General features: G+C 44.2%; 6 protein-coding genes across 7 annotated transcripts; 5 read left to right on the top strand and 1 right to left on the bottom strand.

Moving 5' to 3' along the window:
- The first annotated feature begins 19,614 nt into the window (after positions 1–19,614).
- LOC146189573 (8.6 kDa transglutaminase substrate-like) lies at positions 19,615–23,809 on the top strand. Of its 2 annotated transcripts, none has more exons than XM_084603293.1 (4): positions 19,615–19,750; positions 21,104–21,160; positions 21,774–21,897; positions 23,611–23,809. In XM_084603293.1, the coding sequence occupies exons 2-4, from the start codon at positions 21,111–21,113 to the stop codon at positions 23,758–23,760; spliced, it is 324 nt and encodes a 107-aa protein (XP_084459419.1). In that variant the 5' UTR covers positions 19,615–19,750; positions 21,104–21,110; the 3' UTR covers positions 23,761–23,809. The 2 variants fall into 2 exon arrangements, with proteins under 2 accessions (XP_084459419.1, XP_084459420.1); XM_084603294.1 differs by having other exon boundaries at positions 19,666–19,755.
- A 14,506-nt stretch (positions 23,810–38,315) lies between these two features.
- On the top strand, positions 38,316–41,817 carry LOC146189572 (venom protein 302-like). Its single transcript, XM_084605299.1, has 3 exons — positions 38,316–38,365; positions 41,298–41,421; positions 41,668–41,817. Exons 1-3 carry the CDS (start codon positions 38,316–38,318, stop codon positions 41,815–41,817), a joined length of 324 nt encoding a protein of 107 aa, XP_084461425.1.
- A 2,263-nt stretch (positions 41,818–44,080) lies between these two features.
- Positions 44,081–47,574, top strand: LOC146189571 (8.6 kDa transglutaminase substrate-like). The gene is made up of 4 exons (XM_084604341.1): positions 44,081–44,174; positions 45,720–45,776; positions 46,155–46,278; positions 47,332–47,574. The coding sequence occupies exons 2-4, from the start codon at positions 45,727–45,729 to the stop codon at positions 47,488–47,490; spliced, it is 333 nt and encodes a 110-aa protein (XP_084460467.1). The 5' UTR covers positions 44,081–44,174; positions 45,720–45,726; the 3' UTR covers positions 47,491–47,574.
- A 30,341-nt stretch (positions 47,575–77,915) lies between these two features.
- On the top strand, positions 77,916–78,576 carry LOC146189570 (nucleoside diphosphate kinase-like). The gene has a single exon (XM_084604340.1). It carries the CDS (start codon positions 78,010–78,012, stop codon positions 78,466–78,468), a length of 459 nt encoding a protein of 152 aa, XP_084460466.1. The 5' UTR covers positions 77,916–78,009; the 3' UTR covers positions 78,469–78,576.
- A 1,230-nt stretch (positions 78,577–79,806) lies between these two features.
- Positions 79,807–99,536, bottom strand: LOC146189569 (protein Njmu-R1-like). The gene is made up of 11 exons (XM_084604339.1): positions 99,299–99,536; positions 99,050–99,148; positions 97,953–98,075; positions 96,026–96,160; positions 94,742–94,799; positions 92,585–92,704; positions 89,556–89,620; positions 83,329–83,462; positions 81,838–81,938; positions 81,078–81,148; positions 79,807–80,016 (listed from the first exon to the last, which is right to left on the bottom strand). The coding sequence occupies exons 1-11, from the start codon at positions 99,400–99,402 to the stop codon at positions 79,842–79,844; spliced, it is 1,185 nt and encodes a 394-aa protein (XP_084460465.1). The 5' UTR covers positions 99,403–99,536; the 3' UTR covers positions 79,807–79,841.
- Positions 99,537–99,749: 213 nt separating this feature from the next.
- On the top strand, positions 99,750–115,965 carry LOC146189568 (uncharacterized). Its single transcript, XM_084604338.1, has 3 exons — positions 99,750–99,942; positions 100,042–100,131; positions 114,007–115,965. The coding sequence occupies exons 1-3, from the start codon at positions 99,864–99,866 to the stop codon at positions 114,105–114,107; spliced, it is 270 nt and encodes an 89-aa protein (XP_084460464.1). The 5' UTR covers positions 99,750–99,863; the 3' UTR covers positions 114,108–115,965.
- Positions 115,966–144,179: the final 28,214 nt, after the last annotated feature.

Genomic DNA, 144,179 nt, shown 5'->3' with positions numbered 1-144,179 from the left:
TTCACATACTGTCTCACTGTGGCCGCAAGTCTGGGCCAGTAATACTTCTGCCGTATTCTTGCCATGTGCGACTGAAGTCATGATGTCTAGGCGATGGTTCATCGTGACATGCGCGCAAAACTTTGGCGCAAAGAGCATCAGGAACGACTAATAGACACATGGGCTGAGAGGCTGCAAATGTGCGTTTGTACAAGACGATGTCACATGCCACACGGCCAATGTATTGTGGAACTGGTGTGGCCCCTCGTGGGACGACGAAGAGACGGAAGTGCACTGGTGATCATGTTTCTTAACGGGCTGTTGCTGCTCTTCTATATTCACATATCATATTTGGTGGAGGTGTTGGGTAGAACGTGTGATGAACGATCTCTCATCGTTCCCTTTCAAGTCGGCTTTCCCACGTGGTAGTTACTCTAGCTATCACGAGCTGGCGTCAGCGTCGGTAGTTGACATTTACTATCGAGAAATGGCGCCAGCTTCGCGGCAGCATGAACACAGAAATTTGAGCTAGTTGCTTCATCTTCATCACTTTTTTTATTTCGTGGTAGCGCATGCGCTTCCGATGGTCATATTAGAGTATATTAACCATGAATGTTTCAATAAAGTTTCAGCTGTTAGTAGCGCTTGTCCTGTCGTCTCTACTTGCTCCTTGTCTCCTGTCGCAGCGCTGGTAAAATGATGAAGAAGGCAGCATGAGCACCACCACAGACCTCTTCCCTGCGCACGCGGGAAAAGCCAGAGAGGCATCGGCAACTAGACGCGAGCGGACGCATCCTAGCGGGAATTTTCCCGCCTGCTCGTCCTGTTCGGCCTCGGCGTTTATCCCGTGCCCTTGCGTGGGATAACATTCGCCCGTAACCTTTCTGGTGAGTCGGATGACCTAGATTTATCACCGTGTTTTATTGCTAGCAGGTGTTGCTGTTATTGCAGGAATAAATGCCTGTTGTCAGCACGTGATGTTCTTTTGTTACCAAGAGCACAGCCCGCCGTGGTCGGCGTGCGCTCGCTAGCGCGCACGACCACGGGATGGGGTCGGTGGTTTGGATAGTCAGCAGCGATTAAGCGAGGAAAACGTATTTATCCCCATATAACAACCCCACAATGTATGTCCTTTGCCCGACAGGAAACGACCTGCGTAGTAAAGAGGTCACCACGCCCATCGGCCTTCGGACAAGCCGCCGCATACAAGGCCGTTCATTCGAATCGGTTGCGCAACGGACTCCCCCCCCCCCCCCTCCCCCCCCCGCTGACAGAATACCCGTCACAACCGCCTGTTAGGCTTCCTGCGATCACCAGCGCACTTCGGGCTCTTCGTATTCTCATGAGGGGTCACACCAGTTTCACAATACATGTGGCAATATACACTCCACAAGAGTGTTTATTATCTCTCTGGTGCGTTTTTCGACTCATCTTTGAAATATATGCGCAGTTCGCGCCAGAACGCGGCATTCAGCAATACATATCTGGTCAGAGTTCCACTGCATCTATTATGAATAAAGATTATGGAGACCGAATGAATGAATGAATGAATGAATGAATGAATGAATGAATGAATGAATGAATGAATGAATGAATGAATGAATGAATGAATGAATGAATGAATGGCCTCCGCACTGGAGCCTCCTAAATGTTGTCTCCTGTACGGCTTTCCCTTTCCTTGGACGCTCCACTGGCGTGCAGCGACAGCTTCTCGACGCAACGAAACCAGTATATTTCGCGTAGAACTTTTGCGCAGAGTGCATTTATTACTGAGTGAAGGTATTTCTCCTTAGACCTCAGGAGCGAAGAACAGTCAGCCAGAAGAACCGAAAAGCCAGCCCTTGTTCCAGGCGCCACAGCCAGTCGCTGTCTTTGTTTTCTTCTTCGAGAGGCCGCGGTCTTCGCGCAGTCAGAAAAACGCGCTACAGGGCTCCCCGCCGACCAGCATCGCATACAAGCACTGGGCCACTGAATGGGGTCAGATATCACCCTGGTAAAGAAGATGCCTAGCCCTGACAGGGCCTGCTCGAAGGTATATATGGTGACAAACTGCATCATTTTCGGTCTCAGCAGCACCAGTGAGGCGGGATACTTTCAGTGTAGGTATATTGTAGGTTCAGTGTAGGTATAGTGTAGATTCAGTGTAGGTATAGTGTAGATTCAGTGTAGTAGCCAAATAAAATAATTTTTTTTTTTTTATGACGGTTGTAGAATTTCATGAGTCACTTTGCTGAAATATGTTTTTACTGTCTTCTAAACTAGGCTCGCGTGAAAAAAAAATAACGCTGCCCATGCAGAGCCTAGAACATTTTCGTCTAGCTCTTTTACATCCGCGAACGGTCAAGGACTTCCGACCAACACAGATATTTTATACCTGAAGCGTTATATTGTAATGTCAGGCAATGTTCGTGCGAAAAACATGCCACTAACTTGGAACACAGCGTTTTCAAGCATATCCAGCGTATCAGTTCACGCATGTCATTGCGGTTTTTGTGAAAACTAAGAAAAATCATATTAGCATTCTTTTAGAGCCGCAGTGCGCCGCGTCCATGGGGAGAAAACACCGTAGCGCAATTACCGCTTAGATGATTCAGCGCCGGACACGACCGCCCGAGAGACAAAAACTTCCATACTAAAGAGCAGAATGAGGCCACGGGCGTCAACCAGCCGGGACTAAATTACCTTCTGGAGCTATCACACAGCGCACGCAAGCATTGTTTATTTATTTTATTTATTCATATACCCTCAGGGCCCGAAGGCATTAAAGAGGGGAGTGGGAAAGATACATTGGTACAGGGTACAGTGCAGCATAAAACAACATAGGAGAAACAATAACACGGCGAAAATTGATAAAAGAAAAGAGGATTGGCGGAAAAAAAAAAAGCGGAAAAGCAGTTAAGATAAAAACAAAAACATTTCCGACAGTCAACAATGTCACCGAAAACGAACAAAAACAATTGACTACCATCTATAAATATAGATTACATGCGGCAGTCTTAAAAGAATTTGGATCCGTAATATCAGCAATGTGCCTAGGAAGGTGGTTCCAACTGACAGAAGTGTTTGGAACAAAAGAATAAGAGGCCTGTTTAGTACGACATGACGGAACACCTACTTTGTGAAGATGATCAATGCGACCTGAAACATATGTGGGGGTAGTTAGTAGCCGGCTCTTAAGGACAGGATTGTGGTAATAGATTTTGTGAAATAGGCATAAGCGAGAAATTTTTCTGCGTAGCGAAAGCGGTGGCAAAGGGTGGCTTGGACTGAATGCGTCACGTATTAATTTTGGTACCCCTACTGATCATGATAACGCATACACAGACACAAGAGGCTAAACCCTTGCTTACCCGGAAAGAATAATAACGAAAGATTTCTAAACAGTGAAAAGAAAACAAACAAATAATATGAATCAATAACACGTACCAGTATTATTCACTCTAAAAGACATTTAGAGAAAAGGAAGGAAATGAATGGGCAAACGGCACTTCACAGCGACGAGCACCAGTACATAGAGCTTTTACTCGTCGAATCATCGAAGGGATGCACCAGAGAAAGTATATATATATATATATATATATATATATATATATATATATATATATATATATATATATATATATATATATATATATATATATATATATATATATATATATATATATATATATATATATATATATATATATATATATATTAATGGCAACAGGAGATGTCTGCCTGGTGGCCAGAGAAAGTAGTTCTCCTGACTGCCAGATCCTGGTACCTCGGTGTTCATGACAAAAAAGTCATGCAGCGTTAAGCGAGGTACAGCAGGTGCAACGCGCAGATCGATTTCTTGTCGGTCATCACAATTACGTTCCAAACCCTCGCCTTAAAGAAAGAAACAAGAACGGAAGCACCGAGACACATGCAGAACAAGCATGAACACGGGATCTTATAACATTTAAGGAATATTTTTTGGACGAAAATACTCATGCTGAGTGTTCAGAAATTCAGAAATTCAACAGAAACTTAAAGTGAAACATTTCAAACCGGCCGTTCTTAACGGGCTGTTTTCCGGTTCTGCAGAGTCGCATTGGTGTAGTACGGCCCCGTCAATGATGCATGATGTCACTGTAACAGTGAGGCATGTCTTCGCGACGACCTAACGACAGGTGTTTGCAGATATTTTGCCGCATTGGCGCTTTAAATATTGTATAAATACTTGGAACTAAATTGCGCCTCACTTTTTTATTGACTGAGAAATGGAATACTCTATAAAAGTAGCTTCTTGTGCTCTAATTTATAGTTTTGTCATTTAATTGAAGGTTGTATTACGAAGAAATTCGAAAAAAAAAAAGAATAAATGCTGCGATATTTACCTATCAGAATATCCATTATTCATGTGAGCTAATAAAACTATATTAAAACTTAAAAACGCTAAAATTAATTAGCATCAAAGTCGTTTGAAAATTCAAGTATACTATGATTTTGGGACACCACGAATTTGGCCCTATTTTATGTAAGTAGTTCGATTTCGGCAAAAAGAACAACTTCTACGTCATTATCTTCATTTGATACGCTGTACACAACCTCTGATTCTGGGACCTCCTTCTACATTCAAGTGTTTTGTAGCATGTTATCTGCAACGTGCAATAAACAAAACACCAAACTTCATAGCACTTTGCTCGTAAAGAAAATTGCATCCTTGTAAAGCTTTATAAATTTCAATTCTTGTCTCTTTAAAACCAGTCGGAGCAACCAAACTCTATCTGCCGACGCAGTGCTTTTGCTTCCGACCCCTTACTTGACAGTGTGGGAATTTCTGGCTTTCCTTCCACATCAGATGTTAATTCTGAGCATATACGAACAAAAATGTCTAAGAGTCACTGTTTTTGGCACGGTGTTCATCACTATGTTTGTTGCTTGTTATGAACGATTCATTCCATTTTTCGACACGAATGCCGCCGGGACTAGCAACGCCACGGGTACCATTCTCTGATGAGCATGCATTATAGAAAGTCACCTTCCACACACAATCTTACCCCATGGAAGCCGTTGTGAGCCTTAGACGGGTATAATCAAGGTTTTTGAAAATTTTAGATGCGCGTATGTTTTGTCTTCGACTGGACAGTGTGGTCACTACTGCGTTCAGAACTTGCTATGAAATTGACAAAACCAACTATGTGAAAGAAATGAAAAATCGCCGTGGATAGAGGTTGAGAGGATGGCGTATGATGTCTTGAACACCTCTTCTTCTGTAAAACGATATAGATTGGTGATTGAACTGAGGAATACGCCGTACCTCAAGGGTTTAAACAGCGGCCGTTTCTCGCGCAGCACTACTTATTGTATTTATCTAATAATATACAATTCCCTAAGATGAATGAGCCTGCTGCGGCGTGGCATATCTCTAACAACACGGAAGCGGAAATTCACACAGGGGATGACTTTCAACATACATACTTATCTTCTGAATATGCTGAAATCGCTGAAATATCTGCTGTGGTGACTTCACCGTAAATCAGGCGCAAGAATGGCTTTCATTAACAACCAGAGCGACTGCACAGCATCAGACAAGTAAACAATACGTCCGATGAAACAGATGACAATGCAGGAAATCATCTGGGGCCTAGGTTAGAAAGTTATTAAACAATTTCTTGTTAATTTCAGCGCTCACAAAAAGGCTCAGAAATTAGCGATCACTAATTGTTGTGGTTCGGTTGGTTAGATTATAGGAGTTATTATCGCGAAGTTGCAACTGGTAATACTGGATTGGTGTTATATATTCGAGCACAGTTTTCCTAGAGGAAAACTGTGCTTTTCTCCATGAAGCACTGGAAAGAAGTAACATATGTCATTAACAGTTAGCCATTCTCATGACGGAAGGGACTAGAATGTCTATTTTCTTGTGTCGAAAATGTGCCACTCTGGGCGTCAAGGGTGTGTGTATTAAATTACACATAACAAAAATTATTCCTTCTGATTTGGTTAAGTATGCCGCATCAGCCCAGTCCTGATGTCTTCACACAACGACTCTACCGATTTGAGACTTTCAGATGTATTTGCCTGCAAGAGTTGTTGCGGCTCATGTTTATGTATGTATGTAGGCACATTTTAGATATATTTAAGTGCTCATGCTTAGAAAAAGAAGCCATCCAGAAAAATGCAGCCACAAGCAGATCAGAACTACCGTGAAAAGCAGAAATATTCTCCTAAAATATGTTTTTCCTCCTCATTTTGCATCCCTGCTTTGGAACTGTTAAGCCGTAATTTTTAATATTTAGCACCTTATTACTGAGTTTATGTTTGTGGATATTACGCCTTCTACTCCAGACAGTGTTCTGGTGCAGCCCACAGTTATGCACGGTGTGCCTGAAGAAAATATTATATAGAGAGAAGTTATTGTTGTGAAAACTTGTTTTTGAAATAGGGCAGCTTAGGTGGGCTTTTAGCACGTCTTCTACGTTAAATTCACCAAATGCGCGTCACGTGTGCATTTCTTCACAATCCTCGGGCGCTTCAGAGAGAAAAAAAGAGGGAGAGAGAGACAGTGTGTGTGTGTGTTTCAGAGAGAGAGAAAAAGGAAGAGAGAGAGACAGTGTGTGTGTGTGTTTCAGAGAGAGAGAAAAAGGGAGAGAGAGAGACAGTGTGTGTATGTTTAAGAGAGAGAGAAAAAGGGAGAGAGAGGCAGTGTGTGTGTGCGTGTGTGTGTCTTTGTGTGTGTGTTTGTGTGTCTGTGTGTGCGTGTGTGTGTTTGTGTGTCTGTGTGTGCGTGTGTGTTTGTGTGTCTGTGTCTGTGTCTGTGTGTGCATGTGTTTGTGTGTCTGTGTCTGTGTCTGTGTCTGTGTCTGTGTGTGTGTGTGTCTGCGTGTCTGCGTGTGCGTGTGCGTGTGTGTGTGTGTGTGTGTGTGTGTGTGTGTGTGTGTGTGTGTGTGTGTGTGTGTGTGTGTGTGTGTGTGTGTGTGTGTGTGTGTGTGTGTGTGTGTGTGTGTGTGTGTGTGTGTGTGTGTGTGTGTGTGTGTGTGTGTGTGTGTGTGTGTGTGTGTGTGTGTGTGTGTGTGTGCCAAATTCAAAATGGCATGTTATGCCTGCTCAGAAGAATACAAATAAGACCTGAAAGGTGTTTTGTAGGAGCAATAAAATGCCTTCAGGTTAATCGTTTGGCCTGCTGCAATCCAAATGTTGTGATCTAAGACGCTGATGTAAGACAACTTGCGTCAACCTGTATTGTGGATGTCTATAGACTACCGAAGTACTCACAGGAGAAAGATAAAAACGCGAAACAATTTGCCGTTCTCAGTAATTCTAGATTAGCGTATTATTTAATACAAAGTTGCTTATGAACACAATTATTTTCAATATCTTATGATTACGCCATAAAAATCAATATACCTGCATATCCCCCCTCAGGGCACTTTAGTTTTTTGCAATTTATTTTCAGGAACACACCTGACAGGTGTTATATGGCAGTCCTAAGTACTGGCTGATTGCAGAGGACGCACTTTAAGATAACAATTCAGCCATGCATTGGCAGATTATATATTCCCATCAATATGTCCATATCAGTGTCTTGCAATATTCTACAATTGCCTTCGTATTAATGGCGATGTCCAAAATACCTGGACTTGGATACGTTTATCATATCAGCAGTCCTCATGAAGCAGTAGAAGAACTCAATTAAATTAAATTAAATTAAAGTGCTCAATAGAATTGAAGAATACAAAATATTATTAATAAGGCGAAAGCCTTTACTGTGTCCTGCAAACCAAAGCCTCTCACCGTATATAGTTGCACAAAAAAGTCACGTGACAGGACGTGACGACGTAAGTAAAAAGGGTGGCAATTGCGCACAAAGTGGGTGATGGTATAGTGGGTCGTAACGCGAGCAATAAAGACCGGGCATCCCGTCATGCCCCGCTGCTCGCTCCAAATCCGGCTTGGATTTGTCACGTGACACTAGCAGTTTTTGAGCCAGTGAAGCGGCCAATGATACAGCGTCACGAAAAGCTACAAGAGAAGTTTATTGACGAGACGAACTAAACATTCAGCGAAGCGCATAAACTTTCTGGGTCCGACAGAAGGTTATAAAATTGTACTTCTTCCATGCTATACACAGAAATAGAAGCCACTAAAGGATTTGTCAAATCGCAGTGGCTTAGGAGCCGCAGAGCAGAATCAGTCCAGATGAGCTTGACTGTGGTTCAGTACTTGAACCTGTACGGCACTGCTCAGAAAAAAATTCTAGTCAAAACATCGTACTGGCTGGCGCGTGCCACAGGAGCAAACGGGGGGAAGCGGGCAACGCTGGAGCGATCTTTCACATTTATGCACGCAGGTGGGGCTAAGTATCCTTCCTTTACACTAATTTTACACGTTGAAGAAATTACGAAACAAATAATATTCACATCGTTGATATATTTTGCATTTCAGACTGTCAAACGAACGAATAAACGGTCAAAATTAATGTGCGTATTTTGGTGGTAGAGCATTTCATCAATTAACTGCACCAAATTCGGTCATCCGGGATCTTAGGAAACATTATCATATATTAGAGAAATTTCTGAGCGTATAACAAGCTGCAAGGACGCTGCAACGATGCTTGACGCGGCACGGACTGACACCTCTTGCCATCATCCATATCGCAAGCATCTAGTCAGACATGGCGTTTAGGACAACCGCACGTGTTAACCATGTACTCAACTGTAGCTCGAAAAAAAGTGTTGTGACAAAGTCTGCGCCTGTTCCGCATAATGGAATTCACATTTAGCGAACACAAAAAGGAAATTTCTCGTTAACTGATATCAACCCCCCCCCCTCCCTCCCCTTTCCTCTCAGAAAAGGAAAATATGTAAAGCGCTGTCGCTCTTCTTCCTGTTCGCTCCAGTACACAAGTGCTCTGCATCGCATTTATAAGAGCTTGTGCACAGCACGAACTGTCTATCAGGCTACCATACAAAGCACTTGAAGAAACGGCGGAGCTCTGACGGTGAGGTGGTCTTGTGTTTTATAATAAGTACTCCGTATTTATGCTTGAGAAACTGTGGTCGAGGTTTTATGAACTAAACTTAGAACTTGTCCGCGATAACACATATTACTGAATTTGCAGAATGGCGCACACTTTGGAAAATGTGAACATTTGTAGCCCTTACATAATGATGCTCTTATTAAAGTTATTTCCGTTTTATCTACAATACGTTCGTGGCCAAGGTCGGAAATTACCTTTGAAACTCTGTCACAGTATTCCTTTCGAAGGTTTCCAAAGCTTTAAATTTTGATACGAAGCTTATGACGATGCCATATTCTGACGGATGGGACACAAGTACTCTTAATATGTGTGCACAAAGGATGCAGGCTAACTAAAATCTTTCATCTACGTGAGCGTTCGAATGTGCCTTCTTTTTAAAGTCTGAAATACTGAAAAAGGTTTTCGAAGTAAACAACAGGTACCGCATGAACTGAACTGAAGCCAGTTTTATCTATTCTTCTTTGCATTTGTTCCTTGGAAAAATGCTTCAGTTTTTGTCGTATATTGATCTATGTTATTTCGATAGCAAGTAAACGTCCAGCATTGTAATTTATGCGTCTTTTCTCACATACAACTGTTACGTATACATGTTCATCATTTGCAAATATTTAACCACGTTTTTAAAAAAAGTCGATTGTGATATATAGTAATTGACCTATTAATGTACCATTGTGTCAATATATCTTGTAAAAATTGTTTCCTCTGGTACCTTACAGGTAATCATTTACGTACGCTTGATGTTTACCGCATTTTACTAATAAACCTCCGGCCTATCAATATAAATAACCGACTTTCACTGCCGAATGCTCATTGGCTTGACTTAGTTAATACATACAAATGGTGCTTCCACGACTACCTGTAAGTGTTTATAACCTCCATAAAAATAAATACGCAGCATCATTAATGCCCCAAACCTTATCATTTCATCTCATTGAATGCAATGAAAACATAATGGTGTCACATCCAAATAGAAAACCCCTAAGGGACCATTAAAACCGAATAACAAAGCCGAAAACGCTCCCAATGAGGCTTTCAAGCCGTCAGCGTCGACCGATTCTCGGTACGTAGTAGTTCGTTTCTTTGGTCCCAGAAGCGTGATATCGCTTGAAGCGGCAGATGCACACAAATAAGCAAGACTGAATCGAATTAACTATGGCCTCCTGAAAATGGTCGACTGCGATGATGGTAAGCCTGTTCTTTAGTGGCCTGTGTATAGCTTTGTACTTGAGGTATATCCAACTATGGAACAAATGCATAACTTTAGTGTTTTTGCAAGAATCTGCGTGGGAGCTTCCTCAAGACACACGCTTTCCACTGTTAGGTATAGAAAACGCAGCTTAATGTTCAAGCTGCCATTTATTAACATTAGATTTAGACCTTCGTTAACCAGCCCATGTACTTGACCCAGTCTTATTGCACGTGTACTGAGACGGAGCGCTTGTCTTCGTCGAACAGAAGCATTTATCCTGGTAATGCCGATAAATTTTTGCCTAGATGCGTTTAATATTACTTGTTATTTGTTTATTATCAATTTATGTGATTTATTTATGTCTAAGATAAAAACTATTTAAAAAGTTTGATTGTTATCGTAAAATACCCCCCTTGCTTTCCTTTTTCAATGAATTGTTTACATTTGAATCTTTGCCGTGTGTAGTTTGGAGATTGCAGATTTTTTTTTCACTTCATACATAACAATTCTTCCTCCTCCTCCTCATCATCATCATCATCAGCCTGACTATACCCACTGCAGGGCGAAGGCTTCTCCCATATTTCTCCAATTAACCCGGTTCTGTGCTAGCTGCATCCACTTGACCCCTGCTAACTTCTTAACCTCATCCGCCCGCCTAACTTTCTGCCGCCCCTTGCTACGCTTTCCTTCTCTTAGAATCCAGTGTGTTGCCCTAAGCGACCATCGGTTATCCTTTCTTCTCGCTACATGTCCTGCCCATGCCCATTTCTTCTTCTTGATTTCCAACAGAATGTCAGTGATTTGAATTATTTCTCTGACCCACTCTGCACGTTTCCTGTCTCTTAACGTTATCCTTACCAGTTTTCTTTCCATAGCCTTCTGCGTTGCCCTCAACTTAAGTAAAACCCTCTTGGTTAGCCTCCACGTTTCAGCCCCAAGATGAGTATAGGCAAGATGCAACTGTTGTATACTTTCCTATTGAGCGATATATATTGTCATACCGACGCTCTAAATGCTGATCTGTTGTATGGCCGAAGCGTAATTCTTTTAGTGTGAAGTTCCTTTGCCCGTTTCTTGTTTTTCCGTATTGATTTGAGTTAATTCGGTCTTGCCTATTACTGTAACAGCCCCTAGAAGTGGCTCAGTGTAAATATATAAACAATAACTGTGTATGGAAGCACTCGTCCCACCTTTACAACAAACATTACATCGCTTTTTTTGTTGTGCTGCTGAAGTATCCTAATAAAACAATAGATTGCTTAATTTGCTCGGCGCAATGCCCACCTGCGAATCACCCTACTGTGCTACCCGTAAACTTGAGAAATTCCATTAACCTTCCTTATCTTTTCCAGAGCTTCACAACATTTAAATGGGACAGAGAGGTATATACGCTGAAGAAACTAGCATGTCTCGCGACCAGAGAAATAGCGGATTAGCAGCTAAGCTGCGAAGGTGCGATCTCCAACCCACGTAACCGTTAACCTTAAACAACACGTTAAACTTGTGTGCGATGCCTCTCGAAAAAGGAAAAATGCCTTTTCAGTCTGCACGACAACTCTTGCCAGAGCTCGAACATGCTTCCTTGTACGGCAGCGTACTACTAAGGGATCCCGTGCACACCCTGTGAGAATATAAAGAAGTTTCTAGGGGCACTTAGACTGCTTAGGTGCATCAAATCGAAAAACTTTAGTTTTTTATATTTTTAATATTTACATTCTATTATACTTGTTATTGTTATTATTATCTGTTAGTATGATTATATTTTTATTGCACTTTAGTTTAACCATTGGATTCATCATTTGCTCGTTATGTGGCTACGGGATTGAATTATGAACTTCTGGATTGGCCTACGACCTTTTTCAATTTGCTTACGGCTTTTGGCTATTGATTAGCCAATGCGTAAATACTGTTATGGTGGAGTAAGGTGACGCGACCGGGAGGCGAGCGCCGCGCTTCCATTTCATGCTATGCGTAGGTGGCGCTGCTGTCCGTAGTGCGATGCGGCGAGCGCGCTGCGCGCAGGAAAGGCTGGCTGCGCCGGGTTCGTCGCGCGTACAGAAAGCTGGATTTTTTTTTTCGCGTTCACGCTGGATGTACCCGCGCAGATTGGTCTGAAACTGAGGTGAAGACTTTACAGCCTACAGTGATCATCAGTCTGCGTACGCTTTTAGCTCGTGAAAGCGCTCACTATAGAGAGTAATCTTGCGAGTCTCACACGATCTCGCAACTCTCAATAAAGGAGCGCCACAGAAATAAGCAGTCCTGCGCAAGCAAACCAGCATGTGAATATGACTTTTATTACACACTACGTTCAGGAACTTATCACGGAGGCATACTTCACAAATGGGAAACTATAAAAGTGACTCGATCGTTAAAAAATAGAAAGCTTAGAGGGTAAGGATATCATGTTTCACATAGACTTACTGCACGTAACAGAAAAAAAAAAGTGACTCGTTGAAAAATAGCTTAGACCATTGTCAGGAACATCATGTATCACAGAAACATACTGCACATGTACATTACAACTGAAACTATAAAAGTCGTTAAATAAAACATGGAAAGCTTAGAAGGCACACTTCAGAGCACTCGTCGAAGTTTTAACACCTTCATTTGCTCCCGCGTTTCGTCCCGCTTTGCGTTCTGAGATTTCACGTAGAAATGAAGCCTTGTGAGCACATAAAACTTGATGATTCTGTTTGTGAGTGCTGTTTTGTGTTCTGGGCAGCCTACAAGATTCAACTTTGTAAGCTGGAGAAAAGATGCCAAGTCAATTAGGCTGTCGCTTCTTACTTGCTTCACACTGAAGCAGTGGGTGAATGTGTTTTCTAGTGACGTCACTAGTGCATTCAGCTGGTCAGATGGATATAAAAGTCCTCCTCTGTCAACAGCTGCCGTGAGGGCTGCTTCAGCTGGCGGACTACCACCCTTATTCTGCAGAAGCTTTAAAAACTGCTATCATTCAAATGCGAGAAGCAGGAAGCAGGGGGCACTACCGGCTTGAGTCGAAAAGAAAAAGAAAACACGGAAAGTGCAACATCAATGCGTAAGAAAATATTCTATACACCTCTGGTGCGCAGCCAAATGTTTAGAGGAATATCACTAGGAGGCATTGTTTTGTACTTAAGAAGTGATTACATTGTAGCACAACTCGAGTTCAGCCATTTGGCTATAAAGGGGCGCTATACATCTTAATCCACCGAAACTTAAAAAAAAAAAAAATATTTTTGGCCTGGGGACTGAATTTGGCCGAACCGCATCACTGCACCTACTGAAAAAATTGTATGAGGCAATAACCTCACATTTTCTCACACAGTCTCACTCAATTCACATGAGAAATCACGTACAGGTCGCATATAATTCCATAAGGTCGCATAGTCTCTTGAACGTTATCATAAATTATGTATATTTTATGATAATGATGTGCACCATACGAGAATCTATGCGATTAGATGAGATTTCATGAGGTTATTGCCCCGTAGCCGCCCTACTAACTGAGCTATCCTAGATTGCTAGCATATTCCTGGCAGTTGAGTTGATGAATAACTCGTACTGGGAAATGAGTCAGTGAAATATTTAGGGGAATCCCCAAGGGGCAGTAGATTTGTAACGGGAGAGGTTTTTAATTTTCTAGATATGTAATTACTAACTAGCATCATGCCTGGTGCAGTCATACGGCTGCAAACAAAAGCTGCACAGCCTCCACAGAAACATCTTAGTCCACCTTACTCTGACCTTCTATACCATAAACAACCTTATGAGGTATTTTGGTAGAGCAACTGCCTCATTCTTGCGGTGCAGGGTTTGATCTCCGGACCAGGACGAATGTTAGTTCAAATACATGAATTTTGTGGAATCTGAATGGTTTTGATTTCTATTCACGTATGGCTGCACTTGGCTAGATGCCAAATTGTAATGGATCTCTTAATACATCTCTTGTTTACACACCTCTCTTGCAGTGTCTTGATGAGTACTGCAACCCATGGGCAGGCGCGGATTGCGGCTCCGATTACGACTGCGTGCTGGAAGACTCGCACGCGACCTTCGCAGACTCGATTGGAAAGTGTCAGCCGAAGAGTGCCTAAGTGGCGCTTACCTCTTGAAGGCCATGCGCACAGTGACGTCAGAAAAGGTGCAATCCCTGCTCTGTGCCTGTGCCACACTCAGAAGAATTGGCCCAGCCCATCAAATATCGTTTTCACATCCGACCTGCACACTTTGCCTATTATTTTTTTTTCTTCGATTGCTTAGGTTGTAATATTTTCTGTTCTAAAATGTGGATGAACATGTTTTTTCAGCTTTGTTTCTCTGGCTTTCAAACTTCAGTGCTAGAGAATGTTAGGTGCAAAGAAAATTGACGAATTCTTCATGAGAGCTTTTGAAAGGGATAACAAGCTGACTTGAACCTTGCTTGCAAGATTGCAGCATTATTAATCCGATAGCATCAAAGGTCCCGTTCAAAAGAAAATCGGGCGCGGCGGCGACGGCGCTGTGAGCGACATATAACGACCATGGAGATGGCAGGCGGTATCTGGCAGCTGACATGGCCGATATCTAACTAGACGTAGGGTTCACTGAAATTACTGCCAACTCGGGCCTCTCCTTTCATATATCAGGGTGATATTAGAATCAGCCTGCCAAAACGCTTATATTAACGTTATTCCTATGCCACGCAGGCACATTTATACGTTTGTTTAAAGTGGTACTTTATATGTGGGCTGGTAGCCTACGCTAACGCGTCATACCCTTAAGTGTCCCACTATTTTGTTTTGCTGACAGCACTTGAAAGAAAAAAAACTACTCATGGAACTACACCGCTTTTCATGCCAATGCTTTTGAGGAGAGTTTGTTATTGAGAAAATGTAGACGGAACTGAATATTGTTCTTGGGTGTCTTGCTGTCCCGAGCGACGCAGCAAAATACTTCGATTTTTTAACGCACTAGGAGCACGACCTAACCTTCGACATAAGGCAAATAAATAGATGGAGTTTGATGTGCATGTAAATCGGAGAGATCTGTTCGTTCTTTTCTTTTCTTTGCCCTTTGACGTTATATTTGCTCCTTTTCGTATAATGCTTTGGTAATTTTCATTATGTTTTGCTTGGTTATATTAGGTTACATTTGGTATTTTTGTGCTGTACTTCTAGTGCATCGCCATGTAAGCTCGTATATTTGTGACCACTCCTTCCACTACCAACAACTCTGCACAGCTTTGTTTTCCAATAAAAGGGGTAATTCTTCTTAAGTGAAATGTTTTCTTATATTGAAGCAGCGAGCTCATTTACTAGTCCTCACTGCTCGAATTGACTACAGCGCGTAATACGACTCCTAAGAAGGGCTGCCAGACAAAACTGAACTGAACTTCAGAAAACATAATCTGCATTAACGCCAGCAGTGTCGAATTCAGTGTTGAGTTTTAACTTGGTGCTCATCTCATTTCCTTAGCTTGCATGTGAACAGTTAAATGAAGAAAGATTGATAATTCAAGTAGCACCCCTTTGTCTAGATTGCTATCACTCGTGGACACTTCTTCAACATCTACATGTGTTCACCACCATTACGACAGACAGCTCAGCCTGCCTTTCGTTGATTGTGTTGGAGCAGGAGTCCTAAAAATGGAAATATCAATAAACTCGACCACTCCACAGATTTTAATCACGCAATAATGCATTTTGACTAATGCAGTTTAACGTTTAATGAAAAGCAAATAAACGAAGTTGCCTTTACTGACTCAGACAAAACATTTTGTAGTCTATTCGAAATAAACGCTTTACATTTGGCATCTCTGCTGAACTGCAAAAAGCCTTTGATTGGTGTAATTATAATATTATGTATGAAAAGTAGAACGTTCAGGCCTCCATAGTAGGATCCTAAACTCTTGAAAGTATACTAAAAATGCCACCAGCAGAAAATACTAATTCACCTTTCCTTTCGTCTAATAAAATCCATATATTCAACTGTACCGCACGGAAGCCTCGAACCAATCCTTCAATGTCTACATCGGTGATATCGTTAGGATAGGTAACGGCTCTAAATACACAACTTGTGCAGGTGACGTAACGTTATTGTCCACGGCGCAAACTCTCATGGTGCTAGCCACAATCAGAAATATCAGCAAATTCTTTGCAAGAAGCTAACCGCGTCACTAAATATGAAGACCATGCTGATTAAAAGAGCTTTATTTAAACTAAGCAACAAGCACGCTGAATTTATGTCTACCCTAGTGCTTGGTAGCCATAATACAGGAATGCTTCAATAAAATGTATTTGTGTTGTATTAAATTTAAATAGCGTTTAAATTAAAATCGCTTGCGCACTGGCCTCGCCATGCTTTAGTAGGTTGTAGGTTTCCTCTTGCCTGCGAAGGTTAAGGATGTAACATGTAACTCCCTTTCAGACTTTGTGGTCCTTTTCAGTCATTTTTTTTTTCTTTTCAGAGCGACAGCCTGTGTTTCTCAAGCATGTGGTGTTTTTTAAGTTGTAGAGTCTTCCGTAATGGTGTAATTCTCGTCATGCATTGTACTGCCTACGTGCATACATTAAGGAACTCAGCAAAAAGTATGGGGAATAAACCCTCTTTATTTTTGGTCTCGGACATGTTTCTTCGTGTAAACCCACGCCAGAACTGCAAATCGCACTCCTTCAACACTTACATCAGCGTTGACGAGAAACTCCTCGTGCTGAGTACCCGTTTCGAGCTCCACGGTGAGGGGCACTAAGGGCCATTGAACTCCGCAAGAGTGGCGTTCGCGTTCACTTCTTGTGCTGCGCAGCTTATGATGCAGTTAAAATCCCAGTCTTCGGTGTGACAGGCGTACGTGGTTTTCTAGAAATAGTACCACTATAATAGTTCCAAACAAACAGAGACGCTCTTCCGAGGGCCCAGAGTGCATGCCCTCTGATGCGCTGCTTACATAAGACGCCATGAAGAGGTGTACCTATATGCTACTGCAGCTATAGCAGCAGGTCTTTGATATTTCATGTTTAAACCTCTGAACCAGCCTCTTTTTACTTCAATATTATTCACACCACTATCTTCCTCGCCTCTCCTTAGGTAATTATCAAAACATTTCTTTTCGATTGAAATTGTATAGAATCAAGGGAGTTGCGTAAGGTGATCTGCTTGGTGCGCATTCGATGCCATTGATATCAGGTGTTCAACTTGCTGTCCGGGTAAGGTACGGTATACCCTGCATAGTAGCCCAGACATCACGGACGCCTTTCTCACTTCCGCTAGGTCTCTCTCCTGGTTCGGAGAAATCCGAGCTTCTTCCTCAACGACTTTTCGTATCAGAGCAGCCATAGTTCCCTCCTCTCCCTCCACCTCTCTGGCGCTGTCATTCTCGAGGTCACCAAATGTACAGTTCTTGGTTTCCTGCTTCATGTAGCTAAAAAAGCCTATTTCGGTCCGTTACTATAGTAGGAATAAAAGGAATATTTCAAGCAATTATTGCGAGGGCTAACCAGGTTAATTCTGAAATTGTGTACCTGTCCAGTGTTGTGACCTGAAGAGAAAGATTTTACTCGAATGTTAATCTTGAAATGAGCGTTTACAAGTTGGCACAAAAATTTGAGACGAGGGATGCGATTCTTTTCGGTTGATACCAAACCAGCCCGATGCAACCGATTATAGTCACTCATGTGCGTTCAAAATTATTGTAAACAAAACAAACTGCTTTTCTGTATTTTTTTTTTGCTATTTTATTCCACGTTTGCTTTCGTAAACAGATCCCAAATAGCAACTGCATAATCAAGTATCGGGAATATAATTGATTGGTAGGCTAGAGGAACCTGCAGCTGCGTTCTGGACCGGACCAATCTCTTAGTCCACCAAGCCCTTACACCAGCATTCAATACTTCCACCCTTCGACGCACTCTCTTGAGACAGTCTCGTCATTGTGCACTGCCGTCCAGCCCTTTTCTTTCCTTCCCTCTATCTCGAGGGTCAGACCTCGCAAACCACTCTCCGCAACATGCAGAAGCGCACGCTATCTCTCTCTCCATTAAAACATTCCGCTGTATTTCTTCGTTTCTTTCCTGTGCATTCAGGAATTGACGGCAGTGAGCTAGCCCGCCAGCTCGCCCGCGACACCCTTAACCGGACACCGTTTATTCCTTGCCCTAAGCCCTCAGAGATGGTTGGGAGAGTATTCCTGCGCCGACAAATGAGAAGGTTTACCTCCAGCTTTATCTCAACGAAGCCTCTACTCACCCTCTTATCTATCACGCACCTTGATAGCGGCTCGACATCTCCGGCCCATGTAAATTAATACGCTTGTTACCCACTCCCGCCTCTTCATCTATCGTTATCGATTCGGCCCCTCCTGTCCCAATCATCCCTCCGTCTATGAGGGCCCATCCCATAGCCTCTGCTGCCGGCTACACAGCACTCGTGCTATTATCCCTTCCCTGCCACCAACACCTGGCTCGATCGGTCGAATAGCCGACTGCGTCGAATAGCCGTCCAGGTCGTCGACATGTTCAGCCTGCACTGTTTGGCGCATAGTGGTCTCACACTATTCCTACTGCTACTGGAGACCATAGTTTCCAGGATGCATCATGACGAATGGAAGCCGTGAACTCGATTATTAGCCAATGTCGATAGACCGACCCCGCGTTTTCTTTGTTGACTTGTGGCAGGGGTCACAGCGGGCCGTTATCTAAAGCAGTGGCCAAATGTGGGCATCACATCATGAACCCCAACATGATATCGCGATTACTCCATGGCCTTACACCATGGCTTTTTAGAGCTCGTTGCGTGAAGGAATTCCTGCAAGACGCGAAAATTGCGCATAGTCTTTTCGCAGCGTTCCAACACTCTAAAAACGCATGCGGCTCTAAACGAGGTAACGAGATCCCCTCTAGACTGAGCTCTTGTCGCTGCATGTCCATGAAGTGAGTGCCCATCCGAGAGCAAATAAGTAAAGGACAGCAGCATATAATTTGCAACCTTGCTTGCGAGTCGTTTATCTCTTCTTCTGTAGACGCCTCATAGACGCTCATGTTTAAGGTCAGAGCTAGGCGACACAGTAATGACATCTTCGCACTGCGACGCGTTATCTTTTAAAACGTGACCTTTACAGGAATAATCCTCTACAAGTGAGAAGATTCGGCATTACGCAGTGCGATTGGTCCGAATCCAATGGCATGCTCAATTAGGCTCAGATTCGTTCGATAGTGATGACTATCAACTTACCTTGCTTCTCATTCCTTTTTTGACCTTTGGATTTGATCCAACTGAAGTCGCGTATGTGGAGATTTCTAGGTTTATCACTTCAGCGCAGTTTTGTGAGCTCTTTATCGGCGAGCGATACAGCAGTTTTCGGTTGCACACTGAAGAATGCACCCGAGAGGCCGCAGCAAGTCACCAGCTTCTATTTTTAAAAACCGCAATCTTAATTTTGGTGCTGTTTAAAAGCGTAACCCCATACTGTTATCAGGAGCAACATAAATCCAGGCTCCCTTCTTGCAAACGATCCCTGTAGTGCCTAGTATATAAAGGCAGCTGCGAACTGAGCTTTCACAGGACCTGCAAACAAGAGTGAACTGCTTCAAGTGCGAACGCCTGCAGTAAAGGTGAGGTATGTCCGTAATATGCAACCCATAACGCATATGTTTCCTGCTTTATAATTATGTGTATACCGGGGTTGATTCAGTTGAGGGTTTTCTTTGTCGAAGTCCCAAACAGTCAGCTCATGCATTCTATTAGCCAAATGCAACCAGGCAGCGAGGTTTGCTCCTAAGCCGTGTAGTCGTACCATTCTGACGCCCGTAGACACCGAGATGCATTGCAAATGAGGCCAAGTGCCCTCTTCATTAGACCTAATGGTTGTTACAAGTTTCGCACAACCCGGTTAAGAAACTAACCCCATTGCTCGGTTACTTTTATGTAGAAACTGTACTAGAAAGCACATGCTAGTGGGTTTGCATGGACGACCGATATTTAGTTTGACGTCTTTTCTAATGAGCAGAGGTTTAACGAATCATAGTAATGAAGCAAGTAAATCAGTAGCAAAATATAGTTGACGTACCGACACACTTCGATGCCGGAGTAACACATATCAGGATTTGCTGAATGAAGTACAGTTCGTTCAAGAGGGTGCGGAACTGCTGTAAATACTTGACGGCCATTGAACAAAGAATAGGAGAGAGTTTCCGTAACTAGCTTGTAAAACATTGACAAAACAGTCCACTTTAAGGGCACACACGAACGCACTTGCACAGAATTACCCATACATTTACTTGCATAATAACAAAGAAACAAGCTCTGGGTGATCGACACATCTTCTAACTGTTAGGATGTCGTTTTTATGGGTGACTGCACGCGTTACATTTCGTTTCAACCCGTACAGGGCACTGCAATATGGAAAGGAGGAACCAGATTAAAAAATTATGAGGTATTTGGTTGTTTTTGTATCCAAGTTAGAATATGCTTTCGAATATTCATGCAAAAAATGAAACAATAGAAAAACAGAGATAATGTTCTTCGTGTAAGTAATCACGGCGTTACGATGCACGGTATATGCAGTGTGTCGCCAACTTTTAAATGTGGACCTGGACAATTCGAAAGGTTGAGGCACATATCTGGATAGAGATGAACATATACCACTCTTAATCAGGGCTATTGGTTTAGCGGGAAAGAATCAGTAACAATACAAAACAGTGCTGTAAGCTAAGAATCAAAACTAAACAGAGCTCATTTAGCCTTCATGAAGAATATTCTATGCAGAAAGGTGACAATAATCTGAAAATTGGTGTGTTTAAGATTATTCCTATCATTTCTGAGCACTTCATTCTTCCGCTTGGCCAGGTCACAGACTCCGATCAGTGACTAATTGATCTCACGCACGAAAAGCTTTGCAAACGTAGCGGTTCACGTTCCTCGGGACATTCTCCGCACTGACTCTCCTGCATGTGTCGTTGTTTCAGTGCAAAGATGAAGCTCGCAGTAATTTTCATGGTGGTCCTCTCCGTCGCTGTCGTCGGGTGAGTGATTATTAGAATAGGTGTTAAATAAAATAGGCCAGTGAATGCTAATTTTACAGCTGTGCATAAAGGACCGTGGTCTTCTTGTGATGCAGCGTTTTTGCTTTCAACTACGATAAAAAAAAAATCGTAAATGAAATATCCCTATTCACATCGTCAGATACTCTAAATTTCTATTCAAGCTCAGAGTTATGACTGTCGTAATGTTACATTGTGTTCACTCTCCTTTCTGGCTTGTAAATAATCACAATAGATCCCTAGTGAAAAAACTGTAAGGGGCAATAACCTGACATTTTCTCACACAATCTCACTCAATTCACATAAAAAATCACCTACAAGTCGCATATAATTGCATAAGTTCTCATAGTTTCTTGTACGTTATCATAAATTATGTACGATATTTTATGATAATGATGTGCACCGTATGAGACTGTATGCGAATAAATGAGATTTTATGAGGTTATCGCCCCGTAGAACTTTTTGTTTTTCAGTAGGGATATAATCAAAGTCCTTTCGAAAAAGAACTTCTTTTTTATGTGCATTTTACTATTCATTCCCGAGATTAGATGGACTAATTCTTGTTTTCTCTCCGCATTCGTCTGAATCCTTACAGCGTGTGGGCAACGTCGCAGCCGATCTGTGCCGCAAACGCTTGCGACCAGGCCACGTGCCAGGCAGTGGAGTGCTCCTGCGGTACCCACAAGGATTACTGCGGCTGCTGCGACTTCTGTAACAAGGTACGCAGCACTGCTTTGTATATTGCAGATAATGGCTTAGTTTCTATAACGATGCACACAGTCAGTAACATTTATACTTAAAAAATGTAGAGTTCTGATGCTGTGACACATCATGGTCGATTCACATTTCATAATAGCCTCTACCCCGCCAGGGTGACGCAATGGTTATGGCGCTCGACTACTGTTCCCAAGGACGCGGGATCGAATCCCGGCCTCGGCAACCGCTTTTCGATTGAGGCGAAAAGCAAGGCGTGCTTGTGCTGTGCGATGTCAGTGCACGTTAAAGAAACCCAGGTGGTCGAAATTTCCGGAGTCCTCCACTACGGCGTCTCTAATAGCCTGAGTCGCTTTGGGACGTAAACCCCAAAAACCAAAACAAATAATAGCCTCAGTGCGCAGTCCTGTCGGAGGCCTAATAGAATCTTCTATGTTGTGCACAATATTGTGTAATAGAAGAAACTGTAGAATAGGTGAGCAACGATTTCGCACGCACTGCAAGATTAGCCAAATAAATGGCGGATGAACCCATTTCAGTAGGTAAAGTTGTTAATGTAGTCTGTATGAAAATGAAACTGGTGCAAACAACCGTGATCACGTCTATTTGCAGGTAAAACGGCGATGAGGCTATATATGTGGAATGCTTTTTGCAGCTGGGTAACACCACAGGCGTGCTTCTGCCAAGAACAGCACGACGCTAACTCGCGTGCCACTTACACCGCTGTAAGCAGGGAGAATTCACAGAGGTCGATGAATAAAAAAAAGTCAGCTCATAGAATGGAGGACACCACAAAAATGATGAATACGTCCCGTTGTGCCAGCTTGCTCAAGCATGTAGGCTAGAAGAAAGATATATATTGATGCGTAGTTTGCTCCCTTCTTTGGTCATGAAGTAAGATATGTCTTAGAGAGTGAGATACGTGAGACATTGAAGGGAATACATATACTGGCACCTTTACAAATAGGTCCTGATTTCAAAGAAAAAGAAAGAGTTGCCAGTTTGTACAATTGTTGATTCATAGAAACTTTGAAGGAGCGGTAAACGAAAACGGTCACGAGAGTCAGTGTGCTCATGAGTACATGAAAGCAGTGCTCTTGCGTATCGAAACTTGCCCACTTGGGTGTCCTAGCTGGGCTCCCTCGCAACCTCTAAAAAAGACTGCTGCATGGTACAGTGGAGTTACCTTACGGATTGTTATGAAAATAAGCGGAGGGACGGGTAGAGGCTAGAAGAAAGTTTTAGTACTGCTATGTACTATATTTCATATCTCAGTTCCCTCACTGGCTTCTACGTCCGGTTCCGATCTCAATTTCGCGAATTCGATCCCATGACGACCGTGTATAGGAAGCGGCAAAATACGAAGATTAATGCACGTGCAGAAGCATAAATCAGTACGAATTTATCGGGAACCCTGCACTGCGACGTTTTTTATCGCCCAAGTGACGAATAGTGACCTTAAACCCCGCAATTTCAAATCCGTACCTTGTTCGTCGGGTGCGGCAGAGAAAAAACAGATTAAGTAAACGGCTGATTTTAAGTTGCAATTCTTCGACGGTGAAAATTTAATTCGAATGTAAGAACTGGAAAAATGACAAGATAGACTTCAATGTACAGTCGTTGCCCTCTTTAACTAGACGCTGTTGTTCTTGTGCTTCGCTTCACGAGACGAGTGTATCTCACGCCAGGGTTGATTTTTTTCTGGCTACCATCCGCAGTGCCCTGACGAAGAGTGCACCAGGATCTTCAATGACCCGTGCACGGAAGGACACCACTGCGTGTTGGACAACCCCCAAGAAAGCTTCGCCACTGGCGGCAAGGGCCACTGCAGGCCCGAATCGGCGACCGTCGCTGGAAGCCACAACTAGGATCAGAAGCAGACAATAATCTTTAGCAATAAAATGCTTCTGCAAAAGACGCCGATTCCCGTTGTGTGAATTTATCATAGAGTGACATTAATCCAAGAAAATGTATCTCAAAGTCTCTGCAAGTGAAATTTCTGTTTTTAATGTTTTAATCGTGGCGTTGTTTAAACAATACTAGACTGCGGGCAATCATTAAGAAGCAAAACTTGAAGGATTTTGAAAAAGAGGATTGAGAGGGGAAAAAGAAAAAGGGCGACTGGTCGAGACACTCTCGTCACTAAGGGCATCTACGGAGCACAACAGCGGTATTTTAAATGGTTTCCTTCTCGCCTGCTTTTCCTCGGTGCCTTCTGTCACACTAGTCGCCTACCTTATATGGACAGTTGAGGGGCATAGGTGACAATGGGTGACGCACACTCGTAAGCAGGGGGACGTTCATGTGTAATACCCTTACCTACACCCGGCCCTATATACGAAGCAACAACAAGCTCTCACGGCACTCAGATATATACTTTCAATTTTCATTACCGCATCATAAAGGCTGGTAAGTTTTCTTTCTTTTAACTGAAACACATTCCGCTTTCGAAAGCCAAACTTTTCGGAAAATTTGTCTGGTTGCGAAATACCTACTTCTGCCATATTTTGTTCAAATAAATTTGATTTGTTTCAAGAGTACCTTGGGTTCTTTTTAATTGAAATGTTTCGGCTAAATATGCCTCAAAATGTGTTCGTTAGCTCTACTGCATTAGTTTGCATCTCGTTAATTTTGGACCTAGTACCACGTGCGCATCAAAGATGGCGCTACTTACTCGTGCGCCGCATGTTGTTCCATCATGCAGTGTGCAGCAAATATGTCTATTTGTCATGTCCAGGCTCGAGGCCACTGTGCTACCACCGTCATCAATCACTACTCGTGTAAAATTGGAACACCCTCTCGCGCTGAGGAGTAAACATCGTCATCTTCATGAAATTCTAGCCGAAAAACACTTCGGGTTTTTGCTTTGCGCCGAGGTAGTGTCGCATCCAATCAAAACACTATCGCACTGTGCAAATGACAGTGTCGTCATGTATTCCCATCTGCGCCATTCGTTCATTTATCTAGGCATATATGTCGTACACATACACCTTCTCGCTAAACACAGAGGCCACAGCGGTGGCAGACAGGCTGCTGAAATGCGAAGCCAGACTATCCCTTTGCTGTGAATCTTTCAAACGCCGAAGACAGCAAAGGTCGAAGAATCAGTAGCGACTACGGTTGCGGCCGATGGCTGGCGCTCGTGCACTTTTGTTCCATGACAGTTGAGCATCTACACTTTGCCATTGGTTAGACAGATACGTGCGCTTCATAAGCATTCTTACCAATCAATGCATGTTTGGGGGGAATTATACAGTTAGGAGCGTTTTTAGGCAGTATTGACATGAAATTTTGACTGTACCCCGCCGGGGTGGCGCAGTAGTCACGGCACTCGACTACTGTTCCCAAGTAGTCGGCCTCGAATCCCGGTCTCGGCGGCAGCTTTTCGATGGAGGCGAAAAGCAAGGCGCCCGTGTGCTGTGCGATGTCAGTGCACGTTAAAGAACCCCAGGTGGTCGAAATTTCCGGAGTCCTCCACTATGCTCTCATAGCCTGAGTTGCTTTGGGACGATAAACCCCACAAACCAACCAACCATTTTGAAGCAAAAGTTTCACTACGCTAGGTAGAGCCAGTTTTCGCGTAGCACTAAATTTGACGTTTGCCCGCTGTCCTTCTGTATCCTCGTCCGCGTCCATGCACTTTGCAGCACGATTATCACAAAGTTTATATTTCAGGCTTCATACAAGAAATATGAAGGATGGAGAGCTGTTCCGCTAACATGGACTCTTTTCTGTATATCGTATCAGCTAAAGAGTAGCTATGGTGGAGAAATTCGCAGAGGGAGTTGCGAGCTGAGTCACGCTGTCAGCTTATAGTATCCTATATGCCCAAGCTGTCGTAGACCTTAGACAATACAGCCTCCGAGAGTAACGCCCTCATCAGACCATCATAATCGACGCCCACACCTTCTCCACTCGTATATTTAGAACAGAAAAGTGAGTCACGGTCAAGCTAGTTAAAAAAATAAAAGATAATTAGCGGTAATACTTTTGTCAATGTGGACATCTGGCACAGAAGAAGCCCTGTGTAATCGACGGGGTTCTGGCAAATAAAATCAACCCCAAAGGCTCTTAAGGAGTCTTAAGTACCTAAAGAATTATTTTAATTCACAGAAATCAATCTATCTGACCTGTCAAACTCAAAGGCCTTCAATACGCGAGCGCAAACCTGCTATGCCAACACCTATTTTTATGCCGTCATACACTTCTTCACTCACATATCGACACTGGTGAAGCAATATGCTTTCGTCAGGAACTGGCAACCATCCAGGAGCATAATTCTGCTCAGCATATGCCCTCGCAACTGTATTGGCGCATTATTCTCTGAGCAGAGGCTTGGATGACAAAGATTGTTCTCGGTGGTGATGCACCATGCGGCGCCTCGACAAGATATGAAATTGAATCTGCGACAACAGATGCATGGAGTATCGGAGACTTTCAGTACAGACCGAAATGTTGCAGTGCACGCTGATATGTCAATTACCTTTTCAAATGTCCGGCGAAGTATGTCCCGCAGAAATATCATCACAGCACAGCACAAAGCAATGGTGCAGGGCCGCTGTTTGGTACCATGAGAAGTGGTCGTACGAATGAAGCACGATAACCCCCCAAAACAAACACGTCAAAAAATAAAGTTTAATAAACCCCGAATAAGACTGCCGAGACACTGTTCGAGAGACCTTATAAGCACATTTCTCATCTGCCTTCTTGACAGGCGGACAGAATTAATGTCATGAATAGAACCAAAGAGTGACGAAATCAAAAATATCACCAGCCTCCTCCTGAATATTCTACAAAACTTCAGTTCAGCTATAGCCAGTAGGTGCAAACAGATAAGGCAGGGGACAGATCAGTCTCTTCCCAGTCGAAAAAAACTACAGAACTCTGTCAAAAATACGACAAAATATTCTGTAGTTCTGTCGTAACCATCAGATTTTTCTGTAGTTCTGTAGTACTTTTCTGTAGTTCTGTAGTTTTTCTGTAGTATATTTCTGTTGTCTGTAGTTCTGTAGCACTTCTGTTGTAACTACAGACATTTCTGATGCTACTACAGACTGTTCTGTTGTCACAACAGGTTTCTCGTCAAAAACCGCACATAAATTCTGTCGTAACATCTGAAACTTTTTTCTTTAGTGTTTCCCGACTGAGTTAGGCTGAGCAGAGTGATAGGCTTAAAAATTAATATGTAGAAACCTAAAGTGATCTCCGATAGCCTCGGAAGGGAACAGCAGCTGTGCGCTGGAAATGGGAAAGAAATGCGTCTGGTTACGACAGGTAGTAACAGTGGGTCCGGACCACGAAAGATAAGTAACCTGGAGAAGAAGATTGGGAAGGAACGCAATTAGAAATTACTCAAAGATTATGACTAGCAGCCTACCGGTATCGCTCGAGAGGTAAGTATAAAACAATTGCATCTTAACGGTACTCCCTTATAGGGCTGAAACGTGGAGGCTAACGAAAAAAGTTCTACTTAATCTGAGGACAACGCAAAGAGCTACTGTAATTAAAAGTGATTTAAGCCTGTAGTGTGCATAAAGAAAGAACTCGAGTTATGGCATTCTCGTCTAAATCAAGAAACAAAATGAGCCTGGGCAGGACAAGTAGTGCGAAGAGAGGATAACCGATGGTCGTTAAGGGTAAAAAACTGGATTCCAAAGGAAGGAAAGCGTAGCAAGAAGCGAAAAAATATAGGTGGGCGGATAAGTTTGGGAACCCTGCTGTGATCAAGGGGATGCAGCTGGCATATCACTAGGTTAGTGAGAGGCGTTAGAAAGATCATTTCTGTAGAGTGGGTATAACGAGGCTAATAATGGCGATGATGATCAGAATCATTATAAGAGGGGGTGGGTAACAGTTTTGAGAAAAAAAATTGTGAAACAAGCTGGCGAATACACATGCGAACATGGCCAGCTTCTCCAGACTGCCAAGTCGAAGCAAGTTATCACGATTCATAGGCTTCTATTGAGAGCTCCACACAAGGTGGCGAAAATACTGAGCAGTGCTTGAGCGTTCTTTCACACACAATTCCTCACTCGGAACATATAATTTTTATAACAATGAAGATGTTGATATCTTAATCCGTGAAGAAATCGAGTCAGCCAGTTTAGTCGTTCAGTCGTGTCCGACTCTTCGTGACCCTATGGACCATGTCACGCCACGCTTTCCGGTCTCTCACTATCTTCCTAACATCACATAACTTCATCTGCAGTGCCTCGAGGATGCCATCTAACCATCGCGTTCGCTGCCTACCCCTTCTCCGGCGACCCTCAACCTTTCCCAACATCAAATCTTTCTCCAGCGACTCCTCTCTTCTCATCAGATGACCAAAGTAGCTGAACTTTAACTTTAAAACTTGACCCTCCAATGAGCAGTCAGGGTTTATGGTCGACAATATCGACTGATTTGATCTTCTGGCAGTTCAAGGAACTCTCAAGAGTCTTCGCCAGCACCACAATTCAAACGCGTCAATTCTTCGGCGGTCAGCCTTTTTCACAGTCCAGCTCTCGCATCCATACATCACAACTGGAAAGACCATAGCACGAGTTATACGGATCTTGGTTGGCAGACTAATGTCTCTGCTCTTTACTAGGCGGTCAAGGCTAACCATTGCTCTCTTTCCCAGAAGCAGGCGTCTCCTAATTTCATTGCTGCAGTCTCCTTCCGAGGTAATCTTGGAGCCCAAGAACAGAAAATCTGTCACAGCTTCCACTTCTTGTCCATTGATGCTTCAGGACTTGATAGGGCAAGACGCCATGATCTTTGTCTTTTTAATGTTCAGTTTAAGCCCAAACTTCTCACTCTCTTCTTGTACGTGGATCAGAAGTCTCTTGAGTTCCAATTCACTTTCTGCCATTAAAGTGGTATCATCCGCATATCTAAGGTTGTTGATACGTTTTCCAGCAATCTTCACTCCAGCTGAAGACTCGTCCAGACCGGCCTTCCTCATGATGCACTCTGCATATAGGTTAAATAGGCAGGGCGACAGTATGCAGCCTTGCCTCACTCCTTTCTCGATCGGAAACCAATCAGTAAGACCATGCCCAGTTCTGACTGTGGCCTCTTGCCCTTCATACAGGTTCCTGAGGAGACAGATGAGGTGAATTGGAACTCCCATCTCTTGGAGAGCTTGCCACAATCTGCTGTGATCTACGCAGTCAAACGCTTTCGCATAATCAATAAAGCAGAAGTAGATGGGTTTCTGGAACTCTCTTGCTTTTTCCATGATCCAGCGAAGGTTAGCAATTTGGTCTCTAGTTCCTCTGCCCTTGCGAAACCCAGCTTGCACGTCCGGAAGCTCCCGATCCACATACTGCTGCAGCCTACCTTGGAGGATTTTCAACATCACCTTGCTAGCATGCGAAATAAGCGCGATCGTGCGGTAGTTGGAACAATCTTTGGCACTGCCTTTCTTTGGAATGGGGATGTAAACTGACCTCCTCCAATCCTGTGGCCACTGCAGGGTTGTCCAAATCTTCTGACATAATGTATGCAGAATGTTAACAGCGTCATGGTTGAGGTTTTGAAGCAACTCAGCTGGAATGCCATCAATTCCGCTAGCTTTGTTCTTAGCAAGGCTGGCTAAGGCCCATTCAACTTCACTCTTCAGGATGACCGGCTCGAGATCAGTAATCACAACCGTCTTATGTTGGGTTTGCACATTCGGGTCCTTCTTGTACAGTTCTTCTGTGTATTCCTGCCACCTCTTCTTTATCTCTGAGGCTTCAGTGAGGTCCTTGCCTTGTTTGTCCTTTATCACGCCCAGCTTAGCACAGAAGCTTCCTTTGATATCTTTGATTGTCTTATACAGAGCTCCAGTGTTTCTTAATTGGCTGTTGTCCTCAACTGCTTGGCACTGTATGTTCAGGAAGGCATTCTTATCTCTCCTTGCTATATTCTGAAAATCCGCATTGAGAACCTTGTATCTTTCTCTTTCCCCCATAACTTTTGCCATCCTCCTTTCCTCAGCTATTTGCAAAGCCTCTTCAGATAACCAGTTTGCTTTCTTGCATTTCTTTTGCTTTGGAACTACCTTAGTAGCAACTTCTTGTATTATATCACGAACATCAGTCCACATCTCTCTGTCTCCCAGATCTAATTCTTGAAATCGATTCCTCACTTCCACAGCATATTCTAATGGAATTTGATCCAGATCATACCTGAAAGTCCTTCTAGTTTTCTGCGTTTTCCTTAATCGAAGCTTAATTTTGGCAACAAGAAGCTGATGATCGGTGCCACAATCGGCCCCAGGCCTTGTTTTTACTGCTTGTATAGCGCTTCTCCATCTCTGCTGGCAAAGAATATAATCGATTTGATTCCTGTACAGACCGTCCGGTGAAGTCCATTTGTACAGGCGCCTCTTGGGCTGTTGAAAATGAGTATTCGCTATGATCAGGTTGTCTTCTTGACAAAACTCTACTAGCCTCTGCCCAGCTTCATTTGGCTCGCCAAGACCGAACTTGCCTATAGTTCCGGATATTTCTTCACTCCCGACCTTAGCATTCCAGTCTCCTATGAGAAAAACGACGTCTGATGATGGGGTGCGGTCTAAAAGGCATTGTAGGTCCGCATAAAATCTCTCAACGTCAGCTTCTTCAGCAGCAGTGGTCGGTGCATAGACTTGGATAACTGTTATGTTGAAAGGCTGACCTTGGATCCGAAGTGAAATCATTCGGTCGTTTTTGGGGTTGTACCCTTGCACTGCTTTGCCCATTCTTCTGTTTACTATGAGAGCGACCCCATTCCTTCTCTTGAATTCGTGCCCACAAAAAAGCCTAAGTTTACCAGTCGAGGCTCGTTCAGTTGAATTCGCTAAAATAATGCTCTGTGTGCCTTGCGGCAAGTGCAAATTTAAATACCTGAAGTAGAAAAATGCATTCTGTGTCTATGAAGTCATATGCAGAGGACAGCAGGCCGTTCAAGTTCAGGACTTACCGCTCTATTGGCCTACCATAAAAGCGAAACTTAAGTGTGGACCGAAAGTTTCCTCAACATCCCTTGAAAGGCGTTTGCAACAAACAAACAATGAACTAAAGTTTAAAGTATATGAAGATAGCGTGGACAAAAGGAACGAGAATTTGCTCTCAAATATAAAAAAAAATTACCCCACTTCCGCGATAAAATTTTAGTCGTAATTCTATAAAAAAACACACTCAGATAGTGTTGCTGGAGAGTGAATATTAAAACAAAATGAAGGAAATCATCTTGTCCTGATATAAACATAACCAGGTTGATGCTGATAACGATGACGATGAAATTCTGAAATACAGCATCTGAAATAAGGCAGAACTAACCTCACTACTGGGACAAGCGTTGCACGTAACATGTTGTGACTGTGTAATGAAAGCTTGAACACAACTGGACTTTTGTTTGGTTCTTTAGGTGGCATTCGTCTTTTCATGGCACTAAAATGATGTAAGCAGAGCAGGCCGCTTTGAAGAAAGCACTTCGCAAATACACCCTTGCCTACGTCCTTGTCTGTAGACGTCCTTGAATAAAGCGCACTCAAAGGACACTCCAAGGGCACTCTAAGGGCACTCTCAAGGGAGGATAGCTTGTAATTTGTAACCATGTTTGCTCGCTTTTATCTTCTCGCTTGCAGTTTCACGCGTTATCTGCTTTCAAAATTTGAATATGAGCTGGGCAACACCCAGGCACCGTCTTCTCTGCCACAACGCGTTACCCTTCCTTAGACATATAATCTTCAGATGATATTAGTACAGATGCATATACGGTCGGGAAAGACGAAACGATTGCCTCGAGTTCGATGGGGGGCTTTATTAGGAAATACGCGATCAGTGGTAAGGGTTATGTCTTATCTCCATCCTGTTTCTTTCTTAGGCATTTGTATTTAAGCGAAAATGAAATGTTGCCTATGAACAGCTGAGTTTATAACTTCAGAAAAATTTTGCAGGCGTGTACAAGGCCTTTATTGCAAACAGTGCAGCGTTTAATTCCTCGGTATAAGAAGAGGCAACCGAGAGACCTAGACAAGAAGCAATCATGATTTCTCAATTTTTGTTCCAGTTTTTCTATAGCTATATTTGCTTTGGCTTTTCATATGCGGGTAATCTTATTAAGCTTTCAAAGCGAAGATAGTTGCGGAAATAGAGGTATATAACCAGGCAAATATAGTTTTACGCATCATCATACATCGGTATTTTCTGTAAACGATGCAAATCAAATAGTTGGAGTGTACATAAAAAGTATCCTTTTATATAGTTAAACAGTTCTCTCGAAACGATGTGAAATTGTAACTAGTTCTCATGGACCTTTAAATAGTTTGTAAAGGACAGCTGTAGCTGCAATTGAAATGCCTACAATGCCCCCAAACTTCAACAATATACACTTGCTTAATTTCCCTGTTCAGTTTTGGCGTGCGAACAAAATACAATTTCAGGGGCAAAAAGACAGCTTGAGACAGGCGAGACACTGTTGAAGTCCGGTCAAGTTCGGCGGAATATTGCCTTCAATTGATATGCTCCATTATTCAATAAACCTTTAAATTGTGCTTCAATTAATTTGAATATGCTCATTAGCGTAGAGGTGCAGCCTACTAAATTATTGTAATACCGCCCGGCATAAGTCGAAAGCGTAGTTTTTACCAATCTGTACGAACGTACCCGGGTGGCCTAGAAGTTGTGTATCGCACTCAGAATCCAACGATTCCTGCGGGTTCGATTCAATTCTCAAAGAGGAAGCCCTGGTTGATAGCTAGCGTTTGGAGTGTCACATGACCTCACATAAACCCTTTCATGTCACATGACATGGAAGGGTTCAGTTTAATCTGAGGACAGCGCAGAGAGCTGTGGAGCGGAAAATGGTATGTGTCACGCGAAGAGAGAGGAAGCGTGCAGAGTGTGCCAAGGAACAAACTCTAGTTAATGGCGCTCTAATAGAAATCAAGAAGAAATTGTCATAGGCAAGACATGTAATGCAAACAGATAATAACCGATGGTCGCCAAAAGTAACAAACTGTGTTAAAAAGTCAAGTTAAGCGAAGCCGATGGAGTTAGATAGTGAGCTGGGTGGATGAGGGTAGATAATTTTCAGAGGTTAAATGAATGCAGCTGGTGCAGGAACATATTAATTGATGGGAAATATGGGAGAGGCGTTTTTCTACAGTGGCTATAGCCAGGCTTACAATAATGACGATGATGTTGTTTTTAAGGATGATATAGCATAAAATGGGGTAAATGCACTGAAAAAAAGACCAATAAAACTGCGGGGAAATGACAACATTGCCAAAAAAAACATACATTACGTGGGAAGAAACTAACCAGTCTTATAAATCAGCTGCAGGAACGTATCTTTAAAAATGTTCTCCACTCCATACAGATATAGGCAGAAGGTATTATACAACAAATGTAATTAACTGTTATCTAAGATGTAATAGAGTGGAATCAATGGAACAGCTGTGCAGAATAACAAAGTAAACCAGCAGTCTCTGAAAACATATCTATGTACTACATGCATATGAAAAAATCATTACCATTAAATTATTTTCAGGTGTTTCACAGAAAATTGATATGTCAACATCTTGTGTATGAAGGTAGTTCAGGAGCCGTGGTAATGTGTTTGATATGCATTGTAAACCAAAGTCTGTTCTAGTAGTCGGGATTTTCCAGAGTTCAGGCTTGCGGCTTCGGTAGACTGACACGTTGCGAGTGAATTCAGCAAGCTTACTTAGGTCGATCATCAAGACTGCTTAAAGTTGCCTTTACATAATGGACCTATATTTACTCAAGTCCCCCAAGGTTCAGTTCAGTTCAGTTTTATTCCTTAAAGGCCCCCATTTCAGGGGGTGTTACATAAGGGGTGGGATTACATTTGTAGTGAGGAAAACAAACAGCGATGGTAATTTAACATTGAAGGTGATCTGTTACGCGTTCTTGAAAAGCAGATGTTGAAGCGATGGCGACGATGTCATGGGGTAGGCCGTTCCAGTCCGTGGCTGCTCGAAGAAACAACGAAGCTGAAAACGTAGCAGCAGTGCGTGATAGTGGGCGGGCAACTTGAAGGGGATGACTGGTGCGGTGAGATATGCGTGATGCGGCGGTGATATACGGTGCTTGATTGAGAGGAGAATAAAAGCATTTGTGATAAAGGGTGAGGCTAGCAATGCGACGACGTAAAGAGAGGGGTGGCAGTCCGGATGTAGCTTTCAAGGATGAAACACTGACGTCATATAAGTATGAGGAATGAATGAATCGGGCAGCACGATTCTGCACAGCTTCCAATGCGGTGATTAGATATGCTTGGTGTGGGCTCCAGATGGGGGATGCATATTCTAATTTGGGTCTTATAAGTGATTTATACGCGAGCAAGTTAACATGTGGTGGGGCGAGACGAAGGTGACGTTTTAGAAAACCGAGTGTTTTGTTTGATGCTGAAATGATGTTACCGACATGAACCTGCCATGATAGATTAGAAGAGAGAGTGACTCCTAGATATTTATATGATTGTACTTGCTCAATCTGTGTGTTAGAAATTGAATAATGAAAGAGATATGGATTGTGACGACGAGTGAAGGACATGAGTTTACATTTACTAGGATTGAGGGACATTAGCCAGTTATTACACCAATTTAGTACGTTGTTAAGCTCTGTCTGAAGAGTGTATTGATCGTGACAGTTATTAATGGTGCGGTAAATAACACAATCATCTGCGAAAATTCGAATACTACAGGAAACATGCAGGGGCAAGTCGTTAATATATATTAAGAATAGGAGGGGACCGAGGACAGAACCATGTGGGACGCCTGAAGTAATCGGGAGAGATGTAGACAGATGGCCGTTAAGATAGACTGACTGAGAGCGGTTAGTTAGGAATTCTTCAATCCATTTGAGAATATTAGGGGGTAGGTTCAGCTTTGAGAGTTTTAGTAATAGCCGGCGGTGGGGAACCTTATCAAAAGCTTTGGCGAAATCAAGAAAGATGGTGTCGGTCTGCATATTACGATCTAGATTAGTGTGCAAGTCGTGAAGGAAAAGCGCTAGTTGGGTTTCGCAAGAGAGGCCCTTACGAAACCCGTGTTGTGAAGGGTGAAAAAAATGGTTTCGGTCCAAGAAGTTTACGATTTGTGAGTAGATGACATGTTCCATGATTTTACAAGGCACACTAGTCAATGAAATGGGGCGGTAATTCAAGGGCGAGTCTCTGTTACCTGATTTGTAGACTGGAACGACCTTCCCCGTTTTCCAATCAAGAGGCAAAATTCCTGAGGAGAGTGACTGTGAGAAAATGAGGTGGAGGTGGAGTATAGTTGTAATAAGGAATTAATTACCTATTGACATTCGTCAATATTTAAAAATCTTACAAAACGTTGCAGTTGATAGTTCTTGTAGACACTTCTTTAAGATAGAGGGCTCTAAAATCTGTAAAAATATTGCGAACTCTACATATTCTAGGAAGGCTCCTCCGCTTCGATCATCGAGTAGCGATACAGAGGACATACACTGTTAGAAGAAAAATAAAAGACGTTTTCTGTGCGATGAACTAAAAAGACTTCGAACATAAGGAAAGTAAAAGTCTAATGGAGTAAGAAGAAACGTGCATAATGATTAAAGGCCCACAGGCAGTAAGGTGATACTAAATTTTCGGCAGTAAAATGAGCTGCCGTTCTGTAATATTTTACGAGGGGCATGGCGAGCATAGCGTTGTTTACTTTTTCCAAGACTACTGAACCTACTGTGCCCCTTACAAATCAAACTAACAGGACTCGAAACCATAGCAACACAACCGCAGTAAACGAAACCCGGGTTTTTTGAAAGACTGTGCGACAGAGAGCTTCAAGGTAAGATCAAGTGACTGTTAAAATGAGCTATAAGTGCACAGAAAACACTATAGCTGTATTAGTAATCGTTTTTCGCTCTGGATATGATGCGAAATTATCACACAAAGGGCACACAAGAAGCACAGGTAAGATCACACATGGGTGTGATGGAACCATACAGATATACATCATACGTGAGCGGTCACGGGCATTACCAAAGGAGGAGATGGAGATAATCGGTTAAGATCAGTACTAATTCGTAGTAGAAGCTGAGAGCAGTCCGGAATAAGGCACAGTGGAGGAGAAGCAGCGACATCCCATGAACAAGTGTGAAACCTAAAGGAGAAGCGGAACAAAAAACACAGCCTAGTCAATAACGTGTAGTCACAAGGCGAATTTCTATTTCATTATTTATTATTATTAAGCTAGGTTCCCATGATAATAATGATTGCCATTGGAACAAACCTTAATAATTATTTTCCTATTATTTTCCTTTGTGACGCCTTGTAATCGAAAAGATTATGAATTCTTTTGGGTGGCAGCTATCAATCGGAAATACCCTCAGTTAGTGCTCGTCGCCAAAAATAGCTCCGAAAAAAACTACGCTTCTGTGGAAAACTGGGAAACGATGGTTTCCTCCTTTTCAATGGATTGCTGTGGAAGCTGGTATCACATACATCGCTACTTAAAAGTCCCTTAGGTTCCTATATAATCCATTAGACTCACTGTTTTCTCCGACCACACACTAAAGCCGGGTGCAAACTCATAAAATAACCATTCCCATCACCGAACACAACAGCATCGGTTCGTACAGCCATCATTTCTTTCAATTCCGTGTCGTCTCTGCTGCATCAAGTGTTGAAGGTCGGGCAGGCCATTACGACCGTTTGGATCAACGCCAGAATGGACAAGCTTTTTTCCGCGTTTAGTGTCGTGTTTACTTCAAACAGGCTACGATCTTCCCAATTAAGCCGGAACAAAACGGCGTCCACAAAGCTCGCAGCATCAAACGGAGGGTGCTGTAACAGGCTGTGAGGACATTTGGCCACCAACCCGGAATATATGTCGCTGAAGGACTTTTATCTATAGTGGTAAGAAACATTTTATGTATTTCTCAACGAAAGTTCTTACATTTTTTGCTCTAGTGAAAACGTTTTGGTTCCATGATATGTCTTGCTGAATAGCGTAAAAATAACGAATTCAGCTACGGTCCTACCGTAGCATAAATATATATTGAACTGTAAACAGATCAGTTGTTAGTAAAAAGTTCTCTGGGCCACTAAATTTACCTTCACATGCCTTCAGTTGTACGTGTTCAAGCATCGCATTTTGTTGTTATTGATGTTGTTTTTCTTCAAAAATACTAGATTGCATCTTTCCTTATTGTGTATCGTTAGTCCTCTGATTCTAAACTTTCATGTGGCTCACGATCAAGCGAGGACACCCTAAATCCACTCGCCATCTCTACGTGCACATTTTAAGACCAATGAGGAAAGATTCGGGTGCATATATATATATATATATATATATATATATATATATATATATATATATATATATATATATATATATATATATATATATAGTGTAGTAATGATTTTGAGTTCCCGATGTAAAAAACATGTCGGATCAACCATGAAATTGTTTACTTCTTTCCTTATTTTAGTCAATATTATTGGCCCTTCGGTTCAAATAAGAGGCATTAGTATACGATTTAAACAAAAATAGGTTATCCAAATGTTGTAAAAATTTGAATAGCGTAAAATATCAATAACTTTAAAGACCTATTTGCAGTCTTTCGTGTCGAACATACACGAAGCTGATGAATGAAAGCGGGGCTCTGCTTGGCGCCCTCTTATGAGAGGTGCTAGATAAAAACATAAGCCTCTGTTAGGCCGTTACGATCAAGCGAATTTCAGTTTAAACTCCTTTCGGCATACGTAAATCAAACGTAGGCATGAATTAGGCTTGACACTGTGGATCTGAAAGCAGAATGGAGCCTTATGCACTTTTTGCGTAAAAACCAAGCAGTCGTCTAGATCTGCATGAGACTTATTATTTCACTTATTGCAGGAATGTCATGCTGTACGCGAGTACTCTATGGCATGGGTGCTCTAGTTTCTGCCTTAATAAAAAAAATACAGCTGAGCGATTTCCAAGGAGGAACGTTTCTAGGTCTCAACGTCCCCTCCTTTCCTACCTTTACTACGACGAGGCATAACAGTAGTCGCAAGGCAACACCTGATCGGAACGTTTCTTCGCTTTAATATTTACAAAATGTCAAAAAAGACACGTTAGCAGAGAAGGCAGTTTATTATTACTTATTGAAGCGCTATATACGGTATACGCCCTACGTGGTCTCACGTAGGAACATTTTCTACATAGTCGCGTTTTTTTGAAATGATGCCTTATGGAGAATAAAATAATCTATATAGCAACAAATTTTAACCTGAATACCAACGTTTTGTTGAAAGATTTGGGAGTACGATAACCGTTGCGAAGAAATAAATTCTCGAATGTAGTTTTGCACATTCTCGCAGAGGAATATATTAAATATACACAACTCAAATAGTGCAAATTGTTCCGTCGTACCGATGTCAGTTCCAGGGCGAACCGTGCAAACTAATCAGACTTGTCGCTTTCAGGTACGTTATGAACGTTGCCGTGACATCTCTCTTAATCACTGCAGCGCTCATTTTTAGGTAAGTACGGAAACGAACGGCAATAACAAAGATTGCAATCAAGTCCTCACTCCGATCTCATAACTTAACCCGACGTCAAGGTCTTTTTAGGATTATTGCTCGCGGAACAACAGCAGCGCACAGCTTAGGAGCTGTGAACAGCACAAAAAAAAAAAATCGTAAGCCGTAAAAGAAATGCAAAACTCGACAAGACTTGTTTTCTTTGTTGCTCAGCACAGTTAGCACTGTCGAGCCACCTAGCCCTGCATGCCGTCCTTACTCAAGCAGCTTATTCTTTCTGAAGCCACTTCCCCAGCCTCGCTTTGGTTTATACCATTGTGTGTTACGTTGCGTAATTTGTTCCAGTTCTGATGCCTATTATATCTGATCCCCTACCTGCCATCTTCACTCAATCCTCCCGGCTTCAACAGTAGCACGTTCTCAGATGAATCCTATATACTCCAGCTAGAAAGCATTAAAACTGTCCATGCTATGCAAGTTTTAATTTTTCCTTTTCTTTTTCTTGGCTTCCTTGGCAGCCACACCACACACACGCCAGATCGCATGCAACTAATGTATTTCCACCGCATAACTCCCTTACGATCCAAGAAGCTCACGTGTAAGAAAAAAATAAATTGGAGGAAATTTGACAAGGGAAATCGGCTAAAGAATAATTTTTGTTTTATTGCCAAAGTAATAAATAATGTGGGGAGAAATTCGTTCCATTTAAAACCGGTGTCAAATGATTTCAGTTGACTTTATATTTAAATTGGAGCATGCTAGTATCTGTTTACATGCTGTTGTCCTCAGATTTTTGTTGTATACATATTAACTAAAGAAACCTATCTAGGTAAGTAAGATCTGTTTTGTTCCTCACAAATTTTTCAGTAGAAACTGCAAAATTTTGTTGGTGTTCTTTTTGTAGGCCATTGAAGCCAAATTATTGCTGCTTTGATGTTCAGGTCGTTTTTACAGCGTGTGGTCTACTTTTAAAGGCATTCATCTACGTTATTTTAAGTACATTTGTAAACAACGGTCGCAAAGTAACTGTGGAAGACAAATATCCATGGGAAACAATTCGTGAAGGATGATAGGACCGAGAAGCCAAATCAAGGGCTCTCCTATAAGGAAGCTCCATTGCAGTGTGGGTACAACAGCAACATCAATAAGATACACCCTAAGACACATGACCGGTGTTTTTCCGGCGCTTTGGCTAAGTGTTTCCATAAAAGGTGCATAACACAAATGAGCCAGAGAAGCAAGTAAAGGGTTTCACATTACCATAAAGCATTTGTTAAGGTCGACACCGTAAAATTTGCTACTTATGGTGCGGCGACGTGCTACAATAGTGTGACTGAAGCAGTAAAAGATGTTTTGAAAGCAATTGATATCACACACAGGGAATTTTGCCAAAATTTCTCCCAGCCGCTTCCATAAAGAGTAGGCAGATAAGGCCTACCTCAGCAGCCCTCAGACAGAGAGGTAAGGTGGAAAAGGCAAAGAAACTTTAAGAAACGTTTGAAGAAGATGGCAGAAAGAGAGGAAACGTTTTATGCTCCTAATGTCTATTAAACTATTTCTCTGAATGGGAAAATATAAAAATAATTTTCTCATAATATTTTTTTTTACTCTATATTTAATGCATTCTGCCTTTCCTTATGAACTTTCTAACTTTTTAAACTTCAAAAGCCCGTTGTGCTTCACCGCTGTGCCTCATAAATGTGTCCATCAACGTCACCAACGCTGCGTGAACTTCTCTGCCCTGCGTTTACTGGAGCAGCGAGTAACGAGCAGCGAACACTACAGGCGCAGCCAGAACCGGTGGCGTCGGAGACATTGGATGGCTCTGCGGGCGTACAAAGTGCATGTTTCGAGGGCACGGTTCTCTTGACAAGAGATTTCCAACGCTTGTTAAGCCACAGCGCCGAGGCAAATCGCTTTCTCTAAATTTCAAAACGTGACATAATTATTGCTAACGATTGCCTACAGGATATATGTTTTTATTGATAGCAAAGGCAGAGAGATTGGCCAGAACGATTAAAATATGACTTACTACTCTGCACTAAGGAAGGGGAAGAGGAGAAGAAAGAGGATCATGATGGTTGCCTACAAACCTCTAATCGCAACTAGGTGCCTGATTGCAATAGCAAAAAAAGTTAATCATCAGAAATTAGTTACACAGTTTTTAGTTATTCTCTTTGCCCTCTTAACAACGTCCACCAACGCAGGTATTGCTACTGCGTAGAACCCATCTTCACGTCTCAAAATGACTATTTTAAAAATTACTAGCTGGCTTGCTGAAACACCTGGCGTACTAGGCGTCTAAATTACAAGACCAATGAATGTCAATCTCTTCCCTCCAGGTCACTGACCGTTTCTCGTTCCGCATTGTAGTTGAACATATCAATTAGGTTGTTTAATATAATATTGTTACCGGGAAACGCGGGACCAAAGTGATGTGCTCACTGACAAAGACGACGACCGAGGAACGCGGGCACGACGAAGCGTTGAGAAAGAGGACGACGCTGACAGTGTGGATACTGCACGGCTACTGAAGTCTTAGCGTCGAGTTCAGTCCATCGCAGTGCCGTTACATTAAGTACATCCCCGTAACAATATATATATAATAATATATACAAGAAGAGCTCACAACGACAAGCGTACACCCCTCCCAGCCTTTACCTCTGTGGCTCAGTGGTTAGGCCGCTCAACTTCTGAAATCAAAGACACGGGCTTTAACCTGGCCACCGCGACCGCTTTTCAATGAAAGCAAAATTCAAGGCGCCCTTCTAACGGGCAATGCCAGCGCATGTGAAAAAACCACGCGTGTAGAAATTCCCGAAAAGCTCCGGTACGCCGTCTTCCACAGACTGAGTCGATTTGAGACGTTAAACCTCGTAAACTATCCAAATCGTCAACATTTCATTCATTTGGCCTACGTCTCTTCCAGCAGCTCCACCGCTTCGTCGCCTCCGAACTGTAGCCAGGTGCCTTGCAACCCAGACGTCTGTCGTCCCTTGCAGTGTACCTGCGGAAACCACAAGGACCTGTGCGGCTGCTGCGACATCTGTAACAAGGTGAGATCCGTGTCGACACATACAAAAAGAGCGAAGAAAAACGTAACTGAAGCATCTATTGCTGTGCGTAAAGAGACCAAAGCGACATGAATTATTGGTGTGCGAGAACAAACAAGAGCTACATGAATGATAGTGAAATGTATTATTTTGTAATGCTTGTGCCGATCGTTTCTTACGTAAAGCCTTAATGGCGGTGTAGGGGATAGCAAAATAAATCAATAAAACCAGCTGTGTCTGTTTGCGCAGTGTCCAGACGAGCAGTGCAACTTGTACATCTTCGACCAGTGCGTCAGCGGACACGAGTGCGTGCTGGACAACCCGAACACTCGATTCGAGACTGGTGGACTAGCACATTGCAAGCCGGTAAAGACCGTTAAAAGGGCGCACACTCATTAGAGGTGCGCAGCGTATGGCGTGATAATGTATTGTTGTTTTCAGGGAGCACTTTGGGTGTGCTACAAGTGGTGCTGGCTACTCATTACGAGCAGAGCTCTCGCTTTATGTCCCTTGCGAATGTTCCCATAGCGTCCATACGTTGATATCATGTGGTCTGGTTGGGCTGAAATTGTCAGGTTTCGCTAAATGCCGGTGGTCATTAACATTCATATTGCAAAATCAGCGATTAAAAATAAACGCACTAATGTCTCGTAACAAAACCAGATCAATATATTTAAGCACTGTGCGTGAACGTCATCTTCATCTATGCATGTTCTTCCTCATCGGTCATCTCGTCAGAAAAGACGAAGTGTGTACGAAATGCTGCTAGTCGGTAACTGCTGCTTCGGCAGGTCTGGTAAGAGAGAAGTGAACCTGCCGGTGCTTCTTCTTTTCTTACCATATTATGTAACTTTAATTGAAATAACAGCCAAAGAAATAAGTTAGGAGCTATTGCAAAGAAGTAATTCAAAGGTTCAACTTCTTAGCAGATAAACACGCACAAGCAATGTCGACAAGAGGCGCCAATGAATGTAGGAAAGCTGGCGCCTCTACATCATCATCCTTATAATCTCCGGAAATAAGTCATTGGTATGGCCTACATTGTAAATCGGATTTTTCTTACAGGTACCGTCGAAGGGCTCTGATTAGAACACTTTTCGCCAAGGGATCATAAACATACTTGCTGATGAACTGTTAATTGTTTTCTTTCTTCATCTTTCTCTCTCTCTCTGTTTGTCTGTCTGTCTCTCTGTCTCTCTCTCTGTCCGTCTCTCCGTCTCTCTGTCCGTCTCTCCGTCTCTCCGTCTCTCTGTCCGTCTCTCCGTCTCTCTGTCCGTCTCTCCGTCTCTCTGTCCGTCTCTCTGTCCGTCTCTCCGTCTCTCTGTCCGTCTCTCCGTCTCTCTGTCCGTCTCTCCGTCTATCTGTCCGTCTCTCCGTCTCTCTGTCCGTCTCTCCGTCTATCTGTCCGTCTCTCCGTCTATCTGTCCGTCTATCCGTCTATCTGTCCGTCTCTCCGTCTCTCTGTCCGTCTATCCGTCTCTCTGTCCGTCTCTATGTCTCTCTGTCCGTCACTCTGTCCGTCTGTGTCTCTGTCTGTCTGTGTCTCTGTCCGTCTGTCCGTCTCTCCGCCCGTCTGTCCATCTCTCTGTCTCTCTGTCCGTCCGCCCGTCCGTCCGTCCGTCCGTCTGTCTGTCTGTCTGTCTGTCTGTCTGTCTGTCTGTCTGTCTGTCTGTCTGTCTGTCTGTCTGTCTGTCTGTCTGTCTGTCTGTCTGTCTGTCTGTCTGTCTGTCTGTCTATCTGTCTGTCTGTCTGTCTGTCTGTCTGTTTCTCTTTCTTTCTTTTTGGGTCACTTTAGTGCAAATTGGCTCAGGAGGCAACACCAAGTCCCGGATTAAACCTGACTATGATATGCCACCCTCACAATGTAGGATGCACATATTTATATAAGGTTACACATATGCAGACAAACATATAACACATGAATTCAAATAGAGTGAGAGACACTTTCCTCGCCTTAACTCCAATGTTATTGTGTGAAGACAAACAAAAATAATATTATTTGAGTTATAATAACACAAAAGTAATTTCTTGCATACTGCAATAAATTATTAAACACCAAATTTCCTTACGAAATAAATTCCTACAAAGAAGCATATTTCACAATACGCATGCGTAAGAAAAAGAATCCACATAATACAGAATAGTATAACACCGAGAATCGGCTCACTAGTTAAACGCACGCTTCTCGTGCTCACATAAAAATATTGCTTTAACTTGCTTCTTGAATTGTATTGGAAAGACTATTAAATCTAGTAAGATTGGGTACTTTTGAGGAGTTTACGCGAGGCGCTACATGTACAATATTTGATTAAGCCTCACATCAAGCAGTTATGCACACATCGAACTATATAGGAATGACAATAAATCTGCACGCGTTGTCCGGTGCATCATGTAGAGCTTTCCAACCGCGTGCCGTTGCTTGGCGCCACCGTAGTGCACGCATTACTGGAACCGCAAGAGTGTTTTTCAAGATCCTTTCAGTTGTTTATCGGCGAGCTTATCTTTTGCATGGCATGCACAGTTGGCGAGAAATCATATACCCGTCTAGACAAGAAATGGCCGGTGTTATCTACTAGCTTCTTTTTTAAACAGACTCTCTATAGCGTATGCTCCAGAAAAGCCACCGTCCTTCACTTACTATCGAAAGAAGAGACGACCCAGTTTTTCTTACTCCCCAGCGTTTGCAGACGTTCGTCGTATATAAAGGCAGTTTCATACGGCACAGTTAACGGAATTGCAGCAGGACCATCGAACGAGTGAGTACTGTTTCAACTGGAGAAGCCCAAGAATACCTAGATCTCTAAAGACTTTTAAAAAATTGATTACTTCAACTAGCATTTTTTTTTTTTTACAAATAAGCTTCAAATCAGTGTATTTTCCGGAAAGTATAGTAGGCACAGCATTTCGTCGGTAATTCGCTCACGATGAATATCCAGTAAAATAGCTTTTGTGAACACTAGCTATCAACCAAACGTGCAAAAGTGATCCTTTTCATGATCACTACTTCACTGCCAACTTCTTGAATGGAAAGGTAATTCTCATTGTTCTTCCCTTGTGGGCCACCTCGGTAAGAAATAAGGGACGAAAAATCACAAAAAAATTGAGATTTCCGTTCCCTTCCGTTAGTTTATACGTTCATTCGTTAATTAGCCCCTCTGCCTGTACGTCTGTCAGCCCTTCTCTCTTTTTGACTTTCAATCCTTCAGTATGCCATCAACTATTCCTATTTGCAACTTTGCTACTTTTAATACATCAATATGGCGCAAACGTTTTCGTGTACCAAGTTGTGCCCGTTTCTGGAGATGCGTACACCTCCAATCTCGAGCTTTTCACGACAGCAGAGCGCTCAAACTTGACGTGTCTTTGCAAACTAAGGAGATGCAGCGAATTTATACCGAAGTAATTCTATTGAAGCGATGCTAAGGAGTGTCGCGTACAAGAAGGGACATACTTAACTGATATAATCGAGCACGCACCTATTCAGCTGGCACAGTAACATCTCCAGGTGAATCACATAGATTGTAATATCATTAGCAGGGGTTCTCAAATGGGATTCCGCGAAACCCAAAGGTATCGCTTGCCCGCACCTACCCACCCCCCCCCCCCATCCTCCTCCTCCTCCTCTTTGTTGTTACTTGCGGACTAGTTCCTAGTTCGACTAAACCCATTTCAGAGCTCTAGTCTTTTCTCATTCTAGCCCATCTCAGTTTTGCGCCGTCAGTATAGGCACCGTCTGCAACACACACTTTGGCATCGCACCAAGATGCTTAAACTAAGCTTTTGGGACAGCTGCATCATGCATACTTGCTTTTCATTAAAGGCATGAGCATGAGTGATAGGTGGGCATCTAATGAAAATCTGACACTGACAGCCAGAAGGACTGATACAAATGCTTACAAACAATGAATTGAACTACGTAAGAAACCAGAACGGTCCAATCACAAGCAGCAATCCTGATATTCATAACAAGATCACGGGAGGGGAAGTTCCCTACTACATAATGGTAGCTGTTGAGATTCCTTGAAGCGAAAAAGTTCGAGGACCCCTGCCATACAGTGTCGCCGCCGCTACAGCTGCTCGAGTCCATAACTACGTGGTAATGTGTTTCTTGTAAGTGTCAGCCCCCCTCAATTTCATTTGGGCCAGTGATTTCCTAGCATCGTGCTGTATCTCAGTAGACTATCTAACATCTTCATATTATTGGCGCAGACCAGTCATAAGTTCAACTGACGGTTGACCTCCTTTTCTGAATCTAGCGTTCGATCATCACCTCTCAGCACCACCGTAAATTTGTGTTTTAGGTTCAAGATGAAGGTCGCCGCAGTGTTCCTAGTAGTCCTCGCCGTTGCTGCGGTCAGGTGAGCTACATTCACATCAGTGATTTGTTGGACAAAGCTAGTTAAATTACATTTTTAAACGCCGTCACTTGAAGCTAAATGACATTACAGCCCATGTTATGGCAGCCTTGGATAAATTGATAAAATTGAGTTTTTTGAGTATGTTCACTAAGTTCGAAACGATCCTTGATGCTGCTTGGTCAAGAGCCCTAATGGCAATGTGACACAGTACGAAGTAGGATGTTATAATAACTTAAACTCTTACAGCTAATTATTGTTTCTGAGTTCACAGATTTGAAAGTTGCAGCTAAAATATTCCGCAGCTGAAAACACGCTCCCCTAGCCTCAGTGGGAGGCCCTGATGTTTCCGTTCTCATCCGTCCATCTTTTTTCTTTCAGCGTGTGGGCCACGTCGCCACCAAACTGCGCATCAGTTCAATGCGACCCGTCGACGTGCCAGGCAGTGGAATGCTCTTGTGGAAGCCATAAGGATTACTGTGGCTGCTGCGACTTCTGCGATACGGTAGCTTTCTTTACGTTGACGTTGTTTACGGCCATTTCGCACATGCGCATATGGCGAAGGTAGGGCTCCTGAAACGAAATAGGTTTTAGTTCATACCAACTAAATGGGCTTTCACTATCGTCTTATATGATATGGTACTGTTTTTATGACCATTTCCTGCACATATGGCTTGCCAGACTCACCCTGACATCCCCCCTTTCGGCATACGTCTCGAGAGAGGTCTTAGCCCTTAATAATAGGGAGTAAAACTGCCTCTTAATCAAGTCATGACTGGCGAAGTCTGTCCCGTCATGGCATCAATGGCACCAACACAATCAAGTATCTTCATAGCCTTTTCCAGTTCCCAATGCGACGTTTTATTTTTTCAGCAGCCCTTTCACCCTGATGTTGAAATTCACTGTCGACCCCATCGCCTTCTTGCGGTTCTCTAAAAGCAAACCCTAGCTCCTAGGCAAGGCGGACCGACTAGATTGGCAGGGTAGAAGATCTTCAGAAGCCATAAGTATATGAGCAATCGTCTCCGTTTCCCGTCCGCGTACCGCACACATTACTTCCACGTTCTCCTTGCCGTCAATCCACGCGTACCATTTCTCATTGCACAGCACCCACGCTCGAGGCTCAAAAAGACGCTCCCCCCCCCCCCCTTCCCCTTCCATAACCCCGCCCCTGAAATCCACAGGGAGTACTCGTAGAGCAGCTTCTGAGTAATGTCTTTTTTGTGCCTGGGGTACACACCGAGAGCATGCTTGTATGCAGCGCCAGTTCTCCTCAGCTTCGTCTACATCTCTGCCACAAACTCATACACCATCGCTTTGGTTCAGCAAGTGACTTTATGTTTCTTAATGTTGGCAACGGTATCTCGTACTTGGTACACAGCGCACGCACCCGCCTTTTCCAGCGTGTATACACACCGTAGTAGAGAAGGGAACGTTGCACTCGATGTACCCAGCGTTATCCTCCTAGAGTCCATGAGCGCATATGGTCAGAATGATGATGATTTACAATATGGACGCCACTAACAACCCGCTTTTCATTGTTGCTTGCTCTGAGCAGTGTCCCGGCGAAGAGTGTACAAGGCTCTTCCGTGATCCCTGCTCAGAGGGCCACCACTGCGTCCTGGACAACCCCGGAGAACGCTTCGAGACCGGCGGCAAGGGACACTGCAGGCCGCGTCCCGCAGAAACTGCGGCCGGGCACGAGCACCACAGCTAGGCGTTGTTGCGAAGTGTGTTCCTTATTTGACTCGCAAGGTACAACATTTCTTAGCAATAAATTCCGAGTTGATAAATGCTCCAATTCTTTGTCATCATTATTCAGAATGAAGAATGTTTTTTTACTAGCGCGGTTCCGAGCGAATCGATGCATATGCTTGCCATGTGCACGAAGTGAAGTGTTGTTGCAATATTGGACGGATCCTTTTCCTGTGGGCTCTTCATTTTAGTGGTTGTACCTGAGATTCGACAAAATGCCTCAGCGGCCATTGTTTCCAGCTCCTGAGCCAAGCATCAAGGCATCGAATATTAGCATGTGCAGGTGCGCGCTAAACGCGAGAAACCACGTCGTACTGTGCCATACCATACCCCACCAGGTCGAGAATAGAACAGTAAGGCTTGGCGCAGCACTGATCACGTCATCTCCTCTCGTAGTTAGGGAACAAATGTAGCAATGTTTACTTCACCTGACCTATAAATTAATAAAACATTGTGAGTGTGTGACTGGAGAAGGTATTGAAGGGGCTCTCATAGACCTAGAACTATATCTACTTGCAGCTGCCACCAACTACTTGCATCAAAACTTGTAAAAAACATAGCAAAAGGTCTTAGCTAATGTGGAAGAAACAAATAAGGAAAAAAGAACGAAGTGTCTAAAGGTACGTCCGACGTATCCATTCGATTCTCGTAAAGATACGGCGGACGTCGATATACAGGCTTATGGCTATATGCACGTCGAACGCGGCCACATTCCGCTTGCTACGCGTGAATGAATCTTATCCTCGATGATATCAGCTAGCCGCGACTCTCGATGAGGTGCTACGAAGAGTGCATCCGTTCTAACATAGATCACGGTCTTCACTTAGGGTTGTGTACGGCAAGCATCGCTGTCACGCACATAGCTGCAGGCGATGCTACGTACTGCACCAGCTCCACCAGCTGGCATCGAGATACGCACATTCACGAGCAGCTTTCGCTTCGCACTAAACTATCACCTCGATGTGCCCGTAATGCGAGCGAGCTATTCCTAGCATTTACGCTGTCTTAGGTCCTGCATCGACCTCCGAAGATCTAGCGCCGGCACAACACACACACACCTCGCTGTGCACAACATTCGGCAGTCCAAAGTATGTAATACATGGCATTATGCTCGTTCCTCACATGCAGACCGAGGAAACAGGATGTTTCTAGCTAAATTCTTCGTTTAAATTCTACATCAGAGCCATGGCACAAGACATGCCGAATCTATTAGAGGCCTACGCTGCTACTGCGGCGAGCTGCACATCGACTCGTCGAGGCGAAGACCTACTGCACCGCACCGCAAGAGTGCACAACCGGAAAGCCGGAAGCGCGAATGATCCGAATTCTCTGTGAACAGCAATGTTATTTGGTATTCAGGGGAAGACTAAAGTGCTTAGCCTGCATCTTTTTATTGTCGTTGAATTTTGCGTACATGTAGTTTAAACCCCCGCATGCTCGAGGTTAGCATGACCCGACTGAACAGCCGCGCAGCTTTGAAACGATCGGGATCGATATGCATGCATCGCCGGACTTAGGTACGCGGTAGAAAATGTGCGCTGCACATTTCGTTGCAGAAGCTGAATCTTGGAATTTTGCAGAGTGTGCCATGCAAGTGATCGTTGCTACAACCACGCATCCATGTTCCAACGGCTGGCCTACACCGAGGCGCATAAATGTTCAACCGTGGACGTATCAATGATCGAAGAGAGGACAGATTTTCACAATATTGGGCGCGAAATCGATAGCTACCAGTGCTCAGTGTTAGAGAAATTCTGCCTTGATCATGCGCAATTCAGTGTTTCAAGTGTGGTCAGTAGCTATAAGTTTGAACAGTTCGCCTGTCAAGTCAGCGGCGCCAGCGATGAACCGGCGGAGCGATTTTTCACGCTACACCGCTGTCTTGCTAAAAAGCCTACCTAGGCGGCGTTTGACATTCAACTGCTTTTTGTGGGTCCCGTAATTGAAAGCAACGCCTTCAGAAACGCGTGGAATGTACAAAAATGTATTCTCTTCAACAGTTTCACTCCAGGCTGTCAAAGCAGGCGGACGTTGATAACACATTTGAGCACTCCAGTCTTTAGAAATCTGTAGAATCGCCTTCAGTTTGTAAAATTATTGGAATAGGTCACTTTCCCATCGTTGGGACATAGACCCTCATGACAGCGCTGTCACGTGAATAAGGACCACACCAGACCGAAAGCTTGTCTCATATAACATAGCCAACCAAGGTATACCTTACAGCACTGTGTTGATTTTTATGGTGCATAAGCGACTATTGCTGCCATGCACCAAGAACAAGGTTTAATGTATTTATTTTGTGTGTAATGGCCAAAATGTTCTTTAGGATGTAGCTTGTTTAGGAACATTTTAGGAAACCAAAAATGCAGGAAATTTGCACGTCTCTCCTAGGATCATGCTGGGATGGAAAGGGATCTGTTGCAAAAATTGTACAAAATGTTTCCTCTTATTTTGTCGACTCTGGCGCATGTGTAAGATATGGTTTATTGTTAGTTAATCTCCACACTCCTTGCACATTGGTTTGTCCTCTTTCATAAGTATGAAGCTGTGTGTGAGGTGTGGGTATGTGTTTTGTGAAGATGACCTAAAATGGCCTCCATGTTGTGTTTTTGATTACTGCATGATTTCCATTCCTTAATGACAGGTTTGACAAGTATAGTTTGTAGTTTATTTCAATGTTTCAAAAATCCTGCCATTTCACTCTATCTTCATGCAGCATATTCACCCTCTGTAATTTAGCATTGCATCAAGGTAACCTGGTTATTTCTTTTCATCACCTTTCAAGACAACTGTCCTGATTTCGTAGGGTTTCTGACGACAGGAACTCCTTGGAAGTCATAGAAATAAATGAGATCCACAATCATGAGCTATCTAGGGTATGCATATACATGTCCATCGCTCAGTGGAATGGTGTCAGTACGCTGTTAGAACAGGTCTTGTGGTAACAACAACCATTGTCTGAGGTGGTCCTTTATTGGGCATTGAAATGCTATGTAACTACAGGTACTGATAGAACTCTTGATCATGTTATATGATGCGATCCTTGCATGCATATGGGTATATATTTCAGAATCTGCAGTGCACCACTTGACCATTTGCCACCAGTTTGTGTGAAAATGTATTTTTCATGCATGTTAACCAGTATTTAACAGATGACCCCTGTGCACAAGCCAAAGGTGCCACGAGCCAAATCTCATGAGGCCACACGACATGGCAGGAGCTGTTAAGTCAAGCTTACAAAGTTATATTTGAAATATGTTCTGGGATGTTTCAGCTCCAATTAAGAAAGGTTGAGGCTTACAGAGGTCTATGCCAGGTTGTCTATCACCTTACAAGGCAGCCTACGACCGTATGCTAATGAGTATATCTGAGATAACAGAGACATGAATTAAGGAATTAGTAATTATGTTTGTAGCAAAGGGCGTGTAAATTAACGGGAATCCACAGTGGGATAGGCAGACAAAAACCATTAACGCTGGCACACCATACCCTTACAGGTGGAGATTAGGAGTCTCCCTAATTTTTTTTCTGCTCAAAGCTTGTCATTTCCTTCATTCTTCCAGATGAGGAAGATGTGAAAATGATAGCATCGAAAATTCCAGAGACCATCGTTAACAAGGATGCTGATACCAACAGCGTAAAAAGGAATTTCAGAAAAGATGGGTGACTAGTAATGCTGGCAACAGTTGAAGCTAAGTGGAAAGGCATGAAATTGAAATGCAACATATGCAGACAAATGTTGCGAGACGACCAGTCTGTGGTGTGCGACATCTGTCTCCGTTAGTTTCATCAAGTGATTGGCCGAAGCAGATGGGGCTTGTGGTTTTGTGATAAGTGCAGTGTAGTAGCATAGATGCAACCTTGCCCATTTATAATTGGAGTGGAGTAAGTGCATTGTTTTGTTTTTGTAAGATGTTCATGGTTTCCATGCAAACATTATGAGAACTTTTTTTCTAGAGAATATTTGCTGAAATGTGTATATGATGTGCAATAAAACTAGTGTTTTCTTGCTATTTACTTTTCCTTGTATACATTAGTTCTGTGAAGAAAACCACAGGCTAGAAGGAAATGTAATGGCATGCATTTTGATACTTGGCCCCGTTGTGCTGGCTCAGTAGTTAGAGTGCTTGGCTGCTGAACCCAAAGATGCAGATTTGGTTCCAGCCAGAGCAGGAGCATTTCAATAGAGGCGAAACAATAGGCCGTCATGCACCGTGCGGTGTCAGTGCATGTGAAAGAACCCCAGGTGGTCGAAATTATACCGGAGCCCTCAACTATCGTGTTCCTCACAGCCGTAGTTATTTTGGGATGCTAAACCAGATATATATCACATCATACTCTGAGTAAGATGCTATTCAAGGTCAGTTAATCATACACTAAATGATCAATTTTTTTCTGCATGGTACAACAGCTGTTGTACAATTTTACTTTATCCTTCATGAAGAATATCACACTGGCTCCACATGGCCTTCTGTTGACCCTTGATATGCGTCACAATCACACACCCGAGTATGTATTTGTCTAAGGGCACCTATGCATGCAAGGAGGGGACCGTTACTTTCCATTTGTCAGAACTGAAATGCACGATCCACATCATTTCTGTAATTCAACTGCCTGCTATTTGAACTGTCCAGCATTGATGCAAGTTTCAAAGAACTGCAATTAGCAAATTAACCCAAGCAGGAAACCATGCCAAGAACTGCTTCGGTTTCATCTTTAACAACTGTTTGAGAACTAAAATTAGAAAAATGTTGCAGAACATAGATGAGAGGTAACAAAATCTAAAAAACAATGCAGCCTACCTGTGGCATGTAGAGTTTCACATCCTAAAGTGACATATGTAGCTATGAAAAATACCGTAGTGGAGAGCTCCAGACTAATTTGACTGCCCGGGCTTTGTACTTTGCGTTGACATCTTGCAGGAAACAGAAGCATTTGCATTTCACCTGCACCAAAGTGCGACTGCCATCACTGGCATTAAACATCACGACCTTGGGGCAAGTAGCCGAACGTGCCACTAAGATGTCGCAGCGTCTACGTACATATGCTATACACGTCAACCTTTCTAGCATTAAAGCTGTCACATGCATGGCAGATATTCATGTTCAGCTTTGGACTGACAAGTTTAAAAGTGTACTATTTGTTTTTGTGTAGCATGAAAAGTAAAGGAAACTAAGGAAAAACGAAAAAAAAATGAACATATGTTGAAAAAGCACTAGTCATTAACACATAAAGCATATTCGTTCCTTTATTAATGATAAAGTGGCCTTCAACAATAGTACAAAGCCTGAACATTTAGGAAGGTGCTGTGCCAGGCAGCTATTTTACAGAAACCTGAACCATTTCACCTGTAGTAATGCGCATCCCGGCGGTGTGGGCTGGGCACTTATTTTTCGGTCCACTCCAACATGCGAAAACTGCATCATGTGCATTCCCATTTTCCGAGTTTTGAGCTCTGTAGTGCAGGCTAACAAATTGCCGATGACTTATTTTCGTCTGATTCTTGCACAGCGCGTGTAAATAAATTACCACTGCACCTAATAAACACTGACATGCACGTGCAACATCGCCGATCATAAACGGACACACTGATGTCCGTCCGGACATCGGCGCACTCATCACAGCACTCTTCGTAGTCTCCCACAGCACTCTAGTAGGACGTAATCCGTACATCACAGCATCCAACGGTAAGCACAAAACACACCTCCAACAAACACGAATGACGCGATGCTTTGGCTAGAGACACGCCGGCGGCACCTAGCTTTTTCAGCGCCGCTTGTATATGTACTACGTGGAACTTGCAGCACAAAACTTCAATGCGAGCAGAAAGCGATGCGTTACGTGACGCATCTCATCACAGATGAAAGTGAGCAAACTTTGAAGAATCAAAACTACATAACTACATAACGACCGTCGTAGACGTTAATCCACATGATAACGAGGACCAAATGAGCGGGCCGCGGGCTGGCCGTCAACACTGCGATTACATGCGCTTGCGCTCTGGTCGTGCTTGCCACCCTGCCGCGGTCCAACTCACGTAAACCTATCATCATGCCATCACGTAGTATATCACCCATTCTAGGCACTATTCTTGCCACTGTACTACTCTTTGTAATTTCACATTTCACGCATGCAGTATGTAGTACATACTTCTTGCACCTCGCACGTACACCTCATACAAACTTCGATTTGGCTACATATGGCTACCATGTTGTTGCTACAACCACATCTGGGGATCTCGAATCCGTCCGGCTTTCCCGACGGATCCCAAGGCCCATATCGGAGAAAAATGCGTTGGGTCCGTCGGAAGAACCCTACCGATCGGGTCCGTCCGCCGTACCTCTGAAAAATATTTCCCGGATCCGTCCGTCGTATCCCGAAGAAAAACGCACCGGGTCCGTCGGACGTACCTTTAAGACCGTTGATCGGGTCCGTCCGACGTACCTTTAGCCACAGCCAAAAAAAAAAGAACTCATTTCACTTCCGTTACCAAAAAATGCATATAGAAATATAGTCACCCTTGTAACGAATAGAGCTACAAAGAAAGAGTAACACCAATGTTACTTATTTTTTTCTAATCACCATAACCACCGGGTACCCACTCGCGATAAAACAGATACAAACTATACCTTAAGCTAGTGTCCGAAAAATTTTTGGTTGAAATGCATGAAAAATACGTCTTCAACCCTGCTTTGTGTATAACAATATACCTTGCCCAAAGGTTTGAATTCAACTCTAAAATGTACCGTCCATATCAATTGCGCATTTCTATATATTGCAAGCATGGTGAGCTGAAGAACGTCCCTTGTGCAGTACTTGCAATGATCAAGAACAAACTTTGCCAACAAGACACTAATACGGGTAGCACGAATGGACTTGTGCACTAACCTAAATTTCACCGTTGAGTACGAGGCTCCTTCAGGTGACAACGTAAACATTACGGTGTGACTTCTTCCCGCTAAGCCCAATTCTGGTAGAGTAAGCTAAAATGACCGATTTAGAAGCATCGCTATAGACAAGCGCTCGCAGAAAACAGGCGTAGTTAGAGCTCAATGGAAGGAACCTTTTTCTTGCATCTGTACTCATCCTTGCGTGTGCTCAACACTCCGCTCAGCATGGCATACCCCTCCAAGCCTCAGGCATGAATAACAATCGCGAAGTGGCATTATGGGGGAAAATGAAGGATTATGGAGACGCTTAGGCAACCTTAAGAGTTAATGCAATACTAGGAATTTTTAGTTTACCGCTGCCGCTTACCGCGCCCGTCTAGCGCTACCGCGCGCCGTCAGCACAGCACGCGCTGATTGGGCCCTGCGTGCGGAGTCCGCCGGAATTTGCCAGGAATGTGGCGCCATCTGTCGCCCTCGGGGTGATCTGCGCATGCGAACTGACGCTCGCGCGGTAGCGGTAGACAGTAGCGGTAAGCGGTAGTGCTAAACTAAAAGTCTTCACTATTAGTAGCAATGTTGATACTACAGGTTTCTCTCATTCCAGCTCAATGTGCTCGTTCTCTTAATTTTTTTTTTTGTTGTTGTCGGTTTTCGGTGCAGCCTCTTGTCTGTGTGTTTTTTCCTCTACTGCAAACAGAGGCGGCGTTGACTCAGGCTGAATTATAATCTGATACGCAGAGATGTCAGGCACATCTCCACAAGTCAACATGCCGCGGAACTCGCCACCGCAATCGGCCACGTCTCATGACCAGCGCATCTGACAACTGTCAAACAAGCTGACAACATAGCCATGTCACGTCACCTCGTGACGTCACGATCCCACTCACCAATCATAACTCGGCCATTACACATGACTAACTCGTCATCAAATTCTCGGCCAAGAACATAATTTTTTGGCACCACCGCGTTTTTCCGATCAACTTGACTTTGTGCTATTGCTTTATAACTTCCAAGATCACTGCAAAATCTGCATTGGATAAATTCGAAAGCCCGAGCATTGTTGCTGCACTCGGTATTATTGCGTGCCTCTTGTATAGCTGTTGCTAGCAGTCCAGGCCATTTGCCGTAATAATAATAGTAATAATAATAATAATAATAATAATAATAATAATAATAATAATAATAATAATAATAATAATAATAAAAGTTCAGTAGCACTTTACCGATCTAAAGGGCGCCGAGGCGAAAGCCTTTAACCACCCCTGCCACTGCCCTTTGTGGCAACTGCTTGGTTTCGTTTGGTCACTTTTGTTGCACACTGTCAATTGGGACGTGAAAGGCTCTCCCCACCCTTCCCATATCCAAGTACGTTAATACAGCTTACCATCCTTTTGACAATTTTCATGTAACTTTGCTCTAATCGGATTTCAAGTCTCATCACCAAACTGAGGTTCGTGTCATACCTTGTCCTCAAGCTTAACACTGTTTTCTTCTGGCCTATACACATTTTCCCTCTTTGATCCCCTTATCCCTTTACCCCAGTGTATATATAGTTCCCGGCTCTCCTGCCTGACCCGTTAGCTCTTACCCTGCAACCCACGATTTTCCAAGATGTGATGATTGTTTCCATGAACCCATTTTTCTGTTTAGTGCTTTCATTTATGTTACTACATATACGTAGTGTTGTCGATTCACACTGCCTCATTATTATTTATTAAGCGCTGCCTTATTGTGGGACGATAGCTTTTTATGTATGTTAGTACTATGATAATTTGCCATGGTTTTAACACTTTCCGATTGAGTGACATTTTTTTTTTATTACAACGTGGTTGTAATCAAAACGAATCAAAGCCTGTTTTCTTCAGGGAAATTCGTTCAACTGCTATGAGTCTAATGTTTTCGTTTATACGTATCTTCTCTCTCTCTCTTTCTTCCAGACGTTGTACTTCTTGTTGTACCCTTTCCACTCGCGCACTGAACGTTCCCATATCTAATTTTACCTGTTCTGCGGGCCACATGTGACATCGGCTGGGAGCTCTGCGACTCATTGACCTCCTGTCTGTCTTCGCGTGGCGCCACACCGGATGAGCGGAAGGCCAAAAGCAATGAATGCGTGTGCTCAAAGAGACGGGCTGACGAACCCATCCGCTGTTTACCGCCCACCCCAGTTCTTGGTTGTTTGTTTGTTTCTTTTCCTATTACTCCCTTCTACACTCAAAACTGTAGCGCCTGCTCGCTCCTCTCTTGTATGCGTCCAATGGCATCGAATAAATCCATCCTTTCCACTTTCACCTCTCTCTGGCGCGTTGTCTTTTTTCTATCACCGACGCATTTTTTATCGCTGTTAAAACCTGTTAGATGCCCGAGTGCACTAAACATTCATTCTTGAGAAAGGACAAGTTACAACTTAAACAGTGAATAAATCTGATAAGTGTTTCACTGCGACTCTCTGAGCTTACTATCTTTAGTTGCATTGAAAGCTCTTAAAAACCCTAATACATGCATACGTACATATATAACCCCGCAGTAAATAATTACTGCCTAGAATGGGGGCTAATCGTGTACCTGTGGCAGCTAAAGCAGAAAAACAATATTAGAGTTCCGTTCATCAGGTTGAACCCGGGATGAGAAAAAGTACATTATTGTTCACAGGTCCTTTGAGACTACACTGGAAATAAAAATGGCTCTCTAGCTTAAAACTCGAACTTCTTTCTGATGAAGTTTGTAGACAAGGGTATTGAAAGGATACGGGAAGCGAAGAACTCACACAGTCGTTTCAAAAGTGGCCCAGGCGAAATAATCTAATTACGTTCTCCGTCCCGTGAGTCTAAAATTGTGCAAAGACATGTAGGTATCAGAGTCGGCTCATTCGATGCTGCAGGATGTGCCTCCTGCTGTCGCCCTCTGCCCATTCCCTACAGCCATCGCTGTATTTAGGCTTTTATTTCTTTGCCTACGACGTCAGTATTTTGTTGACTGCTGGCTGTAGTAGGTCGTATGTGAGGACAGCTGCATACGAGAGCGTCGACAGATGTCTTATGCGTACTTGCCAAGCGAACGAGCATTGTTTCAACAACCCAACCCAAGACAGGTGAGATATCTCTATTTTTCGGACCACCTCTCTTTAAAGCGCCTTATGGACAGGTACTACATATCCAGTAAGCCAATGGGGCAATGAGACCCGGCTGAGGCTGACTTATATCGTCTGCATAGTTAGCGTATCATATCATCTTTTCGCTAAAAGCGTAGGTTTCTATCAGAGAGAAAAGAACTTAAAACGAGATACCGGCGTCGTTACCATCAGCAGATTTCGCATGTTCTGCACGGATCCCAGAAGCTGAAATACAGCGCCATTTAGTTCAAAGCCGAGATTGCGAGGTACACAAAAGCGATGCTTCTTTCACACAAAACCACGGTAAAATCATTACCGTTCCGTGATTTCGCTGTGGCCTCTCTGGCTCAATTTTCCTGCCCGGTCACAGACCCCAGCCGTGAATGAACGTAACTTAGGTGCGGCTGCTTTGTGAATACATCCTGTACCTTAGTTTTCTGCGTCTATTAAAGAATAAGAAATTTAGAATGGATTAATATTCTTACACAGCGCAGTCTCAGGCGTGATAGCCTTGGAGGGCATTTCATTGCTGTAAAGGCTCTTCTACAGCTAATTTCAGAGCACGTTTGCCATTTGGCGAGTGTGGCGTAAAACCCAATATTTCCTTTCGCTTCAAAAGCATTGGAAAGGGTGATAGTACGCGCACGTCTTACGCTCGGGGTGAAAAGAAAACGAGCTAAACTGAACATGAGCATAACTAAGGAATGACATAGCTAAACAATCGGCGTAAGCCGTCATTGCAGAAAATTAAGATTAATGGCCTCATCTCCGGCTAACAAGCTGTGCATGGTTTTCACCCAACGACCAAGCAGCCAAGCAGGCACACTCGTCCTTTCCCTACCGCAACCCAAGAGGTTGGGAGATTGCCCTCTTCAACTGCTCCACACGGATGGCCCAAAGGGTTCTAGTAAAGCGGGCGCGAGACGGGGTCTCGTCAAGCGGCGTCCCGACTAAGAATGCCGACCATGTAGCGGGGTCTTCAGACTCCCAAACTCTCTTTCTGAGCATTAAGACGTTTTCACCACCACCTTCTTACCAAATTCATCAACCAAAGCATATAGCTAATCTGTGCTAGTAATTGAAATTATCCAGATCCAGTCCGCATGAAATTTATCCAAAGAAATAGAAGCCTTGCTTTCTAAGGTACTGCAGATATCTTATTTTGTTCTCTGCCGGCCGTTTCAACGCGTGTTCACTTATCACTCCATTCTCTCGTCTTTATCTTGGGGTCCTGTATTGGCCAGCTCGATGAAGGACATTAAGCATGTTCTTACTCTTCGTTTCGTTATCGTCCTCTACCAGCCTTTTCGTAGTAATATGCGGAAGCATACTCTTATCCCATCGTTCTCGCGTCTTTGCCCCCTGGTTCCCCACTGACTGCTTCAAAGCGGGACGTCAAAGCATGTTCTTTTCTATTAATTCCAACGCAGGGCGCCAACGCTATCTCTCTAATCTTTTCATGAAGAAATAATAACGAGCCAAGAAGACGCACACGGATTGGTTAGTCTTTCTTCATGCAATGCACCAACTAGAAAAACAAAGTGTTTTCTCTAATCTCTTAATATTCAACCTAGCGAACCACCTCCATCGGTGACCTCTGGCGGACTTCAACCGCCAAATGGCTCAGGCTGTGATCCATAGAACGGCGCATGGAGTAAAACAAGCGCTAACTGGTTCAAGTGCTTCTCAAGAGGCCAGAGATACTAGACACAGAGTGAAAAGGCAGCCTGTGTCTAAGCTGGGACGTCGCTTGCTTCTGGTCACGTGACAGCAATGATGAAGTTAAGAGCACGAGCCTTGTTGTTGCCCTCGGGCAAAAATGGCCGTATCGGGAAGGGGGTGAAGTTGGCTGTGCGCTGTTTATGTGCTTTTTCTAACTGTAGAATATACAACGGTGACGTCAATGCCACACTACTCGTTGAAGCATCAAGCGTGGAAGGAATTAAAAAATGGAGAGTTGAAGTGAAACCCTGTTGTGACGTGTGCGCTCAAAAATACAACGGAACTTGTGCCAGTTGCTATGGCACAGGAACTGGGCATCGCTGGCGCGGTACATACTTTAGGCACTAAGCCTCAAACTGCCGTGACAGCGCCAACGGAGGAGAGCATTCGATCTCACTTGCTGACGAGTATAGCAGCCACCATTATGTCGGACCGGAACTGAAGAATAACTGGATAACACCGATGCAGCGAGTGTTTTGCGTGTATTGTGTGCTGACGTCATGGATGCCGCTACCTTGTCCTCGCAAGAGACGCTCTGACTTCAGGCAGGGCAGCGAAGCGCAGCCAGGGCATGGTTGCGTAGTGACTTTGGAAAGCGACGACGGCATCGTACGATGCTCAAAGACTAATTTAGTGCTTCTGAAGTCGTTGGTTCGTCGTGGGCGTAAATTGTGTATAAACATAATTTTGCAAGGGCTAATGCCTTTGTGTCTTGCGTCCGCTAGACGGCACTTATCTGCCGGAAACCAGATCGACCGAATACCGCAAGAGGAACAGGGCCCAGTATGCAAGTTAGCATAGAATCACCGAAATCGGCCCGCCACTCCAGAGCCCACAGCCGTTAATGTCCACCAGCTTTCGCTAATTAATGCGCTAAGTCGGTAAGCTTACATTTGCTAATTTTTTCAATGCCTGCATCTCCCTCCTATTGTTTCCTTCTAGCCCTCATCAAGTGAGCGCGAGAACCACGCCCCGTTCAGAGGATGCCAGTGAGTGCGAGGAATACCTTCGCTTTAGGGCTGCCCTCCATGATTATTTTGCTTTTTCGACGTTTGTTCTTTACATCTATCCATTATCAGTAACGCCATCAGGAGAGGACGGACTAGAAAAAAAATTAAGGGCGCTACATTCTACTCATAACGACAAGGCTGTTTAATCAGAAAAGGCTGGATCCAGCACTGACACGGGAGTATATGAAGCTGGCGCCACAGCACTTCGTCCACTTTAGAAATTTTATCGTCACGAGAATTAGTACCACATAGTTATTACACTTGCCTAATATACGGCTTCTCCCTTTAAATACAGCACAAAGCTGCCGCCTGTCTTCACTCGCTATCTCACGTACTCCTCATGATGTAAAGAAAGCGAGGAGTAGGTGTGGTCATACGTAGATATTGATTTATGCTCAACGCCAGAAATGCTGCCACGTGACCGGAAGAAAGCGGCGGCAAAAACGCGAGCCCCGGAAGTTTAGGTTACTGACCACAGAACTATAACTACCCAGCGAAAGAGGCAAGTAGTTTTTAGCGTTTCTGTAGTGTTCTTAAACTGCATCTCCTTAACTAAACTTGTAAACTTGAGCTATGTACTCAGTACCAAAGTGACGTCATATCTACAGAAGCTATGCAAATGACTTTATTAGCCAAACGCTCGCCTGTAATGATTGATGACGTGGTATCGCATTTCTCCGCGTCAAAGTGACAGAGGACAGCAGCTTTTAGTTGCCGAGTAGATCAATTTCAGCGTCACCTGGGCACTGCAGTTTTCCATGCTGTGAGCTTCTCCATGCAGGACACCTCTCAGGACACTAACAAAACTTATAAACATGGCAACGGATATCCAAGATATATTTTGGTAGCAGAAATGTTACGTCGTATATGTTTAGAAAAGCCAGTGACACAATTTACTCTCCAGAACTCGAAAATACACAGCCCTCTTCCATGCAGCTGCACCTTCGTTCCTGTTCATTGTTGCAAGGTTGAAAATGAAGGTTGCTCTACTTTCCATAGCCGTAATGTGCATCGCTGTCGTCGGGTAAGTCGTATTCATCTCTAAAAATACACTATGTTATGACCGCATAGCAATATACATGCAAATACCGGAGTATGGGCTTGTGACCGAATCATTTTCAAATATTATTTGCTGCTTGCGCTAGTGGACATCAAACGTCGACTCATTTGCTATCAGAGATGCTACATAAGCTTGACAAAGAAAAAAAAAAAAACCTACTTGATCTAACACTTCCTGCCAAAACTACTTCCAGGACCCGTATTCCGAGTTTTCGTCGTTATCGAAAGTGTCGCTATCTCAAGTGACCTCGAGTCATCTGATTGGTGGAAACGCCGGAACCGAGCGTTGCCACTGCGGAGCCGGAATAGGTGGCAACATCATGTTCCGGCGTTTCCACCAATCAGATGACTCGAGGTCACGTGAAATAGCGACACTTCGATAACGACGAAAACTTGGAATATGGGCCCAGTTCTCATAAGCACTCAGATGCGCACGCAAATCTCGCGAAAGGGCCATTATATTGTTATGATATTTAAGAGACTACTTTTCCAGTGCTTACTGCGTTGGTAACTTTCCCCCAAGCTGAAATGGTTCAATACTTTTTTCTTTTCTCTAAATTCTCCACTGGCGGCCTTCTTTCAGCGTGTGGACATACTCGATGCCCGTGTGCGACGATAAATGCGACCCGTCTACATGCCCAAAAGAGGAGTGTTCCTGCGGGAGCTTCAAGAGCTTCTGCAAATGCTGTGACGTTTGCTATAAGGTATGCATAAACAGACATGATATCGCAGAGTGTTTAAAAGGAAACGTGTAAACGAATAAAATTTCCAAAAATAAAATAGTAAAACAACATCATCCGTGAGCGCTTGCTATCACGTCACACTCTTAACGGCGGAGCTCAAGCGTCCTCCTATATTTTTTTTTTATTTTAGTGTTAGTGGAAAATCATTTGCGTCAGTATTTTATGGCTGTAAAATAAATGATTAGAAAGTAGAAGAAAAATACCTACATGCCGCTGACGGGATCCGGACGAGGACCTCCAAATTACGCGCGCAGTTCTGTACACACTGAGGAGCGGCAGTTGTCAAACTTTTTACTGTAATGCGTGTTTATGATTCATGTAACCAGACCTTGAGAGTGTTCACCAGCGCCGCCCTCCTTCACAGCGGCGGACGTAGTACATCCTTTACTATACTTCAAGCGCCACGTGGAAGGTGAGCAAGCGGAAGGGCGGGAGCTGTGCGATCTATAACATCAAGACTGCCTAAACTGAGGCCGCCGGTTCAGGCTTTCTTTATTTCATGTTTTTCCAGTAAAAAAAAACGGTTTCCTCCAATGCGATAACCGCGGAAACAAGACTGCAATGTACTTCTTGTCGTGCCTGTACCCCTCCGTGCAAGATGAGGGCCTCGCGTGGTTGTATTCACTTTGTTGTGCCTTACTGATTCGCAGTGCCCTGAAGAGGAGTGTTTCCGGGACTTGAACCACATCTGCACCGAAGATTATAAATGCTTGCGCGATAAGGAGAGCGGGAAGGAGCAGTGCAAGCCCGTACCGGGGTCTGCACGCGAACTCCACAACTAGGAAGCCCTCAGGAGTCTTCCCACGAACATCCCGGCCCCAAGCGATCAAATGTGGAAGCCGTAGTTCAGAGACCACCATAAAATTAACACGTGCCATCTTCTCTGCAGAAAGCGTTACACATGAAGATACACATGTAATAAAAGCCGAGGCATCACGTATATTTACGCAGTCTGTGCGTACCTGCGTGCATGCGTCTCCCATAATACCTCCATAGAACCATAGTGCCTCCATAGGACCATAGTATCTTTATAGGACCTCCATAGTATCTCCATAGGACCTCCATAGTATCTCTATAAGACCTCCATAGTATCTCCATAGGACCATAGTACCTCTATAAGATTCAATGGGAAACTCCGCTCCATGTGGAAGCATGACACTGTTACAAAATCCTCGGAACGATACCTTTCAGCGTGAACATATTTTCAGGATCATGCTCCACAAGCAGGTATTTTGCTGGCGCTTGCACAGGACAATATGTCCAAGGATATCGATTCGTATCCCTACGTGCAAACACCTGTAATCACTGCATATTTGTGTAGCACCAATAAAACAAAGTTTTAGCGCACTCAAGATATACCTACTAATGCTATTTGACGCTGGTCCGGAATAGGTACATGCTAGTATGCCGGCGCTACTCTTTATTGGTTCGATACTTCGGTCACGCGATACGTTACCGCGTACGACACAAGAAGCCGAAGTAGTGGAAGCAAGTGTCTGTTATCTATCCCACTGGCGTACGTATAAATGTCGCCGGAAGAAAAGGCCTCAGAAAAAATATACTCGGAAGAAAAGGCCCTTAAGGAAGTGGTCCCTAAAAAGAAGCGTCCCCTAGGCGAAAATTGACCTGAGTATAAAACGTTCCAAAACTCATTTCACAGAACATACTCTTCTTATTGGACTCTTTTTTTGGCTGTGAACAAACATAAAGTCACGCGCTACACAGTCGCTTCCACTTCTTTTACTTCAGCTATTGCGTAGCGCATGACAGCATCCCATCCGTAACAATATAACCAGTCTCTGATCAGGGTCCTTCTAGTGCCTGACATGTTTACAGTTGGAGAAGACACGGCGAAAAATCATGATGAAAGAACCGACCACAATATGGCATTCGGCTAATATTATGCAGTGCGTGGTCCCTTTCGCTGCTCTTCACGCTATCAGTAGGACAGGTTCCATCGGCTAGGTAATATTATTCATTAAAAAAGCTACAATCAGCCGCGCGGACTGGCTAGATTTCAGGACCGCTCACGATAATGGGTTAATGAAACAGCCTCGCAAATTTTCTGATGACGGCCTTTCCTGTGGCTATGGTGTAGAATTCTTGCTTCACTTCCATGGAAGTGAAGCAAGTACAGCGTACCCATTAGCACTGCAGTGCTAATGGGTACGCTGTACTGAGCACGACAGGCAGAGTCTTAATCGTGTTGACCATGGCGACCCTGGAGCACCGTTTCCAGTGACCGGCCCGCCAAAGGCGGTGGTCAACCTGTCCTTTATCCGGCAAAAAGAAAAAGGCAGAAAAATTACGGCCCTATTCACGGGGCCTATGTTCGAGTACCAGAAGGCACCGTGCACGACCATGCAGCGCAGGTCACGCCATAAAATAGTGCACTACGAGTCGCATAGCGATATGCAGACGCACATGCCCTCAGCCACTCTTTTCCCTCTGCTATAGTTATTTTCTGTTCTGAACTCCTCGCATACATTAGATGTTTGGTCACTTGCAAGCAGATGGGTGAAAGCTCAGTGGTATTTATTCATTTATTTCTCACATTAAACGCAGGGCCTCTTAGCGTTACAGTGCACGGGAAACAATTACAACGTAACATATCGGCACGACAAAGGGAAACGCAATCTGCGTCTTCTCACTGCAAAGGCTCGCATATATGATCACGACATATTACGACGCCAGTGTCACGCGTGACGTGAAACATTTTATGCCAGTCCCGCTAATTTTCACTCTGTCAAATGTTTCGTGTAATGGAACATCGTCGCCATTCTGCTGATGCAGCAGCAAAGTCATGCTTTGCATTTAACTTATCACCGAATGATTTCGTCAAAGATTTTTATTTATGAGGTTTAACGTCCGAAAGCAACTCAGGCCATGAGGGATGCCGTAGTGGAGGGCTCCGGAAATTTCCACCCCCTGAGGTTCTTCAACATGCACTGACATCGCACAGCCCACGGACGCCTTGCTTTTCGCCTCCCTCGAAAAGCGGCCACCACTGCCTGTATTCGATCCCGCACCTTTGGACACGGTATTCGAGCGCCCTATCCACTGCACCACCGCGGCGGGGGTGTTACTGGTGTAATCGTTGGCAATCAATACGACACTCCTCTGTTTCAATAAATGTTTTTACTACAACAATAACAACCCCTACTATGCGCTCCAGAAGGAAGGTAGTGTTGTATGCACGCACCCGATGGGTTCATCTTAACTCGATATTATTGACTCTTCTTAGGGCGCCACCACCCCGGTGCACATGGCGCCGCGCAGGTTTCGGCTCACACCAGAAGCGCCGTGATCGAGTACGCTATTAGGAGCCAGCCCTCCTCCTCTTAGGTCAGCCGAAAAGCTTTTTCCTCCCCTTCGCTCCTCTGATATCAAAAAACATTCTTGTCTAATCCTCAGGCAACAGGAGCCATCAGCAACAATCTCCTCGAGCCCTTTCCTCGAGATCATCCGTACAGTTCCTGTCCCACGTCTGCGCTCTCTGACGCCCATGTGATATGTCCAGGGCTCAGCGCAAGGTTCTCGACCTCAGGTCGAGATCACGGCAAGGTCAGCGGGCCAGCGCTCTCTCTATGGCTTAGACGCAAGCCATCACGATTATCTTGATCCTTACCGAGGTAACCGTCTCTACAACAGCTGCTTACAGAAAGTCCTCCTCCTCTGTGCTCAATATTCGCCTTGGGTGCACAGTAACTATTTCCGGGTAAATTTCTGATTATTTAAAATGGCAGCTGAGGTTAAGTTTCCCAAGGCGGCTTCGGTAAAACTGTTTTTCAGAATCCCCAGCCGCGAATTTCTTCGCGTCTACTGACACAGCGCAATCTAAAAGATCGAGTCGGTTTCGCCTTCCTGTTAACAGAGCCTCAGATTTCTGTCCGTACACGAACGCGACCTCCTCGTCGTCGTCTAGCCAGAGGCAGCTTGCGCGTAAACTAATCCAAACGCGAGATAAAAACAAAGAACAAATTAAGATGAGAGGCAGCGACTTCCGTTGCAGTCTCAAAATCGCCTACAGTTGAGCAACTACCGTCACCAAAGACGCAGACAAGGGACGAAAACAGCAACAGACAGATAGTTTTGGTTATATAAAGCGTTTGCCGACTTCACGGCGAGATCCGGTGCCAAGAAAACTTGAACAACGATACAGCTGGCTGGTGAGTGTTTTCCGTCTACTGTACATGGCCAGCTCTAACTAAGTCTAGTAGTTTGCTTACGAAGTTTATACGAAATACTTCATTTATACATAGTTTGGTAGTACAAGGATTTGTATTAGTATATTTATTAGGATACAACACTTGGGAGCCTATTACTAAGGTCGTATACGGAATAGGCTTTTCGGCAGATATACTTATTTTGGGTTTAAATATTACGGTCCACCAAGCTTTACGGTACCCTAACCTACGTACGTACGTGTGTCTAACTCCAGCTTTCAAATGATCTGGAAATTATTAGGGATCGATAATAGCTAGACACCGCACACTGATTGTGAGCAAAACTCGACGACGGTCAGCGGCCTGGTGAGACCAGTTGTGCGAGCTTTTCCTTCATTCCTCCGTTGAGTTACCCCGTCCGCTGCACCATGCGTAACATTTGTGACATTCGTTGACCGGCAAGCAAATGTTATGCGAAAGCGTTGTTAGCCTTATTACGAGCGGCCGGCGGCTTATACAGAAATGGTACAAAAGAACACGAGGGTGCTCCTGTTTGGCCGATGACATGGCAGAACACTGATTGGTCGGCAACTTGTGTGACATCACGAGACCACGTGACCTGGCTAATTTTGCACGTGCTGCTGGTTTAGGCAGCACATTTGTGATGGAAACAGGACCCTCTGGGAACCTTAGATTCTGGTTTATTTACGCTACTCCAAGGCCATGCAGGAACATTCCCACGGTTTGTTCCTGCCAAACTGTACAAATCATGATCATCCTCACAAGCATGTTCCGGTAGGCAATAGCTGGCAGGAGGAATGGCCGGGCACTGATTTGTGGGCCAGTGACCCCGCTCGTGTACGATGTCACAGCGTATGTAAGAGTATATGCGTACCCATGTATGCTAAAGCGTAGAGTACATTGTCGTCATGACTGATATCAGTTGTACTTCATTATAGGGACATATTGTAAGGTATAGAGTTTCTGCAAACATCACGCAGTCATGAATCATAGTCAATGTAATGCTCTCAAATTTTAGCACTTATACAGTCTTTAGTGTATCTGCCGAATTTTTCAAGAATTGGCTATACTCCATTAGGTCGAATCATACACGAATGCGTATACACGTCACTTCTACTGTCTTGGCTTCAGTTACTGCTAGAACATACTATACCTATAATTCCTGTAGTTTATATTTTAAATCCTTATGATAAGTCACGAAGAACGATTTTAAGCCTGGCGGCAGAATTAAATGCATAAACTTTTTCTATAGTGGACACCTCCACTTTTCCGCAGCGCTGTCATGACGCCGATACGGATGTGCATCCATTCGCTTATTTTGCGCGCGTTATAATAATTTCGACCACCCTAAAAATAAAGTTGGTTGGTTTGTGGGGTTTAACGTCCCAAGGCGACTCAGGCTATGAGAGACGCCGTAGTGGAGGACTCCGGGAATTTCGACCACCTGGTGTTCTTTAACGTGCACTGACATCGCACAGCACACGGACGCCACTCCATTTCGCCTCCATCGAAACCCCGGCGGGGCGACCCTAACAATAAGCTCCATTGCTTACATACAATGCCCCTTACAGAAAAGGGACAAAGGAAGTACGACAAATAATCCGAAAGCAGGGTAGTCATGACGTGGAGCTATGAAGCACCAACAAAAACTGCATAGTTAATCTCAAGGGAGGGCCGTTTCTTTTTGTGTGCTATCCGGGCATACGTTCTTCGGGACAGCGTGATGTTTTAAAAGATTTTCTCCAACAAGATCATGATTCATGAATGAAGTGAATACTGCGCTCTACGCGTCGAGGATTCTGGGGCACGTATCACACGTCTCAATCGTGAGGCACCTGCAGGATATTACAAGACATCGTTCTGCACATTATGGTGCGCACGGTCTAAACTTTCGATGCGTGGCTAAAATTTGGTTTTACACTTCGCCCTGCTTCACAGTTCTTTCTGCGCTCAAAACTACTAATTAGGACTTTCCATAAAAAAACCAAAAGGATGCGAATTTAAATAATTGTGATGGAACTGTGGAAAATCCTAAGGTAAGGCACATCTGTGAACATATTCATATAAATCTTCTAAGCTTGTGATGAGCACCAAAATTGTGGTTCTGAAGTTTGTTCTACGCTGATCAAAATCAAGTAAGGCTGCCATAGAAACCAATTGGACATAAATTTTTTTTAACTTCATAGCAAAAACTAGAAGCCTTTGCCAAAAAAAGATCTGCGCATATACCTGTATTGGTTATTGTTGTGATGTTAAACAATATGTTAAAAGAATAGGTTCAAAATTTATTTCCCAGAAAATGTCCAAACTGATCCAAATGTATGTGGCCATAGACCAAAAGTGCTGTTTAGTGTCAAGTGCAGATCCGTTTGTGTCATGTTTGTTGTTGTGGTGTTTAAACGAAACACGCAAAAAAGAAACAGCGTCTTATTATCTAGAGCTTTAATTAAACTGGCAGGTTGGCGCATAGCTGGCGCAAGCTGAACAACGTATGAAGGCTGACTGACGCTGCGGTGACAGAATAGAGAAACGGGGAAAATGTTAAGCAAGGATATCTTGTACGGACGCATGTGCACTGTTATGATTTGCCACAACTGGATCACTTTTCCGGGAGGCAGTGTGCAAGGCCTTATCGCCGCTCGCTGCAGTTAGGGTCAGTAAACTGTGCCCATCTGCGTATGCAATTGTTGCTAAAGGGGACCGGAAATAGTACACCCGGCAAAGCAGTTGCTGCAACGCAGCTCTGTTAAGTCAACATGAAAAATATACGTATAAGTAAGTGAATTCAAAACTTTATGCAAAATCTACCATTGCAGCTTTTCCACACAATTCATTTCTCGTCTAAAATATGCGCTAGTGCAAGATGCATGCTGCAGTTGAAGTGTATAAAAAGGTATGCAACTACCATTGAAAGTTGTGAATTAGGTACGCTTACCCGATGCAAAGGACTATACGTATATTTTACGATGTCTATAAAAAGTCCACTACTGTGAAGTGAATGCCACCATAATCGACCACATGTCCTGATAAGACTGATTTCGAAGAAGTGTAGATGAAGCAGTTTTCCAATCATCGTCGGTGATGTAACGTCTATCGTCACCTTTACGCTTCTGCAGTGCAGCTCATTTAAAGGCTAATTGTAAGCTACTCCAAGAATCTCCAAGCGCGCTATGGCTTGTGCGCCTGTCGCACCTTTTCTGGAAGCAGCCGCTGCAGGCAAGCCGGCTTTTTCCGGCTTACGACTACAGTCCAAACCACAGGCCGAGAGTGCAACATAAAAGTGCACTTGGCATGCAGGGGAGCGACATGTCATATAGACTCTGTACTTCCGCAGACATTCCGCTTTCAAGATGAAGACAAGCTTGGTGCTGATTCTATCCGTGGTCATCGCGAGGTGAGCTCCCTCAAGGTCATAAAATATTTACAGTCCAGTTCTGTGCAGTTGTCATTTAATCAGCTCTCTTTAAGAGAGCAGTTAGTAATCTTAAGTGTTCCAGTACGTGCATGCTATCAAAATACGAGTTAAGCGTCGAACATTTTCCAGCGGTTTGCACCCAGACGGCAAACCAGGAAAGTGAGCTAAAAGTCACCTTAAATGAAGAGAAATTCATCCAGAGCGAAGCAGTTTTTCCAAGTATTGCAACAAAGGTTGCTTAGCTACGCTTAAAGTAGTTGCACGCGTTCTTCTCTTTCTTATCGCTGCTGTTTAGCGACACATTTCTGCTCAGTGTTTTACGTTTTGACAAGACACTTATATACAACCTTGGTTAATTTTGTAGGACGTCCAAGCGGTTCAACTTGCTCTGGGCTTTTAAATACATGAGACGAATTAATTAAAGGTGGTGTGTTTTCCCCTTTCAACAACGCACGAAGTCATTAAACGGCTCGCTAAAGTCACTATAAACGTTTCGTGAGCGGTGAATGCAACAAATACCAAGTATAGTTTAAGGCCACTTGCAGGTTGAAATGTTTGCTCGCTGTATATAACATGCATTCGGGCAGCTTATGGGATGCTAACACTCGCGCTTAATTTTCAAGGATCCAGGAGCAAGGTTAAGCCGACTAATCCACACAGTTACGACATCGATCAACGTCGTAGCAGATTGTGACAGGTGTCGTATGGTTATTGCAATGAGAGCACAAATAAAGAAGCCAACAATTATTGCATTAATTACGTTTTTCCTGCACTGATGCCCCATTTCGACCGCTTGCCAAATGCAGTGTCCTCAGCACGTCGCCTCCCAACTGTGCCAACGTCAACTGCGCCGCTGTCACCTGCAACCCCGTAAACTGTAACTGCGGCACGTACAAAGGCTCTTGCGGATGCTGCGACGTCTGCTACAAGGTATGCGCTAACAGCCTGACAAGAAGGAGAGTAGAGAACTTTAATTTTGATCCCCGTAAATACGAAATTCCACGAGAGAAAGCCTTCCTGAAAAATACTTGCAACTCCGCAATGACCGTTTCTCAGTTCAGTGCATTCTATCCCAATAGCGAACCGTGTTCATCGTGCCATCCCGCTGTACCGAATCATGGAGCTTCTCAAATCAAGTTTTCTGTATGACCGGATTCGGTAGAAAACTAACAACCATTACTAACTGTCTTTTTCGCTCTAGCTATGCAGTGGTGGTTTGGGAATTAAATGCCCGCCTCGTATGAGGGCGGATCTTGGTGTGAATCTTATGAGACCATACGCATTTACGTTAGATACATACTCTTCTGAGCTGTTACTGTCGTTTACATAAGGACTAAAGCTTTGAACCTCTGCCACTACGATTTGAGTAATTTTTACATGTGTTTCTTTGTTTACTTGGTTTGTAAAATCTCAAGTGTAAAAAAAATACTCATATGCTTCACTTGTAAGCTGGTCCAGCATACGGAATTGCTGATAATGTCAATGTCGGACAAAAGCTCCTGCACTGTGTAACTCATAATATGGATATACTTTTTAGATTCGTAATTATTCTCCGGAAAAAAAAAAAAACAAGTATTAAATATGTGACATATAATGACAACAGAAAAACATGAAGTTCGTTTTTAAAGTGCTCATATTTTATAAAAATGTAATAAAAAACCTTCAACTGGCATTATCTTAAATGAACTGCCTAGAGGTTGTTTAAGCGCGAACGGTTAGTACAACTTCATGATTTTTTAAATCATAGTTTTCCTAAGCTGACGCACTTAATTAATCATTATGACAGTTACAACGTTTTTCTATTTCTGCTAAGGTGAATACAAGGAAGATAAGCTACCCTGAAAATATTGTTGAAATTGATGCAACAATTGTTCAAAAGTTGACTCTTAAGCACCGCATTCCACCTTAATAAACTCTAGGACGCAGGATCGTGTGTTCGATATTTAGATTAATTCAATATAGCCGAATAAATTAGTTTTTAAAAGTTTATTGCATTAGGACTCCTCGAAAAAAAAGAATCTAATTGAGCTTATAGTTACAGCTCACCACGCATACATCTTGTTCCCAACAACATTTTAGTCCAGAAATCACCTTGACAGCAGTATTTGGCAAACGAGCTGGGAATTGGTAGTTTTTCTAACGATTGAGCTATTTCAAAAAAGTGAAAACTGAGAAAAATGAGTTGTAAGATTTCAGAACATGCTATTCAAATTTAGGACCTGATTTAATAATTCAAAGTGGTCTGGTACATACGTTGTGTGCAACAGGGCACTGCTCTGAGGCGATCAATCGCTTCCAGCAACCTCTTTTTTTTTTTTTTCAGCTTTACGACTCTCCAGCGCCCTTGCCTGCACTCGTGAAGTGCTTTCCTTGATAGCTAATTGCTGGGCGTGCCTCTTCGTTTAGACTCATTATCTCTCCAGCTTGTCGAGCACTTTGGTTAGCCAGGCTCCCAGTGGTGTGAAAACAGCATCCGATGGTTTAATCTACACTTATTCAGAAACTATGGCTCAGCATAGTTTTCCTGTGTAAATTTTCCAGAGATGTAGGAGGCAACCACCCCTCGTTCTCGAAACTCACCTTAAGAGTCACACACGTAATTATTTAGCATGCTTATACTATATGAAGAAATAAAATTGCTGTGGAAGCTCTGGTTAAAGTACGTTGCGAAAGCTTGTACGCACGATTACATGTAGTAAAACTCTTTATTGCCGTAGTTTGCGTGCATATGTGACGTCACGCGCGGCGCACCTTTGCTCGGCGCAGCGAGGCTGCGAAGTCGGCAGTGGCCGAGGCGCAACACTGACGTAATGTGCGGCGCGCCTGTTGCTTGGCGCATGCGCAGTAGCGGCTCCGCATAGCGACCTTGGCTTTACATGACGTAGTGAAGCTTTCGCTTCAGTAACGTAATCTAGTTGGGAATTCATTCATGAAGTGACGAATGTAGACAAAGAACGAATAGTTAGTGGTCAAGACGAGCGCGGACAGGGTCTCGTCCACCTATGAGTTTCTTTTTTCTTTCACTGACTATACGTTACGCTTCCACCTGAGCGTCACACTAATCTTCGCATTCCTCCCTCCCGCCTCTCGTCCGCTTGCAGTGTCCCGGCGAGGTGTGCGTTCCGCTGTACCAGCACCGGTGCACCGAACACCACGACTGCGTGCTAGATGACCCCAGCGTGCGGATCGAATTCGGCTCCAGGGGGAAATGCAAGCACGTGCCTCAGCAACACGACCACACCAACTGCACCGAAGAGCACCACTAAAGGGCCCCAGTGACGCGTCGGTGCTGATGACGAAACACGGAGGAAATAGCAAAACCAACAAATTAAAGACGGCTTCGCAGACGCGTTTCCTTGGACAAAAAATGGCCCCTGGTTCATGGAAAAACTAAACACAGAGCAAACCAGAAAGAGAGACTATCGTCTGACTACAAAGCAAGCCCTCAGCTTCTAAATTTAATCCTTATTTCAAAAAGGTGAATATTTGAACTCAAGTCTAATCTATTGTAAAACAAATAAAGAGAAAAAATGCCTCATTGCGTAGTGAAACTGAGCGACCGGTTGAGTAGACAATCACTTCGTCAAACTGCACCGGAATAAATACTACGAAGACTGAAAGATGAAATGTTTAATAAGTATGTGCCATTTACAAAGGAAGTAGAGGAGTCACCGAGAACGTCCTGAGCCCGAATCATCATGAGCAAGTGGTCCGTCAGGTGATCCGGGGCCAGCCAAGCCAGCCACGTTGTGGGAGAAGGGTGAGGAAAGTGAGAGAACTGAATTTCAATGTGGCAGGAAAAAATGCAGCGTTCTAAACTGGCACACGGTTCAAGGCAATTCGTGCACGCGGGAGGGTGTCTGATATGGTGGAAGAAAATATCGCGCATCAAGGTATTTATACGTACAGAGAAATCGCCCATTAATGATACATTCAGCTACAAATCGCAGAGCACGAATGAAGCCGGCAAAGAATTTCCGAATTTCTTCCGTGCGCGGTAATATACTGCAGTTGAATAAGAAGTGCGAAGAGTGAAAGATCATATATTTTATAATCAGACAAAACTCAAATTTGCTGCAACCACCACACACATGTTGGAACAAAATGTCAAAAATTGATTTACATTACTGTTCAGTGCAGCAATACAGAGGCCGCGTACTATGGCTCATAGTTAGCAACTGCTGATTCTTTTTTATTTAGTTTATATCCTACTATAGCGAGATTCAACTAAAAAAAGCAGGAGTTGCTAACTATGGGCAATGTCAGGCGGCGTGTGTGTATACCCCGCACAACGGTAAAGAGAATCAGTTTTTTTCTACCTGACACTAGCAAATAAGCCAGAGGCACCATAATTCTTGAGCTTGTAATTTTGTCTGCTGTTAGATGTTTTTTTAGGGAACCAGAAAGGCCTTAACAGCAGACTACTTTCGGTCACGGGGGAATTGAGTGTAATGATTAGTGTAGAACCTTAATGACGATGGTTTAGATATGGCAAATTGTCATGGTCTTAGAACCGAAGAGCTCATTAACGTGTCAGGGTCTTAAACCTTCACAGTGATGACGTGAGGAAAAGAGCGAGCCACTGATAAAACAGATGCGAAGCAGGCGAAAATTTCGTTTCATAACGGTGCGAAAGAAAACAGACAGCCTGGTTTGGACTGATTCCAATTATGATTCTTCCACAAGTTTACGCGAGCGATCTACCAATAACGCTACTACTAATGTTTTCCCATTTTGTGCAGCATATTTCAATATGATCTGCTTGACGGCAAGTCGTACAGTCCAGTTGAAATTGCTTGCCGTTCTGATTGTCCCCGTTTTATTTTGAAGTTTTCTTCGATCAGCAACCTGGCGGTCGCCGCCATCATGAACAGCATGGCCATTGATGCGCAAGCTCTCGGACAACAACGCCTAGTAATAAGTAGTATCGGTAGAATGCAAGCTGTCAAAACATCTTGCAGTCTTGCTGCTAACTACATGAACCGGAAAACCTCAATGAATGTCTAATAAGCCACGTGATCCGAGATGCAATGTCGCCGACTTCCTATAAACTACGCCTGCTAAATATGGCCACCGTTCTTCCATCACGATAAGAGAATATTTTTTTTTTGGTGTGCCTTTAATATTTGACACGGGCCTATTTATGATATTATATTAGGCGTCAATCGATCGTGTACGGCAGAGAACACGCACGAGCTTCATTTCTAATATTATCTTCCTTTCGGATAAGATATCATGCAAATCACCAGCGAAGAGCAGATCTTAGCGCAAACTCCTGTATTTGCATGATGATTAATTGATATCACTACCGTGATATGAAGATGGCGAGCGATTAACTTTTTGCAACCAAAACGACAACACGTGAAGCGTTCTCTAAGTCTGTAGCTAACGAAGGATCACTAACACATCGACTCACCCAATATCCGCACTTGAGGTTCGCCGCTGACACCAGTATGGCCGCCCGTAGGAATGTCCACCATAAAGAAGCACACAGACGCATCTTCCACGCGCGCGTCACAGGCTTGAAACGTCCTCAAAAACAGTCAGGCCAGCACACAACAAAAATAAGTAAACAAAACGAAGCGTCTCCAACTTGCCAGTGGACAACTAAGCCAACGCCTTCAGAGAGAAGCAGCCGACGTCGCCTTGGCAACGCCCGAAAAGCCAGTCACTGGAACCGCAGGGGCGCACAGTTCAGGACGACCGTCGGACAACGTACTAGAAAACGGCAACGACTTTTTCGTACTACAGCAAAGCTGGCAACTAAACGTCGAGCCAACGTATTCAGACCACTAAGGCCATCTCCGGCATCAGGGGCCCGCTGACGAGAGTAGTCCTAGCACAATAAGGATACTTGAGATGGCATTTCCTGCGAATCTGACAGGCGATCGCGTACAGGCGGACGATGCCTGAAGTCGCACGCGCCTGCATACCGTTGCTTTGGTGATGTGTGGAAGACGACAGAACAGAGGAGCCGCTCGTATAAGATCGTTATAATTCGGCGCCAATCCAGGAAATTGCTGACTGCGTTTTAAATGCGACAATTATTCAAAGGTACTATACTGTGTATGACAGCGGCTCTCTTCTATCAATGAATTCAGCATGTTGAGTGGCGCCTGCTGGTATGTGGTGGTTGTCCGCCTGTTAGATGTTATGATTAACGAAAGGACTAGCAGCAAAGGAAACGTTTTATCTTGTCCACAGAAACATGATTTCGAGCGCTAGACTGTTCCATGGTAACTTGAAGTGTGCTGCAAATATTTTTGAGGAATACATTTTAATTACCTTCGCAGCATAATTTAGGAGAATTAATTTCATATCTATGAAAGTATACTTTTATTCTAGATATCATATATCAGGGTGCCAGTGTGCAGCTAGGAAATTGTTTTAATCTCTGGCAGCACATAATCTTTTTAATTCGTTCTAAGACATGACTGGCTGGGCGTCCATAACATAACGCTCTACGTGGGTTCCAGAAAACAATTTAACATAACATTATATACAATGATTGGTGAACCGAGTGTAATGACGGAAACTAAATCAAAAGGCTATATACGAGGCGAGCTAATTAGGGCGCCCGCATCACCCACGTGGGCTACAGACGTTGCTGGTACCGTAACCGAGTTGAGTAAGTCGCCATCTCTGCAAAGAATGAACGTGGCGCTCCAGTGGCACAACGAGAAAAGGTAAAGACAGAAGCAAAGCTATCTCAAATCAGAAGAGCACGCCTATCCCTGATGATGGCAAGCACAATGCCGGAGCTGGACCTTCTTTCACGCGATCCGCTGTTCGCATTTCATTGGACGCCGATAGTACCTTTATATATACAGGAGAGTAAACACGAAGAGGAGCGCTTTAACTGCCTTTTGATTCAGCGAATTTGATATTATAGGTAATCGTTCTATACATATATTTTAAATAAAGGTGGCGGGGAGAGCTTCGTGCTTAGAATGCAATTGCGGCAGCACCGTGTGTAGAAATAAACTTATGACGGTAATGGTAACGATAAACTTAAGAAACTTGTAACTTCGAACGGCGCGATCCTGTAGCCATTCTGCTCCCGTCTCGTATTTTTTCTGTTCGGGCATCACTTCTCTTGGCATTGGTAAATCAGCCAGGAATGAAACCGTGCCTTGAGAATACATTCAACGTTAATTTACCATTAGTCGTGCCTTCTTAAAACGACCCCCTTTAATATGAATGACTCGAATTATGTATTTCTGGGGACTAAACTTTTTTATTGTATTTGCGCCTCGTTAATATAGAAACTCGGTGTCCGGACAACGGACAAGGGAAAAATTTACAGAGGCCACTGTCGCCCACGTAGTTTTGTCGCGTTACAATATGGACATAAATGGAACCCATTCTCTACTTCCCCACCAAAATGTTTCATTTTCTGCACTTTGAGTACATGCTACTAAGGAAGGGAATAAAAAAGTACAAATCACTAAGTAATGTTCCTTTTCTTTTCTGGTTTCATGTCTAAAGTGCGAAGTTGCCCAACTAGCCGAACCACGTTATCATTTTTCGTATTGGGTGAATGGCTGTTAAGAAAATTATTTCGGGAGCTTGTGCAGAGTAGAAAGCCAAATTAAGCAGCTTTTAGCCAACTAAGTGCTCATATCATGTAGCAGCCATTCGTTGAATGTAAACAATTATAATACAAGTTGTCATTTATCCATAATACTTCATAAGGCTATACCTAACACGTCAACTTGCAATACTTTATTTCAAGCATATAGGTGACCCGGTAATGGCTTGTATAGTTCACCAAATTATGTCTATAGTTTCAAATTCAGTGCCCATGACTATGAACAAAAGCTGACCGTAATTGCAGCTTGTTTTTTTTTTAATATTTTTATTCGCAATTCGTTACTATGGGCGACTCGCTTTATGAACAGCTTTGATCGGTGGCCAGAGTATCTGTATTGACGAGTCACGACAGTATACGAATAGCTTGGCAGTCAAGAATTACATGCAGGTTGCCCACACAGCTTCACAACAACACAAACTTGTTATGCTCTAAATGTTTGTTGCCCTCGTGGCTATACAGAAGAGAATGTCATTTCAAGTACCGTTTCAAAAGCGGCGCGTTGTTGGTAATGCACTAACTTGACACTGTAGACATTAGAGGGCGCCACCTACAAAACGAAATCTGGGTACGCGATCGGAAAGCCTGTACTTACGTCCGTACGTCCACGGTGTACTACAAGCGCGGGGCGGATTTCCTGTCTCCGTTGGCAGGACAAAAACGGAACCGGTTCCTTTTCTTCTCCAGCAGCCGCGGGTGCCGGGTCGGTAGTGTTCGTACTCTTCTTCGAACCACTCGTAAAGCTCAAAAAGATGGCCCACCGTGAACGCACCTTCATCATGGTCAAGCCCGACGGCGTGCAGCGTGGTCTCGTCGGCGAAATTATCCAGCGCTTCGAGAGGCGCGGCTACAAGCTCGTCGCCATGAAGTTCATGCAGGCTGACGAGACACTGCTCCAGCAGCACTATTCCGACCTCGCCGGCCGCCCCTTCTTCAACGGCCTGGTCAAGTTCATGCAGAGCGGTCCCGTTGTTCCCATGGTGTGGGAGGGCACCAACGTGGTGGCTACCGGTCGCGATATGATCGGCGCCACTAACCCGCTCGAGTCCAAGCCTGGCACCATCCGCGGCGACTTGTGCATCCAGGTGGGCCGCAACATCGTGCACGGAAGCGACTCCCTGCCCAGTGCCGAAAAGGAGATCGCGCTGTGGTTCAAGGAGAGCGAACTCTGCTCCTGGACCCCTAACATTGAGCCCAGCGTCTACGAATGAAGGCAACGGACTCTTTATTTTCCCCTAGAATGCACTCAATATTTTTCTACGCACTTTTTTTTTCTGGAGAAACTGAAAGGAGCCAATAAAGTGGCCGTTGAAGCAGAACCTTGCCTCATTATGTAGCGTGCTAGGCTTAGCGCTCTTGCTTTTAAGCCGGCTGCATGCATTTTGTTTACTTTTTTATTGACTCATTGTTTTAACAACTTTGTTCCGTGCGGATACGGCTGACGAAGCTAGATAATGGGCATTAGGTATCCTGGAGTGTCGCTGTTGGCTTAGGAGAAGCGCCTAATGATCGCTGGCACCCCACAGTGGGCTCCGTGACGTGACACATCGCATTCGCCTTTACCGCATGGCCACGTCGTTACTTCGATCGAACGACGCGGGTATCTACAGTTGAGGACGCTGCCACGAATAAAAGTTAGCGTGACATCAAACTTTGTGTGGGGCACCCGTCAAGGACATCAGCGCTGTCGATGAGAACGGTGTGGGGGGCGCGGCGGGACATGGTGCGTGCGACGGGCGCCTACATGCTTCGCGGCAAAGCCGCCCCTCTGTTCAGTGTCTTTAAAATCCTCTTTCGAGCCACCTTCCGGCTTTGCCAACCTTTCTTGAACAACGTACTCAAATCGTGTACTACGCGTGTAGTACTTCTTTAATAGGTCACAGTCACGACCTTGACATTGGGGTCAAGCTTGATAGGCATAGGTGTCTAGGTCGGGTGACAGTGCCGGTACTCGCAATATATACAAATTAGCTGTAGGGATTAACATTTAATTTATTGGGTGAAGCACCCATTTTCAAAAGTGTCCAATGCTTCTGACAGCACTGCAACGCATGGTAATTGGAGCAATACTTAGCACCGTTGGCAGGAAAAGTAAACACAATAAAGGCACTTCACAAGTTTTAACTGCAAGACAGCCTAATGCTGCAATCAGCAAATTGTGTACAACAAGCCTACATGCATGGCATCTAGCTATGACATTTTTCCAAGAATAAAATTTATCGTTCGCTTCCATGGCCCTTTACTTTTCTAGCCAATAGTACATTTGGAAGCTGCTAACTTTATCATTATGCCAAAATGTTACAGGTTTAATTAACTGCTGCTTGCACTGTCCTGCACCTACGAATACAGAATTTTTCTATTTAATTTCGTATCTTAAATTTCTAACATCACAATTATTACAGGCATACTCTACACTCATGAGTGAAAAGCACAACTTGGAATGATTTGAACGCTTTCTCCGGACATTATTGGCACATTTCTGCAGTAATGCTTACACGCATTGATACATGTGCCTTTGTCAGAGATCATGAACCAAAAAAATTAGCTGCTTAAGAAAACAGGCGTTTATTTCTGATGTGAACAATCAGGCAGAGTTTCGAACAGGTACTTGGCTTCCAGCGAGGGCGCTAGCTGCTAACCTTTCTTGGATCAAGTCCACCACCTCTTGGCCTTCAGGTGAGGCCAGTATTGAGCCTTCATTGATGGCTCGCTGAAGCAGGATCTTCCAGTAGCCACACTTCTTTAGAAACTGGTACGCACTGCACCAAGTTAAAGGTGAAGCCATTACCACAGTGCCACCAGAGAAACAAAAACTGACAAATCTTTTCCAAGCCTGTCTACCATGGCTGCCTGGCAGATTATGAAGAGAGTTTCGCATCATCATCGTGCTTTCAATTTTGATAAAAATAGTAAACTTAATTGCACAACAAGTCTGCCAAATGTTGCTCAGCCAAATCAAAAAGTGTTTGCAGATGGTTGCCTGTCTGATGTGCTTCCTACACTACAATAACATGCAGCTAATGATATCGGTGAAGTAGGCAAAAATATTAGGGGGACATTTAAGTGCAGGATAGCTGCCAGTGGTCCTTTCTAATTACACTCATTAGCATGCTGTCATAAGGTACCACTTAAGTGAAAGATTACATGATATAGATATAAACCTCTGCTTGTTCCCAAACCATACAACATCATACAAGCATGCCTTTTATGGCCTAGTCAGTAGCTTGCAAACCAAAGGTTATGTATTCAAATTCTGCATGAAACCCGATATTTTTCTTCAGTCCAAAGTTCCCAAAGAAATTGATATCCACTTGGTATCCACTGGCTCGTACCCATCATTCAATTTTTCTGTAAGCCAAACAGGTTGCTTTATAAAATTAATGATTTCGGACATGAAGCGATTAGTAATTCTCATTACATTTCGTGTTTCCCTTACTTTCATTCTATGCGCGACGTCACAGTTTAACATAATGTTGTGTGCTGTTTGACATGTTGCTCTTTTGTCATGGCCCTGTTGACCAATCAGGATTTATCGCTCGCAGCCAACTATACTAACACTGGCTTTTCTGGTACATGGGATCCTTTTGCTATTGCATAAAATAGAGCATGCAACTGAAATCTGGCATGCCATGAATCAGGCACATATTTAAAGGAAAGCCCGAGCCTCTCCTCTTTCGAAATTAGGCTCATAGCACTAAGCCTACATTGCTCTCGTAGTGCCCTTGCTGAGAATGTACCACGCCCATCACTCAGTAAAAGACAGTGCTTAGGGCCCCCCCGAAATAAAATTCCTGGCGACGTGCCTGCCATGAACACTTACTTGAACAGGGCATAATGGTCATTTTCTGCCTCTTTAACAAGTCGTTTTACCAGGTTCATGTCCCGGATGGTCTGAAAACAAAAACAAAACCGTTTGAAATGCATACACAAAATGGAGCGCTTTACTCGGTGTATTATCGAGCGTCATGGAAAGTAAAACAACTCGAGAATTGGAGCCTCCCAGAAAAACCTATGCAGGAAAAAACTCGCTGTAGGTAAAAAACAGAGAAAGGAAATGTCCCGATGTTATACCTAAGTCATCTGTCCAGAGCCACAGTTCAGAATACAGCTGCATGTTTAACAAGAACAATTGAAGGGTGCAGAATGGTCGAACTGACTTGGGCAACCGTAAGGCTGGGCTTTCAGATTATGCGATTGGGGCATGAAAGGTACCGATGTCACCTGCCATGATGGCTTGATGTTTAAGATGCTCGGCTACTAAACTGGAGTTCCCGGGTTTTGAAGCCAACCGCGGCGGCCGCGTTTCAAAAGACGCGAAATGCACAGGCATCCATGTGCTCCGCAATTTCAGTGCATGTAAAAGATCCCTATGTGGTCGAAATTATTCTGTAACCCGCCACTATGGCACCTCTTTCTTTCTTCTTCCACTACCACCTTCCTCCCTTCCTTTACTGTGCAGTTCAGCCACACAACGAAAAGCGTGACAGGTATGGCACCTTTCCTTTCCTGTAAACCAATTTTACATTCTTATTTTATCATTCATCAAGGGCAGACCTGCATAGGAGCTCTGACAGACTCACTCGGATTTTGAATCCCTCTATGATACGCCGCTGTATAAGTGGTCCGTCATCTTTGGATTTGACCAGCCGAGCAGCCCAGCGTTGGCAGAATGGAGAGGCCTCTGAAAGAAAGAGAGCACGATGAGTTTCAGCACAGGACACCAAGAAGTCCACAAACCGGAAACACACCTGGCGACCGGCACTGACTAAACATGCCTGAAGTGATTCTCAGAGGGGTGCAGTACTCACGAATTCAGTTTTTTTTTTTTTTTTTCCCTGCCTGGAATGAGACCTCTAACGCAGGTAACGCAGTTTAAAACTGCAGAACACCCAACAGGTCTTTTCATTCTAAAGCTTCCGAAGTGTGTTTGTGTAGGCCTGGCTGGATAGTGAGGCACGAGAGGGTGCAAAGAAAAAGATGGATACACTGCTGACTTTCAAAGTTAGTGAGGGCGGGTCAAATAAAGTTGACATATCTCCTTCATGTGCAAAGTGGTATGCAGTTAGAGGAAAATTTTCTGCAGGTGGGTTTTCTATGCAGCATGCCAGTACTGCACAGAAATTTTTCTGCCCTCCGAGATGAGGCGATTAATAATGCAAATTCTGTTGGCTCCTCATGTGTCTACATCATGACTGAACAGTGCTTTTATAGTCCTAATATACTCATCTTAGCTCATTCACTCTGCAAGAAGTCATTATGCAAACAAATTATTATTAGTATTCTAGACATTTTAGAGCATTCATATGTGCAAAAGCAGTAGGCAAACCAGCCCATTCAACAGAGCCATGCCAGAGCTAATCGTACACAGAGGTGTCAATCCTGAAAATGATTTTCTGCGTTTGTTTTGTACGCCTAACTTTAAATACATGAATACAAGATTTTGCTCACTTCGCCAAAAAAATGTGCAGAAATGAACAAAATGATCTAGCCCAGAACAATGCCATCAGCAAAGTGTACTTGTCAAACCTAAATGTGTACACAGTCTAACATTTCTGTGCCCATCCTCTAGACAACAGGCAGCTGGCTGAGTGCAGTAGCTTTGTAGTTTGAGAAACAAATTCCTGATAAAAATTAATTAAAGCACGTTTCCAGATCCCACACTGCGTTTCATAAACAGTAACTACCAGTAAGCTAGAAGAGAAAATATTAAATAGTATTTTGGTGTCTTTATCGCAAGATCAGTGTTTCCCAGATTTCATGAAAAAATAAAATGGGCTCAATACACTTGAGAAAGGCATTCATTGCGTTCTCAATGGGGGAGAGGGAGCACCAATTCCACCATGAAGTCTAGAAGCATCATGATCTTTTCAAAGATCAGTCTAATTTGCAAAAATAAGCGCTACTTGAGGATAAGCAGCATGTTCAAAACATAATGCGCTCTTCACTGTTGACTGAAAAACTTCCTCAATTACTTTTCTATCTGACTCTGTTAACTTTCTTCCTGCTTGTGGCAGCAGTTGAAATGTGTCAGTAAAAAATTTTAAATGGCTGTCAATTAGTCACAGTCCAACCTGTGCTGGCAGGTCTGAGGCCGTCGTCGTCAGAGAGGATCTCGACAGCTACCGGAGCTTGGCTTTCATCAGCGACTGCGTTGTGGCCTTCCTTCTGGGCTTCAAGGCCATGAAGGTTACAGGCCTCCATGAATCTGTTGCAGAAAAAAAAAAAAAGAAGCACACAGTGAATGCCAGAAAGTGTCGGTTCATGCTCGCCAGATATCAAAATTATTTGAGACAAGTCGTCAACAGTGGGAAGCATGAGGCTGCATGCGCTAGGCGCCTTGGTGGCTAGTGCCACATTCAGGGTAGAGACTGCTCTGGGTCCCATTCTACTGTTCAAATGTAGTGAGCTCATTGTGGTGGCAGGCTCTTTTAAAGAGAGAACTACCAATGTCACCAAGAATTCCAAAATTTTGGTATTCTACCAAGACACGATCTTACTAGGTATTATTGTAGAAGTGAATCGAAGTTAGGTAAGTTATGGTATACCGTCAACATTCTCTTCACGGATGGCAGCAATGGTTTCACAGCCCACCTCTTTGACTTCAAGTTTGCTCTACTTTGAGGACAACTTTCTGTGGCTATGATGTGGCCCGTCACACCGTTTCAAATGCTGCAGCGCACGGCACAGGCCTTTTAGTTTCATATCCGGACTGCGTCACGCCGTTCTAATATCTATAATCAGATACAGGTCAAGAAAAAAGCCGCAAACAGCCCTCAAAGAACCCCCTTTCAGCCAGCGGCACCGCTCCAAATGTGTGATGTCGCGGCACACATGGGAAAAGAAAAAAAAAAGAAAAATGTATTCTTCCGCACTCACAGTCTCACGGACTTTTACTAAAATGGTCACCTCCGATTGTCGCGTCTGTCTGTCGGTGTCGCCAGCGGTGTCACCTCCATATGCACGCGCCCCACTTGGGCCCATGTATTTTTGTCTCGGTAATATGGACAGTGCTTGAAAAAAAAGCAGAGGAGTCCAAACGCAAGTTAAAGAAGGGCACGCCGACGGCGAACCTATGCGACAGCCGATACGGCCGGATGCCTGAACGAGTCCTGTGGAGTTGGAAAGAACCAGGGCGTGTCGCCGTTTTAGAGGGGGGGGGGAGCGCAAGAGCGAAGAGGAACGTACACAGCAAACCGAGGGTCGGCGTAAGAAAGACCCCGAAAGTGGGGAACCAGGAGATTTCTGGGTGCAGCGGCAGTGCCGCCGCAGTCGGGAAAACAGCAAAACAAGTGGTTGCAATAAATTCTGGTGAACGTGAACAGAGAGGCTGGTAAAAGCGTAACAAAGAAATGACAGGAAGAAAGACAAGTGCCTACAGGGGCGGCGAGAACTGAAGTTTTCTTTTCCAAAGCAGGTGTTCCATGAAGCCATTAACGCTTTTTGGTGAGAGTTAAGACACACTCACAAAGTAGGGCGACAAAAGAAAGGCGATGTACGAGCACGCAACTGAGACCGGGCGTCCCATCCTGGAAGCGCTTCCCTCTCATGCTCCTGGTTTTCGTCCCTGTTGCGCTGCCGAAATGCCACATTTTGCACCTCAGGCGGTCCGCATGTCGGCTTCCCTTTAAGTCAACAATGCGGCCTTGACAAGGTCTGAGCTCTTGGTAGTCGGCAAGCCGTCGTTTTAAACTGTACTTCAGCTTGCAGTGTTTGTTTTATAGGAACACATAGAAACGGCGCCAAGAAGATGGGATGTTCGATAGCCCTCTGCATAGCAGCTTGCCAACTAGACTCCCTCGCTTCCTTACAGAAACAGTACAAGGCAAAAAAAAAAAGAATCAGAAGAGTGGAAAGGAAGAAAGGTTAACTAGGCAAGAGAGTGCAAAGCATGAGGAGCCTGTAACCCTCAACTTGAGTCTGGATGTTGGCATGGCAGGAGTTAAACGCAAAAGAACAGAGCTGAACGTAGGTACGAAGCAAGCAATCTGTGAATACAAGCGGCAAAAGCCATCTCAGTCAATCCAAGCCGTGAGGGACTAATATCGACAGCTCGGCTGTTTTCTCACCTCAGAAGAATCTCAAGCAGCTACATAGCGACTGCTTTGCTCAGTGATGAGGCCATTTTGGAAGTGGCGGTGAGCAGAGAATCGGACGCTGATTCATCGGCCAGTGAGGAGTTCGTGCTCGAAAGTTTGACCAACAGAAAGCCCACCATCACGCGCGTCATGGTACGCGAGTCACTTCAGACTGCACTACAATTTTGCGAAGAAAATTATGATAAGGATAATGTACTTAAAATTGCCCATATTCTGTCAAATTTTGAGTCCAGTGCACACCGTTATCTACAAAAGCAGTCATTAATTACAATTCTTTTTTCTCAATAAAATCCTTTTCGCTTTTATTCATGACTCGTTATTATGGATGACTCGCTTTATGGACAGTTTTGGTCGGAAACCGAAGTGTCCATATTAACGAAGCACGACTGTATTATCAACTTTACATCTTGTTAACATTACCTAGAACAAAACGCAAAGGTGTGTATTGTTCCTTTGTGGAAGAAAAAAGTAGTCACACAAAAAGTAAGTGAGCAAAAAAAGTTATTATTCACAGCTCATCTTCCCTGCTAATAATATACCTGTGGAACTGGCCTCGTAAACAGTATTCATATTTGTATGAGTGTAGCATAATCCTATGATGTTCAATTACCTTTACGCTGCTTGTTACAAATATGAAGAGAAACAAACTAGCTGCGGTCAGTTCTCAAATCAGCCAGTGCAATGTGAAGCACATCAGCTTGCGTTAGCTTGCCGACCTAATTTCTAATTGCAATCTTATTGGCTCCATTATGCAGAAAAGGAGCGCTGGACCAATACTGCAACGAGGACAACAAAATACATGTTGTCTTTTTCAAGTTCAGTCCCATTATAGCAGTAGCAGGTCGCCGCAGAAAAAATCATGCCAAATGTATTGTTCGTAGTATGCAACCGCTAACTGCGACCCAATATGTTCCTGCGATGGGAAGACGGCAGCGTAGGGTGGTAGAAAGGGTGTCTCCACCCTGAAAGCATCGAGAGCAATAACAATTCTAGATCAGTGCGCAAAAGACATCACCTTATTATGCACATCCAGTGCTGTGCCAGTGTTCCTATCCTGACCGTCAAATGCCACATGCATCTGAACCAGTGTCTACGCACATCACGGAGATAAACCTATTTCTTTTTCCTAAAGCTGTTCTTATGTCAATACTAACGTAAATCACACTATTCAGCATTTGGTTGCTGGCAAGGTGATAGTCAAACCCACTCATAACAATATTGGTTAGAACAATATATAATATTGGATATGGCAATAGACTTCCATGCCACCTATGGTAAAACGTTTTCTATGGTAAAACAAAACCGCTTATAACAATGCTGTTCTAGCGCATTATTGGTTACAACATTTAATCTAGTAGCCAAGAGCCAACCTCAAAAAAGAAAAAAAACGCCCCCACTATGCACGATTTTTGCGTGCATGGTCACATGAATTTTCCACTTCTGTAGAACTGGGTCAATCCATTATTTGGCTAGAAGGGCCTCTTGTGAAAGCACATTCACAAGAGGCCCCTCTAGCCAAATAATAGACTAAACCAGTTCTGTAGAAGCGGGAAAACTCACATGACCATGCACGCAACAATCGTGCATAACGGGGGCGTTCACATGCCGTGGCAGCACAGGGGAGGAGAAAAGAGTGACAATATTTAAAATATCTTTCAGTGGTGCACCACGTACGCCATACAAAACCCTGTCAGCTACTAAGGTGCATGCACCTTGGTAGCACAATTTTCCTTTTCTTTTCCGCAGTCACTGTTTCCTCGGTCCTGCAAGCTCGTTTGATTTCCCATCAGAAATCGCTTCTGGAAACTGGACTTCATTTGAAATGAAAGCAACGCGAAGGTTTGCAAAACTCCCATTGAAGTAATGAAAGAGAAATTTAGAAATCCTGGCAATGCAGTTACAAAAGATTTCATTGACGAGGAGATTATCTCAGTAGTCACCTGTGATGACAGCGAGGAAGAGGAATCTGTGCAAAAGGGACATTACAAATAGTAAGCGTACCGCCGGGACTTCATTTCTGTTAGAGGTCCCCCACTCGAGTATGTGCAGTAGTTGGGCTCCATGCACAGAGGTCCAAAGAAAATATGGGGCGAAGCAGTCAAAGCTGGCTGATGCGAATTTTTTACTGCAAATAAACCTACACTGTCTCTGTTATTAGATGCCGTTAAGTTCGAATTTTTTTTTATTTTAGCATAACCAAGTTATATCAATTATTGATTACAACAATGACATTCCCTTGGCATTTCAAAATTGTTACAACTGGGTTTGCCTGTAGTAGCAACAGTTCTTGCATGTTCACAACAATAGCCAATTGTCAAATAATTTTATTTACAGGATACTGCCGGCCTCAGTTTGAGGCCTTAGGCAGGAGTGGGCATATCAATAATACATCAAGAAAACGAACATAGAGAAAAACATCATGGAATGCTTGTGGAAAAATGACAACACATCTAAAACGATGAATTCACGCATAATGTGCAACTCAGAGCATGATGTTGGATCTGTTTCCCAGCAATCATAGCTCTATAGCCAGAAGAGAACAAAAACAAACCATGATAAAGTCAAAGCCAAACGGTACTTATTTTTCAGCTAACAATTTTTTTTGCTTTCACAGTCTCTATGACTGCTTCCAATCATTACCTGTCAGGAAAAGCTACTGTATACAGTCGAACCCGGATATATCGAACTCGAAGGGGATCGCGAAATAGTTTGATATGTCGATAATTCGATATACAGAAATCGGCTTGTGACTGCACTTACGATGCGAAAAAACGATACCGTATTTGTCACGTAATCAACCCACTCGCATAATGAACCCACCCTCCACTTTTGCACCCGAGAATTTGAAAAAAAAGAATGCGTTAAGGCTAGCTCACTCACATGCAAGCGACGAGCGGCAGCGACGAGCGGCAGCGACAGAGCGAAGATTTTCAAACTTGTTGGACCTGCGTCCCTCTCGCCGCTCGAGCCACCGCGGCAGCTCAAAACAAGGTTTCTGGCGGCAGGAAATCGCGAGCATTTTCGCTTGCATGTCGATGGCGCGCGTCAGTCCGTTTCGGTCGTCTCATCCACAGCTCATTGGCAGCGTGCCAAGATGCTGCGCAGCGAAACGTCAGGGCGCGTTTATCTTTTGATAGCTCCTGCGGTGGCGGGGAGCGAACTTGGCAGAGTGCCCGTGATGGCTTGATTGCACAAGCCTGGTTCGATTTATCACACCGCGCTTGGGGCGGGCATCATGATCGCAGCAGCCGACCGCGTGCTTTCGCTGATTTATAACATGCAAGGATAGACGATAAAAATAAATAAACATCCCCGCAAAAAAAAAGAAAGAAAAGAAAAAAGAGCTGGCGCAGGCGCCATAGCCAGGTCCGGCGCTGCGCTGCCGCACGTAGAGGGTTCGCGACAAACGCTGGAGAAAGCGTCCGACGTCTGTCTGAAAACAGGCTGAGCTGGCTTGGCGCATGCGTTGCGCGTGCTGAAGGAGACAGATAGCTCAGCGAAAGAATGGGCACACCCACGCACATGGCTTGCAAACGTCATGTGTTGGCGCGCGGGGAACGACAACTGCAGATGCACGCGCCTCTGGGGAATGGGTGCGGCGCTGCCCAGACCAGCTGTCGCCGAACTGTCCCCTCTCATTCCTTCCGCGCGTGGCTTGAAAACGTCACGCGGCAAACGGCCAAGGGTGATGCGATCGTCTTAGGGGAAGGCACACTTTCCAGTGCGTGGTGCGGAGTTCGATATATCGAACGACCGGAGAAATTGAGTTCGATATATGACGCGGCTTTCCTATACTTTTACATGGGATTTTCAAGGGGATATTTCGTGAGTTCGATATATCCGGGTTCGATATAACCGGGTTCGACTGTAGTACTTTTTATTTTTCTATACATCTTCTGCTGTTACCACTGACCAGCTTGGCACACTACCAACTCTTCCAACACATGTGTTCTTTCAGTCGTTTATCACTGCAAATTAAGTCCCTCAAGATAGCCGAAGTTTTGAAACAATCTAACAAATGAAACCACGTAACATGCTCATGGCTTCGAGTTCATTCTAGTGCCCGAATCCAGGAGCTTAGCAAAATACACTTCAAATATTTCTCACATAGAAAGGGCTGAGACCGACTAGCAGCTGACACAAGCTTTATACTGAAATGAAATACTCAGCGTTCTTCGAGTGCAGGAACCGTGCTGGCTCACTTTTGAATGTCATCCTTCTGCCGAGAGTTTCCAGTAGTGACCTCCACTGGAGACTCACTCAAGGCCTGTAAAAGAAATATAAAATTGTGTGCTAGTATGTTACAGTATCATAGTTCTCGTTAAATAGCTACGAGAAAAGAGCACCGCACATTCAATAAACAGTATTTACAAGCGTAAAAGATATGCAGACAAGACAAAACAAGCCCTGTCATGTCTTCGTCATTCCATTGCTTGTTTACATCTCGTCTGACATGGCCATATACATTTTTAGCACGGACGAAGTTGCCCGAATTGAAATTTTGATCCCCAAAAAATTACCGTCTTTCAAGCCCTCCATCTTACCAGTCACTGGCCTGAATGCGGCGTGCAATTTAGTATAAGAAATGTACGAAGAATTTTGGGACACTTTGGAATGCACTATTCTGGTCATAAATGCTTCTAACTGCTCGGCCACTCTGTTCATGTCACAGGAATAGCAGAGCACTAGTCATGGACGTACACTGGAGAGGATAAGAACTGAAAAAAATTACATTAGTTAAGCCATTACATTACTTGAGCTATGTGCCTAACACTCAATGTACAAAGCAGTATATTGTCACGTAGGGGTGACAAGGTCGACGACACAAATGAAGGGTCGATGATTGCACTGAAGAAACTCTTTATTTGGGCTGACTTGCGCCCGCAAAAGAACTAAGCAACTCGGCGGCGGCGATAGCAACAAACGTGCTCGTCGGTCGTCGAACAAAGAATGCTCGTCACTTGTCAACGCTCAATTTAAAGGCTGCACAGAACAATCTAGATAACGTCGCAAACAGCTACCAGCACGGGCTGGAACATTGTGGAAAGACACCAGAGTGGCCGGAACCTTCGAGACAGATCTCAGTGCATCTTGCGCTACAACAAAACTGATAAAGGTGTGACTCGCGACATCGAGCATTAACAAACAAAGATTACGGAACTGATACGCGGTCCAGAATCAGAGTGATAAGCCTGTATGCCGGCGGCTGTTAAAAAACAACAAATACTGTTTTGAAGGTTTCGCGGCATTACTCCCCCCTTAAAAAAACATCGCCTCGATGTTCCAAAACAGAGAAACTTAAACATAAACACTGCAAAGTTTAAACACTACAGATTCCTTAACGCGCGTAATATGGCTTCAGTCATACAACATGTACAATTTCTGGGCGTGCGCGTTGCCATTGTGATGCTGACGTTCCGTCGGGAATGCCGCGAAGGAGTTTGTATGGCCCAAAGTATCGACGCAACAACTTTTCACTTAATCCGCGACGGCGAATTGGTGTCCAAACCCACACTTGGTCTCCTGGATTGTACTCTGCGTGGCGTCGTCGTAAATTGTAACGTCGGCTGTCGGTGCGCTGTTGGTCTTTAATACACAGCCGTGCGAGTCGTCGGGCTTCCTCTGCACACTGCAGGTAGGCGGCGACGTCAAGGTTGTCTTCGCTGGTTACGTGCGGCAGCATTGTGTCGAGCGTCGTCGTGGGCTCCCTGCCGTACACAAGCTTAAACGGGGTCGCTCTGGTCGTCTCCTGGGCTGCCGTGTTATACGCGAAGATCACGTATGGCAAGATGGCGTCCCAGGTCTTGTGTTCAGCGTCGACAAACATAGCGATCATGTCCGCGATCGTTTTGTTCAGGCACTCCGTAAGGCCATTGGTCTGGGGATGGTACACAGTTGTTCGTCGATGGCTTGTGTGACTGTATTCCAGGATGGCTTGCATCAACTCTGCCATAAACGCCGTTCCCCTGTCCGTGATGAGCACTTCTGGGGCGCCGTGTCACAAGAGAATTTGTTCAACAAAAAATTTGGCGACTTCTGCCGCGGTACCATTTGGTAGTGCTCTTACTTCGGCGTAACGGGTAAGGTAATCAGTGGCCACGATGATCCACTTGTTACCCATAGACGAAGATGGAAAGGGGCCGAGGAGATCCATCCCAATTTGTTGAAAGGGCAGGATTGGGGGCGGAATCGGGTTTAGTAGTCCTGCTGGTCTGATCGGCGGCGTCTTGCGTCGTTGGCACTCACGACAGGTGCTGCCTTTGATCCTTCAAGCGAAGACCCAAGCCGTGTTCCTGTCACCCTGGAAGACCAGCCTACAGGTCACCGAGCCAGCCGCCGACTTCAAGGCCTACAACCCGAACACGGTCTGCTGCCTGACCCCATTCGATCTCGGAAGGCATCGACGCTGACAATGGCCCAGCCTACCCAGCACCTCCACCAGATGCCACGTAGGGGTGACAAGGTCGACGACACAAATGAAGGGTCGATGATTGCACTGAAGAAACTCTTTATTGGGCTGACTTGCGCCCGCAAAAGAACTAAGCAACTCGGCGGCGGCGATAGCAACAAACGTGTTCATCGGTTGTCGGACAAAGAATGCTCGTCACACTCGTCAACGCTCAATTTAAAGGCTGCATAGAACAATCTAGATAACGTCGCAAACAGCTACCAGCACGGGCTGGAACATTGTGGAAAGACACCCAAGTGGCCGGAACCTTTGAGACAGATCTCGGTGCATCTTGCGCTACAACAAAACTGATAAAGGTGTGACTCGCGACATCGAGCATTAACAAACAAAGATTACGGAACTGATATGCGGTCCACAATCAGAGTGATAAGCCTGTATGCCGGCGGCTGTTAAAAAACAACAAATACTGTTTTGAAGGTTTCGCGGCAATATTCAGTGCGTTGACTGCACTCCTTACAAACCTAGCTCCTCAAGGGCAACCCAGATCTCTAGCCACTGTCATTGGTTCACGTTCAGTGGCTAAGGTCTTTTGGTGCTGAACTTGAGTTTGAAATTTTTATTCTCTGCTAGAATAGCGGCATTTTTATAGTGGTATAACATGGAAATATATCCATGCACTCATATTTCAATGGACGTCAAAGAACCCAGTCTCCAGCCCTTCACTACACTGCGCCTTATAGCCCAGCTGTGACATCTGAATGTTATGAGTATATTTTGCTTCTTGTTTATGCACTATATATTGTATGTGTCCCAAGAACATACCGCTTGCAGCAGCACAGCAACGTTTTCAGAGAGAGCCTCGATGCAACGGCTCATATACAAGACACAGATATAGTGCCACTCTTCCAACGAGCTGGTCAGCGTCGATTTGAAGTCGATTTCCTGTGCAGTAAAAAAATATGCGTCATCATCATTAGCCAAGTTCAGCTGAGACCACAAAAGCAGCAATGCTTCTCATAATGACCTCGTCTACGCCTGCCTAGCATCATTTTCAGCTGTGCTATTCCACCACATTTCCTGAACCTTGTCCCACTCTCTGAATTCCTGCCATCCCAGATGATCATTTCCTTTCCTTGGCATCTAGTGCCTACAAAGAACATGGGTTACTGTCTCACTACTGTACACTCTGCTTATATTCATCTCTTTTTTTTTTTCTTTTTCTCATAATTTCATCTCGAAGACTGGAAGTTCCTGTTCATAAAGTAATCCACACTGCTCTCTTTGTGTCTCACTGTCACCCCATGTTGAAGATTTCTGCATGCGTTTGGAAGCCCGCTCATGACGTAGCAGAGTTATGAAAAGGAACACCATACGAGACGCAGCGAAAATGACCTCAAACAAGAGTTCCTGAAGCTGGGAATGGAATTCTTTGGAAATGGGCAGTGATCAGGAGGCATGCTAAGGCGTTCTCAAAAATATTCTACAGCGAAGCTTCCCAAAAGAAAATGCAACAGCAAGCCACTCTAGACACTACGAAAAAGGCCGAGGTGAAAACTGAACAGCTCCTCTTTGATGTTACCAAGTGGATGCTCGAAGAGTCATATAATCCTACGAATGCTGGTGCAGTAGGCACAGTTGCAGAAGAAAACGACACATCGAGAGGCTCGAAAAAGTGTCCTGTTTCCCAAGGACAAAAAGAGAGGGAGGCCAGGGCACCCAAGAAAACAACGCTGGTGCCTACACAGAGGATTGGTTTGACAGCTGTACATTTAGAACTCACTGTGCGCTGCAGCTGCAAATTTATTAGGCAGGTTCAGCAGTTGCATCAGAATGTTTTGCCTCACGGTACAGAGCATGTCGAAGGTTCGCACATGCGGTTGGAAGTGTAATGAGAAGGAGGATGATGAGGACCGGAAGCGAGGCACCGGAAGGGAACTGAGCGCCATACGCCAAGTTAGACACGGATTGTGTGGAGACGTGGATTCTTCTACACCTCTATTATTTTTCTTACCATTTTTCTTTACTAAACTTTACATTACAGGTGTTTGTGAGCAGAGTCAGAGCACTAAGCCTTTTTCGACAGAATCGTATAGCGAGCACTGCTGCATAGCAACAGCACGCTTGCTACTGCTATCCCAACAAAAGGTCTTTCTTACAACAAGACAGGAACATCACACAAACAACGAAATTGCTCCAACATTCTTCCATATGCACATTATAGCCATTGCCAGCTCTGTTAACTGGTTCAATGCAAATGCGGGGCTAGTCATTTACACAGCTTGTGACAAGTGACTAAACAAAACTGAAATTCCAAAATGCATGCATAGGAAAAGTCGACTAGAGCCAGGTGTATCCCAAATTTTTTAATAAGTTAGAAAACACCAAGCTTAGGCTTCTGTGAGCATATTCAGTGCTGAAATGAAAAACACCAGCAACAGAGAGTAAATAGTCAGGCACAACAAAATCTTAATGCACAATTATTTGGCAGGTGGTTAAATTGAAACGACACTGCTACGACCAACTACAATCTTCCCATTTGATAATGCATAGCCATGTTTCCGTAAGAAAGTATATGACACTTTCTTTATTTATTTAAGTACCTGAAAACATTAATGTTGGAGGAAGGGTACAGATATAGAGTGTATGCAGGAAACTGCTTCATGAAAAGAAAGCATTAGATAAAGCAAGTGCCAATAAAAGAGGAATGCACCATAAAAACTGCACTTTTTATCACTTCTTGAGTGCCATCTACCTCTGTTAGCTCTGCTATTTCTCTACCATCCATACGTACAATTCTTCCATATGAAGGTTACTAGTCGTTTTTCAATTTATATGATCATTTTGAGGAAAGTATAGTACTTCACTTTTTTTTTTTTTAATTTCTGTTTCCAATTCCTTTTGGCTTTTCTTTTTTCTTTTTGGAACAGCACAGTGCTTCACAAACGAATGGTGGTTAACAAAATATGCTGAAATACACACCGAGTTGGTGAGTAGGGGAAGTAGCGATTTTCCAAAACGTTCCAGGTCTGTGCAGAACCTGACACAATAAAATTAAGGAACACACATAGAAAAGCCCATTAAAAAGTCCAAGCACCCACCTCATTGAATGATAGTGGGTTCATCGTGAACAGAGGATGTGGGCAGTTTGAATCTGGATATCATTGGAAATCCAGCAGTTTTTCAAACAGGCAAAAGTGCCCTCCCCAACAGGTGGCAAGATTTGAAATGTAGAAAATGCATACCCCTCTGCCGCACTGTTGCTTAGTTACCCTAATGTATATCTACTTATGTGCTTCACCAGTTAATATCTTTCTCAATTTACTCTCCTTCCTTTTTCCTTACTTTGCAGCTTTCCAGCTGATGCATCTTGGCCTTCCTATGTCTGTTTCTTCCCTCACTTTTTCTGTCCTTCTTGCTGCACTTTCAACGCTTTTTATCCCGTCCCCAAATTCTGACTTGGAGCTTTTATGCCAGGTTAGCAAAACTTGTATTCCTTTTTCCAGATAACTCTGGCTTCAAGTTTTTTTTTTCTATCACTTTCTTACCGTTAGTGTACCTTAAGCTGCCCAAAGCTCAGCAGTGGTCAACTTCTTCTTTCTTTTCTTTTGTGCCTTTTAAGCCTTTTGAGAGCGCAATTTGAATGGTTCAAGAGAAAATTGCTCAAACGGTGTGCTGCTCAGCCTTGCAGAAAAAACTTCATTTTTATCAAAATATGCAATATGAGGGGGTTAACGTCCTGAAGCAATTAAGGCAATGAGGGACGCTGTTGCGGAGGGCTCTGGATTAACTTAAACGACTGTCTGAGGACTTTTAACGAGAACTGACATCAAATAACACAAGGCACATTCTGTGCTCTGCCTTCATCGAAACGTAGCCGAAGGGGCAAGGTTAAAGCCTGGGTACTTATGTCATTAGCCAAGCATTTCAAAAATATTCTTTGCGACTAGCTAAACTATCATGTTGTGGGAATCACAGCAGTTCTGCTACTCACTTTTCATAACAGTAATTCTAGCACAGTCTTTACCGCAGATTCCTGAATAAGGTGGGAGGGAAATTTCAAAATGCAATTTCCTCTTCAAAAGATGCTTCCTTTGCTTCCAGACAAACATCCACACACCCAGAAGGAGCCCAAAAATAGATTTTGCTATGAACAAATATTGGATGGTGGTATCCCCGGTGCCCTGGTAAAGGTGATATACTTAAGGATTCAACAGCTAAATATCCGCATGCCGTAATGCAAGGCAGTCTGTATATAAAGGATACAAGTCTAAGGTCCCATCGTCGGGAGCGATGAAGCAGAGGACATATGCTTGATGCTCTTTCTTCTCTGGATCCGAAGACTCCTTCATGAAGGCCTGGTGGAAACACATCGCTGCGACAGTAGTCTTTTCACCCAACCTGCACCCAGATGCATCCCGCACATTGAGCCAACACAGAAATGCCAAATTCTATCCTTCTGTAATGTACGTATTCCACACAATGAAATGTACTTTGAGCGATAATGACAACATAAAGTGAAATGTCATGAGGAGAAAGAAAAATGCAGCACTCTGAGAAATTGAATTTTAGGCTCACAACTTCAACCCGATGACTAGCTTTGCTGACTATGATGGCAGGTGTTGTTAAGTCTGAGGCCAGTAATGGCCTCTTGTATGCACTTGTCCAATGGCTACACATGGTTAGTGCAAATTCAAATATCAAGAACACAGAACATAAATCTGTGTTTTCGCCTGCAACTGGGAGTTCATTTAAACCAGGGGCCTCAAACATGCATCACATGCCGCGCAACTAAATCTAATGTTCCTCGTCTCCACACGGTACACATACTTTGTGAAACTAAAGGACACTGGCCCCTTAATTTGTGCAAACTTCAGATGGATGTCCTCCAAGTGTATATTATGTTTTTTGAAGAAAAGTGAATAGTATTTATTATTAACTGCTGTACCTTTCAGTACTTCTCCATGAGCCATCGTGGAAGAATCTAGGCATCTAGGTAGAACCAGGCATGCATTACTTTTCTTTCTAAAGTAGATTGGACGGTTGTGGTCTGGGAATGAGATCACCGTTTATTTTTATTTACTTTGATGTTATTTATTGGTTTTATTTTTATTTAGTGTTAATATTGTTCTTGTTCCTGGCCCCCAGGGGACTGCTTGCTAAATCTGCACCATGAGTAATGAACAAGCTAGCCTGGGTTAGCTCTATAATGGGCATCACTGCTTCTTGTTCACTTCTCTGACAAATCGCTTTCTGCTCTGGCAGCACTGCAATGGGCTCCCAAACCCCTTCCTGTTTGGAGTTGAGTACAAGTGGATGTCGTGCCATCCTCCAGGTGAAACATAGAAAACACATGAATCCCTTACTTGCCATTTTTCTTTTTTCATTGTCTGGATTACGTATTATCATCATCATCAGCTTGACTATACCCACTGCAGGGCGAAGGCCTCTCCCATATTTCTCCACTTAACCCGGTTCTGTGCTAGCTGCATCCACTTGACCCCTGCGAACTTCTTAACCTCATCTTAAACTTAACCTTAACTTCTTAACCTTAACCACCTAACTTTCTGCCGTATGTGTGTTGCATTTTCTTCTCTGTCCTGCGTGCAATCACAAGGCAATAAAGTAGTGTATGTTTTCATAAGATAAAGATGACTAGTACTAACATAACTTTATTTATTGTTGTCATGTCTTATATGTCCAGCTAGGTGTCACAGTTTCAGTCGATTATGCAGGACACGTTATCTTGAGTGAATCAAGCATATTCTAAAAAAAAAAAAAGAGTTAGCTTACAATGCGAAGCTAGCGAGCAAAGCTGCAGCTACACCTTCTGCAAAATTGACAGCAAAGTTCACTGTAAAATTGCGAACCAGTTTTCCATTATTTTGTATTTCTTGTTGACAGCAGTGATTACTGCAGTGGAGGATTCCCGGCCAGTCAGTGGTCTTGCTACCGTCTCTGACCTTGTCTAACCGCCTGCTTGACATCCACTGGAGATTTTAAGCAAATGGCATTTAGAAGCTTGAAAAGGAGGCACTATAGCACTGTTGCATCCTTATTTGCCACAATTCAAACACCACTCCAAAGATTCCACAAGTCTTTCTGTGGATGTGTTTGGGGAAGCTACAGTTGTCATCTGCCAGGTTCTGTTGCAAACAGAACATCTCAAAGCGTAAAAAAAAAATGTGCTCACGTCACTTCTATGACGTCCAGGTTTCCCCTTGTGTCCTGCAGGTCTCGGGCAACTTTCTTGATCACAAAACAGCGAAGATCCGTCTCAGCCACAGCACCAAGGTCGGTGGCAAGCAGTGACAGACTAAACAGAAAAAATTTAGCCACATGAAAGTCACAAGGTATGAGTGAATATCGTCATAAGAGATGCATGACTGACCTCGTCTAGCGGCAAACAAATTCGAAAAGTCGAATAATTTAAGCTAGCTTTTTCCCTTCTGTCCTGCAGGTCTCAGGCAACTTTCTTGATCAGAAAACAGCGAAGATCCGTCTCAGCCACAGCACCAAGGTCAGTGGCAAGCAGTGACAGACTGAACACAACAAATTTAGCCACATGAAAGTCACAAGGTATGAGTGAATATAGTCATAAGAAATGCTTGACTGACCTCGTCTAGCGGCAAACAAATTCGAAAAGTCGAATAATTTAAGCTAGCTTTTAACATGTCATTTGCTGCACGGCAGGCAAGTAAGGTTTTCCACTCATACCAATTGGCTATGCAGACATGTCATAAGGGCCCGTTGTCAAATTAGTTGGTACTGCTGTCTTTCGTCGTATGGGTCACTTGCTGTCTTAGTCAAAGGCTCTGAGCTAAATTTATCTACATTATATAACAGAGATTGTGCTATTTCTTATTGCCTGCCGCGGGAAACAGCACCAATAGCATTTTACCGTTATCGGATGAGCAATGGACTTGGCACCCGAAGGTGTCCTGCCTCGGAGTCACACATATAACTCATGGGCCCATCGCGTCTCTAATAGCCTGAGTACTTTAAACCCCTCAAATCAAGCCAAACCATCAACTATCCATCATCATTCGTACAGTACCTCCGGCAACCCCTCTCTACACTCTCTCCCCGCCAAGCGCCCAGGGCGACAGGGAAGATTTTCGCTTTGCGCTTTGAGGCAAGCAGAGCGCTCAACTAACACTGAAGCTACGGCTGGCTAGCCGTGAGCTACACAACGCTGCCACGTCTCGAATACTTTTGCGGTCGAACCTTGCAAGCCGAGGGCCATGAACCAAAACGTAACAATTTTAAACTAGCACATAAACAACTCACCTCTCCTTCGTTTGAGATTTCGATGGTTTCACCGGCGGTGGCTTCTGCACTCCTTCATCAGCTGAGGTTTCGGTTTCAGACTGCTGCTGGGTTTTAGGGCTGATTGTTCATGGATAGCAAAAGGAATGTCGCTGTCAGGTAAACGCCGCAGGACAGCTTCCTTCGGCTTTGCGTATCAGCGAATATTTGTCATTATATTTTAAAAGACATGAACGGAACGCGTTTTCAAACTTTGGTTGGACAGTTTACCTGTTGGTGTAAAGGTACACGGCGTAAAACGTTCCCCGTAGTACAGAAGCCGACGACTGATTAGATTGTGTGCTGGCTGAAGAATCGTATCCCGTGCTGTCCATGGTTAATTCGGTAACGCAGTTTCGCCGTAGGTGTCTTTCAAATTGCAGCCACAAATTGCTGTTCGCGGCGTTCACGTCAGTATCACATTGGTCACATTGCTACTACCATCCATACGGCCATGTTTCTTGTTTCTTTTTTTTTTTTTGTTTTTACTTTATACATTCTAAGTTTCGCATACTAAACACATCGTCAGGAACTAAAAGCAAATTTTAATGTTTATTCGTGAAAGAAGGTTGAAAACATGACCCCTTTTCTAACACGTATTTTTGTTTTTAAGGTGCAAATTTTGCAGTAAGAAGGCGTGAATAAAGCGTCAATCCAATCCAAGTGCAGTCGTGCAGTCGCAATGATTGGCAACTCTAACTTTCGAACGATGAAATTTTCTTCCACCGTGATGATCGTTCAACTCGTTTAATTTACGACTGCTGATCATTATCTTTCATTCATCGTGAGAGCAAGGATGGCTGTACGTGCTGCGGGTGAAGACATTCGCAAAGTCTTGTTCAAGGAAAAGCCTCAGTATGTCATCGGCACTGTCGGTAAGCCGCATCTAATTGCCATCTGTGATTATTACTCTTCTGTCAGGCTTGGCTCGTAAAAGACCCCCCCCCCCTCCTTTGTTTTTGTCTTTCGCACAGGGCTGCTGAAAGCGTCCGACCACATGTCAACGAAGGCATCCATAAAATTTGAACACGACGTCGAGGTCAGTGTGAGCTCTCAAGAGAAAGGTACGATAAATCTCCCGTGTTGCTTTCGCATGCGCTGTTTTCCTGTGGTAAGATATTATATGCCGCATTGTAAACGTTTCTCTCTCCTTGTAATATAGAGTATCTCTTATCTTTTATATCTCTATTGCAACAACCGTGCTCATGAAAAGGATGCAATAGTGTGCGCAGCCGACTGATGCATAATACGTCTTTTACGAGGAATACGGCAGGTTATTGGCAGTAAGAAGTGCGCTCGAGCGCGCGCGCGCGCGTGTGTGTGTCTACATTAGAGTAACGAACAGTCCCCTGTTGATGCAAATAATCACATTAATCACATTCAGGAAGCTTGGATGGATTTCATCGCAACATGCTGTACTCGGGGACAGCTTTTTTGTGACTATGCAACTGAGGCTAGTGTGGCAGAGGCTTTGTTACACATAGTTTTTCTCTGGCCTCAGTTACAGTTTCGGTTTCAGTTCTGCTTTTGCACTGAATTAGTCTGGGAGAAAAAAAAAATTGCTAAGAACGCGCCTCGTTATATTTGAGCCTTGAAGGTGAAGGCCATATAGGAGTTGAGGTTGCACTGCAACCGTGAGCTTTGCAATGTGTGGTAGGGTGTCTTTGACTGCATCATGGAATGCTGCCTGCTAAGATGTAAGAATCACTCGGAAGGATCATCTGGGGATTTGCTTCTATTGATCAGTATACCTAGAGCATTCGATGAGAAAAAAAAAAAGCTATTGTCATTAAGGGCATGTATGTTATATGCCTGAGATGAAAATTTGTTCACTTTCGTTTACAACTAAAATAAGGATTTTAATAGATTACAGATGTGTGCAAATAGAACTGAATGCTTTGCGGGCTGCCACATTTAGAAAAAGGTTTCCAAAAGAATCAGGTTGAGCGTCAAGATTAAAAATAACTTTATTCTATTCCACGTGTGCAGTCATGTGACGTCCACGTCACTCCCGCTCTTAGGAACCCCTATAGTATCTATAGGGGTTCCTATAGGCTACATACTATAGTCTCTATAGTATCCCCCACCACTATTTTTTTTTTTTGGAAGATGCACATCAAAACTGTCATGCCCAAACAGAAACTGTTCACAGTCTCAGTGCATACACACTCACGAATAGACAAAGTCTGGGTTCAGTTGTTTCCTCACAACTCAGCTAGACCTGGTTGTTTGTTGCTTGTCATCTGTTTCTTGGCACAGATGAATGCAGGGGCTGTGTTTCCGACGATGAATGCGGTGGTTCCTCAATTCATTCTGTCACTGATGGTTCCTCAATTCTTTCTGCCATTGATGGTGTTTGACTCGTGTGATACACTGGGTGTAACAGGGGTCTCTTGAGGCTCTATTAGTGCTTTTTTGAGTGGAAGCGCACTCATGTGCCTTCTGTTTCACCAAAACACCCTGCTTTCTGGCTAAACCTTGGTTCAAGGAGGGTGGTGATGACTGTTGCATCGGATTCGAGATCTTGAATCCAGACTTGTTGACCAGGCCCTAGTTGCTGTTGTTTCCAAGCTGCATGACTTGTCATGGTGCTGTTTCTGCCTTTGCCTGTTGTCAGCACCTCTTGAAAGCCATTCCTGCAGGTTCAGTGTTTCTGGCTCAAGTTGGTCTAGACAGCAAGGTATACGGGATTGTAACCTTCTACCCATTAGGAACTGTGCAATGCAGTAACCCGTGGGTCCGGGTGGGCTTCTGTAGTTCAGCAAGGCGGAATACGGGGTTTGTGCCTTGTTAAGCATGGCCTTGACTGTTCTTACACCTCTTTTCATCTCTCCATTTGATTGTGCATAATGAGGGCTAGGAGTGATCTGACTGAACTCTTAAGCTGCAAAACGGTAGTACTCTGAGCATGTAAATTGGGGACCATCTTCACTGACCACTGTGGAGGGTACACCATGCCTAGAAAAGAACTCTTGTTGCTCAGTTTTTCTTACTACACTTGTACCTCTGTCCAAGAGTCAGAGCTCAGTATACTTGAGAAATTGAGAAATAGTCAATGATCAACAAGTATGTATGTTTTTGCCACTGAAAGAGGTCTACTGCAACTTTCTGCCATGGAAGTTCTGGCCTGTTTGGAGGTATCATTGGTTCTGAAAACTGTGTTTGGAACATTGCACTAACTGCACTGCTTTTTGCCACTTCTACAAGTGCACTGGTCACTCCTGTGCACCAAATATATTCTCTGGCCCTTGCACATCTTACAAACATTGCACTAACTGCACTGCTTTTTGCCACTTCTACAAGTGCACTGGTCACTCCTGTCCACCAAATATATTCTCTGGCCTTTGCACATCTTACTATGCCTTCATGGATGCACTGAAACATCTCCCTTTGAAGGTTTTTCAGAATGACAGTTCGGTTTGCCATCCACAGCAGTACACTACACAAAGTCAGTGAACCCCGTAATGACCAAAATGGTTTCGACGTGTGGCCGCCTCCACTCCACTGTGTTTAACAATGCTTGGCACACAGGATCTTTTTCCTGTTCTCAACGCAGCCTTGTCAACACACCATCTGAAGCTGGTAGGCATCGCATGGCACCCACAACAAAAGCTGAAACTTTCCTCTCTGTAGGCAACTGCTGGGGAGATGAGTCCTTCGCTGTTGAAGGACATTGCGACAACATGTCGACTGTTGTGATGCTCTTGCCTAGTACATAGGAGAGGCTGTAACAGTACCTCATTAGGTGCATCCTTCTCTGCTCACCAGGTTAAAGCTAGCGTCTTTTCTTCTCTCTGAGCATACGTTTGCTCTACCTTCGGTATGGAACAAGAGGCATAACCCACTGCTCTTTGTTCTCCTGTTATCTGGTCCTTGAGCAAGACTGTTCCCGACCCAAATGATGATGTGTCAGCAGCGACTGTTGTTGATGAAGGGTTGTACCTTGCTAAGCAGGTAGGGGAATCTGGTGCTTGCTTGACTTCTTGAAATGCCTTCTCCGGTTTAGGGTCCCAGACCCATTTCTTGTCTTTTTGGAGAAGCCCTTTTAATAGTGATGTCAGTTCTGCAAGACTAGGGACAAACCTTGCAACATGGCTAAGCATGCCCAAGATTGAACAGACTTCTTTCACGTTTTCTGGTCCACAAAGGCTTTGGATTGCTTCTACCATCACAGGATCCATATGAACACCCTCAGTGTATAATACCACGCACAGAAAAGCTATCTTATTCATAGCAAACTTTCATTTCTTGTAGCTTAGTGTCGCTCCTGCTTCTGGCAGCCAATGAAATTTCTCCAGTCATTCATTATCTGTCTTTTTGTCTGGAACATGAACAAAAATGCCATTCATATAGTAGTTGGCAACAGCTGGAAGCCCATCCAGAATTTGAGAGAACTTGCTCTGAAATATCTCTGGAGCTGAAGTAATGCCAAGTGGGCGTCTGCAGTAGCGCAAGTGTCCAAACAGTGTGGTGAATGTTGTTAGTTCCTGGCCTTCTGGTTCAAGCTGAATCTGGTAAATAGAAGACCGAGTTGGCATTTTGTTTAAAGAACACTGTGGTATCTCCTATGCTTCCCAGCACTTCGTCCGTAGTTGTCAAAACACTTCATTCTTATAAATTTATACTGGTGTGTCAAGTCAGCACATGCGTGTACATCGTCTGATGGTTTCTGGACTGGCACTGTGGGATTGCACAAGATGATTGGCTTTTCTACCTGTGAATTAGGCCTTGATTCTTCATGTTTAGAGCTCCTTCTTACTTGCTCCTCATGGAATCCTTCTCGGGACCAGAACAGCATACGATACCGCATCATCAGTCATGCAGATGATTTGTTCACTGATATGCAGCGGATACTGGAAAAAAGCTGCTTATATCTCATACTTTACTCCTCCGCTGCGATGGTCTTGATGAAATGATCAATATTATGCGTCCGCTCTGCCGGCAGTCGAAGCAGAAGAGTCTGAAGGTTGGTGACCATGTACAATATCTCTTGAGAGCACTTTCTTTTCCATTTGATTTGGGCTTTGAACCTTCCTAGATTGTACAGCGCAGCATCGTTCAGTTGTCGCAGGTCCAATATCTTTTCTAGATGTGGTGGCATGCTTGGTAATGAGTCACCGACAACTGTTGCTTCGGTACCCTCGTCCACCTTGGCTCGCAAAAAGCAGCCGTTGATCGCAACCTCCACGAAGTGTGCCGATTCTTGCTTAGCTTGCTTCATCGCGTTCATGAATCTGCTGTTCTCGCTGGCTCTTCGCTCTTGAACGGCATCCAGAAACTTGTCGCTTTCGTCGACAGTCAGCTCGTTCAACCCTGCCGACGACTTCTTTGTGCAACAGGTGATCTCGAAGTGTCCCTTTGTGTGACAAAAATAACACTTCTTCTCTGGCTATCCTGAACGCTAGTGAACCTCGCGGCCACAGAAGTTGCATGTTTAGTGCTTTGTGCCAAACCTTCGACTCGATGATGTCTTACTTAGAGGCCCCTTGTTTGCTCTGGCTCGCTGCGGCCTTCTCCCTTTAACCGTGTCGATGCTTGGTGTTTCGGTTTGTGATTTGAGTTCGTCTTGCTGCCTTTTCATTGTCCTAGTTGTTGTGGCTCCTGAAATTGCCATGGCCATAGTGAGTTTTGGGTCCATTTCATGTGCCTCAGAAAGCCACTTCTTAGGCAGGTCCACAAGAAGTCTCTTGCGCACCAATCATTCTTTCAAGTTGCCAAATCCACAGTGACTTGCCGGTTCATGCAGTACTGTAGCAAACTCGTTGACTGTTTCTCCCACCTCTTGTTTGTGGCAATCGAAATGAGCGCTTTCATATACTATGCTGTTTGTGTACACGTAGTATGCCTGGAGCTTAGCTTGCCTTGAAGGTCTCGAGTTCTGCATCTGTGGCATTAAAAGACCACAAGATTTCTCATGCTTTTCGACCCATGGTATAAAGCAGTGTCCTTACTTGGGCTTTTCCATTTTTTTCTCAGAGAGAGCCTAAAATGTAGCTCAAGAAGTCCTCGAACTCTTCAATCTATGCTGGCCAGTTACTGGGGTTTGTTAAGTCAAAGGGCTGCAGAGGGTTAAGGTCAAGTCCGTGTTTTCTTTCTTCAGTGCCCTTCTGGTTACGCTGCTAGGCCTCACCGAGTAGGAGCCCAACTTCTGACACCAGGTCAAGTTGAGTGTCTAGATCAAGAATGGTTTTATTCTATTCCATGCGTAGCGTCACGCCCACATCACTCCCACTCATGGGAGCCCCTAGTGTGTAGCCTACTATGTATTACAGAAACTTCATGAAATTGAAGCTCTTTTGATCAAAGTACTCCACCGCAATGAGGCATGTGCACCATCAAATTAATTGTACTAGGATCTGCTCCATCCTCTTCACACCTGAAGGTGTTATGATCATATCAAGCCAGCTGAAACTAAGAGTTGCACCATCAGTTTCGCATATTGAGGTTTGTGGAAATACGCGCTCGTTTGCCCTTCCTTATGGCCGCAGCTCTTTCGGATAAACATTGAAATAGCTGTTGTTCAATTAGCAAGTGTATAAGAAGCTTGCACAAAGCGATGCATTCTCAGTAGTCCTTCATCTTGTCATCCTTGGCAGTAGACGACACAGCCACCACACGTGCTATGCAGCCGCATTTATGTATTCACATAATGCTTGCAGACGGTGCAGGCAGAGTAGTGTACAGTGCTGTGGTGGGCTGTAACAGTCCTATCCAAAGCAAAGCGCAGAAACAGAAGACTGGACAGCCCGACTGCAGGTTCTCCAGGATTCAAAAAATATACCTGCGCGAGTGCGAAAAGTTAAGGAGCTCATTGAACGGTGCTGACACGGACAGCTCACGTGAACCCAGTAGATGCAAGATTGACATCAATGCAGACAAGTGCCGAACCAGTGCTCAGAACTAGAAATTTATGAATGTCGACGGGTGGCCATAAGTCCAAACCCATGGTGCAGGTGTAGCATGAACGAGTCCACGCCTCACCGCTTAGTGAGCGTAAGCTCTACTATTCGGGGTGCAGTTTTGGATTTCACTTCAGTGGGACCAAATGACCTTGACCTAATTAAGTTTAGATGTCCACCGAAAAGTGAGGTAGATACTGCACCTTCATTTCCCCAAAAACTTCCTTTGACAAAAGTACAAAATAATTCAAAAGTATAAAATAATTGTGGACTTTTCTGAAAAAGTGGCATTAAAAACGTCATGTTTGTTCTGAAGGCGAAGCTTAACCATCCCTCTAATTCAGACTGTCCAGCCTTGTACAACCGTGCTAAACTATGCAAAACCATGCTTAACAGAACATTTACTTGTATGACTAGGATCAAGTCATGCTTAAACCCCAGCATTTTTTTTTTTCATAGTGCACTCGATCTTTCAGGCAGAGCTTTGACACATACATTCTTGAGGAATCTGTGGACACCTGGCACGGATGTAGAGGCAGCGCATGAGTAACCACATGTTGGTTGGTGGACCGTCAAAGATAACAAGGCACTCAGCCAATTCACTGAAACCTGGCTGCGCTGCGTCGTCTGCTGCCAAGGACAAGATGGCGGACTACTCAGAATGCATCACTCCACTACTATACAGCAGCCGATTTCATTTTTATGTCAGCCATCACTGCCTCTGCAAGCGACTTTTTTGCATGTTGTGTTTGCATGCGTCGACGCTTGTTGCATTGGTTTGCAAGTGAGTGAGACTGCATGTGGTTTCAGGTTTTAATGTTTCAGCAGCAAATGAAGTCTTAAAAGATGAAAAATAACACTCTGATCTGAAGGGAAACATTATAATCTAATTAATGGCTCGCAAATTTCTGCTTTTGTATTGCGACTAAGACGGCAGTAGTACGCTACCTTCTTCAATGGTGCTGTATGTACGCTCATTCTGTTAAGCAGCTGGTCATTTTGTTGCTAAAGTGCATCGAAGTTATATTTAAATAAGATTAATTAGGTGTGATTAGCTAGGCCATGAGTTCTAGACAAGGTCAATAATAGCATTTTTGTAACAGGGACAGATGCTGTATGTACTGCATAATCAATTGTAAGCTACAGACCTCAAATCTGAAAAAAGAAAAAGGAGAATTGTTTTACAAGTGTTGAAAAATTTTTTTTAAATAGATGCTTATTTTGTCTGTAGCTATTAGAAGGTGAATTGCAGTCATTGTGCCAGAAAAATGTATATAAAGTAATGAGCAATCATGCTTTGGTACATTAAATAACTAGGTACTGCATACACTTTCTTGCCTATAAAATTTGCTAAATTGTATTAAACTTCATTTCATTTGCAGACTGTATAAGACATCCAAGAAAGAACCTTACTGCATAGTGGGGATAAGCGATTTGCATATCTACAGACTGCTATCAAAAGAAAGATAAAACCTTTGCAGCAGTCCTTTGTTCTTTCATGCAAAGTTGCCCATCTACAAGATGTCAAAGATTTGAGTAAAGACCCTATACTCGTTGATGAGAGCACTGCGACACTGGAAACCAATGAATGGGCATAGGAAGACCTGCTGAAATGTCATACATTATGGAGTACAGGAACAGAAATGCTGACTGCTCATTCACCAGAGCTACGGGCCTTGGCCTTAACCCCGTCCTTTTATTGCCAAATGCCTGTAATTATGCTCGTGCTGTCTGACGTCTGCCACAGCTAAAGGCATTGCCCAAATGGTACTAGAGCAATGATGCGGCAGCTGCTTTCGCATAAGAAACCCTGGCTGCACTGGAAATTAAAGCCATTCAAGATGTAAGCACATGCTGTCCGACACTGCATAACTTGGTTGTTGACAAAATGGATGGGAAGTGGAAGAAGACGCATTGGTTCCAATGGTTGTGGCAGTTGAAATTTTAGGAGAGCAAAGAAGCAGCTTTGTTGTATGGGCTCCCTCTCCAGCTCATGAAAAAGGGAGGGCACCTGTGGCAAAAAAATTTCATGGTGCATCAGCAAATTTAACCACGTTGCATACCCTTGGCTGCCAAGTGATTCTCAGAGAACTGCATGCATCTTTTCTGCATCCAGTTACTGATAACTTGTTTTTGCTCTGCTTGATGCGTGTCACATGCTCAAGCTCCTGCGCCACATACTTCATGATAAAAACATTATAGCATATGGAGGTGAAGGAGTAAGTGGAAGCATATTGGGGACTTATATTAGGTTCAGTATACAGAACGACTATACTTGGCTGATAAAGTGAGCCGGTCATGTGTTAATCGAAGCCGAACGGTGAAAGTATTCCTTGCTGTGTGTATGTACGTGAAGCATTAGTTGTACGCGGCATAAAAAAAATTTATGCTTCACTATGCGTCTGAAACAGAAAAGTTGACGAGATATGTCAATGACACATTCAGCAGTCTGGACTCACAGCACCTGAGCTAATGTGGGTGAAAGAAGCCGGTAACTGTTCAAAACTTTATTGCAATTGCATACCTGCAAAATCCTAAGTCCTAAATTTAAGGAATGCGAGGTAGTAGAAATTATCTGGAGTTCTTCACTATAGCGGCCCTCATAGTCTGAGTCGCTTTGAGATATTAAAACTGTAAACTTTCTCGTCACTCAGCATCCACAGGCCGAAAGGTAAAGACAGAAACAAGCGGAAAAATGGTTTTATTGAGTTAATTATTGGCATCGAAAGTGATAACTGCTCTACATGGCCACTTAAGAAGAGGCCGTCAGCAGTTAGCGTACCTTCTGGGAATAAAACTAAGTTGAGGCCGTCTCTAATTATTCCTTGCTGCCATTCATTCTTTCAGGATGTGTTGTGACAATTTTACAGCAAAACAGGCTACTGCAGCATGCATAGGCTGCTGCAGCATACATGTGCCTAATTATCTCGCCGGGGTGGCGCAGTGGTTACGGTGCTCGACTACTGTGTCCAAGGAAGCGGGATCGAATCCCGGCCTCGGCGGCTGCGTTTCGATGGGGGCGAAACGAAGTGGCGTCCGTGTGCTGTGCGATGTCAGTGCACGTTGAAGAACCCCAGGTGGTCGAAATTTCCGGAGTCCTCCACTACGGCGTCTCTCATAGCCTGAGTCGCTTTGGGACGTTAAACCCCACAAACCAACCAATATGTGCCTAATCATCCAGAATGGAATCAGGATTATTACACTACTGGGAACTGCCTTTCATTAGAACATATGCAAATTCCCTGTGAGAGTTCAACAGCAAAGCTTTCTTCATCCGATGTGATGAAATTAAGCACCGCCAGAAGTAGCCTTGCCAAAAGTGAAGCACCTTGAAGTACACAAAATTTTTTTGAAGTACAAGCTTATTGCACAGTTTTAGGGAGAATTTCGGAGGTTAACGACGCTTTTATTGCCTGCATTGCTGCATTTCTTGGTCACTCACAGAACTGCATCCAGTGCTTTCAGTGTGCTTCAGCAGTGACTAGGCCAGGCCCATCATACATTCTGCACTTGTTTGTAAAACGACTCATCTGGTGGGTTAACCTATCCCTGTATAGGTGTTTTAACAATCTGCAGGGAAACAGAAACACAGTTATACAGGGCTCTTGTAAATGTTTGTCTGCCATCACAAGGATTTGCCACACAAGTTTAGGGCTACATTGATCACCTTGATTGACAGAGACCTATTCAGGGGTTTAGATGAGTACAGGCTCGGACAGCTCTGTTCGCAAGAGCCACTCATCCCATTTAGTTTAGGACGATCGTGTGGAAGTACCTAGATGTTAAAATGCCATCTTGCCAGGTCAGTAACAAAAAGCTACATTGAAAAAGGGTTCTACAGAAACACACAAAGTTAGATCACTTCAAGAGCTATTAATGTGCTTTTGTCACTTATTAAATTCACAGTGCACTGCTGCAAGAACAGTACCTTTTGTTTAGCTTGGGAATTTTTTGCCTTTTAAAGATGCTTTTACTGCTTCACTAATGGTGCTTGGGTGTGGACATCCAGCATGTGTTTGATGAAATGGGGAACTTGGGAGAATAGTGAAAAAAGAAAAAAAGAAACACGTCTAGGGACGGATCTCTTTCGAACCCTACACCGCAGTATCTGCTTGAAGAGTGCCTGGCGCATCTCACAAGATCCCGTTTCTCTGGAGGGCAAACTCTGGCCCATCGTTCTCTGTTACCACAGAGCTTTGAAAGCTATGGGCCGGCCCCCAATACAGGCCATGAGGGGGCCTCTGGGCACACAACCTGCACTTGCACCTGGCCACGGTGCTAGTTCCTGTGGTGCTGCTCTTTGATGCAATCTGGAAGACAAATGCTCTTTCTTGAAAGTTGGCTTCCTGGCCTAACAACAGCGGGCAATGCTTGATGGTTAAAGCAACTTTTCTTTTCAGAAAAGTGTGCTATCATCTGAGCAGCAGTAGCCTACAAGTTACAGATCTCGCTGTTTGTGATGAGGATATTTCAATCGGTAAAGTGCCATACGACAAAACTGAGAAATGACACATATGAAAATATTTATTCAAACAAGCATGCTGTTATACATACAGTGGCAGATTTGAACACACAGTTGGTAGCAGAACTGGGAAATGGCGCAAACGAAATTATCTAGCGCAAGTAACTCACAGCAAAACTTGCAGAAAAACATAACTAATTGTAGCTAGCACATCGGGGCTTGCATTGAGCGTAATAAAAACTTTTTTTTTAATCATTACAGGCCAGTGATGACCTGGTGGCTCCTTTCTTACTTGTACCACAAATCGAGGGTTCATGGCAGGCTGGCATACATTCTTGTTTTTGGTATGAGCTTGTAAAATACCTCTCTCATCACGTCAGTAAAACCTGAAAGCTTGAGACTGCGACCTCCTTGGCGCACATATGACCAAAGCGAGACTGAGCATGTACATCGATAAAGGCGCTACAAGCTCAGATGGCTTACTAGGAAGGACCCCATTTTCAAGAGAGTGAAAGTAGAGGCTTCAAGGGAGGATATCTTGTCAAGGTTGATCTAGTCCTTCTTCAGTTTTTCTTCCTCCATGAAATGAATAATTTTCGAGCCGCCTGTTCAAAAATGGATTGTTTATATCACTGAAGGCCTGTGTGGATGTAAATTTGCTACTAATCACCAGCCTGCATGACATACATTTTCAGAACACAAGCATATTGCGGAAGTCTACGGGTATACGGCAAGAATCTGTGGCGAGTGTAGTCCGGCTATGCTGTGCCTGATTGCCAACTGACAACGTAACCAAAGGGTTGAGCACTTGTGCTTGGCTAGAGCGAGGTCAGCGCGAGCTTGGCTGCATAGCCTTGGGCTACCACGGTCGAGTGGGGATAGAAGCAGTCCACGGAGATGTTGCGTGGTCACCTTTTGAGCGCAGAAAAGGGCAAGGTTGCCTTCGAGGCTTGCCTGCACCATTTGGATGACACAGGATGGTAGACACTGCATGTGTCTACCTCAGAATTGTCTGAGCGCAGTGGACATGCTACATGCTGTGGTGCAGGTCTTATTTTGGTGTTTTCTGCATCAACATGGTCTGGCTAAGACATTCAGTCTGACCACACTCTAGAAGGAGAAAAGCCTGATTGCCATCATCGTCATCAGCGCAGCATGGTATACTAAGGCTGTAGCACTTATTACTAATGGTGCATTAGCTAATATCATAGTGTAATCTTGGTGTGGCAATAAATTTAACAGTCCTATAATAATACATTCCAGTGCAGGATCTGTGAAGTTTCTGAAGGAGCTATATTTTTCTGTGGAGTGAACCGATGCATTTCAGCTCTGTATGTAGTGTTGCTGCATAGCCACAGAAAGTTGTCCCCGAGTATAAACCCTTTTTACTGCTAGATTTCATGGTTGCCAGAGGCTCTTGCATGCCAACTTCGTTCTCCCCCATCCGCTATTCAAGATTTGTTTTGGTCGCAAATAAGTATAAATTATTGGCAGGTTTTTATATGCGCTTGAAAAAGCTGTTCTACAAAACTTGCCAGCAGCTTGTACTGGGAATTGTCTCGAATTTTACAAAGCCCTTTGACACCCTTAACTGAAACTGACTAATGTGAATATGGGGTACTGTAATATTTATGTAAAGGCCCTTGGTATAATTGATGGTTACTTAACTTGATATTATCGGTGTATTTTGGTGCTAATTTGGTCTCATCTTTTCAACCAGCATCACATAGCACGGCTCAGGGCAATAGTTTAGGGCCTTAGTTATTCAGCATTTACATAAATTGTAGCATGAGATTAGGCAACTCTGTAAAATACATTATCTATGCTGATGGTACCACTTAACAGGGTGAGCAAAGTGAAGGATTGAATAGGAAGGGTGCAAAAACTTCTTTGCTTTGAATGTAAGAGGAAGAATAAAAAGTCCTGCCTTTGTTTTCTTCAACTGACAATTTTGTCGAGATAGTTAGCAGCTTCAAAACCTTAGCTGTAATAATTTCAGAATACATGGGCTGGACCTTACATATAAATACATAATTATAACATGCAGCTAGGTAAGTCTGTAGAATACATCATCTGTGCTGATGGTACCAGTTTGGGCTCCTAGTGAAGGATTGGTTATGAAAGCTGCAAAAACTTTAGCTTTGGTCTGTTAGAGAAAAACAAAAGGATACGAAGCCTAAATAGATCAAAATCACCAATGAAAATTCTTCTAGTAACGCATTATAGTTCTAAAGGACACAGAGCAGTGGTGCCGAATTCCATTTTGCAGCCCTGAGACTCACAAGAAGCATTTTTTTTCCTCACAATTTTTCATATAGCAACCAGCAGCATGTGGTAGCAACAGCCTTGTTCCATTACTGCTGCCGAGCTGCCATTTAACTGGTTCGATGATTTCAGTGGTTCTGAGAAAGGGAGTATAGGTAGCAGCTTTGCGGAAACTACCTAGGAAAAAACAAACTTCCCTCAGAAGATGGTGTATCAGAGGTCGTTGCCGCAAACCGGGCTGCAAGCTGCCGCTAGATATCAGTTCTGGTTATCCCCTGAAGGGAATGCCCATAAAGATAGAAATCAAGTTTCGCGCCTCTGCTGTGATCACATGGCGAAACCGAAACCGCGATAGGGCGGCGGCATTGCCACAGACCGGGCGACACGCTACAGCTAGGAATCACTTCTGTTTATCTTCGCAAGAAGGCAGCGTAATAAATTTCAAGCGCCTCTTGTAAATCCTAGGAGGTGGCAGCCCTTCCCAGTGAGCATGCATCGTCATTAGGACGCGAGATCTCAAACGGAGGATTGAAACTGTACTGGTATAGCAAAAACCTTGCTGGACGGAAAACCGCCGTCATATATTTACGGCAAAAACCCTCAAAGAGTTAATGCCAAATGTGACAAAAACTTCACCTTTCCAACTAAACCCTCTAATGGTTCACATTGTTGCCTCTTGTTGTTCATTCAGTCTTCTTGCTGTCTATATTTACTTTTCTTATGAGTAGACCTATGGTAAACTGCACTCATTTAATTGGTTAGTGCATCTTGCTGAAATTCCATGCTGTGATTGCCAGGTGTTATTTAGCTCGCACGAAGGCAGTCTTGAAAAGAATGTCTGATTGCATCACTGCTCGCAGTCATTTATGGCCCACGAAACTGCCAAATCTCTGTCATTCAAAATCAAAATTTATAACTTTGGTGCGGCATGTAATTTCTAGAGTGCTTTCTTTCCTGAAATCACGTAGAAGTGTCAAAAATCACAAGCTAAGTTTCTTTTGGTTTTTTGTTGCTAATAAGTGGTGAGTGCTAGAAGAACAGATGTTGCCTAGTTTTTTTTTAACATTCCATTTGTAGGAGTACTGTTGAAATGTGTTGAAGTAGCCTGTCTGATATAATGGTTATTCTAGAGGATGACAATGCAGCTGTTATTTTGAGCCATTTTGAGCCAGAACCAGCTCTCAACACCTCCATGCTTGATGAGTAATAATCTTGTGGGGAACAGAGAACTTTAACTTTGCCATGAAAGTAAAAATGAGTGATGATAGTTAAAGGCTTAATATGCATAATTACATTAACTTATTCTGTTTCAGACTTGCACGAGCAGAGGCTGCAGAAACTGCGCACACTCAGCGAGAAACTCAAGGATGACGACTGGAAGTACGAGCCAATTGAAAAGTTAATCGGTGTCTAGAGCCTTTGCAAACAATTCCTTACCGATCATCTAGTGTCTTTGCTGTATCTTCCTCATCCCTTCATCTATCACAGAACTATTGTGGTAATCATGGCTGGTTGTCAGATGCATGTCATATATATATGCGGACAGAAAATTACCTCATGCAAGCTGTAAACTGGAAAACTGAAAAATCAGCTCACCTCCAAGTGGCAGTCATTTAATAAGTATAAGTTGCATTTATTTATGAACCATTATTTTTTGTCTCAGCTAGTAGCCTGGTTGTTGTAAAGTAAGGCGTGTACATTTTTTTTAATTTTGCCTGTAATTTTAGTGTGTTTGAGTTGTACAAGGCGCATGTCTTGTTTCTCCCTTGAATCTTTTTTTTTTTTTTTACCTTGAAATGGAAATATGTGCATTGTGGACCAGCTGCTCATTTTTAAATATGGACATGTCACTCTGGGATACAGTGTTATTAGTCCAATAAAAGGTGAAAAGTTCAGAAATATTCCTCATTTCCTGGAGGCTAGCAAGGCAAATTGTCAGCCTTGGCCAGCTTAAGTGTAAAGACTTGTCTTATATGGGTTTTAACATCCCCAAGTGACATCATCTATGAGAGATGCTGTAGTGGACGACTCCAAATAGTTTCAACCACCTGGAGTTCATTTTGATGTAAAGTCAGGGGTGTAAGCGCTTCTCCACTTCCTCCATTCTACTCCAAACTACCTTTCCTGCTCCATCCTGCTTCAAAACAGAATGTTGCTCCAAATGGCTGCCATGATGTTTTGCTACCGAATGTAGCTAAACACGGGGATGATGGCAGCGCACTGGTGCCAGAGGTGTAACCAGTCTTGCACTGGGCTTAATACAAATAAAATTCTCGAAACCCACGGAATCATGGATCATAATAAATATTTAATCGAAGTAAATTTAATATGGGCCACAAGCGATTGAAGGGAATTGCGAAAAAATGCTCAGTGCATGGGACATAGCACCTCCTTCCAGCCTTTTGAATTGCCAGTGGAGAGAAGTGAGAGGTGCAAGCGAAGCAAGCAGTGTTAACTACCATGACACAGTTAGAAAACTTGTCCGGCTGCAAAAAGTGCACAAGCATTTTTTAATGATTTTGCTTTGAAAACAAGCCGGTACTTCACTATCGGGCAGACTTGTATATAACTCGTTACAAGTTATTGATTGCTTGTAATCAATTGTTTTTATGTCATTTTGTAATTAATCTATTACTTTTCCAAGATGTAACATTTTGGGTAATTCAGTTACGTTTATGTAATTGATTACTGGTAATTAATTACGTTTTTAAACTTAAAAATAAGTAAAAGTGAGTGAACCCGGCACTATAGCACAGCTGCTTTTGAGCAAGTTGCTCCCTTGTACAAGCTAGAGGGATGCAAGGCGGTGAGCATACTGGAAAGCAGCTTTCCTTGTGATTTCATAAAATACGGTCTTCGTCAAGGTTCCATCCTAGGCCTTTTATTACTTCCTATATATATATTAATGATATTGCTATCCCTGTAACTTCCAATATCTTGCACTATGCCCATGACACGAGCGCATTTTTTTCCTCTAGTGTCTACAGCTAACAAATGGCTTGAAGATCTGTCGAGATGGCTTTGTGCCAACCAGGTGATGTTAAATGTTAATAAAATGAAATATATAATTTTTTAGCTGTCAATAAACCAATAAATAAAAATATCACACTTTCGTTCCAATCTATCTGCTTAGAACATGTTTCTATGTATAAGTATTTAGGTGTTCTATTTCATGAAAACCTCCGCTGGTCTTGCCATGTAGACTTTGTATCCAGCAAAACTGCCCGATACATAGGTATACTGAATAAATTTCACCCGCTGCTCCAAATGCACTTGAGGAAGCAACTATATTTTTCCACTGTCTAGTCTTGTGTTCAGTTTTGCCTGTTGGTATGGGGAGTAGGTACAAAAACCAACATGGAAAAGATTTATATTTTGCAAAAGAAAGGCCTTCGGTTTATTTGCAGTCTGTCTAGATATGATTTTGTGTCTGCATACTTTAAACTAAGTCACATATTAAGTATTACAGCCTTCTATAAACAACGACTATCTGAATTTATATACCGACAATACAAAATTGACTGTAATGCGTACTGGCTGTAATGCATTTTTAAGTATGTTTATCAACACAGATCTACATTACGTCTTTAGAAATGTGGACTTCTTAAAACCTCGCATAAGGACCGGGTATGGAATGCAGTTAATTCACTGGCAAATCCCTAACCTCTTGAACTATTACCCTGACATATTTTATTCACTTGAACAATCATCCTCCTTGTTTACATTAAAAAAGAATTACGATATACTTTTTGGAACATATGTGACTATTTGTTTCCTATTTCCATTGTGTAATAGCAATTACTGTTCTTGAGACTGTTGATGTATGTTAAAGATTGTATTTTATGTGTTTTGCTCCTGGTTTGTGTTTGTATTACATTCCGACATATGACTGACTATTTTGTGCTGCTCTGTGCCTGCTGCGTTGTGTTGCACGTGTCAGTTGTGGTGCCGAAGGCCCAGTCAGGCGACTTGTACGTCACTTTTAGCCTCAGTCCCGCGGCAAAACTGTATTTTTTGCTACAAACTGCAATAAACAATAAAGGGGAGACACGGCGAAGTGCTAGTGACTGTGCTATTCCAGCAAATGTTATGACTACATGTGCCTGCCTGGCTTGTGCATTGCTCTGTCCACAATTTCAATCTTCGGCTATGTCAGCATATCTGGACGCCATATTTGGATGCAATACATGCATAGCGAATTTGTTTTAATCAAGAAAACCGCATTGTTTTTACTTTATAACATTGAAAGTTGGTAGTTTGGTTAGAAATATATCTTAAATAACCAATATCTGCTATATAATATGTTTAATTAGAAAACTCATTACTGCAAGTTGGGACAATTTTATGGTGTGAGAAATTCTCCTGGCATCCGTTGCGATTCCTCTATGACTAGTGAAGAGCGATGCCAGAAAGTCCACCAGCTGTTAGCCAATGAATTGATTGTCCATGTTATCGTTCCACATCAGAGGCCACATCTGGTGTTCCTGAGATATTGCCTAAAGGCGATTGTTTTCAGCTTTTCTTTGGCCCCACCCACAACTCCTAACCAGAGCGCCAGCTGCAGCGAAGCGTGGCGCTTCTTAGAGGACACTAGCCTCTAAGGATTGCGCAACCACGAGCTGAAGCGCAATGTTTTCATTTGCTATAATACCGCCCTTCCCTCCAGTGCATATATTGAAAGAGTGTTTAGCGTAGCTGCGGACTTCTTCATGAGGAAACGCGGAAAGATTAGCAATAACATGAAAAAACTGCTGTTCTTGAAAATCAACAATGTTTAACGGTATATCACACATTTTGCAATTTGTCTGTCATCTCTGCACAATTGTGTTATATGAATAAACTGTGTGAAGAAAAGTAACGTAAAAGTAATTGATTACTTTTCTGTAATCATTCAGTTACTTTTACCAGGCTGTATTGATGCCTGTAATCACATTTCAGATGGAGTAGTTGTAATTGTAATCGGTTACTTATTTTCTGTAAGGTGTACTAAGTTTGCCATTGGGCCCCTTTATTCATGACAGGCGTGTCAGGCCTACATCAGACAAAAGTATAAGTGTACTTGAAGCATTATGGGGTGGTGTGCTGAAGGTGCCAATGATTAGAAAAGTGAAGTAAAGAAGGTGAATGATAAAAAGGATATGCACAAGACTGAGAGCAGAAATATGCTATATTCATTTGTAAGAATGCAAAGTTCACTGTTGTGTAGTAGTAAAGAGAAATATGAACATCCTGATTCAAGGACGTCATTGTCTTCCAGATGGATTTTCAAACTGGAAAATTTCCAATTGCAATAGACAATGCAATTCATAAGTTCTTATTTGAACTGCATTGTTCTTACTATAATTTGGGACTCCATTCAGGAATACCAGTTCTAAATGGTATTCATTTAGAGCATGGTATACTAATCAAGTGGTTTGGGGCGCTAATAGGAAATAAAAATTAGAATTGGTACTTTACAGATTGACGAATTGGATTTGAAACTGCTGTTGGGAATACCAATCTTTATTGGAGTCTCGAATTGAATATGAAAAGTGTCCATTTGGAACTTGAAAGTACCCAACTGGTATTTGGGCTGCCAATTGTATAACTTATTGGGATTCCAAAATCCAATTGGAATTTCTTCTCGAATTGGTACCATTGAACCAGCTGGAGAACTGTTGGACACAATTGTTCTTTAGCAACTGGTATGTGGGAAAACCACCTGACATATAGGTATAAAACCCCGCTTTAACCAAGCCGTATGAACGTGCCTGTGTGGCCTAGGAGTAGCTCTGGAAGCAAGGGACCCAGAGGATTAGGCTCCCATCACGGTCTGAGGTGACAACTAAAAGCTCATATGTCATGTGATCTCGACGTCACACAACGATGTCACGTGCCAACTACATGGTTGTGTCTGAGCACGGCCGCTCGATGGAAGTGCTATTCCATCAAGCGGCCGTGGTCAGAGTATGCCAGGGGCATGCTCGTGAGTTTTTGCTTAGAATGCCAACACTAGAATTTCTGAGGAACGGGACCATCAATGCTTTCGTATGAAGTCCATTTCATCTTGCCATTCATTCTAGCTTTTCCTTGCCCACTGCCAGTTCTCCCACTTGCCGAACAATGTTTTATGGTACCTAAGTTATCCAATTGTGTAATCTCTGCTGATCACCTGCCCATTATTCATAGAACCTATGCCACTGTCACCCTGCCTGTGGTCCAGCCTACATACTCCTTGCCTAACTTGGCATTAAAGGTGAACCACCAGTACACTACATACTTACCCATTGTTGATTGCCCATATCAAAAATTCTCCACAATCTAGTCATTGTCTGGATCAAGGCAGTAGGCTTGTACCACCTTCAGGTTATTGTTCCTTATATTAAGCATAATTACGGTACCTGGAGCCTTCTAATTCTATAGAATTCCTCTATGTATTTACCAAGAATCCACTCCAGTTTCTCGTTTCTCTGCTAAACCATACGTGCCTGCACTGTACCTATATTTTCATAGCTGTCTTTCCAACCTTGCGCACTACTATAGACTAACTTCAACAGGTAACGTTCTAGCGTTAAGCGTTGCCGGATTGTTTCTAGTGACTGCTTGCCCGGAGCCAGAAATTCTTAACATCCTCTGCGGTGTCAACTAGTCTAACTGCACATTGACCATTTGTCTGCAGCTACTAGGGGCTGAGTACTGGAGATAATTGGAATTTTCATAGGAAGTGGTGGCAGAACACTATGTGCAGCAGGGAAGGGGGGGGGGGGGGGGGGAGGGCAAAATTTTGCTGTGTTCAAGGAATGTGTACTCTGCAAGGAAGTCGCACCCCAGTCCTGGATATGCAGTTCGTAGAAACGCGAGTGTTTTCATGCATACATGGTGGTGAATGGTGTGGCATAGGTATTCGAACTGTGGCCCTCTTGCACGTAAGGTGAATGTGCTACTTCTATGCTAACGTGCCACACTTTCACATGCTTGATTGTTCACTTACTCATCTGCAAAATGGCCCGAGTAGTTCACTGGAAGTTCTGTATACCTCCGGACGAAAATATTCCTTCTGGGAAATATGAGACATGATTAAACAAGAGCTTACAAGAGTAATCTCTGGTTATATGCATTATTCCCTTGACTCGCAGTTCGACCATATCTCACTTGGGTCCCGCTTGCACTGAAAATATGACCAGCATAATATAACGATGCTATATAGATTTTTCCTTCTCTTTGCCATTTTCTGAGGAAAGCAGTGCCTAGCCCAGATATGCTAGGTGAAGTTCAAGGTCACAGAATAGCAGGCAGCGTAATAAGGGAGTAACTCATTGACATCCACTGAAAGGATTGTTTTAATATATCATCTTAATTGTGTCACACTTCTGCGGCCACAGATTAACTCTACATAAAGGTGAGTAGGGCTTTTAATGCTTTTCCATGTAAAGCAGATTTTACGCGATAACACAAGGTTGCCTTGCCACAGAAAAAATGACGTACATGGCGGTGCCAAGTGCAACAATCTTAATTTTGTGATGCCAAACCAACCGTTCAGCAGTGTACCTCAGTCTGTCAACTCCCGTAAACCTCTGATCTCCAAATGCACACATTCCTGGGTAGTTGTTGAAGAGCAATGCTGAAGAACAGTGGCTGCAAATGTGGCGGCAAACGGGGCCTTGAATGAAAGTCTGCGTTCTCAGTCAAAAGAGACTGTTGGAACCAATTGGAATAATTTGGTTTTCCAACTGGAACCAATTGTGTTTTCCGACACTTAACCCATTGCAGCCAATGGGTGAGACCAACTGCACACAATTGGGTCCAATGGGTCATGCCAACTGCGTGCAAGGGTCTAACAGGATATACCAATGGGCCACACCCATTGCACACTATGGGTCCAATTGGACATAGGACAAAAGGAAGACTGAATGACGATTTGCGTGTTTACTATAGTGGCAACTGATAATTACATGTTTGATGGAAATGGAGTACAGGCAAGCGCACATCTCACACAAAAACAATGCACAGTTGCATAGTAACATATATATTACATGAGATCATGCACCAGCAAACACTTTTGCTCCTGCTTATATACATCCTACTCTCATGCTGGGACCAGTGACTCTTGCCATTTGAGTGTAGTTATTTTTAATTTTGTTTGCAGCAATAATGCAGATGAATTTAGTTTAACAGGTTAAGCTGCTCATAGTTATTATGAACAGAATATTGTATTTGCTTTATTTGTGAAATATGTGAATGTTCCCATGGATCTACTCAGTGCAGTTGGACAGACCAATTGGACTCAATTGGTAAGAACGATTGGATGCAATGGGGTTGACCAATTGGGCTATGCAGTTGGCAAAGATTCGTCGAACTGAGTATTCATTTGGAACATGAACTTATTAGAACTATAGTTACGTACAAATGGCGCTCTGTAGAGTTTGTGCAAGCAGCAGATCCAATTGACCAATCCAACTGCAACCAATTTGAAATTAGAATTTCAAATGGAACCAACTGAAGTATCCAACTGCAGCCAATTTGAAATTAGAATTTCAAATGGAACCAACTGAACTATCCATTTGGAATGTGACTTCCAAATGGACTTTCCAATGGGTTCCTGGTGGAATAGTAATTCCAGTTGGAACCCATTGGGGATTTGGAAGATTCTAATAGGAGCCTATTGAGTCCTATTGGTACCAATTGAGATTTAGATTGGTTCCACTGTTTTTTTTTTTTTTTTGCTGGGTTGGAATGCAAGACACCAACAGCTTTGGGGGCTGCATCGCGATGTGGCCGTGGTTCCACAGCAGGCCCCACTCTTTTGGCTCATCACTAGCAAAGACACCTATGAATCTACATTTTCCCGTCCATCCTGCTGCTCTTAAAGAAACTCGAATAGATGGTGGCGGTATTCTGTATTCCGGTTGGGGTGCCTATGGATGGTTGAAAGGGGGTGCAAGTTTTACACTGTTTCCGGAACTGGAATGCGCCAACTCAAAACTTTCCCCCTGCATCCACGCCTATCATTGGGAGTCGTCCTCTGATTATTCCGGAAAAACTGTGGTGGTCCACTTAAATAATCACGACAAAATGCGGCAGCCATATTGTCTGAATGTCATGATTGCCTGCTTAAGCGTGTTACGCTATGCTGTTATGTGAATAGGGTCCATAAGTCCCATTGTACGTGGCCCAGCGGGAACCATGACAGCATGGCTTGTGGTATACACGTCGGAGCATTTGGCGATGCGTGGATTGCAGAAAAGCGCTGGTATTCGCTATGTTCCTGGTTCGTGAACACGTCAGTGCAAATTAGGCCTTCTCTACTAGTCTAGAGCTGAGTTCCAGTTAAAACTTATGACGGCAGACAAAGGACAAAGAACTCAAGAAAGGGCCTGTAATGGTGTACCATGTGCCTGCACAGGTGTCCACAAGAGCTTTCGGAACAGGAAAGCTAGAAGACATTATTTGGTGCACATAGAAAGGGACCTATCAGCGTCGCCAGGCTAGTTCCTTCAGGCAGCGAAAGGATTGTCTATTTAGGAGCTTCCGTCTTTTGAAAGCATGTAATGGCCTGCTGCAGATACGGCAATGGCGACAATCACAAATGCAAACCGTAGACTAGGAGAGCATTGGTAAAAGGAAACAATGCAGGTCCACAGTTGAATATATAGGCACAAATACACATGCACACACACAGTGAGTGAAAATAACTCCCCGGTCTATACATAAACCTCTACAGTGTCGGGCGTCGATGGGAAGTTCTATCCTGCAAGCAGGTAAACAATAAATGTTCAAAAAACCAGAAATAAAAAAAACATCGCGAGGGAAGAATAATTTCGAAATATTGCTTCGTGCAGATGGCTGTTCTCGCTGATATATAGTTTCGTTTTGCAGACACCGGTCGAACAAACGGCATTTACAGTTCATGTCGCATTGTGACGTGCAGTGGATGAGTGGGCTATCTAGGTCATCATTTTGTCGTCTTTTCTATTACAGGATTCTCACCACATAATTGGACTACTCTTGGAACACATGCTATCAATACAAGTCGATAATCCACAGGTACAAAAGCGTTCACAACTCTTGCATGCCAGTCAAAAAGTGTCGAAATAATATTCGGCCCTGACTGTTCAGATCCGTGGCGCAAGATGCAGACTACGGCTCAGACGCCGTTCAGACAAAAAGGCATTGCGGGGTGGAGACGCCACTGGCGGCCGGTGCTTCGCAGCCGAAAGCGCTGCCGAAACCGGAGCTGTTCATAGCCAGGTTGCATATCGATCTCGACGTCGTCGGCTCTTCGTCACAGAAGTGGCTGCAGTAGCTGACGTAGAAAGTTTGCGCGTCGTTCATCGCCTGCAGGGACTTGAGGCGTAGCGGCGACGAGTCGGCGAGGGCGGCCCTTTGCATGGCAGTCATCGCGACATTCAGGGCCAACAGGTCGGCAGCGGCGCGGCGCTCGTGCGGGTCCTGCGAGGCTATCGACCCGCATGTGCTGCCCTGTGAAAAATGGTCGATGCGCATACGTCGCAAAAAGCGATTGATGAAAACACCGATGTAATGTATGCTTACTTCAAACACAGAAAACTCGCCAAATCCAGAGACAAGCAGTGCTTTCTTGCTCTATGCTGACAGGCAAGCACTCACAAAATTTCTTAAGGCAGTTTGAAATTTTCATACGTGGACTCGGAAACTTGAACGAAACTCATAAGGGAAACCGACCGGCTGTGAGGCGTATCGAATCCATCGGAACATTGCTCATAAAAACACATCAAATACTCATGAGGAGATATGAATGGGGCGAAATGCAACAACTATAAGAGAAAAAAAAATCAAAGACGTTTCGTTGTTTGGTCGTGGAGCTTAACAACGCGACACACGCAGAAAAATGATCAGAAACAGAACAGGCTTCAAAACTATCACGTGACGCTGCGCCCAGAGCTGCTCTCCATGCGGCAATGCGATGCATCGATCAGATGAGATGCTTCGATGATTCTATACGTATGATATACCCACAGGATTCTGCTTCCACCAGGACAGTGGTCGTCCGGCATAGTCCAGCGTCCGTCCGCGCTCGTCTATGAATCGTAGCAGCTGGCGGGCTAGTTGAAAACCCAGACCCGCGTACGTCATGGCCCGTGACCCGCGACGATGGTACGAAGGCGGGAACAGGGCGGCCATACCAAGGCGCATCACATTCAGCGAGTAGAGGTATAATACTCGTCTGTGCTGCCACCGGTACCTGTACATTCATGGTTCCAACCAAATTATGTGCGGCCATGCAGCTCTGTGTACTGTTTGTCATAAAAACCGCGGAGAAAATGGTTCACGTGGTTTCATTTCAAACCTGCCAGCCTGACTCACAATAGGTGGGTTATTGTCGCTTTATTGCACGTCGTAAGCATTCCGCCTGGATGCGATCAAAAATACTAAAACTAATCGTTCGTTGGGAGCGCCGTCAGAAACAATATCGGCTCGATCGGTGCCTATACCCCCAGCCCACCGGGAACTACTCCGCCGTTACGCCTTCCATTGGTTCAAAGTACAAACAAGAACAGCAATCTTTTCCCAAATCTTATCGCACCTATATGCAAACACTTCTTACAGCCGGCCACCTTCCTTCGCAGTATGTGGACGTTTGCACAACACAACGCGGACAATTCAACCAACATGAATGCGTGGGACTCCCTTCTGCGTTCCACCGAGCTGCAGGCCCAACAGCGCAAGTTCTTTTCACGCGCATTGAAGGCCGCAGAGGCCCAAGGGATACCTTCCCTAAGCAGTGTAGGCAGTCTTTGCTGGATCCCCTATTTTTGGGAGTAAATGAAGAGTCTATCATCAGTATCATTCACAGAAGCACGTGCCATACCTTGCCAGCATGAGGCTCTCGTGGTACCGGTTGCTAAGCGCCGCTCTGAGTGCCTTGCGCGAGTTCAGCCAGGCGGCGAAGAAGGATTCACTCTCCAGCGGGAACTGGCTGTAAAGCAGGTCGAAAACCTGCGCAAAAGGTGTTTATTGTCATGGCTGCAGGCAGCTCGCACCCAATTGACAATGGTTGTGGCAGAGTCAAGCTTACTTCAGTATGATGCCACAGTAATAACGTATAAGACGCATCTTACAACGGCGGGCTACTGGAACTTTTGTTCGCCTGCAATTAACTTGGCTCTATTACCTCGCCACTTCCAGTCTAGACAGTGCTGGTATGGTGCTGGCGCCTGGTAGTAAGCACTCGAGCAACAGCAGTTGTGCGTCTCAGCCATATATCATAACAGCAATCATCGCCACCGCCACTAGCAGCCTCAGAAAGACCACTGGAGCAACATCAGTAATCTTGTACTGCCTTTCTCGTGTCATCACTCCCACCGGACACGTATCTATTCACTATCTGTAACACTCAGTGTAGTTTAAAGGGACAATTAGGCACCGACAAAAGAATTTTCTTCTGCTACGACGAGGGTGGTGTAGTTCAGGATACAGATGTTATGGGAGCATGGGAAACATGGTTCAAGAGGAAGCAGAAACGATAGGCGTACAAAGTTAGCCTTCCAACATGGAGGAAGGAAACAACTTAGGCGAGGCCCTTGCCATTGCCAATGCATTGAAGAAAGTGTGGCGGAAGTGACGTCAAAATTTAGGGTTAGCCAAGTCGGACCATAAGTAACGGCATCGCTGTTGCTATGAAAACTCGGGCCACTAGCAACAGCGTTGTTAAGGGCCCGAGGTACGTGAGCGTTGCGGAGATATAAAATGCGAAGGGTAAAGAAGGAGGAGAGACATTGCAGCGTCCGGTCACGGCGCGGCCGCACCGGCTTCAAAAAAGCGACGTCAGGGCTTCTCCTAAGTTCTTTCCTTCCTCCATGTCTTCCAATGTTGTTGTTGTTTTTTTTTAAATAAAGATATCATTACACAAAAAAAAATTGATATGTGTTATATGCTGCTAGGCGGACAAAGGCTGTGAGGATAATTGTCATCGTAATATCAGCATATTGAACTAAATGCAATAAACTTTTCACTGAAATTCACATGCGTGTTTAAGGCTTAACGTCCCAAAGCAATTCAGGCTATAAGGGGCACCGTTGTGGAGGTTCCGGAAGTTTCAACCATCTGGGGTTTAACGTGCACTAACATTGCGTAGCACACAAGCGCCCAGCTTTTCGCCTCCATTGAAAAGCGGCCGTCGGGGCCGGGATTCGATCCCGCATCATTAAACACAGAAGCGTTAACCATTGCACCACCGCGGCGGGGTTTTGGGCCGCGCTTTAACGTGCATGTTTATTTTGAAAACTTGCATATGATGACTAGTTACATACGATGGCTATTCTGTTTCGTTGAACTTTAGTTATGCGCCTATGTCCAGAGGTATGCGTGTTAAAAAATGGAATCCGTCCAATTATACATACGAGACAGCGGCACTCGGCAGGAACCTCCTCCCTAATGTGACGTGAATGTCGCATATAGCGCTTCGCAAAATGCGCGGACTACGCACCCTAATGCGGAATACGAGACGATGACATTTTGTTATTGGCCAGCGTTTTCATTCTTGGCCCGCGAAAACAACGAATTATTGTGCAGACAGAGTGGTGTGAGGGATCTTTTTTACCCAAATGATCGGTTATGTCATCGAGAGCGAAGCGTTGTCACCATTGGCTGTAAATACACATTCTTGTCAGGCAAAGCCCCATACGCAACGTCGAACCGGTAAGGAGCTTGCTGCCGTGTACTACGGTCTCGCTTGCTTAAACGCATACCTACGACACTACGCGTTACTGAAATTCTACGAAATATTGTTACGGATGGGATGGGTTTATTCACAGGTGATGGGGGATGAACTGGAGGCAGAGCAGGTAGCCAGGTCAATGCTCTTCGCACTTCGTCAGCCTCCTCTTCTAACTATACGGTCACTTTCACTTCGTTCACACCAGTCGCTGCGCAGCGCGTGAATATGTATCAGATGCCACAATCTTTAACATGCAGGCTCTGCAGTGAATAAAGTTCATTACTGCATTTAGCTAGAGTTATTTGTTACATTCACAGTTATCCTCACAGTTTGCGCCCGCTCGGTTGCATTTCCTTGTACAAAAATAATGTTCATTGTATCTGTTTTAAAATCCTGAACGTCTAACTTCGAAATCTTTGCGGCAATATTCTGTCAATAAGCTTCCATTCAGATCGCTTCGTGGCCTTTGAAAAACATAACTTCTTGCGTTGGTCTGCAACAGGCATTGCATCAATGTTTTACAATGCGAAAGTATCGCATTATACAAGCTAAGCGTCGTCTAGAAGTGGTTGAAAGAAACCTGGTGACCTCACAGTCCGCGGGATCGAATCCCGGCTGCGGCGGCCGCTTTTCGATGAAAGGGAAAAGCAAGTCACCCTCATGCTGTGCAGTGTTAGTGCACGAATCCTAGGTAGTCGAAATTTCCGGAGACTCCACAATGGCGTCTCCCATAGCCTGAGTCGCTTTGGTACGAAAGAAAGCAAGCAAATGTGGCAGTTTCAAACATCCCGGTTTCGTACATGACAACAAGAAATTGTTTGGAGGAAACTACAAACGAACTCCTTCCCCAACCCTGCGGTTTACTCACACATATTTCCGGACAGCATAAGCTCATCATGCACTAAGTGCGGAGAGAAAGCCGACCTTAATCCTGTGGGATTACTCAGAGGACCCGCCTCCCAAGACTCTCATAGAAGCTCCCTCACTTGAATCCTGGGAGGAAGTGCTGCATAACGCGAGCCCCGATATACAATTGAGCGCCGTAAACCGCGCTGAAGAAGTCGCCGCAAGCCACCAGCTAACGTGACTCTTCCACTAAGACCCAGTAAAACTACTCCCGACAATAAAGTTTTCTCTCTCTCTCTCAAACCTCCCGGAACGTTCACCTTAGGTGTGATATCTAGCGTGAAGTATAAGAGACCTAAGTGTAACATGTCATGCGAATTAAAGGCCGCTGCATATCTCGTCATTAAACTGCATAACGTAATTGATTTTGCTTAAGGAAAAATGTCGTTATAGGCAGGATTCGAGGACCCTCAGGTTGCGAGCCAGACCCGTTACCGACTGCGGGTTAAGCAGCACACACTGGTACGGCCTGGAAACAAGCGGTATTTATATGTATGTGGTGTGGACAATGAGCCTCGACGCAGAACTGATGATGATAAACAAAAGGGCCTTGTAATGTTTCTTGCGGTAATATTCAAATCCAAAAAAATTCATAAAGTGGTTTTTGACAGCATTCGAACCAAATTTGAAAGCTTTGCGTGGATCCTATAATTTACAAATGGTTTAAAAAATTCCTCCTGGCGGTCGTTCGCAACCGATTTGGCCGACACATCCCTCGCGCGCAGCGCGCAAACTTCCCCTATGACGTCATTAGGGCTTGCTAGGAGCGTCCGCTCATTGGACGCTCCCAAGTTACGTGGGCAGGAGGGGGCGTGGTGGGGCGCCATTGCGACTTTTTATTTTTCTTCCTTACACGCCGGCGGAAGCAGAGGCGAGGGGGAGAGGAGTAGCATCATTTTCGATCGCCAATATGTTGGATGCTAATCAATGTATATCTTAAAATTGTTTCCGTTGTGGCGAGTAGTGATGAAATACATACTTCTCGGGTACGTTTTCTAGTTTTAATAAATAGTTTTTCATTGGCCCTTTAATCATTTCGCATTCACAGCTCGAAAGCACGTTTAAATGCCCTACTCATGTTTTTTTTTTCGTTCCCACACGCATGTGAAGGTATACGTTATTCCCTTCGTGCTCGTATAGTCGTAATGCGTTTAAAAAGCGCGCAAGCAACCGCTGTCTATCCTTTGATGCAGTACCTCGGCGTGCATGAATGGCTCTTCCGGCCAGAGACGCAAGCTACCGTGTGCTGTTAATTTGGTGGCCGCCTGCGCCTTGGTGTCGTTGGAGATGACGCTGGAAGCATTCAACAGGTAGGCAATCGTCTCGGCGGTCTGAGTGAGCACGGCCTCCACTTGGTTCCGCTCATAGGCCGGAAACGCGTCATGGAATAGAGGCGCCGTCTGCACCAAATTGAAGCGGAAACCAGCTTTGGCATGCATCCTGCGTCGACTACAGAGAACTTCAGAATTTTTGGGCGCATTTGCAGGAATGCCTTACGTGATAATAAATGAATATATTTTAGACAGCTGCATCCGTTGTACTCGGAAGATGAAGACCAGCGCTACAGACAATGTCTTTTCGTTCGTCCAGAACGAATTTATTTTGAAAGACCCCAGTCGTTACCTCGAAAGATTAGATAATGTCATTCTACTCAGTGCGAATTCATTTTGAACAGCTTCAGCCGCTGTACTCGAAAGATGAAGACCAGCGATAAGGAGGAGGAGTACGATAAAACATCTTTATTTCATTCTGTCATCAGGGCGACACTGAGTCCAGGGTCCCGTTGGCCGAGGCATATTGCGGAGAGCGGGCAACACTCTACCAGCGCCAAACAATATCGATTCATTCAGAGTTGTTTAATATTACCAGTTTCGAAACGTCCCGCAAGCTCCATGTATCGAAAAATGGCGGTTTTGATTGGTCAAAATTAGGGTTTTGCGGATAGCGGCGGCAACCGTGGCCTTTAAATTGTGCCCATGATGTGCTTAAGTTGCAAACTTTCAGATTGTTGATAAATGCGCAACCACCTAGTAAAAATAATTGAACAGATTCAGTAGCAAAAATTATTAGATGGAACAGCCGTAGAGGTAATTAGGAGGGAATAGAAAGAAATAAAGCGATTTTCAGAAAACAATGACAGCAATAGCAGATAGCCACTGTTGCGTGCTTCTAGATGGCGCCACAATCCATAAGCAGCAAAAAGGTAATACGAAAACTAGTCAGTTTTTGGAGCGGTGTTTCCCAGCTAGTATGATCAAAACGCTCTAGTTTCACCGCTATGGTGCGAGAACTCGCGCGCATGCACGGATAGGCGCTGCCATTGAGATTGCTACGAAAAAGCAAACACCACATTTCGAGCCGATATTAATCTACCGCACACACTGCCGTACTATTGCAAAGGGAAGCATGCCATTCTGATGAGGTGCCCGATGTTATTTGCTCCATAAGAAGCACTCGGAAAGCTAAGCGGAGGCAGGCGTATACAAGAGCCAAGTGGGAACATCTGAACAGCAACCTGTCACTGGTGGCAATTGCTGATCAATTCGGAGGATGTACTTGAGCTTACGAAATCAACCAATAACAATCTATGTAATCTCAAATTCAGAATTTAATGAAGTTCACCAGTGTGACGAATAAACATTTCTTTTCATCATGCAGTAGGCTGATGGAAACAATGCAGAAGTTTAAGTATAGACCAGGCATTCATGACAGATCCGGACCTTATGAAAACCCCAGCAAGGCGAGAATGATTTGAGGCGCATTTGAAGTCCGCTCCCGCTTATAGAAAGGTATTCACGTGTATTCTTCAAAGCGAAAGTATAAATCGGCGAACTCTGCCAACAAAGGACTGTAATCTGTTATTATTATTTTTTCTAAAGTCAAGGTTTTCCTAATCTTAAGATAATAGAAATTTGAAGGACTTGAGAAAAAAGCCTTCGTTTTTCAGTTATTTCTGCGACAAAAAGAAGTAAATGACATCTATTCCTGGTTTTCCTTCTATTGTCTCCTACGATCGCGTACCTGAGAAATACCGTAAGATTCGTGCACGCCCAAGAAACACAAAATACGAGCGTTGAGGTCCCTGGCGGCCGGCGCTTGATTTTTGGCTTTCACGGCGAAGGTGTCCAGGTTGGGGTTCAGGATCCACGCGTACGTGTAGGCTAGTGTCCAACCGACAACATTTAAGAGTCTTGCGGGTGGCAAGGCGCCTAAAAGGCCCGCCAGTTTGACAAGCCTCTGCTTGCTGACCACAAGGATCATGGGGTCCGGTGTCTGGAAAGGGCAGCCGGCGCCAATGTGCTTGTGCAGGAGTGCTGCCCACTCTTCGCTACTGATGCTTCCAAGAGCTCTTCTGCTCTTCTGGAAAATAAGGGATGCAGGCAGCAGAACATCGTGCTCGTCTGGGTCTTCGCTCGACAACAAGGCGTCCCTAATGGCCGTCTCGTCGGAATAGAGCTGATGGACAGCTGCCTTGGAGAACTTGACAGTACCTGTGAGTGAAAGGAAAGGAAAATTGTCGCTCCCCACCAAGCCCCACCAAGCAAACGATTTTAGGGGTCGCATTCAAAAGAAAACGGCGCGTGGGGAGGGAAGGGGAGTGACAGCAATGAGAACGAGCGAATGCAGATATTCCGCTGAGCCTTTCGTTTCGGCGAAGAAACTTTTAGAAATGCATATCATGTATATGAAATTGTCTCTATGTAACGTTAATTGCCCGTTAACTAACCTGGCTTAACCATATATACTCTCTGTTTTGTTATATAAATTCGCATAATTCATCCACCGGGGATATACACACGAAATAAAAACCAGCTCTAATATAATAAAATTTGGACTAAAGTAGAATTGCTGGTTCCTTGACAGGTATACCTCTATTACAGTTCGGTGAGTGTGTTCCGCTTTTATGTCACCAGCCGCGCAGCAGAGGCCCTCACCGCTTGCAGAGCGCAGCTCTTTGGCGTCCGTTCCTGTTTTGAGTGGTGTCGCTGTCGACGTAACCAGTGAGCAGCTACAGTATGAATTATGCCGTAGTGGAGGGCTCCGGCATAATGCATGGATTTAACTTGCACGGACATGGCACAGTATACTGAACTACATGGCACAGTACAGTACTCTTGATATGCTAACATGAGGGCGAAAGTTGCGCATTCAGCCCAGGCATTTGAGTGGAGCTCATAACTAATGCAAAAGATTCTTTCTCGAGCCGTGCACGAAGCAGCGATTGAAGCTTGTTTTTGGAACATTTATTATGGTTGGTTGGTTGGTTTGTGGGGTTTAATGTCCCAAAGCGACTCAGGCTATGAGAGACGCCGTAGTGGAGGCCTCCGGAAGTTTCGACCACCTGGGGTCGATTAACGTGCACTGGAATCGCACAGCACACGGGCACCTTGCTACTCGCCTCCATCGAAAAGCGGCCGCCGAGGCCGGGGTTCGATCCCGCGTCCTTGGGAACAGTGGTCGAGCGCCGTAACCACTGCGCCACCGCGGCGGGGCCATTTATATTATGGTATTTGGTGGATACGAAACGTGTGTTCGTTGTAATGTTGTTGACTCACATTTTGATTGCGTCGGTTTGGGCTATGGACGTAATTATTTCGGTATTGCGTCTGCGCCAACGCTCTGTATACTCAGCCCTAACCGTGTACTACCTGTGGGATGCGAAAACCCGAATAAGGCAAAAGCATTAGAAAATGTTGTTTGGCGGGCGGGTTAGGCGGTTTAAGGTTTAGGGCTGGTTAGGGGTGTTATCAAAGGATAATCGCAGTGGCAACGGCCGTTCAGTTCTATTTGGCGCTGGCTACAATGGTGGTCACCCGATAAATCTGGATTACTTACTGCATGGTTTACACTGCATACAGTGATATTACCGTTCCGACGATGCCGATACCCGATGTAAGGTCTGTGATTATTCAACCCACACCTTAGCCCCTTGGCACATGTCAGCTACTATTACGCCCCTGTATGAACGTGATCCGGCTTACGAAAACCTTTGCGCGTACTACGGGTTATGCGATACTCTTAAGCACAGTGTCGCTTCGCCTCTTTCGTGTATGCACGCATCAGACAATGTAAACGTTCCCGAGTGCAGACTGTATGTAATCCTGCTCCCTGGAGGCGTATACACACACTACGTCAGTAAAATGTTTTCGCCCATTTTTCGTCTCTGCATTCTCGTACCACAGAGAGCTGGCCCATATTCGCCTGACAACGAAACACCTCGGCAAGCTCGCATATTTTATTTTGTACTCGTACGTAGGATGAGTTATTTTGGACCAGATTGGGATGAGCTCGCAATGTGATCGTTTATTCACAACGGAACGTTTGGCCTCACCCTGACCGGACGAACCAGTGAAGAAGAAATTGCGCGAGAAGTTTTGCGTGTCACATAACTTTGGAAACATTACCGAAGACGTTGGGAAACGTCGACATGATGGATAAGAGGGTGCAGACGGAACGCGTGGACACAGAGAAGAATACAAAAAGACAAGCGCTGTCTTTCGTATTCTTCTCTGTGTCCACGTTCCATTTGCGCCCTCTTATCCATCATGAACAGCTTTCAACTAGCCCAACTTTCCATTCTGCTGAAACCTCGACGTTAGGAAGAACTCTGATCCCCTTCGGGCTGGTGATTGGCCCGTGTATAAGTTATCGGCGATTCGCATTCCGTTAGAATTCTGATGATGTGAATAAAAATTTTTGTTTCGCATGAGCTTTAGGAAGATACCGAGAAGTTTTCGTTCATAACCCTACTGAAAAACTAAAAGTTCTACCGGGCAATAACCTCACAAAATCTAACCAAATCGCATAGACACTCATACGGTGGACATCATTATCATAAAATATTTCGCATAATTTATGATAATGTACAAGCAACTATGAGATCTAATGCATTTATATGCGATCTGTATGTGATTTCTTATGCGAATTGAGTGAGATTGTGTGAGAAAATGTGAGGTTATTGCCTCATACAATTTTTTCAGTAGCGAAGTCTTGCAGTCCACAGTTAATGCATAGCTGTCGATGTGGAAGAAAAAACAGTAACATCTGTCATGAAATTTGTGAATGTACAAAGTGACACGTTCACTCGCCAATCCTTTTAGAGCTCTTGCCTCTAAACGCACGAAGGTAGCATCGCCATGCATGAGAGCGGTTCTTTGACATGAAGGGTTCTTTATTTGATGTGATTTCACCTTGCAACTGCAAGCAGTAGCGACGCTCGAAAGCTAAGCTTGAAGCCGAAACTCGGAGAGCGTATGCTCGCGAACATGATTCACAATCGTCCTATATTAGCTCTTTGTGTCCCAGTCAGCGTCTAAAATATTGAAAGATGTGTTTTGAAATGTTGAAGAAATACGCAAAGCTCTCGTTTAGTTATATTATCCACCGCATTTTTCAAGTTTTAGTCCAAACCTTTACTCATTCTTGACTTAGCGAGCATATGGTGGTCACAATGATGTTTTATCATGGCGGTCAAGATGGCGGCGTCCTTGTGTGGACCACCTCTCCTGCTCAGGTTACTCTCCTGGTCGGGTGTCTATTGCCTCTCGCCCCTAACAGAAATGCGGCAGCGTTTCAGTAGTACAGCACTGTGATTTATGAGTCACGACGGAGCACGAGAAATACACGGACAGTTTCTTTACATGTATGGTCAAAAAGATGTGGTGTGACCTAGATTTCGGCCTTGTTAATGCCAGAACGCTCCCGAAGCAGGTCCTGACATTCATGCTAACCACTCTCATGCATTTCTCACACAGAGTTACCTACCTCCGGCAAGGAAGGATGCCACTAACCGCACTGCCTCGGCGTAGCCGTCTTCGTCCAGTTCCGAGAGCTGCTCCATGCGGTACATCAGCAGGTGCGAGGGCTCGCCGAGTGCGACTACATGTCTGCCATCTGGGCCATAGACCGCTAAGCTCAGGTCGAACCATAGAGCGACTCGCCAATTGATTGCCAGGTCCAGTAGGATATCCAAAACTCTTAGCAGCTGGGATTGAAAAAGGCAGGATAGAAGGTAATGACACCCTTGACGCTTTTAGTCCTAGATCACCAGGAACCATTTCTTGTCGTCGCGTTAGCGGGCCATTGCGCGGAGGAGGCTTGACGCAATATCTGAACCACTAGCGCAACTTTCAACGGCACTGTATGACTGAGAAATTAACATAAGAGGCCCGTGACGCTTATCTGATATTAAAGCGTCTACCAGAGTATAGGCGACTCATTACCTGCCAGTGACCATTGACAATAGGTAAAACACACTGGTAACACTAATACAATGAAATTCAAAAATGTGCGCTTAAGGAACTTTCGCAACTCTACAGACTACAGTCAATGTGGCCGCAGTAAATCGGCTGCTTTCATTCGGACGGCTCACTGGATGGCTCACTGGACACTAGATGGACGTGATTCTTCCGTGATTTGTTGCGGTAAGAGATGCACTGATACGTGTCTAGGAGAATGGTGTCACTGCCTCTATGCGGCAGGCAGTGACTACGCAGCAGGCAGACTAAGCTCTGACTGTGAGACTCATATTTCATGCTGTCGATACTTTACTCCAAAACGCGCCGATAAAGGGCTATGAAAAGGTACGACCAACTAGCAAAGTTCAAAGTAGCAACTAGCTGCGGGAGGTGGTCAGTTCGAAACCCGCCGCCGGTCACCCACCGGTAAAATTGGGTACAAGCGTCCCCCGGCCCGGCGCCCGGCTCTTTCAGGGGTGTGCGTTTGGCAGAGGCTCTGCTAACCCTGCTGTGCTCCTTTGGGGGCTTAGTTTCGAACAACCATGGCCTGCAAAGGCCATGGTTGTTCACGGTGGTCTTGGTGTACTTGCGCGCTGCCGACTTAAGGACGTTGAAAGCTGGGCCACCGTCTTTAGGAACAATGGTGTCCTGGTCGTTGTCGTATTGCATGTCCGTGTAGAACATGACGTCGCACATTCCATCGCCAGGAATCATGGCAGTGGTCACACCGGACTCACCGAAAGTGCATGTGAGTAACTTGGGCTTGCTCTGTTGTGCCTTGAGATGTGCAACATGAGCACGCCCAGGATCTCATACTCTTTTTAGGGCATGAGCTCACCTAGTAGCATTCTTCAACGTCGCATTATTCCGCAACTTGACTTCACGTACCCCATGTGGACATGTAGACCGCGCTGTAAGGAAAGAAAGGAAACAGAGCAAGGTGGGGGTGAAAGCGAAAAGATGGAAAGACGTGCTGCAGTGCAGGGCTGTGGAGTAATTTCGACCATTTGGGGATCTTTAACCTGCACTGACATCGCACAGCACAGGGACGCCTCTCAATTTCGCCTCCATAGAAACGCAGTTGCCTGCGGTCGGGTTCGAGCCCTTCTGCACCGGTTCAGTAGCTGGGCGTCTCAACCACTGAGACACTGCGTCGGCTTTCCGACATCTTGAAAAGCAGGTGTGAGTGGCATCAACGGCTAGTTTTCAATCCGCTAAGGCTCGGTATGCGTCGCTGCATCGGTGTCGCGTCAGTTTGAAGCGAAAGCTTCACTATATGCCAGGCAAATCAGTCGTCGCGTTAGCCTCAGGTCGACCTTTAAGTGGCCTTGACAGATACCGCACCTTTCCTTATAAACCAGTCTACAATAGAAGCAAAAGCTTCACTACATAGGCTAGGTAGAGGCGGTTTCCGCGTGACACTAAATTTGACCTTCAAGTGACCTAGAACTTATTTAGTGTGGGTGTCTACTATTCTGTGCTGGCCACCCAAAAGTATACTGCGCCTTCCTTTCCCCAAAACCTAACTTAAATGTGCCGGAGTACCCAAGTTCTATCCTGATCGCCGGCGGCACGTTTCGATGTAGGTGAAATGAAGAGGCGTCCGTGTTGTTGTGGCTGTAGGAAGAAGGAAAAGAAAATGCATGGGCCTGCTACTGGCTTCGTAGCTGAGCCACCTCCGCTGCCTCGTGCAGACGGGCGGCAGTTCCTGGCCCTACGGGGCTGGGACGGTAGGTCAACGCCGCTTGCGGCCGGGCTAGTCAGCCACCGATTTTTATCTCTTGTAGGCCGTCATTGCACCCGCCACTGCTTCGGTGGTGGACGGCGGCTGTTGTTGCGGCATGCGTATTTCTCTCCCTCGTCTTTTTCCTTTCTTCTCTATTTTCTCTTCTGTCCGCACGAGGCAGCGGACGGGATGGTGCAGTAGTAAGACGCCCGACTACTGTGCCTGAGTACCCGGGTTCGAGCCCGACCTCGGCGGCTGCGTTTCGATGGAGGCGAAACGAAGAGGCGTCCGTGTGCTGTGCGATAGCGCACGTTAAAGATCCCCAAGTGGTCGAAATTACTCCGTAGCCCTCCACTACGGCTCCTCTTTCTCTCTTTCCACTTTCACTCCCACCTTCCCCCCTTCCCTTACGGCGCAGTTGCGGTGTCCACAGAAAACAAGTGAGACAGTTACCGCGCCTTTCCCTTCCTATAAATAAATCAGGCAGCGGAAGTGGGCCCCGCCGGGGTGGTGCAGTGGTAAGACGCCCGACTACTGTGCCGGAGTACCCGGGCTCGAGCCCGACCGCGGCGGCTGCGTTTCGATGGAGGCGAAACGAAGAGGCGTTCGCGTGCTGTGCGATGTCAGCGCACGTTAAAGATTCCCAAGTGGTCGAAATGACTTCGTACCTCCACTACGGGTCCTCTTTCTCTCTTTCCACCTTCACTCCCACCTTCCTCCCTTCCCTTACGGCGCGGTTGAGGTGTCTAGAGAAAACAAGTGAGACAGTTACCGCGCCTTTCCCTTCCTATAAATAAAACAATTTCCCTACAGCTCGCGTCAGGTCAACGCTACCTAGGTGGCGTTGGTCAGGTGTCCGTGGACCCGTTACAAAGGGACTAGCTAACACTATCATCATGGTAACAAGTGTGACATAGCGTAGCTGCTAAGCTCAAGCCATGCTTTAATCCCCGTGATTTTCTAGCACTACCTATTCATTTAAAACGTTAAGCTAGAGGTCTTACGCATTGCAACGAATGGAATGCCGTGGTATTGTAGTAGATTCTTTGCGTGAGGATAGAATATGATAAACATAAAATTTTCATCTCGTAAACCTGTGCACTGTGGCGCGCTCCACATATTGATGTACCCATGGATCGGTTCGAGTATGGCGATGGTATTTATTTTGTAGGCATTCTCTATGAGAAAGCGATCTATACTGGAGAGTGATGACTCTGCGCACCTCGAGGCCATTGTTTTTAAGCATACGCACGTGTAGGCAGCGATTTATGTACTGGAGAGAGATGACAGTCTCCGCACCTCGAGACCATTGCTTTTACCCAGTAGCGCTGAGGGCGCTCCAAGTCGTCCTTTTTCCAAAGTGCCACTTTTTAAATATGTCAATTAATTTATCAATTGCACAGTCTAAAATATAATTTCTAACTAGCATCATAAAGGATCGGCTTTTCATTGTGAGCATTTTGACACATTTTATCCTTCCTTTCCAATATTCAATTTTTTGCATTTATTTGAATTATGCGATCAACTACACACTAAATTTTTTCAATTAGCATCATCGAGCATTGGCTTTTAATTTTGTGCATTTGACACCTTTAAACCCCCTTTATTTAATTTTTTCATTTCTTTAATTTATGGAATGATACAATGATTTCATTAGCTCGTCATCGCCTACCAGATACCAATCAAACATCAATCACTACAGCCACAAATTACCATGGTACGATTTTTTTTACGCAGCCCCCGATTATTTACGTCATGTGGCGCCGACTGCTACTGCTACGATGCCGATCGCTTTTCGGCCGAATGAGCTGAATAAGTTATCGCTTAATAAAGAAAGTGAAGAAAAAACATTGTCTGTGAGATTTGGCTATCGCGTCATACCCTTAATGGTGGAGCTTGTTGCCCTATTTTTAAGGCGAAAGCCTTTAATGGCTCATGCTGTCGTGGACAAAATGTGTCCCGCTATTGCTGCGGCTCTGATTGGCTGAGGGGGGATGACGTCATAGAGGTCTCGACCAATCACAGAGCACCACCACAGTATGCGCGAATGCGTGCCTTATATGACCATATGTTAGTTAATGATCAGTTACTTATTATTTACTGATTATTAAAGTAATTATTCACTAATTGAGGAATAATTAAGTAACCCATCATTAATAAATCAATCAATAATTAAATAATTATCCACTAAGCTATTAATTATGTAATGACTAATTAGTTATTCAAGTACTAAATAATGCTAGTTGCGTAGCAGAACGCGACACTCAGGCTTTCGCCTTTCACTGCTTTAGTGGCTAAAGTCCCTCGTAATTTTTTTTAATTGTCAGGCAAGGAGATAAACAGCCGGTACATACCGCTGGTGATTTTACGGGCGTTGCCGGCCAATGCAGTCCCCGCTCCCTCATGAAGTCGACCAAAGGCCCGGATGTCTGATTGACCCGGTTGGTTTTGCACGCATCTAGCGCCCTGAGCGCCTTCAAAGCGGCTGTCGACGAGTGCTTCGAGAGCAACAAGGAGGCCGGGTCTCCCAGCGCCATTAGTAGTTCGAAGCCCTGTCGGCGAATGGCCGTCATGGTTCGAGGACCTTGTGCAGCGATCCAGGTACTGGAGTGACCACCGCCACCACCGCAGACGTAGGTGTGGAAGTCTGCGTCGCGTGTTCCTGTCTTCAGACATATGTAGTGGCCACGCTCACCATCACCCTAATATTGATAAGTTGGCTACATTGGAGCGTGGGCGGGCTAGCCGAAGGATCGTCACGATCGTCGCCACGATCTTCACGCCTGTCCTATTTCAATTACACGATGTGTCGTCAATATTCCAATTTCCTCAAGGTTTTTACAGGATCGGAGCCCAGAATAGGAGATAGATCGTGCCCATTGGTAAACTGGCGTGTACGTGGTAGCACCTTCACCCTAGAGACCAGTGTAGTAAAGTTATGACTGGCTCTTCCAAACCACACGTAATCGCTCTTGTTCTAGAGAAACGGGGCGCGCTCACCATGAAAGGGCATAGACATACACCGCGTTATAGCTGTCCAGGCAATTATAGGGCGGTATAGGTCCTTGACTGCTTGGTCATGCGACGTAATTAGGTACGATAAGGCTGATGGGATAGTGTCAGGGTATAGGGCTGAGGAATGACAAAAGACGAGAAATATAGAGGTTTCTGGCGAAATTGGGAACATTTGGGATGAAATTCGGACACTGACTTCAACTAGAGTTGAACTGAAATAAATTCGCTTTGAAAGTTTCAAACAAATCAATTTGGGGTTTGCGACTATATTCGTTTCCTGGCACGCACTCCGCAGAAATGTTTGGTTTTGAGTTGATACCCTGAGTGTGTAAGACGAGATAAGTGATCAAGGCAGCACGCATGCGCACGCACCGTCGCAAGGGTCTGCGGAGGTGTTGAGCCGTAGCAGCAGCTTGCGAGCGTGCTCCACGCAATCCTGCGTGTCGCACACGGCGTGCTGTTCCACCAGAAAGGAGGCGCGAAAGCGAGCCACTGCTAGAGCGAGGATTGCCACGATGACCAGCACAGCCAGAACCACAATGGCCAGCGCAGCGAACGGTAGGCTGCAGGACTTCAGGCTCAGGGCTGTCGATGGCGGTGACACCTGGTACCGACGAGGCGGCGTGCCTCCCAGCTGGCCCTGTACATATCGCGGGCAACCTAATATCTTCATACCATTGTCTTCCCTGACACGCCACTTAACACATGCTAGCTAGATGCTATCTGCCGCGTCCACATAACATCCGATTTTTTTTTTATTATCATGTGTCCGTTCTCCCCTTGCATGTCTTGATTGTCCCCAGCCATGTGCGCAATCTGAAATATTTCATTTTCTCCAGCCCCGTAGTCAGCCTATTCTTCATACCGCTCTCAACGTATATGTCTGGCCGGATTGTTTCAGACCAGTTGACAGGACCAGTTTGTCTTAGTTACTTTGGAACAGGTTAAATCCGCGGTGCATTACCCTATGCCGCAGTGACGTCCTTCGTTTCTGTATTTGTCTACAAAAAGTGTGTAGTGTATAATTCCTGTGCGCTGAACGGTCATTTGTGTGTCAATAGATCTTATTCAGTAGAATGTGAGGCAGCCTCCAAACAGCGCACTCACAGACACCAGCATGCCGCGATGGATCAGTGGCGGCATGGAAGGTTTCTGCATCAGTGTCGTGTGCACTGTCTGCGCCTGTCGCTTGGCGCACTGTTCGCTGCCCGGCGCTGCCGACTCCGACTTCTCCGGTGACTGAAGAAACCGGGTCTGTGGCGACGGGTACGACCGGCCCGAGTGGTTCGACCGCTCTGAGCCTCCTGTAACAGAAGAGAAAAGGCTGGTAATGAGCTTCTTACACATTTACTCTTAATAGGATTGAGATAAACTTCTAAATGTCAGTTGCTTTTACTCCACTGGATTCCTTCTACATATTTTGAACCAAAATTTTTGACCTCAGAAGGAATGAAAACATACAACGGAGAACCCTCAACTGAGGCGCACATCCTCTGGGGATGCGAAAATAACCCTCCCCCAAGGGCCCTCATGCTAGCTCCCTCTGCGGAAAGCTGGGACCAACTCCTCACCAAACCAGACAAGAACACACAACTTGCACTTATTTCGTGGGCCCATGATGTCGCCCCCACCTGGGGGACACACAGGACCCACCTGCCCTAATTCATGACATCTAGGGCAAACAAAGTTGTTTCCCTCTCTCTTGTACTATAAAGAATTATTACACCATATATAGGTTCAAAAAAAAAAAAAGTGAGCGGTCGGGCTCCTACGCTCGCCTTCTTAGCATTCTTGCTAACTGTGGTTACAGACTTTACGGTAGCACTTCTAATAGCCTGTACTGTTGGCCTTCTACGGTTGCTCACTGGAGGAAATGAATGGCGCGGTAATCTGGCAAAGATCTTGATGATTGTTGCTAACGTTTACTGATGACATCTACTGCATTATCAGCGTATTCTCGAAACGCGAATTACCCTATGAATGAGTAAAAAGGGAGCAGCGTGTACTCTAACGCACTCCCTATAAAAGCAAGGTACTTAAATTCTACGGTAGGTCCTCACACAATGAATATAGAGAATGATATACGTACTGTTGGCAATAGGGGAACAGCGCAATCACAAATCACATTCGCCTTATGTAATTAGCATTCGCAGACGACATTTCACAACGGCACTAGGAATGATGAGGTTAGCATTTAGAGGAGCTTGAAGCGTCGGGTAAAACCTTGGTAACTGCGACAGCTTCTGTTTCCTCTGCTGACGATAGGTATTTCGCACCTTTTGTATTAAAAAACTGCGCCATGTCTCGGGCAGCTACCTTGCTTCTGATAGGGAGCGCGCTAGAAGTCACGCTACTCCCTTTTTACTCTATTATAGGCTTATTTATGTTTAGAACATATAGTCCACAATGCAAAAATCATTCGGTCGAGTAATCGCAATCATCATCCTCTAGTAGATCTTCATCCACTACCCACCCAAGGATGGATGGATGGATGGAATATAGGAGCGTCCCCTTTGAAACAGGGTGGTAGCAGTAGCTATCATGCTCATTTTCTCCATATATCTTAATTATTGATTTAGAATGGTTAACTAAACCATCATTCCATTTATTAAATTTTTGTTCCTACATTACTAACATTATGTCACTTCTCTGCCTCAGTCTAACCTCAAGAAGCGCCACCTACCGCCTGTTCACCCGTATCCACCCTTAGTAGCCTCCACTCATGAGAACACCATGCAGTAGCAAACCGAGAGTGGTGGCGACATAAACTGTAGATGGGCGCCCGTAAAGTGATCGCTGAACAAAAACATATGATCTCACCATTTTTTCAGGTATGAGTTTTCGAATTTGAGAGAGAGAGAGTGAGAGAGAGAGAGAAACTTTATTTGCCAGCGTTAGATGGTTTTTGCCTTTGCTGTGTCGTCTTTCAAGTTCGCCACAAATCTACTGTTTATTAAGGTACAGTGCTTCTAGCTTCTCGTAGATGTCCTTTCCATTTACGCGAGAAACCTCCTCACACATCATGAGGGCGCTGCTGGGGCTTGGCGCAACATTCTTTCCGCACACTACTTTCTTTTCCTATGAAGTCACTATTAGGATTTATGATAAGCAAGTTAGACCTAACAACTAAAAAGTAGTCAACCTATTAAGTCACTAATTTCAATTGCATGAATCTAAAGGGCTAATGAGTATGTGAGGGTAACAGCGAAACGACTAGGCGCACTCGCGTTTCTCTCTTCCCTTCTTGTCTTGCTCCTTATGGGTGGCTAGAGGAACTAACCACTACATGCTTCTGTGGTTGTTAACCTTCAAGCTGATTGTTGTTGTTGCCTAATTATAATGGGCCCTCGTTTGCATTATTATGCTCTTGCTTCGAGTGTTCTAGGTATATTCTTTTCTTCAGTTCTATCCTCATTCTCTGTTTGGCGTTACGCCACTGTTGCTTCTGCTGGTACGAGAGCATGGTCCAGAGATGTTTAAATAAGATAAGGTCATAATACACACCGGTTGACGCTTACTCAACAAGCTGGTGTTTTAACCCAGTTCCTCAGCGTACATGGGCTGTCTAGCTCGCATAAATAGAAGCATTCGAGGGAATGGTCTAAGCTTTCAATATGTGAAAGAAAAATGCTTCTAAAATTATTTCCGTGCGGATATTTTAGGGCGAACCCCCAAGGTGGTGTAGATTTGTAATACGGGAGTAATGACTCAATAACATCCTCCCAAGCGCAGCCATACGGCTACAGAGGAAAGCTATACTGCTTTCTCAGAAACTTCGTAGTATAAAGAGAAATTCGTCCTTATCCAGGGATACCCGATTAAAACTGCCAAATAAATTCGATTGGCTGCGCTATTGAAATAATTGTAAGGTAGCTGTGGACTATTGTAAGATACTTGTTATCACGCACATTTATTAAAATATTCTAATGTTCTGATGCGTGTCAAAATTTCGCTTCTGATGTTCTTTGTATGTTTGCCTCCGTCTTCACAAAAGCTTTACATGCTGGCACCTTGATTATAATACTGGCTCCCATTTTATGCAATGTGCACGCTACCGTGGCTCAGCCGTTGTCCCCCAGGCGGTGGCAATGCTGCGTCATTACGGCTGGACCACCTGTCCACAGCGACGCTCGGCGGTTGGTCCATGGACGCTAGTAGCTTTTGGGCAACGCTCTTTTGGGGCCTGTCTCTCAAGTCCGGGTTTCCTTGCTTCGCGTGGGACGTTTCCATTCCGAAAGAAGACCCAGAGGGATGCCCGGCAGCTGAGGATGCCATTCGGTAGGCGGGAACGTCCTGGTCGCTGGAGGTCGCCCGTTCCTTGTGTGAAATAGGTAGACTGCTTAAAACACGTTGTATTGTCGATGTTTAAGCCGTCGCCGGTTAAATGACTAAGAAACAAAGAGGGATTCGACAGGCATTTTGCATAGCTGTAATTTTGAATCTTTCTGAAATGCCTAGTTTTGTACGTCCTGTTTTTTTCGTATTAATACGTGTCGTTAACCAATCAGCCTAAAATCACTCTTTGCTTAAAAGCGCATTTGCTTGCGCAGGACGGATACTGAAGCAGCATATTTTTGCCGGACATTCACCGTGTGTCGTCTAGATGCGCGCGTACGAATGCTAGATTAGGAAAGCTTTCTGCGCTTAAATATGCTGGACAGAGAACGCTGAGATGCTAGACTGGCGCTCCTCCCATCTTGTCGTTCGTGAACAGAGATACTGTAGTAAAAAAAGAATGGCGATTCACTTTGAATATAAGCAAGTATATACAGCCGAACCATTTACTCGTACTCGTTTAGTCACGTTTGCTTCTGTTTACTTTGCTTTTCCACGTCTTATTATGCGTAGCTAAGTATTTACCGGGCTTTCTTAGGACGAATGAGGCTTAATTAAAGCCTTTGTGTTGTTATTCGTTTGATTGCATTG

The sequence above is a fragment of the Amblyomma maculatum genome, chromosome 5 (genome assembly GCF_055883805.1).
Source record: "Amblyomma maculatum isolate TAMU_Amacu chromosome 5, ASM5588380v1, whole genome shotgun sequence".
NCBI classification, from domain to species: Eukaryota; Metazoa; Arthropoda; class Arachnida; order Ixodida; family Ixodidae; genus Amblyomma; species Amblyomma maculatum.
Note: the sequence above shows the minus strand (reverse complement) of the source record. Positions and strands in the feature narration are given on the sequence as shown.

Bases quoted from the DNA above. Each gene is read 5' to 3' on its own strand.
- LOC146189571 (XM_084604341.1), top strand. From the start codon at position 45,727: ATGAAGGTCGCCGCAGTGTTCCTAGTAGTCCTCGCCGTTGCTGCGGTC. The intron at 45,777-46,154 runs GTGAGCTACATT...TTTTTCTTTCAG, and splicing joins CTCGCCGTTGCTGCGGTCAG to CGTGTGGGCCACGTCGCCAC. The intron at 46,279-47,331 runs GTAGCTTTCTTT...TGCTCTGAGCAG, and splicing joins GCTGCGACTTCTGCGATACG to TGTCCCGGCGAAGAGTGTAC.
- LOC146189573 (XM_084603293.1), top strand. From the start codon at position 21,111: ATGAAGCTCGCAGTAATTTTCATGGTGGTCCTCTCCGTCGCTGTCGTC. The intron at 21,161-21,773 runs GTGAGTGATTAT...GAATCCTTACAG, and splicing joins CTCTCCGTCGCTGTCGTCGG to CGTGTGGGCAACGTCGCAGC. The intron at 21,898-23,610 runs GTACGCAGCACT...TACCATCCGCAG, and splicing joins GCTGCGACTTCTGTAACAAG to TGCCCTGACGAAGAGTGCAC.
- LOC146189572 (XM_084605299.1), top strand. From the start codon at position 38,316: ATGAACGTTGCCGTGACATCTCTCTTAATCACTGCAGCGCTCATTTTT. The intron at 38,366-41,297 runs GTAAGTACGGAA...CTCTTCCAGCAG, and splicing joins ACTGCAGCGCTCATTTTTAG to CTCCACCGCTTCGTCGCCTC. The intron at 41,422-41,667 runs GTGAGATCCGTG...CTGTTTGCGCAG, and splicing joins GCTGCGACATCTGTAACAAG to TGTCCAGACGAGCAGTGCAA.
- LOC146189568 (XM_084604338.1), top strand. From the start codon at position 99,864: ATGGCTGTACGTGCTGCGGGTGAAGACATTCGCAAAGTCTTGTTCAAG. The intron at 99,943-100,041 runs GTAAGCCGCATC...TCTTTCGCACAG, and splicing joins GTATGTCATCGGCACTGTCG to GGCTGCTGAAAGCGTCCGAC. The intron at 100,132-114,006 runs GTACGATAAATC...ATTCTGTTTCAG, and splicing joins TGTGAGCTCTCAAGAGAAAG to ACTTGCACGAGCAGAGGCTG.
- LOC146189569 (XM_084604339.1), bottom strand. From the start codon at position 99,402: ATGGACAGCACGGGATACGATTCTTCAGCCAGCACACAATCTAATCAG. The intron at 99,149-99,298 runs GTAAACTGTCCA...ATGAACAATCAG, and splicing joins GTGTACCTTTACACCAACAG to CCCTAAAACCCAGCAGCAGT. The intron at 83,463-89,555 runs GTGAGCCAGCAC...TTTCTGCAACAG, and splicing joins CAGAAGGATGACATTCAAAA to ATTCATGGAGGCCTGTAACC.
- LOC146189570 (XM_084604340.1), top strand. From the start codon at position 78,010: ATGGCCCACCGTGAACGCACCTTCATCATGGTCAAGCCCGACGGCGTG.